This window comes from Magnolia sinica, chromosome 7 (genome assembly GCF_029962835.1).
Source record: "Magnolia sinica isolate HGM2019 chromosome 7, MsV1, whole genome shotgun sequence".
NCBI lineage: Eukaryota > Viridiplantae > Streptophyta > Magnoliopsida > Magnoliales > Magnoliaceae > Magnolia > Magnolia sinica.
Genome location: NC_080579.1, coordinates 45,596,446 through 45,740,624, shown reverse-complemented (window position 1 = coordinate 45,740,624; position 144,179 = coordinate 45,596,446).

The window sequence follows — 144,179 nt, the reverse complement described above, 5'->3', positions numbered from 1 at the left end:
CATTCATTCACTATCTACTAGGGCTGGCGGTGTGCAACTAAATCATTAAGTGTACCTTCACAATGGCCATGATTTTGGTTAGGTGCGCAACTAACCTGAGATTAGGAGTTTACCACATTGTGTCTAGCTATCTAAATTTAGGTATGGGACTGGTTTGGATAGAAGTCCCTTGTGATGAACCCCACAGCTTATGATACCACGTATTAACATCTCGACCACACACTTTAGCTTTATCATTTCTTTTACATTACATATTGCATTGCATCCTCTGCATATGACATTTGGTTTACTATATTTCTGCATTATATAGCCTATATAAGGCTGATAGTATTTGTGGACTTGTCAGGATTTGCACATTGCATTGATCCTTAACATATGATATTTAGCATACTATGTCTTGCATCACATAGCCTTGTAATGGTTGACAGTATTCATGGACTTGCCAGTATTTCTACTTACTCTGATATTTGTATGCTTGACACATGTATTGTGCACACACGGACCACGCTATAAGCTTCTTAGTAAGCTTATGCACGACTTTTGCATGCAGTGACGTTAGGTTGTAACAACGTTGAGGCAAGAGCTTGTGAAAGATCATTTTGGAGATTTTGTTATTTATGTATTTCCCTTTCAGCATTGTTTTCTAATATTTTTATTAGTGGATATGTGGTGATGATGTTGTTCTTGTGATTTGGGTATACTTGTGGTTATGCTTCTTTACAAAAAAATAAAAAAATTCACATTGAAAATCCTCCTTATAGGATCCCAGGATTGGACTCTAGCGTATGGGTGCTGAGAGCCAAAAATGAGGTACTACGGAGGTTGTCGGCACCGGATTTGGCGATCGAGAATTTTGTGAGCCTGGTTCCTGGGTTTGGGCTGTGACATGATTCATTGCCTATCTAATGAATATGAATGATAGAATTGTATAAAGATCTCTAGTAGTTTCTAGCGAACTCTAGTGAGGTTTTGCATTCAAAAGTGTGGAATGTTTTGGTAGATTTTTTTTATAGTTCTTGACTTTTGGATGAGTGTCATGTGGTACAATTCTACTCATACATATGTAGGTTCTAATAGCTTTTTAGGGCTATATAAGAGAGAGAGAGAGAGAGATCCTCATTTGTATTAAAAATTCAAGTAATTTTCGAGCTCTAGTGAAATACAAGGTTGTTGTACAGGATGCCTTAGATTTTGCCAATCTGCTGGGCATAGTAGTCCTAACTCGGTTTGACCGAGGCCATTTTTGGTTTAGCTGAAAATTAGGTGGATTCTCAAGTTGCACACTGTGAAGATTTATAATTTTTCTACTCGACGGAAACATGTTATTAGGTTGGTTCGATCTGATTGAAGATTCCATTCGGTCCAATCGGACATGTTATGCAGAGTTGCAAAAATTGGGTTATTTAAGTCTTAAGTGTGATTAGCGCTTATGAATACGAGTGTTTTCAATCTAGGGGACAAGGTTTGCGAGGTGAGAGGAGTTCTAAACACTCGTAAGTGCTCGGGAAAGGTTTTTTTTTTTCTAAAGGGGTTGAGCATCGCAAGGGTAGATCGAGTGCTTCTGTAATTGATGATGGTGAGTGCGTAAACTCTAAGGTTTTGATTATAGTTGATCTTTGTTGCTTCGTATTGTATTTTTTTCCAAAAGGATTTTCCACTTAAAATATCGTGTGTTCCGTGGTTGCTTGCTTTATTATTTGGTTATTCTGCTTTATTTAATTATTTTATATTTGTTGTACGTGCTTCCGTAAATCTCATATATTAATGGCGGTATTAGATCCAAATTTCTAGTACCTAGGGTTGATATGGGTTTGTTGAGGGGTTTGAATTTTAACAAAGTGGTATCAAAGCATCAGGTTTAAGGATGTTTCAAAAATTCAACAAAGATATTAAGGTTGAAATTCGATATAGAAAAATTTATTAGGAAGAACAATTTTAGTTTGTGGCAACGAAAAGTTAATAATATTCTAGTATCGCAAGGTTTAAAGTAAGGTGGTGTTTGAGACTAAGTTGGAGAAGACATCTGATGATGACTGGATCGATCTTGGGGAGAAGATTATGAGCACTATCTGTTTATGTCTATTAGATGAAGTCATGTACAACATCCTAAATAAGGAATCTCCCCGAGAAATGTGGAAGAAGCTAGAAAATCTACACATAGCAAAGTCCCTCACAAATAAATTGTTTGTAAAGAAACAACTATTTGGGCTACGGATGAAGGAAGGATATGATCTCTTGTAGCACATGAACATATTCACAATGGTGTGTAGTGAGTTGTTAAGGGTCGGAATGATGATAGAGGAAGAAGACAAAGCAGTGCTACTTCTAGCATCCTTTACCACATTATACGACCATCTCGTCACTACCTTGTTGTATGGGAAGAATACAATGAAGCTGAAAAAGATTATTGCAGCTCTCATTTCTAATGAGATGAGGAAGAAGTCAACTGATGATGACACTTAAGCTAAAGGGTTAGTTGCAAAAAGGGGTCAGGGATGTGGGAGATCTGCGGAACGATCTGAAGGTAAAGGACAAATGCTTTTATTATTACATAAAAGGATAGTTTAAGAGAGACTGCCAGAAAGGGAAGGATGATGTGGAAACCAAGGAAAAATGGAACATGGGTGAATCAACTAGTATTGTGGAAGATAACACAGAAGGGGACCTCCTCTCAGTCTCTTCAGGTATGAGCCGTCTTTTAGATACATGGATACTCGATTCAGGATGTTTGTATCACATATTCTTGGATAGCACTTGGTGTAATTCATACAAGTCCTATGATGGTGGAAGTGTTCTTATGGGGAATGACATAGTATATGTAAGGCTCGTATCCTGGTTCGTACCGTTCCTTAGACTCCCGCGATCCTCCTCGTCGAATTTTGACGACCCGCGACATATAACCGGTGTTTGCACGTGACCCTAACTTGCATCCCGTATATTTGAGTCGAATCAACCTGAGACTTGTACCCTTGTGACCGCACCGTCTTCGTGGTTCCAACGTCACGTCTTGCGCACCAATGCGATACCCAGTCCAGGAGTAGTAGGCTTGCGTTTATTTCGAGAAAAACACTGCGTGTTATAAATCCCAAGAGAATCTCTACCACCCATCACATCAATCAATCAAGTACTAGTCAAGTATACAACCCATGCCTCTCCCATCCCTTTCTTACCAGTAAAGACAAGCAACCCATACCCCATACCACCTCACCCCCCACAAGTCAACTCTCTTTTACACACCCATCCCTCTCTTACACCACCCATCCCTCTCATTCCATCCTTCTTACACAACACCATTTCACTCCATCCCTCTCTCATTCTCTCTACCATTTTCCAAGCTTCCATGAGAGAAAAGCTCTAAGGAGAGAAAAGATCAAGGCCCACTTTCTACCCTCACATCTCAACATCCAACCCTTCAATTCTCATCTTCCCCCATCAAAGAAGGAGCTTAGGAGCTAAGGAGTCCAACGAGCTAAAGAAGAAGACAATCGGTGGGTGATCCTAGGATTTTTACCGTTGATTTTTATTTGAGGGCCCACTTGTGGTGGGACCCATTTGATGTATGTGTTCTAAACGGAGAGGAGCTCATAGTGGCGGAGCTCCTCCCTCGCACACACGTCGTCTCTCTCTCTCTCTCTCTCTCTCTCTCTCTATCTCTCTCCTTCACTGTTGATGGCTTACCTGATGATTTACATATTTTATCCACGTTGTCCATTTAGTGAACCACACCACAGTCCACTTGTGGGGCCCACCTTGCTGCCTGTTCATCAGGTAGGCCTGCTGCCTATCCTTTTGGAGAGGCCTTGATGAAGGATAAGCACAAATATCAGCTTTATTCAAAGCCATTTGTAGGCCACATGTGTGGACCCACCTCGTTCATGTGTCACATCTGGGTCGTCCATCAGCTGGACGGCCAGCAGCACATGGTTGCTGTTGACGTTAGCAAGTTCTATGGTACCACCATGAGGTATGGTTATATCCAGACCATCCGTCCTTTTGGGACGTGGGACCCACCACACGTGCCACACGTGTGGTGTGGGCCCACCTTGATGTATGAATTCTAAATCCACATCGTCCAATATTAGGACAGTGGGTCCCACTGCTAGTTGACGTCAGCAAGTCTGTGGGTTTTGATCATGAGAGATGTGTTATATCCTAACTATACATCTGTGGGCCCCCTCATGATATATATGTTTTATCCTTGCCATCCAGATAGGTTGGACGATGGGGGCCTGCTGGGATGTAAGTGAGGCACCCACCTGCCAAGTGTGCGGAGCCTACCATAATGGATGTGTTGTATCCTCACCATCCATGGATTGAATGGTGGGAAGCAGATTGGCTGGTGTATCTCACATCAGCTTTACAGCTGTTGTATATGACATCAACAGTTCTGTGTGTTTGATCATAAGCATGTGTTAGATCCAAACCATCTATCCAACAGCTGTATAACTGCTAGATTGACGTTAGAAGTTCTGTGCGTCTGATTGTGAGTATGTGTTAAATCTTGACCGTTCATCCACCTTGTGAGCTCGTCTTAAGGCTCTGATACCAACTTCTGTCACGCCCCAAATTCAGAAACTGGGCTCACGAAATTCTCAATCGCCAAATCCGACGCCGACAGCCTCCGCAGTACCTCATTCTTAGCTCCTAGCACCCATATACCAGGTTCCGATCCTGGGATCCTACGAGGAGGATTTTCAATATGAATTTGTTTCAGCATAACCACAAGCATAACCCATGAACAATAACCAGAACACCATCAAAAAATCTAGTATGATAAAAAAAACTTGAGTACAACATGCATAAAGGGAAATACAATGATAATAATGACAAAACTCTAGAAGTTCTGCAGCACGCTCCTACTCCTGCTTAGCTACGGCCTAGCGTCACCTGCACGCAACGGTCGTGCATAAGCTTATAGAAAGCTTAGAGAGAAGTGAAAGTGTGTGCGCAAGGTAGAAATGCAAGTATGCAATATCAAAGTAATGCAGAAATGTTAGTAAGTCCATGAATGTCATCATCCCTACCAAGGCTATGCAATGCAAGGCATGAATGCTATCGGCCATACCAAAGCCATGCGATGCGAGGCATGAATGCTATCAGCCATACCAAGGTTATGCGATGTAAGGTCTACAAGGCCAATGTCATATGTGAGGTGTAACTCAAGCATACCAATCCTTATCTTAATTAACATATCAATACAACTTAACTCTGGAATATATATCACTGGGGTTTAGTACACTATACACCAGATCGCCATCCACTGGACATGCAACCATGCAAGTGGAAGAGACCTCACTATCCACTTACCAATATCGGCTTGACACATCAATAGTGGACCCATTTATGAGTTGGTCAAACTCAGCATAGTTATACCCCCTACCCTTAGGCGAATAAGGTCACACCCCCTTTCAACCGACCACGACACAGTGAGAGATGCGACCTACCGGTATACGGCCCTCGTGCGCTCATGTATCCACTCGGTCTCGATATTGGAGTCATCCTCTGGTATCATCGGGTTTATAAGTTTTCACCTAGGGACATCTATGGCGCCCCGATACTAGTAACAGTATTTTCGATGTCCAATCCTACCATCCACAATATGCCTGTGGAGGCTATGGCCCTGATGTCGCTAGGGCATATAGAAATCATATCACACAAATGCAATATGCATGAATAATACTATCCAGTCATGCAGTAATCCACTGTGCGCTCATGTGAGGCAACTCCGCCTATCAGGGAGTCTCATAAATAATTCACCTAATGGCATATGTTATGATCAATCACTCCTCATATTAAGCATACATATGATGCGCATGGGCATGAATCATGGAGCTATAGTAAGCATACTCGTATGATGATGATGTACTCTCCTCATATCAAGGTGGGCCTCATAATTATGGGGCCCAACAGTTTGGGTTAGCCCATTAAGGGAAGATGAGAATGGGCCTAACAATGGGCCTCAGGAAGGGTTACAATGTAGACATTTAACCATCATTGCTCTTACAATATGGACATTAAACCATCATTGCTCCCAAGGCATGGCCCATTTAGAACTAACTAGGAAATGAATGGGCATCATAAACATCATTACATACATCATGGTGGAATCACACATCATAATGGGCCTCATATACATCACATTGGGCCTCACGCAAGACCTCACATACATCACGTTGGGCCTCATACAAGGGCCTCATATACATCACGTTGGGCCTCACTCATGAGCCTCATATACATCACGTTGGGCCTCACACATGGGCTACAAATACATCACAATGGGCCTCATCATACATTACAATGGGCTGCACATATAGGCCACACAAATATCATATTGAGCCGCACCCATGGGCCTCATGTACATCAAGTGAGACCAACCGTCCTAGCTGGATGGTGTGAATAAAACATTATTATTATTATATCGAAATCTACACCATTCATCTATTTTTAGAGATCATTTTAGAGCATTACCCAAAAAATGAATCATATTGAAAGATTATCTGGACCAGACCACAAATAGCAGTGGAGATAATGATTTTCATTGTTAACAATTCATGGGGACCACCTTAACGTTTATTTTCCATCCAATCTGTTCATAAGGTCACAAAGACCTAAATTAAAAATAAATCTCATATTGATCCAGAACCTATGTGACCCCCAAATGGTTTTAATGGTAGACGTTCAATCCTCTACTAATTTTTGTAGCGTAGTCCACCTAATAGACAGATCTGTCTTATTTGTCATCTCAAGCCTTAAGACGAACTTACAAGGTGGATCAACGGTCTGGATTTAACACATACGATCAGATGCATAGAACTACTGACGTCAATCCAGCAATTATATAGTTGGTGGATGGACGGTCTGGATCTAACACATACTCATGATTAGATGCACAAACTGCTGACGTCATATACAACAACTGCATAGCTGATGTGAGATACACCAACCAATCTACTTCCCACCGTCCAATCCCTAGATGGTGAGGATATAACACATCCATCATGGTAGGCGCCACACATGTGGCAGGTGGGTGCCTCACTTACAACCTAGGGACCCCACCGTCCATCTTATCTAGACGGCAGGGATAAAATACATATATCATGAGGGGGCCCATAGATGTACGGTTGGGATATAACACATATCTCATGATCAGAACCCACAGACTTGCTGACGTCAACCAGTAGTGGGACCCACCGTCCTAACATTGGACGGTGTGGATTTAGAATTCATACATCAAGGTGGGCCTACCCCACATGTATGACACATGTGGGTGGGTCCCACATCTTAAAAGGACGGACAGTCTGGATATAACCATACCTCATGGTGGGACCACAGAACTTGCTGATGTCAACAATAGCCATGTGTTGCTGGCCATCCAACAGATGGACGGCCAGATGTAACACATGCATGAGGTGGGTCCACACGTGCGGCCCACCAATGGCTTTGAATAAAGCTAATATTTATGTTTATCCTTCATCAAGGCCTATCCAAACGGATAGGCAGCAGGCCTGCCTACTGGACAGGCAGTAAGGTGGGCCCCATAAGTGGACTGTTGTGTGGTCCACTAAATGGACAACATAGATAAAATATGTAAATCATCAGGTGGGCCATCAATAGTGAAGGAGAGAGATAGAAAGAGAAAGAGAGAGAGAGAGAGAGAGAGAGAGAGAGACGATGTATGTGTGAGGGAGGAGCTTCGTCACTATGAGCTCCTCTCCACTTACAACACATACATCAAATGGGTCCCACCACAAGTGGGCCCTCAAATAAAAATTAATGGTGAAAATCCTAGGATCACCCACCAATTATCTTCTTCTTTAGCTCCTTGGACTCCTTAGCTCCTAAGCTTCTTCCTTGATGGTGGAAGATGAGAATTGAAGGGTTGGATGGTGAGATGTGGGGGTAGGAAGTGGGCCTTGATCTTTTCTCTCCTTAGAGCTTTTCTCTCATGGAAGCTTGGGAAATGGTAGAGAGAATGAGAGAGGGATGGAGTGAAATGGTGTTATGTAAGAAGGATGTGATGAGAGGGATGAGTGGTGTAAGAGAGGGATGGATATGTGTAAGAGAGAGTTGACTTGTGGGAATTAAGGTGGCATAGGGTATGGGTTGCTTATCTTTATTGGTAAGAAATGAATGGGAGAGGCATAGTTGTGTACTTAACTAGTACTTGATTGATTGATGTGATGGTTTGTAGAGATTCTCTTAAAATTTACAACGCGCGTTGTTTTCCTCGAAATAAACACGGGCTCACAACTCCTAGCCTGGGTATCACATTGGTGCGCAAGACGCGGCACTGGAACCACAACGACGGTGTGGTCAATAGGGTACAAGTCTCGGGTCGAGTCAACTCAGGTATACAGGATGCGACTTAGGATCACGTGCAAACACCGGTTACAGGTCGTGGGTTACCAAAATTTGACGGGGAGGATTATGGGAGTCTAAGGAACGATATGGACTAGGATACAAGCCCTATAGCTCTCCCCTCCTAATAAAAATTTCATCCACGAAATTTACACTAATAACACCACTAGGCATAACTCATAAGGAAAGAGGAAACATAACATCATCATATAAAATTTGGAGACAGCATACAAGATAAAATATATAATCAATCATCAAAGAGATGAGGATAGCACTCTCGAATCTTGGCCTCATGCTCCCTAGATGCCTCATCAACAGAATGGTGACCCCACTAGACCTTCACCAAGGGAATGACCTTGGTCCGGAGGACCTGCTCCTTCCCATCAAGATACAAACTGACTGCTCAATGTAGGAAGCATCCTCATGTACCTCTAACAACTGTCAATCAATAACAGGAATGCTGTCTGACCCACACTTCCTCAACATAGAGACATGGAAAACATTTTGGACACTAGACAAATGAGATGGCAAGGCAAGCCGATAGGCCATGGCGCCAACACGTCCAGTAATCTCGAAAGGTCTAATAAATCTCAGGCCAAGCTTGCCCTTTGCTCCAAATCGAACCACGCCCTTCATAGGCCAGACCTTTAGATACACTTTCTCCCCAACAGCGAACTCCAAGGGATGACGCCGTTGATCAACAAAACTCTTCTACTAGCTCTAAACTGTGTGCATCCTCTACCTGATGATATCGATGACCTTTAATGTCTGCTGCACAAGTTCAAGACTTAGGAGACACTACTCTCCAACCTCGGTCTAACAACTCAGTGATCTGTACGGTCGGCCATATAGTGCCTCGAAAGGAGCCATGCTAATGGTCACCTGATAGCTATTGTTGTATGCGAACTCAGTCAATCGCAAATGCTCATCCCAGCTCACCCTAAATTCAATCACATAAGCCCGAAGCATATCCTCAAGGATCTGGTTGACCCTCTTGGTCTGCCCATCGGTTTGCAGATGATACGCAGTGATGAGCTGCCAAATAGACCCCATCGCTCTTTGAAAGCTCCTCCAAAATTGAGAAGTGAACCTCGAGTCTCAATCAGAAATGATCAAAACTAGAACATCATGCAGTCTCACAATCTTCTTGATGAATAATATGGCAAGTCGGTCCAAAGGCCAAGTCACACGAATCGCGAGAAAATGTGTTGACTTCATCAGGTGATTGACGATAACCCAGATGGTGTCATGACCGCGTTCAGTTCTCGGCAAGCTCGTAATGAAATTTTTGGACACATGCTCCCACTTCCATGTCGAGACGGTCAACGACTATAATGAACCAGGGGGTCTCTGATGATCGGCCTTGACACGCTATCATGTGTCTCATTCGGCCATAAAACTAGTGATCTGGTGCTTCATCCCTACCCAAAAATACTATCACCACATATCACGGTACATATTCATCGAGCAAGGGTGGATAGAAAACTGCTATCGATGTGCTGGGCGATATTGGTAGGCAGATAGTGAGGTTTCTTCCACTTGCATGATTGCGCATCCAGTGGGCGGTGATGTAACGACCTTGGAATTTTTTGTGCTAATCTTTCCGTAAGTAGTTGTTTTTGGGGTAATTAGCGCTATACTCGATTGCTTGTGAAATTCGCATCAATCACTTTAAATTTGATCTGCATGACTCAAAACTTGTAGATTAGTTAGCGCTATGTTACTCTGAAATCTGGGATCCATCGCTAAATCCAGTTGTTCTGGGGAATTTTTGGAAGTTCTGGATTGGACCTGGACCGTGCATCGAAAGTCCGATAGCGATGATCTTAGGCTGTTGCGGTCACCGAGTTGGGCTTCACCATCACCTCAAAAATCAAGTCCATGTGATGTTCTGGGTCGATTTGATTGAGTTCGGAGTGAAGAGTGTGAGAACGGTTGGATATTTATTAAGCTTTTATGAAATCTGAGTCGTGTCGCTTGTGCGACGATTTTAACCAATCTGACCGTTGGATTCTGACCTAATTTCACCCTCTGATCAGGGAAGGTGGCCCAGGCATGTCCTTGTGCTTGTGGACCTGATCGAGATTCCGTGACCATTGAATTGAGTGTGGTCCGCTACGGCTGATTTGAAGAGCCGGTCGGTACGAAAACTCAGCTTGACCTAGATCTATGGTCAGTGAGCTTAAGTCCGACCTTTCGTGGTTATACGCCCACTAGAAGTGCTTCGTTGGATCGCGAGAGTCAGGTTTTGGTTATACCCTAAGTATACCTTGGCCCTGGGGTTATTTTCATCAGTAATAGGCCTATTTATAGTCCTTAAACCCTAGCTCTCTTTTCCATACGAATTTTCTCTAACCCTAGCTTGGAAAGAGAGTGGAAAAGAGAGAGAAAGTGAGAGAGAAGTTGGTGAATCATCTTGGATTCTTTCTTGTTCTTCTACATCCTTGAACCTTCACTTTGAATCGTTATTCTGACGATTCTGAGTTCATCTTGGGGTAAGTTAACCTAACCCTAATCTGTGTTAGAGCTTAGATTAGTCTTGGTGTTGTTGTATCTCATTTCTATTCTTGCTTTAGGGTATTCTATCGCCGTTGACGAAGACAACTCGTCTGAAATCAGTTCGGTGTTTCTTTTCTGGCTTAAGGTGCGGACTTTAAGTGTATAGGTTATGGTTTTCAAGGCTTTCAATGCCAGTTAATGGTTTATTCTTGTTATGGATGAGATTTCACATGCCAAATGTTGTGTTTATGTTGCATTCCTGATGTGCTGTGTTATATTGAGATTTGTGTATTCTATGTGTATGTATGAAGTACCGTATACGTATAAAATATGCACTTGTGTTTGCCATGATTATTTGTCATGTATGTATGCTAGATGTATGTGTGACAACTCCTTGGTAAAAGGAATTGTCCAAATACTTGTATTTCAACATATGTCATGTATGTTGTATCATGTATTCTAAGTGTTTGCAGAAATGTCTGAATGATCTGAAGTGTGATATTTCAACCTAGTATGGACGTTGAGAAGCGATTCTCAACTCTCCCACTAGTGTGTATGATTTCCTTCTTGCTAGTTACATTCCTTGTTATTTAATTTCAAGCATTACTTATGCTTTCATTTATGTTAAGTTGATATTCTTCAGATGCTTGAGTACCACTTGATTTAAGTTGTTGTTCCATTACTGTTCTACATTCAAAATGAATATCTGTTGTATTGTAATGTGTGTGGGACTATGAATAGTCCAGGAAATCGGTAATCTGCCTTAAGATTGTGGCTGAGATTACTTTCGCCACAACGGATGTAATTAGACGAACCCGAGCCGTATTAGAGTTGGCGGCAGTGGTTTGGCCACGCGTAGTGTTTGCGCATTCTATGTCGTTCAACCCAACGTGCGCTCGTGCTAGTCGAGTTCATCAAGTAACCCAATTGTCCGATGTATGTTCACCATGTATGGACGCTACTGCTTGAATCTAGGGTACCGAACTTACCAGTGAAATCCTAATAACCATGGTACCTTGATCCACTAAGACTCATGAGCCGGACATGGTGGTATGGGACACCGTGGTCGAGCTATCGGCCTACGCTGGGGTGACGAGCCTCCTCGTGGTGACCAGTGAGCAACTAAACTCGTGAGCTGATTATGGTGGTATGGGACACTATATTCGTGCTGTCGGCCTACATTGATTGGTGACGAGCCCTTTGTAGTGACCTCAAGCATACCTGGATACCGCATTGAGGTGACGAGCCGAACTGTGGTAATAAAGGTATGAAAGGCGTGCATTGATTGGTGACGAGCCCTTTGCAACGACCTGAAAACATGTGATCGTATGAGATGTCTAGGACTGACGACCCTAGAATGGATCACTGTTTGGATGGTGATATGAGGAAGGTACTTTAGCTTCCCAATCCTGCTGTATGAAAAGGACTAATAACAACTTGGTAATCATATTCATGCACCGCATTTGCATGTGCTTTGTAGATGTGGCGCACTTTGAGGTGGTGTCATGCGTAACGTAAGATGAAGACGCTGAGGGTGTATGCGTGAGGGCACGCATCATTTTGCATACATCCTTGCATTAACAAGAGTACTTAGGACTTGTTTAATTGTTCTGCTTTATCATTACTGCTTGATTGAACTGATAACATGTTAACCAGTGCCTTATTGTTCCACTGAGTTAATCACTCACTCCCACGTTCTGGGGCGGTGTTAAACACCCACCAGACTCTGTCTTAGGTTCTGATGTTGCAGATGTGGATGCGACTTCTGAGGCAGAGCGGGAGATGGATGATGATGAGGCTGCTTTCTCTTATATACAGTTTTCAGACGGGTTCTAGCGAGCCTCGTTCTGATGCGAGGGATGCTGGGATTATTTTTGGGAATTTAAATGATGTAACTTGATACTTGTAATTTTGTTAAGTAACACTTTCATACGACCTGGTTGGTGAATGTACTTCAGGGATTTACACTTGTACACATATATTTTTATAAGTCTTCCGTTTGCTTTATTCACTTATCCCTGAATTATATCTGTATTTTTGCTTAATCTATTCCATGTTTTATGCACTAATACAGTCAACATATATCCATCATTAAATATGTTGCATAAGTGATGTTTTGGAACTCGGGAGCTGAGTTATGCTCGACCCCCGAATTTCAGGGCGTTACAAGTTGGTATCAAAGCATGATCTGGATTAAACCGGACTTGGGTTATGGTCACACACCGCACGTTGTCGCCACTTTAGTGTATTTGAGTGCGGGTCTATCGTAGATTTTGTGTTTCTGCTCCATAGCTTCTATAGGCGGAAGTTTACTGAAAACCTTCACCGAGATTGAGTCTGTGCTCTCTCCTAATCACACACAGCGACCTGAAACCTTTTCTAGATCATCTATTAATGAGTTTAGATGGTTTATCATCTTGTTTTAACCCTTAAACCTTCAAGAAATCTTTATTTGAATCAGATTTCTGCCAGAATGGCCCGATAGGCGTCAAATCATGCAAGGAGCCGATCGGGGCATTTCCTGTGGGGCCCAAGGGGGGAACCACATCATTCAGACCATGGGGGACCAGGAGGACCTCGCCCAAACGGCGAGGCATCGCCGGTCAGTCCAGAGACCGGCGATGCCATCGTCGGTTCGGCGAGGGCTCGCCGATCAGCGGGCCAGACGGGCCGGGCCGGCGCGGGCCGATCATTTCTAGGCATTGTGTGGCCCACCCCTCCACGGTTCTCAGCTTAAAACATTTCCTTTACCCTATTCCCTTCACAATCTTCCCTCCCAAGCTCTCCCTTTCTTGAAAACCTCCTCCAATCTTCTCCAAATCTCTTCCAAATCATCTTCTTCTCCCATTTTCATGCAAACCCCATCACCCCACCTTAAACCCTCACTCCCATTGCTGATTTCCCTTTCTTTCCTTCTCATTTGAGCTCTTACATTCCCATTTTGGCTCTCAAGTGTGTGAAAGCTTCACCATCTTCCTATTTCTCTCTTTCTCTCATTTCTCATGGCCCTCTTTGAGTTCATCACGGCCATATTTTCCATTTCTACTCTTCTTTCGTTGATGGGGAAGAAGAGAGCACCCGTGGATGAAGCCGGGCCTAGCCGTCCAACCTGTGCACAGAGGCCGAGAGGTGCCGCCGCTAGCACGTCCGCCACTCGTGAATTCCAGACTAAGCGGGACCTCGATCCTCGAGCTCCCATTGGTAGAACTTTGTTGGCAGAGCTATCACATGAAGTCTATGAAGGCCGTAGAGTCCTTTTTGAGGCTCATGTTGATCCGCGGCTGTATGGTGAGTTTTTGTTGTTGAAGCGCCTAGAAGGGGTTGGTTGGTGTCCCTTGTTCGAAGGTGAGTATTGAGCGAATGCTAGCATTGTTCGAGCCTTTTATGTCAATATTCTTGATCCTTCGCTGGAGCCTCTGCAGTTCAAGATCCCTTGTGGTAGCGGTCGAGTGGGTATTGTCAATGTTGCTTTGATATCCTGACTCTTGAATGTGCCACTTGGTGAAGTGCATGCCAGCGAGAAGAATGTGAACAGTGTGCGCGAGAGGGATCGTCGCACCCGATCCTTGTGTGGTCGTCTGGTCGAATGGCAGCCTAATAGGAGTCTTCTGGCTACCTACATGACGGACGACTTCCGTTTACTTCATCACATGTGTACGTTCAATGTATACCCAAGATGGAGCAATCGCAGCGAGTGTACACGCCTGATGGTAGATTTCCTGTATCAGGTGGGGCAAGAAGCGAAGTTGTCTGTGCCGACGTACGTCCTGCGCCAGATTATTCTCATCGCTCGTTCGAGTAGGAGGACCGAGTCGCTTCCATTTGGCCGCCTCATTTGTAAGCTTGCACATGAGTTTGGCTATAGGCTTGGACCTGAGAAGCTGGTTCCTGTTCGTCACATCAATCTGAGGACTCTTAAGTAGATGGAGATCGGTTCTGGTCGACATGCCTCAGAGAGTGAGGCTGAGTCTAAGAGCGATGATGAGAAGAGTTATGCTGAAGGTGGTGCTGAGATTAAGAAAGAAACAGAGCAGGACGAGGAAGAGGATGAGGCACATGATACGAGTGATAGCTCTCCTCCTGTGGCGCCAGAGCAGGGTGCAGAGCAGACTGCCAGAGATGCCCGTCTTACACGGCTTGAAGAAGGGCAGGCTGTTTTACGCCAGGATATTGTTGATCTTTGGGGCCTTGTTAAACATAAGTTTAAGAAGGTGACTCGAACTCTGAAGTCTATCCTGTGTTGCTTGCAGGATAAGGGTGCTCCGCCTCCATCTCCTGATTTCGACGAATAGCTGTCGTCATGGCCGTCCTTTGCTTTGTTTGTTGTTTTCTTTCTGTGTGTAGCCGTTGTTGGCTTGTAGTTGGAGTTGTTGGAGCTGTTTGTGGTTGTTTGTAGTTGCTGTGGTTGTCTGAAGTGTTAGATGTTGTTGTTCTCATGCTTTCCTAGTTGTGATTCATGTATTGCTGCACTACTTGTATTGCGACGATTTTGATTAATGGAATGCATGTTGTTTGTCTTTGGAGTTATGCTGTGTTGCTGTGTGGATGGATTATGTGACGTAGAATCTGACAGGTTGCATCCTCTGTTGAATGTAGGGATGCCTCTTAAGGGTTCGAAATCTTCGGCCCGTCTCTCTTTGATTGAGTCGCTTGTTGGGGTTCCTCCCTTGAGCGATAGCTAGTCAGATCCATAGGCGGGTCCATCTCATGCCGGTGTTGGGCCGACACCTATGGCTCCTCCAGTCACGCCCTCGGTTCCTGAGCCAAGCCGTGCACCTTCGTCTGCTTCGCCTACTGATAGGTTTGAACAGATAATGCTGTTGATGCAGCAACAGTAGATTCAGCAGCAGTAGCACCACCAGCAGCAACAGCAACAGCAGGAGTTCTTCTCTTCCAGTGGCGACTCCACCTGTTTCACCTATGCCTCCATTTGGGAGCGCCAGTGCCAGCAGCACTTTCGAGCGATTCTAGCGCTTGCGACCTCCTACTTTTGCGGGTTCTCATAGACCCGAGGAGGCCGAGTATTGGATTGACCGCATCTCTAAGATGCTGAGACCGTTGCACTGCTCTGAGGTTGAGCAGGTTGAGCTTGCCTCTTTCATGTTTGAGAAGTAGGCCAGTCTGTGGTGGGACAGTGTTCTTCGCACTGTCGAGGAGGATTTTGTGTGGTCGTGGCAGGCGTTTGAAGCGCGCTTCCATGAGAAGTATTTTTCGCTTACATACCGACATGAGAAGGAGAGTGAGTTCCTTCACCTCCACCAGGGAGGGTTGTCGGTGACGGAGTATGAGAACCGGTTTACTGAGTTGGGTCGGTATGTTCCTTTGATCCTGGGTGATCAGCCGATGAGGATGCGGCGTTTCTCTGAGGGATTGAGACCTGAGATCCGATCGAAGATTTGCTATGCTAGCATTTCTTCTTATGCGAAGCTGGTGAGCATGTCCTTGCGAGCAGAGCAGGATGGGGATAGATCGTCCCGCATGCTAGCACCGATGGTTCCTAGGCTGCGACCGGATTTCCAGGGTGCACCTTTCCTCGGTAAGAGGCCGCGAGCAGATTCTCCTCCGAGGCGTTCAGCGCCGCCCGCTCAGCAGATGAGAGCTGATCTTTGATGTTCATATTGTGGGAAGACAGGGCATTTGGACCATTTTTGCTTCTCCCGTATGCGAGCTAGTGGATTTACTCCACGCAGAGGATTAGCCGTCCGATACCTCAGGTTATTTCTCCTCCACCTCTTCGATCAGTGCCAGCTCATCCATCCTTCAGACCTGCAGTTCCTAGCTTCAGGCCACCTCAGCGGCCCATGGTTCCTCCGCCGAATCGTCAGTAGCAGGCTCGAGTTCATGCGCTTTCAGCTGAAGCGCCTATGTCTGACTTAGTGCCGAGGTCCTTCGAGGTGACAACGCACATTGAAGGTATTCCTGTTTCTATGTTGGTGGATATAGGGTCCACTACTTCTCTTATATCTTATGCGGCAGTTAGGCGTTTGGGTTTGAGATCTGTTCCTATGCAAGGAGTGACGCTTACTACCGCTACAAGGATTTCCTCTGCTATGAACAAGCATTGTATGGATTGTTTGGTCGATCTTGGAAGTGGATCGATCTGGGTTGATTTCTTTGTCGCACCGCTTTATCATTATAATGTTATTATAGATATGGATTGGCTCACGAGGATGCGAGCTGAGATTGATTGTGAAGCTAGATCAGTGACGATCCATGGACCTGGGGACGAGACTGTTACTTTCCCAGTTCAGGTCAGTTACCCTTTTCGTATTGATTATTATTCTTCTTTGATGGAGAGTATGGCCGAATCGGCGTTGGTTAGTACGCCGGTAGTTCAGAAATTTGAAGATGTGTTTGAGTCGATTCCTAGATTACCTCCTCAGCGTGAGATTGATTTTGTTATTGATCTTATGCCTGGTGCGGCGCCCATTTCTTTACCCACCTATCGTATGCCTCCGAGTGAAATGGAGGAGTTGAGGAAGCAGATAGATGGTTTGCTGGATTTAGGTTTTATTCGGCCTAGTGTGTCTCCTTGGGGAGCACCTGTTCTATTTGTGAAGAAGAAGGATGGTTCCTTGCGATTGTGTATTGATTATCGCAGGCTGAATCTGGTAATTGTGAAGAATAAGTACCCTTTACCCAGGATTGATGATCTGTTTGATCAGTTGAAGGGGGCACGGTACTTTTCGAAGGTTGATCTGCAGTCAGGGTATCATCAGTTGCACGTCAAGGATGGAGACGTGCAGAAGACCGCTTTCAGGACTAGCTTCGGTCATTATGAGTTCCTTGTGATGTCGTTCAGTCTAACGAACGCACCGGCTGTGTTCATGGATCTGATGAACAGGGTGTTTCGGCCATTCTTGTTCCGATTCATCATTGTCTTTATCAATGACATTTTGATTTATTCTGCGAGCCAGGAAGAACACGAGGAGCACTTAAGAGCAATTTTGGATACTCTGAGGAAGAATTAACTTTTCGCGCAGTTCAAGAAGTGTGATTTCTGGAAAGAGGAAGTCAAGTTCCTGGGACATGTGGTGTCCAAGGAAGGGATAGCCGTCGATCTTGCCAAGGTAGCTGCAGTGCAGGACTGGAAGTAGCCTGGTTCAGTTACTGAGGTAAGGAGTTTTCTGGGTCTTGCAGGCTATTATCGACGCTTTATTCAGGACTTCTCGAAGATTGCCAGACCGTTGTCACAGCTGACACGGAAGATTTGAAGTTTGCTTGGAATGAGCAGGCGGAGTTAGCTTTTCAGGAGCTGAAGGACAAGTTGACGTCCGCCCCTGTGCTAGTATTGCCAGAGCAAGGGGTTAAGTATATTATATATATTGACGCCTCTCCCATTGGTCTGGGTTGTGTCCTTATGCAGAAGGACAGGGTGATTGCTTATGCTTCGCGTCAGTTGAGGAAACACGAAGGGAATTACCCTATGCACGACCTGAAATTAGCAGCTGTCATTTTCGCATTAAAGCTTTAGAGACATTACCTCTATGGTGAGGAGTTCGAGCTCTTTTGCGACCACAAGAGCCTTAAGTATATTTTCACGCAGCGTGATATGAATATGAGGCAGCACCGATGGATGAAAATATTGAAAGATTTTAAGTTCGATGTTTCTTACCATCCGGGCAAGGCGAACCTTGTGGCAGATGCGTTGAGTCACAAGAAGGCTATTGAGTTTGTGGCTCCGCTGATGATAGCAGAGTGGGATATGTTGGAGTTCGTGCATGATTTTGAGTAGAAGCTTACAATGGTTGAGCCGTATGAGGTTATCGCACACATTCGTGTACAGCCCCTTATCGACGAGAGGATCGTTGCAGCTCAGGCAGATGATGAGCTTTTGGTGAAGATGAGGAAGCGGGTTGGTACAGATGAGAACTCCGACTGGAGTGTTAGTTCTGATGGGGGCCTACGTTTTCGTGGCCGGTTATGTGTTCCTGACATCCCTGACTTGAGACGGGAGGTTCTCAAGTTAGCCCATAGTTCTAAACTTGCGATGCATCCAGGTAGCACGAAGATGTATCAGGATATGAAGAGGTCTTATTGGTGGGACAATATGAAGGTCCAGATTGTTAAATTTGTTTCTTGTTGTCTCACGTGCCAGCAGGTCAAGGCAGAGCATCGCCGACCTCCTGGGTTGTTACAGCCCATGCCTATAGCTGAATGGAAGTGGGACTTCATCTCTATGGATTTTATTTCTAGGTTGCCGAGGACGAGGAAGGGATATGATTCTATCTGGGTGATCGTCGACCGATTAACGAAGTCGGCGCATTTCTTACCGATCAGAGTCACTAACTCTGCAGACGAGTTGGCTAGGTTGTATATCAAGGAGATAGTGCGTCTGCATGGAGTTCCCCTAGAGATTGTGTCTGATAGAGACACGCGTTTTACATCTATCTTCTGGACTCGTATCCAGGAAGCGATGGGTGTGAAACTGAAGTTCAGCACCGCGTTTCATCCGCAAACAGATGGGCAGACGGAGCGCGTGAATCAAGTCCTATAAGATATGTTGAGAGCTTGTGTTTTGGATTTCAAGGACAGTTGGAATGATTGTCTTCAGTATGCAGAGTTTGCGTATAATAATAGTTTCCAGGCGAGTATCGGCATGGCTCCCTATGAGGCGTTGTATGGTCGCCCGTGCAGAGCACCACATTGTTGGGCAGAAATTAGTGAGCGTAGTTTACTTGGCCCGGAGTTGGTGCAGGTGACTTCAGAGAAGGTTGACATCATTCAACGTCGACTTTTGACAGCGCAGAGCAGGCAGAAGAGTTATGCTGATACGAGGCATCGACCGCTTAAGTTTGAGGTTGGAGACCATGTGTTTCTGAAGGTCTCTCCTATGAAGGGAGTTCTGCGGTTCGGTAAGAAGGGGAAGCTGACGTCAAGATTTATTGGTCCATTTCAAGTTCTGGATCGAGTGGGAGCAGTAGCATACGGCCTTGCTTTGCCCACACTTTTTGCGGGCGTGCATAACGTATATCATGTTTCTATGTTGAAGAAGTACGTTCCTGATCCTTCGCATATTATCAGTTGGGAGCAAGTGCAGTTGAGTGAGGATGTCACTTATGTACTGCGACCGACGCGTATTCTCGATAGGAAGGAGCATGTATTGCGTAGCAAGGTTTTCCCTCTTGTGAAGGTGCTATGGACGCATCATGGTGTGGAAGAAGCTACTTAGGAATCTGAAGCTAGATTAGAAAGACCTACCCTCTGATCCTTGAGGAATTTATGAAGGTATGAATTTCGAGGACGAAATTTTCTTTAAGGGGGGCAGACTGTAACGACCTTGGAAATTTTTGTGCTAATCTTTCCCTAAGTAGTTGTTTTTGGGGTAATTACCGCTATACTCGATTGCTTGTGAAATTCGCATCAATCACTTTAAATTCGATCTGCATGACTCAAAACTTGTAGATTAATTAGCGCTATGTTACTCTAAAATCTGGGATCCATCGCTAAATCCAGTTGTTCTGGGGAATTTTTGGAAGTTCTGGATCGGACCTGGACCACGCGTCGAAAGTCCGATAGCGATGATCTTAGGCTGTTGCGGTCACCGAGTTGGGCTTGACCATCACCTCAAAAATCAAGTCCATGTGATGTTCTGGGTCGATTTGATTGAGTTCGGAGTGAAGAGTGTGAGAACGGTGGGATATTTATTAAGCTTTTATGAAATCTGAGTCGTGTCGCTTGCGCGACGATTTTAACCAATCTGACCGTTGGATTCTGACCCAATTTCACCCTCTGATCAGGAAAGGTGGCCCGGGCATGCCCTTGTGCTTGTGGACCTGATCGAGATTCTTTGACCGTTAAATTGAGTATGGTCCGCCATGGCTGATCTGAAGAGCCGGTCGGTACGAAAACTCGGCTTGACCTAGATCTATGGTCAGTGAGCTTAAGTCCGACCTTTCGTGGTTATAGGCCCACCAGAAGTGCTTCGTTGGATCGCAAGAGTTAGGTTTTGGTTATACCCTAAGTATACCTTGGCCCTGGGGTTATTTTCATCAGTAATAATCCTATTTTTAGTCCTTAAACCCTAGCTCTCTTTTCCATACGAATTTTTTCTAACCCTAGCTTGGAAAGAGAGTGGAAAAGAGAGAGAAAGTGAGAGAGAAGTTGGTGAATCATCTTGGATTCTTTCCTGTTCTTCTACATCCTTGAACCTTCACTTTGAATTGTTATTCTGACGATTCTGAGTTCATCTTGGGGTAAGTTAACCTAACCCTAATCTGTGTTAGAGCTTAGATTAGTCTTGGTGTTGTTGTATCTCATTTCTATTCTTGCTTTAGGGTATTCTATCGCCGTTGACGAAGACAACTCGTCTGAAATCAGTTCGGTGTTTCTTTTCTGGCTTAAGGTGCGGACTTTAAGTGTATAGGTTATGGTTTTCAAGGCTTTCAATGCCAGTTAATGGTTTATTCTTGTTATGGATGAGATTTCACATGCCAAATGTTGTGTTTATGTTACGTTCCTGATGTGCATGTGTTATATTGAGATTTGTGTATTCTATGTGTATGTATGAAGTACCGTATACGTATAAAATATGCACTTGTGTTTGCCATGATTATTTGTCATGTATGTATGCTAGATGTATGTGTGATAACTCCTTGGTAAAAGGAATTGTCCAAATACTTGTATTTCAACATATGTCATGTATGTTGTATCATGTATTCTAAGTGTTTGTAGAAATGTCTGAATGATCTGAAGTGTGATATTTCAACCTAGTATGGACGTTGAGAAGCGATTCTCAACTCTCCCACTAGTGTGTATGATTTCCTTCTTGCTAGTTACATTCCTTGTTATTTAATTTCAAGCATTACTTATGCTTTCATTTATGTTAAGTTGATATTCTTCAGATGGTTGAGTACCACTTAATTTAAGTTGTTGTTCCATTACTGTTCTACATTCAAAATGAATATCTGTTGTAGTGTAATGTGTGTGGGACTATGAATAGTCCAGGAAATCGGTAATCTGCCTCAAGATTGTGGCTGAGATTGCTTTCGTCACAACATATGTAATTAGATGAACCCGAGCCATATTAGAGTTGGCGACAGTGGTTTGGCCACACGGAGTGTTTGCGCACTCTATGTCGTTCAACCCAACGTGCGCTCGTGCTAGTCGAGTTCGTTAAGTAACCCGATTGTCCGATGTATGTTCACCATGTATGGATGCTACTGCTTGAATCTAGGGTACCAAACTTACCAGTGAAATTCTAATAACCATGGTACCTTGATCCGCTAAGACTCATGAGCCGGACATGGTGGTATGGGACACCATGGTCGAGCTGTTGGCCTACGCTGGAGTGACGAGCCTCCCCGTAGTGACCAGTGAGCAACTAAACTCGTGAGCCGATTATGGTGGTATGGGACACTATATTCGTGCTGTCGGCCTACATTGATTGGTGACGAGCCCTTTGTAGTGACCTCGAGCATACCTGGATACCGCATTGAGGTGACGAGCCGAACTGTGGTAATAAAGATATGAAAGGCGTGCATTGATTAGTGACGAGCCCTTTGCAACGACCTGAAAACATGTGATCGTATGAGATGTCTAGGACTGACGACCCTAGAATGGATCACTGTTTGGATGGTGATATGAAGAAGGTACTTTAGCTTCCCAATCCTGTTATATGAAAAGGACTAATAACAACTTGGTAATCATATTCATGCACCGCATTTGCATATGCTTTGTAGATGTGGCGCACTTTGAGGTGGTGTCATGCGTAATGTAAGATGAAGACGCAGAGGGTGTACGCGTGAGGGCACGCATCATTTTGCATACATCCTTACATTAACAAGAGTACTTAGGACTTGTTTAATTGTTCTGCTTTATCATTACTACTTGATTGAACTGATAACATGTTAACCAGTGCCTTATTGTTCCACTGAGTTGATCACTCACTCCCACGTTCTGGGGCGGTGTTAAACACCCACCAGACTTTATCTTAGGTTCTGATGTTGTAGATGTGGAGGCGACTTCTGAGGCAGAGCGGGAGATGGATGATGATGAGGCTGCTTTCTCTTATATGCAGTTTTCAAACGGGTTCTAGCGAGCCTCGTTCTGATGCGCGGGATGCTTGGATTATTTTTGAGAATTTAAATGATGTAACTTGATACTTGTAATTTTGTTAAATAACACTTTCATACGACCTGGTTGGTGAATGTACTTCAGGGATTTACACTTGTACACATATATTTCTATAAGTCTTCCGCTTGCTTTATTCACTTATCCCTGAATTATATCTGTGTTTTGGCTTAATCTATTCCATGTTTTATACACTAATACAGTCAACATATATCCATCATTAAATATGTTGCATAGGTGATGTTTTGGAACTTGGGAGCTGAGTTATGCTCGACCCCCGAATTTCAGGGCGTTACAGGTGATCTAGTGTATTGTGTACTAGACCCTGGTGATATATATTCTAGAGTTGAACTGTATTGATATGGTGGATTCAGATAAGGATTGGTATGCTTGAGTTGCATCTCACATATGACATTGGCCCTATAGGCCGTTTATCGCATAGCCTTAGTATGGCTGATAGCATTCATGCCTAGCATCGCATGGCCTTGGTATGGCCGATAACATTCATGCCTTACATCGCATAGCGTTGGTACGACTGATGGCATTCATGGACTTACCAACATTTTCACAATACTCTAATATTACATACTTGCATTTCTACCGTGCGCACACACTTTCACACCCTCTAAGCTTTTTATAAGCTTATGCATGATTGTTGTGTGCATGTGACGCTAGGCCATAGTTGACGGGAGTAGGAGCGTGCCGTAGAACTTTTGGAGTTTTGTCATTACTATCATTGTATTTCCCCTTATACGCGTTGTACTCAAGTTTTTTTTTATCATAGTGGATTTTGTGATGGCGTTCTAGTTATTGTTCGTGGGTTATGCTTGTGGTTATGCTGAAACAAATTCATATTGAAAATCCTCCTCATAGGATCCCAGAATCGGAACCTGGTATATGAGTGCCAGGAGTCGAGAATGAGGTATTATGGAGGCTGTCGGCGTCGGATTCAGTGATCGGGAATTTTGTGAGCCCGATTTCTGAGTTTAGGGCATGATGTAGTCATACGAACTCTAATTAATGTCAGGCATGTCCCAGATCTGAAGAAAAACATATTATCCTTGGTGTTTTAGATACGAACTGTTGTACATTCACCGCATTGAGCGATGTAATCAAGGTCACTAGAAGTGCAATGGTGTTAATGAATGGACAAAAGATAAGAAATATGTACAAGTTGATTGGGAGCACAGTTATAAGTGAGGCCACAACTACCTCACACTTAGAATCTAACACAGATGACACTAATTTTCAGCATATATGGTTAGGGCATATGAGCAAGAGGTGGGATTCATGAAATTTTATAAGGAACAAGGCATCACAAGACACTTCTCAACTCCATGGACCCTAAGTAGAACAGGGTAGAAAAGGGGATTAATAGAACTTTATTGGATAGGGCGAGAAGTGTACAGTTGCATATGAGACTTGTTTAAAAGCTTCTGGGCAGAAACAGTGAACATGACATGTTATATTGTAAATTGGTCACCATTTATAACGCTAGACTTGGAGATTGCAGAGGAAGTCTAGACAAGTAAGGACATCAATTATTTAAGGATGAGGATCCTCAGGTGTCCAACATAAATTCATGAGTAGAGTGAACAACGGTTGAAGTTGGATCCAAAATCTAAGAAGTGCATGTAAGTGCTTATACTTCAGCATAATTAGGATTGTCAAATTTCGTAGTCCTGAAAGGAACACAAGCACTCACAAAGATACTCTTCAAGAAATCATGAAGAACCGTTAAAGAATCGATCAAGCATCTCAAGGAAGACTTAACATCTTAAGCCGTAAAACTACATGGTTCGAAGATTAGAACACTTGGTATGAGTCGACTATCAGATGGAATAACCTTAGATTCTCCCTAGGTTAAGTGTATTTCAGATAGCATCATAATGAACATAATTATAAGTAAAATGCACTCAAGTTAGGCCAGCCCAACTTCTGGTTTGGCCAGCCTAACTACATTTAGATAACTCGACATAATTTGAGCAAGTTTATAGCTTGACAAAGATTTTCCACAGCAAGTTCGACCAGCCCAACCTTGGGTTTGGACGACCGAACATGTTTGTTCAGCTAACCCGAATATGTTCGGTCAAGTTTTCAGCAACCTTAAATCTTCAGATCTTAGGGAGTTTGGCCGACTAAATTTTATCTTAAGCCAGCCAAAATTTTGAAAGATCTTATCTAGCGAAATCTTAATGTTATAGGATCAATATCATTGGAATTCGGCCAGCCGAATTTCCAAGACCTTTGGTTATAAATAGAGGCCTTATCTCATTCATTTCCATACCAAAAAATTGTGAGCAATATACTCAAGCGAGGAGAGAAAGTTAGGGCCTTTAGCTATTCGTGAACTAAATCTTATTTTAATTTAACTTATTTCATTCTCTTTTCTCAAGTTAGCTTCAATCAGTTTTCAATAGAGTAATTCATACTTTACTTGAGAAATAGAGAATCGAATTTGCAGCAATAGGGTATTGTTCATTTCATTGAAAATATATTAGATCCTTACATTCTTTTTGGGTTGAACTCATACATGACTTCATCTATATCACAAGAAAGAAGATCATTGCATTCAAGCTACAGTTACGTCTTTGACTCACCATTTAAAGATAAGTACTATTTTATTTTCATTTCAGTTTAGGTTTTTCTGAGATTTCCCAAAATCTTAACGGGTTTTTTTTTTGTGGTGAGTCCATGAAAATTACAAAGAGGGTTTTGTTGTGATAGCTCGTGAAAATCACAAGAACTGTATTAGGTTATTAAGATAAACCTATGAAAACCTTGAAATAGTGAAAGCAAAAATTATGAGGGTAGTAATTTTGGGAGTGGAGTAGGTGTGAGGTTAAGCACCGGACCACTATAATACCTTGAGCAGTGGTGGTGAATGTTTATTTATTTATTATTTTCCTTGTGATTGGATTGTCTCTTGCTAAGTTTGGTATTTTATTCTCAAAGATGTCGTGAAATACGGTTGTCCTACCTAAATCTTTTAGGTGAAGGTTGTCCTACGAACTATTTGGAATCAAAATTTCAATATTCTAAGCAATTGAGAATATTTACTTTATTATTCCGCATTATATTGAATTATCTTTTATAGTCTTATTTGACACCCCCCCCCCCCCCCCCCTCTTCTAGGACATCTATAGCTCATCCTTTCAAGCGGTATTAGAACGAGGTTACTCCTTTTGGGATTAACCTCCTAGAGTAAGATCTAGAGCTATTAGAATGTCAAATTTTGATAGTCTATCCATTACCAGGCCACCTCCCTTTGATGGATCAAATTATTACTATTGGAAAACCAGAATGAGGATTTTTCTAAAATTTGTTGATGAAAGTGTGTGGCAAGCCATCGTAGCTAAATAGACCCCTCCAATGATGGAAGTATTAGCTGAAAATGGAACCACATCCATGAAAGAAATCACTTATGCTCCTTGGACTACTGTTCAGAAAAGTGAAAGTAACGTTAATACAAAAGCTTTAAATGCAATTAATTGTGCTCTATCACCAGATGAATTCAAAAGAATCATTTCTTGTGATACAACAAAACAAGCATGGGATATTCTCGAAATGATACATGAAGGAACTAACACTGTCAAAAAGCTTAAAATTCAAATCCTCACAACTAAGTTTGAGAAAATTCATATGAAAGAAAGTGAGTCATTCATGGACTTCTATACGAAACTAAATGACATTATTAGTTTGATGTGTAGTATTAGAGAAAAAGTTCTTGAAAGCAAGGTTTGTGTTGAGATGATGCGATCACTTCTTGACAAGTTCAATGTTAAAGTCACTACTATATAGGAATTGAGAGATACAGATGTTATGAAGGTTGAAGAATTAGTTGGATCTCTACAAACCTATGAGCTGAATTTCAAAGATCCTAAAACGAGTCCATGACTTTTAAATCCTCTAAATCTAAATCCAAAGATACAAATCTAAATTCCGATAATGAGGAGAATGAGGATGATATGGCAATGTTGGTTAAGAAATTTTATAGAAGTTTTAAAAATAAAAATAGATCATATTTTCAAAAACCCTTTGACAAAAGAAAAGGAAATCCTAATTTCAGAAAATCCAAATCTAAAGACACTCAATACTTCAGTTGTTCTGAATATGGGAATCTAGCTTTAAAATGTCCTAAAAAGTATAAATCTAAAAGAAAAGGAATGATTGCTACTTGGGATGAATCATCATAATCTGAATCTAATTCAGAAGCTGATGTATAAGACCAAGAAACTGAGAAAGATCAAAAGGCTTTCATCACCATAACTAGGATCACTTAGATGAATGTGGAACTTCTGACTATGAAACTCCTGTAAGTGATTCTGAAAATGAAGATGATCTTGAAATCACTTATGACGCCCTAATAAAGAAAGTTGTAAGATTGTGGCTAAATTGAAAATTCAAAAAGAAAACTTTGCTAATCTTCAACTAGAACTTGAAAAATTAGTTTTAGAAAAAATCTCATTTTTCTGATTGTTTTAAGAAAACTAAATTAGATTTAAGTTTGAAAATTTCTAAAATTCAAAATCTTAAAACTGAAAATGAGAATTTAAAATTAGAAGTTGCTTTTCTTAAAACTTCAAAAGATGCTTGGATATACACCCAAGGAAACTAGAAGCTTGAAAAATTATTAACTGCATCTCGCCGAAGTGGTGATAAATCTAGTTTGGGATATATCAAAAGTTTCACAGAAAAATCTAAAAATTCTACTCCCATATTTGTAAAAGGTGAATCTTCAAAGTTTAAAGTAAAAATTATAAAGGAAGTAAAGAAGAATGAAGAGCCTTTTTAAGAAAACTTCTAATCCAAAAACTAAGGCCAACTATCATAAATATCAAAGGAAAAATAATAATCCTCCTCTAGTAGATAAGATAGTGGACTTACTTAAAGAGCTCTTGAAATCCAACTCTAGAAATAACAAAGTAGAAATAAGAAAAACTCTTGCTCCCAAACACAACGAATAATAAGAGATCCTCCTAAACCCAAAACCATAATGTAATGGGTTCCAAAAGATAAGTGTCTTATTATCCACATAACTTTCAAAGTAAGTAGCCATTCAAGATTGTACCTGGATAGTGGATGTTCTAGACATATGACAGGTGATAAGGCAATTCTATCTAACATCAATCAAATTGATGGCGGCTTAATTACTTTTGGAGATGGTAGCAATTGCAAAATCATCGGAAGAGGTAATGTAAATCTTTCTAATCTACCTATCTCTAAAGATGTGCAATATGTTGAAGGATTAAAACATAATTTCCTGAGCATATCTCAAATCTGTGATAATAATTATAGTGTAAAATTTTCAAATCACGGATGTGAGATAATTAACAATCAAGGCCATATAATATTAAATGGTCAAAGAACCTTTGAAAATTACTATATCATTGATGACCCTTGCTCAACAAATCATTCATGCTACATAGTCCAAATAGATAAAACCAAACTATGACATTGACGTCTTGGACATCTAAACTCCGAGACCTATATAAATTAAGCAAGAGAGATCATCTTTGTGGTCTACCCAAACTGAAAAAGTTAAAAAATAAAGTATGTGGTGCCTGTCAAATAGGCAAACAAATCAGGAGTAATAACAAAAAGGTGAACTCCTTAACCACTACAAGACCTCTTGAATTACTCCATATGGACTTATTTAGACTAACTCGAACAAAGAGTAGAGGTGATAAGAAATACTTTCTAGTTGTAGTAGATGACTACACTCAATATTCATAGGTAGCCTTCTTAAGAGAAAAATCGGATGCTTTTGAAGAAGTCAAAAAATTAATTAAACGTATCAAGACTGAAAAAGAACTTTCTATAATCAGAATAAGAAGTGACCATGGCACTAAATTTGAGAATAACATTTTTTTAAAGTACTGTAATGACCATGGAATATTGCATGAATTTTCTGCTCCTAAAAACCCTTAACAAAATGGTGTTGCTAAGGGGAAAAACAGAGCTCTATAAGAAATGGGGAGTGTTATGTTTAACAGATCAAAATTAGCTAAAAATCTATGGGCTGAAGCTGTTAATACTGCTTGCTATATTATTAATCGAATTTATATAAGAGCAGGTAAAAATAAAACAACTTATGAACTTTGGTTTAATAAAAAACCTTCTATGAAATATTTTCATACCTTAGGAAGTAAATGCTTCATTTTACGAGATCGGGAACATTTGGAAAAGTTTGAAGCTAAAAGTGATAAGGGTATATTTTTTGGATATGCTCTAAATAGTAAAGCATATCATGTCCTGAATAAAAGGACTAGGGTGATACAAGAATCTATAAATGTTGTTATCGATGATCAAACTGTTACACCCAATCGTGATCACAATGATGAAATTATTATTTTTAATCAATTTGAACTATCATCAAAATCAGATTTAACTGAGATTAGATTAGTCAAGGATCATCTTACTAAGCAAATACTTGGTAACCCTCACACTGGTGTTCAAAATAGAAGACAGTTAGAAAACTTATGTAATCAATCATGTTTGCTTCACTTACCAGATAGAACTGACTAATGTAAATGAAGCCTTTGCCGATGAAAATTTGATTTTGGCTATGTAAGATGAATTAAATTAGTTCATTAGAAATGATCCTTGGTATCTAGTTCCTACACCTTTTGACAAACATGTGATTGGAACTAAATGGATTTTCAAAAACAAATATGATGAATTAGGTAATATTATAAGAAATAAGGCATGATTAGTTGTACAAGGGTACAGTCAAATTGAAGGGATTGACTATAATGAGACCTATGCACTAGTTGCTCATCTTGAATCCATCAAATTATTTATTTCCATTACATGCCATAAAAAATTCAAAATATACCAAATGGATGTCAAAAGTGCCTTATTGAATGGTGACTTAAATGAGGAAGTTTATATAGAACAATCTAAAGGTTTTGAAGATCCCAAACTTGCTAATAATGTATATTGTCTTTAAAAGGCTCTATATGGCTTAAAACAAGTGTAAGGCCCATATCCTAGTCCATACAATTCGTTAGACTCTCGCGATCCTCCCCGTCGAATCCCGGTGACCTGCGACCTATAGACAGCATTTGCGCGCGACCCTAAGTCACATCTCATAGATTTGAGTCGACTCGACCTGAGACTTGTACCCTATCAATCATGCCATCACCACAGTTCTAACACCGCGTCTTGCACACCTATGCGATACCCAGGCCAAGAGTTGTGGGCCCATGTTATCTTGAGGAAAACACCGCATTTTGTGAATTTCAAGAGATTCTAGAGAATATCTACCCACCTTTCACATCACTAGTCAAGTACACATCCCATCACAACCCATGCCTTTCTTTTCCTCTAAGGCAAGCAACCCTCTCCAAAGTTAACTCTCATGTCTCACTCTCTTACACACCCATCACTTCACCCATCACTCACACCCATCATTCCACCGATCACTCCATCCCATCTCCCTTACAACCACCCTCTCTCTCATTCTCTAACCATCCCAAGCAACCAAGAGAGGTGAGAACGTCCAAGCATTTCAAGGAGAGAAGAATACAAGTGTGCGGCCTACTTCCTACCCCAAATCTCTCATCCCAACCCTCAACCATCATCATCCTCCATCAAGGAAGAAGCCAAGGAGCTTAGCATTCTAAAGAGCCTAGAAGAAGAGAAATCGGAGGGTGATCTTAGGTGTAGATGATGATTTTTTTTATGGGACGAGTGGGGCCTACCGAGTATGGATCCTACTTTGGACCTTAGGTCGGCCGATGGCTCACCATGATTCATATGTTCATCCCTGATGAGGTCATTCTCCATGGACCCCATCATGATGTTTATTTTCCTATTGTAAAAAGGTCATCTAGACCTTGATTTTGTGGGTGAGAAAGTGATTTCCACCATTAATTTATGTTGGTGGGCCCACAACAATTGGGACCCAAGATGATGTATGCATTGTATCTCTAAGGGAGGGCTCATAGTGGCAGAGCACCTCCCCTCCACATCTCTCTCTCTCTCTCTCTCTCTTTACCTTGTATGCTGGCCCACCATGGCGAGGCATGAGTTTCATCCACGCCATCCATTTATGGGGCCCACCTTGCTGATGTCAAGCGGGCAGGCCCACCTGCTTGTCCATTTCGGACAGGCCTGGATAGAGGGAAATTACAAATATCAGCTTAGTCCAGCTGGTGGGTGAAATGGCCAAGCTATATGTCCTAGAGGGGGGGGGGGGGGGGTGAATAGGACTATGCCAAATTAAATTTAAATACTGTGGAATATGAACCAAAGAATAGATATACACCAACCACAGAATAGGAATGGAAAGCAACCTAAAATAGAGAAATAAAAACACAAATTGTTCTAAGGACAACCTTACACCAAAAACCAAAGTTTATGGTAAGACAACCATATTTCTAGAACAAATAGAGAAACAGAAGCTCAATGTAATAAATAGATAGCAAAAAATATAATGCTGAAATGTAACTCTAAATTATTACGACATTCCCCACTGAGCTTGAAATGTAAAATTTACAACATTCTCATCTACACATACATTTCACAATTCTGAATGATAAAAGATAGGAAATATAAATCACACATCCATAACATAAAGAATTATAATGGTTCGCCTGTGTGTTCACCAACTATTAAACAACAGCCACACAGAATGCTAATCCACTCCTAATATCCTCACACAGGGGATATTAGCGTTCACTATCAAATAGGTTTTTACAGTTTCACCCAAAACCTTCACAATTGTGTCTTTTTCAAATGGCTTACAGAATTCAAAAACCCTCACTTCTGAGTTTTCTGGCTCTCCTCAGATAACCAACAACTTTGAGAATTTTCTGGCTTAACCTCAAACAAAACCAAACAATGTAAATTACACAAATTGTAAAATACCTAATTTTCTCCTTCGTTATAGCAGCCCAGAAGAACCAAGTTGGAGTAGAGATTTGAATGTCCAATACTTAATTTATAATGGTTATAGGTTCTAATAGATTTTAAATTAAAACAAAAGGGCTAGCTCTAATTGATTTTGATTCTAGAAAAAGGAAAACAACAATTCCTCTTTTCAGATTAGATTGGAATGCAAGAAACAAAATCAATTAACAAAGCTAAAGAAAGAGAATATTAAATATGCACACTTAGCTTAAATGGAGCACCGACTTATCTCTCAGAAGACCGAATTAAATTAACTTGAATTGCTTAATTTATTCTGAGATTCGTGCTCTATTTATAGGTGAGCAAATCACGTCTTCGACTGGTCTAAGGACCTCTACGCCTGGTCGTAGAACCAACAGATATTCAAAAATTCAGGCGTGATAAGATTTGGCAGTTTTACAACTGGTCGTAGATGGTCTACGACTGGTCGTGGGTCTCTTATGACTGGTTGTAGGTTTCACACGACTAGTCGAAGCAAGTCGAATTTCAGCGCTGTACATTGAGTCGTAGCTCTACGATAGGTCGAAGATGCAGTCGACACTGTACCTACGACTGGTCGTACAGTCCCCAAGACTAGTCGAAGCCTAATAGAAAATTTTTAATTTTTGTAACAAACTTACGACTAATCCATGAATTTCTTAGACAGGTCGAAGCAGTGCTAGGACTAGTCGAACAAAGTCCAGGACTATCTTAGAACAGACCAAACTCACTTATATAAAACATATGAATTATGTATCCAGAATGACCTACTCTAAAGGTCAACCTAAGGTTAGTCATACCTCAGGAGTGAAGTAAGGACATTGAACATAGGAGACAAGTGACCTTTGAAAGTAGTGAAGCTTGAAGTCTTAATGAAGCTCAAACTTGAAAGCTTCTAGAGATCTTGAGGTAGAACTTGAAAGCTTCTTGAGATTCTTGACTTGTGAACAGTGCTTGTCAACCTAAGTTGATCTTGAGTAGAGCATTGTTCTTCACAGATACAAGCTTTATAATGGTGTCTTTGGCACCACAAATTTGACAACACAAAGGGCTATAAACAATGGCACTTACAATCTCCCCCTTTGTCAAATTAGTGACAAAACACACTTTCAAGATATGTTTCATAACACAGAATATCTTATTAAAGAATCATGCACCAGTCATAACACAGAATATCTAATTAAAGAATCATGCACTGGTCGTTATCAACCGGCATCCTGCAGACTTGTAAATCAATATTCAATCCACCTCTTCACATACTCCCCCCTGAGTAACATACTCATAAAACACCATACAATACAATCTCCCTCCTTATGACAACATCCATATCCATATCCATAACATATTCATAACATATCCATACTCTCCCTTTTTGTCACAATAGGACAAAGGAAGCACAAAATAGATGACTGAGGAGAAATATGAGAGGTAACTGGTCAAGATATAAGAACATAGCATAAGTAACACACATAATTCATAGACTGAACTAAGTTAAAGAGAGTGACAAACTCAAAAACTAGTTAGGAGTAATAAAGTTATTACAGACCAGTAAACTTAAAAATACTAATCTGACCCAGATGAAGGAGCAGGAATGGAAGGATCAAGTTAATGCATGCCTTTGTTCAAGCGCCAAAGATATTTGCGCATATATTTGAACTGTAAATCATGGGCAATAGACATGTTTTCCATCTTAACATTTAGATTTTCAACTTTATCTTCTAATGCACTCAGACGTGCATCAAATGAAGAAAGCTCATAATCTGGATCATTTGTAGAATCGGACTCAAGTTCTTCAAAAATATCATCCATGTTAATATCATCACAAGGAAGATCACCAGCTTCTTCCTCATGTTTAGCTTCAGCACTGCCAACACCATCACCTTGGCCAGGAAGGAAATCCATCTTCATCTTATTGATATTTGAATTGTTAAATATCAGATGATGGATAGGGACCTCTCCAACCAGCATATCGACTGAAATGTGTGTAGCCAACATAGTTATCAAATATCCAAAAGGAATGTCGCTATGATCAGGATGGAGACAAAACTAAATGATGAAGTGACAAATCAAGGATGGTAAATAAATGTTAACACCTCTAACAATAGAATGAAGAATACGAACCATGAAGGACGTCAATTCAGATTTGTTACCCGACCAAGGATACAAATTAGACACAAAGATTTTGTGAAGAATGATGTATTTGGGTAACAAATACCTTGAGGGAAGTGCATTCCCTTTATGCATCCCTTGTACATCCAAATTGCATAAGTCCTTAGTCAGCATACGTTTTTCAGCGACAAAGGGTTTATCATATAAAGTATGGATAGGAATACCCTCATCATTCACTGGAATATCCTTAAGGGATAAAATCAAATATCGATAAACTTCAAATGGCCCTTCTCTTGTGGAGATTAAAAAAGTTAAATTTTCCAGTGAGAAAGCACATATGCATGTAAACATGGATTGGGCAATGGACCGGTATGCTAGCCCACCCCAAAGCAATAAGTTATTCTAACGTATAGATTGAAGCATAGGAAAAATATCAAAAGGAGCAACATGATTAATATCAATTGGATGCTCAACAATAACATTACGCAATTGAATGTCCCGAACATAAGATGGATTGTCCTCAGGAGCTCTAAGATGACGCTTAGTGATAGGGGCTGATCTGGAAGAAGAAGACGGACTACGGAACATTGATTTTCTTCCTCTAGAAGCCATATGCAACAATGATTTCAAGAATATAAAGAGTTGCAATGGATTGAGAAATGGGTTTTCTCAAATAAGATTTTTTAAAAGAAAATCCCCAAATCTCAACTAAATTCGAAATAGACAGCTTCAAGAGAGAAATAGAAGCAATCTAGACACAAATCTACAAGAAAAATGCAAATGGAACACTAACCTTGAAGATTTTGGAAGATGGGTTCGACTAGTCGTGTGTCGACTCGTTGGAGAGTGAAGTTGAAATGAAGAAGAAAGTGATTTTCCCCAAATTTTAAGTGAATCTACTCGATTCACGACTGGTCGTGGATATACATGACTGGTCGTAGCATGACTGGTCGAGTACAGGCCAAAAAAAATCTGATTTTTGCATATTTTTCAAGATTTGAAAACTAAACTAGCAAAGATATACAATATGATACAAATGGGCATAATTAATCATTTTAAAATGCACATGCCAAGATCAAATTTCATTTTATTAAACCTGCTTTTGTTGAGCGGTTTAGTGAAAATATGAGAACGTTGATTCTCTGTAGGGATATATTCGAAAGATATAACCTTTTTTAATTCTTTAAGGGTTTCTGATTTGTCCCTTAAGAAGACAGCCCATGTATATCTGGTAAAGTCATCTACTATTACCAAGATATATCTTTTGCCACCTCGACTTTCTGTCCTGGTAGGTCCTACTAGATCCATATGGAGAAGCTCGTGTGGTCTTGATGTGGTATTAAAATTCACCTTTTTGTGTGAGTTCCTTATTTGTTTGCCAATCTGGCATTCACCACATATTTTATCTAATTTTTGTAGTTTGGATAGACCTCTTATAAGTTCCCATTTGCTCAATCTATATAGATTTCGGTAGTGTACATGTCCAAGACGTTTGTGCCACAGATCAATCTCATCTGTTTGGACAATGTAGCATGATTGATTAGATAAGCTGGATTCGCTAACAATATAGCAGTTTTCAGATGTTCTACGTCCAGTTAGTATTACCGAACCCTTGTTGTTTAGAATCTCACAGCTTTGATTAGAAAATCGTACACTATGGTTATTATCACATATTTGATATGTGCTAAGCAAGTTATGTTTTAGACCTTCAACATATAAAACATTTTTAAACAAAGGAAGGTTATAGAGTTAAACAGTACCTTGGCCCATAATCTTGCAGTTGCTGCCATCTCCAAATGTGACTGAACCGTCAGTCATGTCTTTGAGATCGGTGAATAAAGCCTTGTCGCCTGTCATATGCCTGGAGCATCCACTATCTAGGTACCACTTAGAATGGCTTATTGCTTTGAAAGAGGTGTGGGCAACCAAGCAAGTGACCTTTGGATCCCATTTCATAACCATTTTGGGTTTAGGAGGATAGCAGGTCTTCTTTCAATTGTAAGAGTTATAAGTATGACCTAGTGAGTTAGACTTTAGAAGCTCCTTAAGTAAATCAACTATCTTTTCTGCCAAAGGACTTTGGCTTTACTTTTATAGTTGATATGTCTTTTAGGTTTTTGAAAAGATTTATAGTTTTTAGAAAACATTTGATCTTTCCCTTTTGAGTTTAAGATCTCTCTCTTTACAAACGTGGGAGAAGTATTCTTCGGTTTAAGAGGAACACTCTTGTCATAGCCCTGACCAGATCGATCGCCACATTTTCTCGATCCAGATAAGAGTTTTTCAAATTTAGGATCACCTTGGGCATATTTTTAGGTTTCCTTTAAACTCAAGAGAGAAGAGACTTCATGTTTTAGTTGTTCGTTTTCAGATTTAAGATTTTCAAACTGAGAGGTTTTAAAATCTAAATTGCATTTTGTCTTTTCAAAATAGTCTGAAATATGGGACTTTTCTAAAACAAGAGATTCATAAATTTCTTTAAGTTTAGAAAATTTCTCTTTTTGAAGTTTTAATTTCACAGCAATTTTACAACTTTCCTTGTATAGGGCATTGTAAGCATCTTGAAGATCATCTTCATTTTCATATTCACTATTCAGATTTTCTTCATTAGTCGAGTCATCATTATCTGAAAAAGTGAATTTGGCTAGAGTCATAAGGGCCTTAACATCACACCCTGACTCAGTTTCAAAATCTTCTGATTCAGAAGAGACTTCAGAATCAGTGGACTCATCCCAAGTAGTCATCATACTTTTCTTTTTTGACTTGCCCTTATTAGGACATTTGTTAGCCAAATGCCCATACTCATGGCAGTTGTAACATTGACTGTCTTTTAAAGATTTTCTACTTTTAGATTTAGGTTTCTTTTTATCAAATGCTTTTTGAAAATCAACCCTCTTTTTACTTTTAAAAATTTTATAAAACCTCTTTGCCAAAAGAGCCATATCATCCTCAGAGTTTTCTAAATCTGAGTTTAAATCATTTTAGAAGTTTTTAAAGCAATAGATTTACCTTTTGGAGCTTTAAAGGTTAACTCATAAGTTTGTAATGAGCCAACTAATTCCTTAACCTTCATATTGTCCGTATCACGAAGTTCCTAGATTGCGGTTACTTTAGAATTGAACCGTTCAGGAAGTGAGGGTAGTATTTTAGCACATATCTTACTTTCAGGAATTTTATCGCCTAGACCCCACACAGAGTTTACAATGTCATTTAATCTAGTATAGAAGTCCATGAACATTTCATTTTCTTCCATACGTATTTCCTCAAATTTAGTTGTGAGGATTTGCATCTTAGATTTCTTAATAATTGAAGTACCCTCATGTGTCATTTCCAATATATCCCAAGCATGTTTTACAGAATCACAAGATATAATTCTTTTGAATTCATCCGGTGATAGTGCACAAGTAATTGCATTTAGTGCTTTAGCATTTGCACTACTCTCAGTTTTTTGAAGTGTGGTCCAAGAGAAATATGGTGTAATTTTCATAGATTTTGAACCATCAATCCCGGTTACTTCAGTGGTAGGAGTGGTCCATTCATTCACTGTGGATAGCCACACACTTTCATCCATGGATTTGAGGAAGATCCTCATCCTGGCTTTCTAATAGGCATAGTTGGAGCCATCAAAGGGTGGAGGCCAAGTGACTGATAGGCTATCAAAATTTGACATCTTATATATAGCTTAGATCATTAGCTCAGGAATTAAATCCAAATAAAAAGCAATAAGAGCGAACTATTAGGCTCTGATACCACTTGAAATGGCCAAGCTATATGTCCTAGAGGGGGGGTGAATAGGACTTTGCCAAATTAAATTTAAATACTATGGAATATGAAACAAAGAATATATATACACCAACCACAGAATAGGAATGGAAAGCAACCTAAAATAGAGAAATAGAAACACAAATGGCTCTAAGGATAACCTTACACCAAAAACCAAAGTTTATGGTAGGACAACCTTATTTCTGGAACAAATAGAGAAACAGAAGCTCAATGTAATAAATAAATAGCAAAAAATATAATACTGAAATGTAATTCTAAATTATTACAACATTCCCCACTAAGCTTGAAATGTGAAATTTACAACATTCTCATCCACACATACATTTCACAATTCTGAATGATAAAAGATAGGAAATATAAATCACACATCCACAACACAGAATTATAGTGGTTCGCTTGTCTGTTTACCAACTGTTAAACAATAGCCACACAGAATGCTACTCCACTCCTAATATCCTCACACAGGGGATATTAGCATTCACTATCAAATAGGTTTTCACAGTTTCACCCAAAACCTTCACAGTCGTGTCTTTTTCAAAGGGCTTACACATTTCAAAAACCCTCACTTCTGAGTTTTCTGGCTCTCCTCAGATAACCAACAACTTTGAGAATTTTCTAGCTTAACATCACATAAAGCCAAATAATGTAAATTACACAAATTGTAAAATACCTAATTTTCTCCTTCATTGTAGCAGCCCAGAAGAACCAAGTCAGAGTAGAGATTTGAATGTCCAAGTTCAATGTCCAATACTCACTTTATAATGATCTTAGGTTTTAATAGATTTTAAATTAAAACAAAAAGGCTAGCTCTAATTGATTTTGATTCCAGAAAAAGGAAAACAACAATTCCTCTTTTCAAATTAGATTGGAATGCAAGAAACAAAATCAATTAACAAAGCTAAAGAAAGAGAATATTAAATATGCACACTTAGTTTAAATGGAGCACCGACTTATCTCTTAGAAGATCGAATTAAATTAACTTGAATTGCTTAATTTATTCTGAGATTCGTGCTCTATTTATAGGTGAGCAAATCACGTCTTCAACTGGTCTAAGGACCTCTATGACTGGTCGTAGAACCAACTGATATTCAAAAATTTGGGCGCGATAAGATTTGGCAGTTTTACGACTGGTCGTAGGTGGTCTACAACTGGTCGTGGGTCTCCTATGACTGGTCGTAATTTTCACACGACTAGTCGAAGCAAGTCAAATTTCGGCGCTGTACATTGAGTCGTAGCTCTACAACAGGTTGAAGATGCAGTCGACACTGTACCTACGACTAGTCGAACAGTCCCCAGGACTAGTCGAAGCCTAACTTGAAAGTCTTGATGAAGCTCAAACTTGAAAGCTTCTAGAGATCTTGAGGTAGAACTTGAAAGCTTCTTGAGATTCTTGACTTGTGAACAGTGCTTGTCAACTTAAGTTGATCTTGAGTAGAGCATTGTTCTTCACAGATGCAAGCTTCATAACAGTGTCTTTGGCACCATAAATTTGACAACGCAAAGGGCTATAAACAATGGCACTTATAGTGGGCCACCATGGGAACCCACCTATGATGTAAGTGTTTGATCTACACCGACCAGTCCAGCATCTGGACATGGGACCACATGATGTAAGTGTTTTGATCTACACTATCTAGCCCAGCTTCTGGACATGGGAACACATGTCAGGCCCATGTCCTAGAGACAGTTCTATTCTATAGGATCCTACAGTCCTCCTAGATGAATTCCGACGACCCACAACCCGTAGTTTCATTTGCGCACGACCCTAAGTCTCATCCTATAAACCCAAGTTGATTCAACTTAAGACCTACGCCATTACGACCGTGCCATCGCCGCGGTTTCGACACGTCTCATGCACCGATCCGACATCTAGATCATGAGATATGGGTTACGCATGATCATGGTTATGGACCGCACATGAGGGACCTAGCTATCCCATGGCACATTTCCCTAGGCCATTATGAGGATGATCTCACCCTAACCCACACCTAGCCGCCCTAACCTACCCTAGCCACCCTAGCGACCCTAGTCTCATGCTTACTTGTAATCATGCTTTTCTCTTCCCTAAACTCATAATTACCTTCCAAGCAATCATTTGTCTCTCTTTTCTCCCTCTCTCCCTCCCTCTTTCTTCTTCATTCTCCATTGCTAGAGCTTGGGACTCCTAGCAACTCTAAAAAAATCCAGCAACTCTTTCTCCCTAATCCCCCATATCCAACTCTCAAAAATCAATCTTAACCCTTCAATCTCACTCCTTGGAGCATTGAAAGCCATTGATAGAAGAAGGATAAGAAGATTTGAAGGTGGGTGCCTCCTAGGATCTATTTCTTTCATATTCTCCACGGATCTTTATTTTCTTTAGCATGAGGCAAGTTAGACCCACCAATCAATGGTGGGGATCCCATCTTGGTCCCTAGATGTGGCCTAAGGTCCATCACATCATGCATGTATCTACCCATGGTGGGACCATCCTCCATGGTTCCCACCATGAAGTTTCTATGCTATGCAATAAGGTATGACCACTTAGGCCCTGAATTATGAGGAGAAAATAACATTTCCCCATCAAAATTTCTGATGTATGGCCATTTATGTAAGGCCCACCTAATGTACATGTGGATGCATAGAGGAGCTCATAGTGGCGGAGCTCCTCCCATCTCCACTGTCTCTCTCTCTCTCTCTTTCTCTCTCTCTCTCCCCCCTCTCTCTCTCTCTCTCTCTCTCTCTTTCTCCCTCTGTTTTTTTTCTTATGGAGTTGATGATTTGTATGGCCCATTTTAATGGATCCCCCATGAAGTATGTATTGCATCCATGCCATCTATACATTGGACCCACCTTACTGGACTGTCCAGTGGCAGGCCTGCTGGCCTTTCCATCTAGATAGGCCCAGATGAAAAGAAAACATAAATATCAGCTTGGTATAAAGCTGCTGGTGGGTCCCACACATGTGGACCCACCCCCCATGCATGTGATCTATTTAAGCCATCCATTTGCTGTATAGCCAGTAGTTGAAGCTGCTGTATTGACATAGCAATTTCTATGGGTCCATCACAGGGTATGTTTTATATCTATACCGTTCGTTTAGACACATGGGGCCCACCTCACATGTGTGACATGTGTGGCAGGTGGAACCCCACCTTGATGTATCTATTATATATCCAACCATCTATTTGTTTGGGAACGATGGGCCCAATGCTTGACGTCAGCAAGCTCTGCGACCCCATCATGAGATATATGTTATTTCAAAATCGTCCATCTAGGATGTGGCCCACCCTGTACATGTGGGTGGAACCCTCCTTAATGTATATATTCTGTAATCACACTGTTCATCTGGACGGTGTGATACATGTGGTCCATGGGTTTTATCCCAGCCGTTTGGTAGGACCCACCTTAATGTAAGTGTTTTGTATCCACACTGTCCGTACATGGACCGTGCTATGGGGGACTCACCATGATTTTTGTATTTTACCAGCATTGTTCATCTGTTATTGTGTGCGGCCAGCCATGATATATGTGTTTTATTCCAAGTCGTCCCTCCATTTCTCTTTTCGAATGTGGCCCACCATGATCTAAACAGTGGGTCTTATCATGATGCATGTGTTCATCCATGTTGTCCACCATTTAGATATAGACGATGGGACCCATGTGATGTATTTGTTATATTCTAACCATCCAACCCTTTTGATGGTGGGGCCCACCTTCAGGTATACGTTATATCCAAACCGTCTAGCCATCTGGGACATCCAAACCATCCAGATCATGGGGCTTACCTTGATATATACGTGTGGCCTTTGTTTAAGGCCCAATGAGATGTAAGTGAGGCCCTTATGTGAGGCCCAATATGATGTATTTAAGGCCCATTAGGTGAGGCCCATTAAGATGTTGAGGCCAAGGTATGAGGCCCATTGTGATGAATTTGAGGCCCATGAGATGTAGCCCACTATGATGCATTAGTGGCCCATTTGATGAGGTCCAATGTGATGTAATTGGTGCCCAGGCATGAGGCCCAATGAAATGTATTTGAGGCCCAGGTGAGAGGACCATTATGATGTATTTGAGGCCCAAATATCGGGCCCCAATGTGATGTATATGCATCCCATTTGACGAGACCCATTACAATGTGTATGTGGCCCATGAGTGAGGCTCGATATGGTGTATGTGTGGCCTATATGTGCGGCCTAATGGGATGTGTATTGGGCCCTTATGTGAGGCCATGGGCCCAGTATATGTTAGGCTCTATGTGGGCCACTCCTTGAGAGCAATGTTTGTTAAATGTCCACATTGATGGGCAATGATGGTTAAATGTCCACGTCGTGACCTTCCCTTAGGCCTTGTTAGGATCGTTCTCATCATTCTCTAGTGGGTTAACCCAAATCATTGGGCCCCATTGATGTTGCATGGTCCATCATCGTCGTAGATGAATGGCTCTGTGCTATTGGATTTGGTATATCCACAGCTGAGGGCCGATCTTTATATTAAGGTTTAGATCGGCTGCTCACCTATAAACCCCGCCTTGCATATAGGCTAATTATCGATGTTGATTATCGACACTGATTATGAGTATGTAACAACATAGCATCATGATTCATGTCCATACACATCATCTGTATGACTGTTATGAGATGTGATTGACCATTACATATGCCATAGGGAAGATTGTTTATGGGACTCCCTGATAGGTGGAGCCGTCCTACATGAGCGCGCGATATGCACAGGATTGATGCATGATTGAACTATGTGACTCATGTATCTTGCATTATGTGTTATGATTGTTGTACGCCCTAGTGACATCAGGGGCATAGCCCCATAGGCATATCGTGGATGGCAGGTTTCGACACTAAAAATCTTCTCTTTACATGGGGCGTGAAGGATGTCCCTAGGTGAAAGTCCCTAAACTTGATGGTACCGAAAGATGCTCTAACGTTGAGACTGAGTGGATGTATGAACGTATGAGTACCATATACCAGTAGGTCACGTCTCCCACTATGTCAAAGTCGGTTGGAAGGGGGTGTGGCCTTATCTGCCCGAGTGAGGGGGATTTAAGCTAAGCTGACTCTGACGAGCTCGTAAGAGGGTCCGCAACAGATGAGCCAGGCCGATATTGGTAGGTGGGTAGTGAGGTCTCTTTCAAACACTTGGTTGCGTGGCTAGGGAGGCGGCAACCAGTGTGAAGTGTACTGACCCGGGTGATATACATATTCCAGTGATTAGTTGTACTGATATGTGGTCCCTGAGGAGGATTGGTATGCTTGAGTTACATCTTGTATATGACCTTGGCCATGTAGGCCTTGCATCACATAGCCTTAGTATGGCTAATAGCATTCATATCCTACATCGCATCCATGGACTTATCAGCATGTTTTTGTATTACTCTCATACTATATTCATGCATTACTACCTTACGCACACACTTTCACCACCCTCTAAGCTTTCTATAAGCTCATGCACAATTGATGCATGTAGGTGACACTAGGATGTAACCGTAGCTTAGCAGGAGTAGGAGCGTGCAGTCGAGATTTAGGAGTTTCCATTATTATTATCATTGTATTTCCCTTTATGCACATTGTACCTTTAAGTTTTTTTATCATAGTGGATTTTGTGATGGTGCCTTGGTTATTGTTCATGGGTTATGTTTATAGTTATGCTTATTATAAGATAAATGTACATTAAAAATCCTCCTTGTAGGATTTCAGGGTCAAAACCTGGTATATGTGTGCTAGGAATCGAGAATGGGGTACTATAGAGGCTGTCAGCACCAGGTTTGGCAATTGAGAATTTTATGAGCCCGATTTATGAGTTGGGGCATGACAGGAGTTGGTATCAGAGCATAACTTGGGAATAACTATGGACAACATCACATATCTACTTCGAGCTTACGGTGACCAGGACCAGAGTGCGTAATCTTTCTGATTTGGTTCCCTAACGTCTAAGCCTTCAAGGGTTATCAAGGCTGATAGGCACCTTATTCTTTTTATAGATCATGTCACCTAGGTGAGGCACACGAGGCGCTCGATGTGCCTGAGCGACCCAAGCGGCTCCCGCTCCACCACTTGAGGATCATGTTCCTTCGCCCAAGGTTCTTATTCTGCCTCCTGCAGTTCCCGTTCCCCCGCCGAAGCCTCCTGTTCCTGCGCCCAAGACCCATGCAGATCCTGTGCCCCCACCTGAGACCAGCGCAGCCCCTACTATACCAGTTGGTGCAGAGCAGTTGCAGCAGATGCTTTAGGTTGTGACAGCCGCCCTCCAGGGTAGGGCAGGCGCCCCACAGAGACCCCGAAGGCGACAGAGTAGGTGTGCATGAGTGCCTTGTTGAGAGAGTTCCTTCGGCTCGATCCCCCACGAGTCCAAGGAGAGCCCAATCTGACCGCAGCAGATAGATGGCAGTCCCAAGTGGAGAAGATGTTTAAGATTATGAGATGCACGACCCACTAACCGGTCCCTTTAGCCGCGTATTTGTTCGATGGTGAGGCTAAGCACTAGTGGACCTCTGTCACCTATGCTGCAGGAGCTGACTTCATCTGGACATAGGAGGACTTCATTGACCAATTTGATCAACAGTACTTCCCCGACTATATTCGTCGGCAGCGAGCATGGGAGTTCGAGACCCTAATGCAGGGAGACATGACTGTGGCTTAGTACGCAGCCCATTTCATGGCACTATCGAGGTTCACACCATAGTTAGTTGACGATGAGGAGCGGAAGGCCCGCCATTTCGAGAACAACTTACGTTACGGCCTCTAAGGCCGTGTTATTGGACATGACCTCTCGACCTTCGAGGAGATAGTACGGAGGGCTCAGATTTACAAGGCTAATTGGGCCGATATGCAGGCTAATCATGATCGTAGGAGAGACTAGAAGAGGCAGGCCCCCTCCGGTAGCTCCCAATAGTAGCAGCGTCGATAGCCATAGAAGTACAAGGATCACCCAGCCCCTAGGCAGGCCCCCTCCGATAGCTCCCAACAATAGCAGCGTCAATAGCCATAGAGGTACAGGGATCACCCAGCCCCTAGAGCACCATCAGCACTAGCAGCAGCTCCAGGGCCACCCCCACGATAGTACCCTGGTGCTTGTTTTGGATGTGATGAGATGAGGCATCGTAGGTACGAGTGTCCCCATCCGCAGAAGCAGTGACACCAGCTCCTACCACTAAGGCCCACGCATCAGCAGATTAGGCCGTCGCAGTAGCAGCACTAGCCTTTGAGACCATAGAAGTAGAGGCAGTAGTTCTTACCTCATCAGTAGCAGCAACCGCGACCTCAGAGGGGACAGGAACCTCCCTAACTGGCTCAAGCTAGATTTTATGCAACTCAACAAGACCCACAGTCCTCGGGAGGAGTCGTTGAGGGTATTTTTTTAGTCTCTGCATGCATTGCTCGAGTTTTATTCAATTCTAGTACATCTCATTCTTTCATATCCAAGGATTTATGTCATTCAACTGGATTACCGACAGAGTCAGCCCATGAGAGATTGACCATATCAAGGCCCTTGGGGAAGACTACGGTGCTAGGCCGCTTTTGTTCGTCATGCCCTGTGTTGGTGGGAGAGATTTTCTTACTTACTGATCTGTTCATGTTGCCGATGTCAGAGTTCGACGTCATCCTGGGCATTGATTAGCTTGTTGAGTACTGCGCCATCTTGGACTACTCCGCGAGAACAGTCACATTTTGTATACCTGGCTTGCCATAGTTCCAGTTCATTGCTGAGCCCAGAGGAGAGTCGTTGTCTTGTTTGATGTCATGTGCCATAGAGGAGCCCGTGGCAGTGAGTGTTGAGCAGTTGCCAGTGGTTTACGATTTCCTTGATGTGTTTCAGGAGATTCCGGGATTGCCACTGCGCCGGCATATTGAGTTCCAAAGTGATCTTGTGCCCGGTACCATGCTTATCTTGAAGGCCCCATATTATATGACACCGATGGAGTTACGGGAGCCGCAGTAATAGTTGGACGAGTTACGAGAGTTGGGTTTCATCCGTCCGAGTAGTTCACCATGGGGAGCGCCGGTACTATTCATCAGAAAGAAGGATGGCTCATTGAGGCTCTGCGTGGATTACTGTAAGCTCAACTAGGTCACGATCAAGAACAAGTATCCACTCTCGAGGATGATGATTTGTTTGATCAGCTGCAGGGTGCATAGTGCTTCTCGAAGATTGGTCTGCATTTCGGTTATCATCATATTTGAGTCCGAGAGGAGGACATCCCGAAGGCAGCTTTTAGGAAACACTACGGTCATTTTGAGTTTCAATTCATGTCCTTCGGACTGACCAATGTGTCCACGATCTTCATATAATTGATGAACAAGGTTTTCTGGCCTTATCTTGATTAGTTTGCTGTGGTCTTCTTTGATGACATTCTGATATATTCGCGGACCCGCAAGGACCATGAACAACATTTAGAGATTGCATTACAGACCCTCTGTTCCCACCAACTGTATGCGAAGCTGGAGAAGTGTGAATTTTAGTAGGAGGAGGTGAAGTTCTCGATCACGTGATGATGAAGGAGGGTGTCATTGTGGACCCCTCAAAGGATGATGTAGTGCGTCAATGGGGCCAGCCCACGAACGCATCCGAGATCCGCAGTTTTCTTGGCTTGGTGGGATATTATCCATGATTTATCGAGAGATTCTCCCGTATTGCAGCACCGATGACCAGGTTGACTCGGAAGGGCACAAATTTTCTGTGGAGTGATGCCTGTGAGCGAGCATTTATGGAGCTGAAGGACCGTCTCACGTCCGCTCCTGTCCTCACTCTTCCCTCTGGGAGTGAAGGCTTTGTCGTATTTTCCGATGCTTTGCGTATTGGTTTAGGTGTTATCCTAATGCAGCACAGGAAGCCGATAACTTATGTGTCTTGCCAGCTCAAGGTCCATGAACTGAACTACCCCATGCATGATTTAAAGTTGGCAGCAGTTGTCTTCGCACTGAAGGTGTGGAGGCACTATCTTTATAGGGTCAGGTTCGAGCTCTTCTCCGACCATAAAAGCTTGAAGTATCTATTCTCTCAGTTCGAGCTGAACATGAGGCAGAGACGTTGGATGGAGCTCCTAAAGGATTACGATTTTGATCTTTAATACCACCCGGGCAAGGCGAACGTGGAGTGGATGCCTTAGTCATCAGCCACGAGGCCTGGTGGTGCTCATGATGATTCATGAGTGGAAGAAGCTTGAGGATGTGTCAGTGTTCGACTTCAAGTTTGGCTTACAGTCTTCTATTATGTAGTTATTGAGCCTGTCAATTCAACCCTCTCTTGTCGCAAGGGTAATCAAGGCTCAACAGGCAGATGAGTCGTTGTAGAGTTATTAGACAGAGGTAGCATCTGAGAGTTAGTCAAATTGGCAGATTGGTTCTGATGGTGGACTTCATTTCAGAGGCCGATTATCTGTCCTGGATATTCAGGAGTCGTGCAAAGATCTTATGACCAAGGCACATCGATCGCAGTTTTCTATTAACCCTGGCTCGATAAAGATGTATTATGATATGAGGCGTCAGTATTTTTGGGCAGGGATGAAGCGCCAATTTGTTAGTTTTGTGGCTAAGCGTGACACATGCTAGCGTGTCAAGGCCAATCATTAGAGACCCTCTAGTCCATTGCATCTGTTGAGTGTCCCGACATGAAAGTGGGAGCACGTATCTACCGATTTTATTATGGGCTTGAAGAGGACTCAGCGTAGTCATGACGCCATCTAGGTTGTCGTCGATCGTCTGACAAAGTTGGCACATTTTCTTACAATTCGTGCGACTTGGCATTTGGACCAGCTTGCCAAATTTTTTGTTGATGAGATCATGAGACTGCACGGTGTTCTAGTCTCGATCATTTCCAACTGAGACTCAAGGTTCACATCTCAGTTTTAGAGGAGCTTCCATAAGATTATGGGGTCTGCCTTACAGTTCAGTACATCGTATCATCCGCAACCGATGGGCAAACCAAGAAGGTTAACCCGATTCCTAAGGATATGCTCAGAGCTTGCACGATCGACTTCTTAAGTAACTGGGATGAGTATTTGCGCCTGGCCAAGTTTACGTATAATAACATCTATCAGGTGACTATTGGTATGTCTCCCTTCGAGGCTTTGTATGGCAGGCCGTGTAGATCCCCCAATTGTTGGGCTGAGGTTGGAGAGCACTGTCTCCTAGGCCCCGAGTTTGTGCAGTAGATGTCAGAGGTTATTGACATCATCAGCCAAAGTATGCACACAGCTCAGAGCCAGTAGAAGAGTTTTACTGGTCATCGGCATCATCTATTGGAGTTTAATGTTAGGAATAGAGTGTATCTCAAGGTCTCACCCATGAAGGGCGTGATTTAATTTGGAGTGAAGGGCAAGCTCACCCTGATGTTTATTGGACCTTTTGAGATCATTGGACGTGTTGGCACCGTGGCCTATAAGCTTGCCTTACCTTCTGAGTTGTCTGGAATCCACAACATTTTTCATGTTTTGATGTTGTGGAAATGTGGGTTAGACACCTTTCTCATGATTGATTGATAGCTTCTTGAAGTCTGTGAGGATGCTTCCTATATTTAGTAGTCGATTCGCATCCTTGATCGGAAGGAGCAAGTCCTCTAGACCAAGGTCATCCTTTAGTAAAGATTTAATGGGGTTATCATTCTATTGAGGAGGCATCTTAGGAGCGTGAGGCTGAGATTAGAGAGCACTATCCCCATTTGTTTGTAGATTGATTGTGCTTGCATTATGCCTTGTATTGCATTGATTGTTATATATATTTATGTGTGTGTGTGTGTGATAATGCTTTCTCTTCTTCTTCTTGCCTTGTCCTACATGATAGTAAATTTTGAAGATAAAATTTTTATTAGGAGGAGAGAGTTGTCAAGCCCATGTCCTAGTGACCATTCCGTTCCATAGGATCTCACGGTCCTCTCGGACGAATTCCGGCGACCCACGCCCCGTAGATTTCATTTACGTGAGACCCTGAGTCCCATCCTGTAAATTCAAGTTGACTTAACCCGAGACCTACGTCATTGTAACCACACTGTCGCCACCATTCTGACGCTGCATCTCATGCGCTGATCCGACATCTAGATCATGAGATATGGGCCGCGCATGATCATGGCCATGGACAACACGTTGCGGGACCCACCTATCCCATGGCACATTTCCCTAGGCCATTATGAGGATGACCTCACCCTAACCTACACCTAGCCACCCTAGCCTACTCTAGCCACCCTAACCTACACCTAGCCACCCTAACCTACCCTAGCCACCCTAGCGACCCTAGTCCCATGCTTGCTTGTAATCATGTTTTTCACTTCCCCAAACTCATAATTACCTTCCAAGTAATCATTTCTCTCTCTTTTCTCCCTCTCTCCCTCCCTCTTTCTTCTTCATTCTCCATTGCTAGAGCTTGGGACTCCAAACAACTCCAAAAAAATCCAGCTACTCTTTCTCCCTAATCCCCCATATCCAACCCTTAAAAATCAATCTCACTCCTTGGAGCATTAGAAGCCATTGTTGGAAGAAGGATAAGAAGATTTGAAGGTGGGTGCTTCCTAGGATCTATTTCTTTCATATTCTCCATGGATCTTTATTTTCTTTAGCATGGGGCAAGTGGGACCCACCAATCAATGGTGGGGGATCCCATCTTGGTCCCTAGATGTGGCCTAAGGTCCATCACATCATGCATGTATCTACCCATGGTGGGACCATCCTCCATGGATCCCACCATGAAGTTTCTATGCTATGCAATAGGGTATGGCCACTTAGGCCCTGAATATGTGGAGGAAATAGCATTTTCCCATCAAAATTTCTAATGTATGGCCATCTATGTAAGGCCCACCTAATGTACATGTGCATGCATGGAGGAGCTCATAGTGGTGGAGCTCCTCCCATCCCCGTCGTTTCTCTCTCTCTTTCTCTCTGTTTTTTTCTTATGGTGTTGATGATTTGTATGGCCCACTTTGATGGACCCCACCATGAAATATGTATTAGATCCATACGTTGGACCCACCTTACTGGATTGTCCAGTGGCAAGCCTACTGGCCTTTCCGTCTGGACAGGCCCAGATGAAGAGAAAACATAAATATCAGCTTGGTATGAAGCTGCTGGTGGGTCCCACACATTTGGATCCACCCCCCATGCATGTGATCTATCTGGGCCGTCCATTTGTTGGACGAGTAGTAGCTGAAGCTACTGTATTGACGCAACAAGTTTTATGGGTCCATCACAAGGTATGTTTTATATCCATACCGTTTGTTTGGATGCATGGGGCCCACCCCACACATGTGACACGTGTGGGAGGTGGGACCCCACCTTGATGTATCTATTGTATATCCAAACCGTCTATCCATTTGGGAACGATGGCCCCAATGCTTGACATCAGCAAGCTCTGCGGCCCCATCATAAAATATATGTTATATCAAAATCGTTCGTTTAAGACGAGGCCCACCCCACACGTGTGGGTGGGACCCTCCTTAATGTATATATTCTCTATTCACACCATCCATCTGGACGGTGTGATACACGTGGTGCATGGGTTTTATCGCAGCCGTCTGTCCGTTCTGGATAGGCGGTACACACCTTGATGTAAGTGTTTTGTATCCACACTGTTTGTACATGGACGATGCTGTGAGAGACCCACCATGATTTATGTATTTTACCAGTGCTGTTCATCTGCTACTATGTGCGGCCAGCCATGATATATGTGTTTTATTCCAAGCCGTCCATCCATTTCTCTTTTTGGATGTGGCCCACCATGATCTGGACAGTGGGTCCTATCATGATGCATGTGTTCATCCATGCTATCCACTATCCAGATATGGATGGTGGATCCCATGCGATGTATGTGTTATATTCTAGCCATCCAGCCCTTTTGACAGTAGGGCGCACCTTGAGGTATACATTATATCCAAATCGTCCAGCCATCTGGGACATCCAGACCGTCCAGATCATGGGGCCTACCTTAATATATACATATGCCCCTTGTTTGAGGCCCAATGAGATGGAAGTGAGGCCCTTATGTGAGGCCCAATTGATGTATTTAAGGCCCATTGGGTGAGGCCCATTAAGATGTTGAGGCCAAGGTATGAGGCCCATGAGACGTGACCCATTGTGATGCATTAGTGGTCCATTTGATGAGGCTGGATGTGATGTAACTGGGGCCCAGGCATGAGGCCCAATGAGATGTATTTGACGCCCAGGTGAGAGGACCATTGTGATGTATTTGAGGCCCAGATATCAGGCCCCAATGTGATGTATGTGCGGCCCATTTGATGAGACCCATTATGATGTGTATGTGGCCCATGAGTGAGGCCCGATATGGTGTATGTGTGGCCCATATGTGCGGTCCAATGGGATGTATATTGGGCCCTTATGTGAGGCAATGGGCCCACTATATGTTAGGCTCTATGTGGGCCACTCCTTGGGAGTAATGTTTGTTAAATGTCCACATTGATGGGCAATGATGGTTAAATGCCCACATGGTGACCTTCCCTTAGGCATTGTTAGGCCCGTTCTCATCATTCTCTAGTGGGTTAACCCATATCATTGGGACCCATTGATGTTACATGGTCCATCATCATCGTAGATGGATGGCTCTGTGCTTTCGAATTTGGTATATCCACGACCGAGGGCCGATCTTTATATTAAAGTTTAGATCGGCTGCTCACTTAAGGACCCCGCCTTACATATAGGCCAATTATCGATGCCGATTATGAGTATGTGATAGCATACCATCATAATTCATGCCCATATGCATCATCTGTATGATTGTTGTGAGATGTGATTGACCATTACATATGTCATAGGGCAGGTTGTTTATGGGACTCCCTGATGGGCGGAGCTGTCCCACATGAGCGCGCGATATGCACAGGATTGATGCATGATTGGACTGTGTGACTCATGTATCTTGTATTGTGTGTTGTGATTGTTGTACGTCCTAGAAACATCAGGGTCATAGCCTCCACAGGCATATCGTGGATGGTAGGTTTGGACACCAAAAATCTTCTCTTTACATGGGGCGCGAAGGATGTCCATAAGTGAAAGTCCCTAAACCTGACAGTACCGAAAGATGCTCTAACATCCAGACCAAGTGGATGTATGAGCGTACAAGTACCGTATACTGGTAGGTCGCGTCTCTCACTATGTCGTGGTTGATTGGAAGGGGGTGTGGCCTTATCTGCCCGAGTGATGGGGCTTTAAGCTAGGCTGAGTCTGACCAGCTTGCAAGAGTGTCCGCTACGGACGAGCCGGGCCGATATTGGTAGGCAGGTAGTGAGGTCTCTTTCACTCACTTGGTTGCGTGACTAAGGAGGCGGCAGCCAGTGTGAAGTGTACTAGACCCCAATGATATACATATTCTAGAGATGAATTGTACTGATATGTAGTCCGTGAGGAGGACTAGTATGCTTGAGTTGCATCTCGCATATGACCTTGGCCATGTAGGCCTTTCATCGCATAGCCTTGGTACAAATGATAGCATTCATACCCTGCATCGCATAGCCTTGGTACAGCTAATCGCATCCATGGACTCATCAGCATGTTTCCGTATTACTCTGATACTATATTCTTCCATTGTTACCGTGCACTTTGACCACCCTCTAAGCTTTATATAAGCTTATTCACGATTGATGTGTGTAGGTGACACCAGGACGTAGCCGTAGCTTAGCAGGAGCAGGAGAGTGTAATCGAGCTTTAGGAGTTTCCGTTATTATTATCATTATAGTTCACTTTATGTGCATTATACCTTAAAAGTTTTTTTTTATCATAGTGGATTTTGTGATGGTGCCTTGGTTATTGTTTGTGGGTTATGCTTATGATTATGCTTATTACGAGACAAATGTGTATTGAAAATCCTCCTTGTAGGATCCCAAGATCGAAAAATGGTATATGGATACTAGGAGCCAAGAATGGGGTACTACGGAGGCTGTGGCGCTAGATTCGGTGAACGGGAATTTTGTGAGCCCAGTTTTCGAGTTTGGGGCATGACACCACATAATGTAAGTGTTTTATCCTCACCGTCCAGCAGCGTGGACAGTGGGGCCCACCTGTTGTATATGTTGCATCCACACCGTCCAGTAAACAGACAGTGGGACCCTACTGCACATGTGGTGTCCACACCGTCCAGCTGGGACAGTGGGACCCACCATGATATGTGTTTATTCTCACCGTCCATCTAGACGGTGGGATCCACCATGATATGTGTTTATTCTCACCATCCATTTAGATGGTGGGATCTACTGTGATATATGTGTACTGTCCACACCGTCCAACCGGGACGGTGGGACCCACTTGATGCACTTATGTGTTTCATCCAGACCGTCTAGTCATGGGACCCGGATGTATGTGTTTTATCCAGCGTGAGCGCACTTACTGTATATAGGGCTCACCTGCTATATGCAGGGCCCACTAGCTACTGATGTGAGGCCCACTAGTTGATAATGTGAGGCCCACTTACTGATGTGTTAGGCCCATTTGTTGTGTATGTGAGGCCCATTGTGATGTATGTGGCCCATTGTGATGCATAAGGCCTATTACGATGTATGTGGCTCATTGTAATGCATTAGGCCCATGTGATGAGGCCCATTTAATGCGTGAGGCCCATTGTGATTGTATGAGGCTCATTATGAGAAGTGAGACCCGCCATGATGTGTGTGTTATGTACACACCGTTCACCTATTTTCTAGTTGGCCTATGAGGCCCACTATGATGTATGTGTTAGATACACACCGTTTATCCGTGGGCCCCATTGCCTTGAGAGGCCCACCCTGATTTATTGATTATATGTCCACGATGGGGCTACCTTATGAGACCCATCATGATGTATGTGTTACATACGCCCTGTCCACCCATTTTCTGGGCTATGAGCTGTCTTAATAGGCCCATCATGATGTATATGTTGTACACCTAATAAGGGGCTGTCATGAGAGGTCCACCATGATGAGTGTGTTGTAAACACACTATCTATCCATTCTCTAGATAGCATAAGGGTCATGGGCCCCCATTATGAGTTAGATTCTAATCCCAAATGGGCCACAGCTTGGGAGCAATAGTGGTTAAAGGACCACCATTGTAAACCTCCCTAGGGCCCGTTGTTAAGCCCATTTACACCCTTATCTTGTTGGGTTAACCCAATCCATTAGGCCCCCATTGAGGATACCCATCTCACCCTACCGGGCTAACCTAAATCATTGGGCCCCCATTGGTGTTAGCGATACCCGTCCTTCTTTGTTGGGCTAACCCAAACCGTTGGGCCCCTCATTGATAATGATGCTTTCCACCATACCTTGTAGGACTACCCAAACCTTGGAGCCCATCTTACGGTCATACCGAGCCTTCCATAGGAAATATGGTCCACCTAGATACATGTGTTTGCCCAAGCCTAGTGACCAAACCTAAGGCCCACATAGATGATGAGCGGGCTACCTAATCCCTTTGTAAAGGACACAGTCCTAGATGTATGGACCCCCACCAAAGCCCACCTTGTATTCCTATCTGGCCTCCATAAGGAAGCTCAGTTTATTCATGATAAGAGATTGAGGAAGCCCAATTGTTCACCCTTTTAGCTCACCCTGTGAACTCACCTCATTGTATGCCCACTTGACTCACCATGAGAAATGTATTCTACCTTTGTACCCCATTTGTTAGGACCTCGTAACATGTAGATATCATCCACATTGTCCATCTCCTTACTAAGACGAGTGTGAGGTCCACCCATGACATTAGTGTGTTATCTAGGCTATCCGCTATCTGTAGGAGAGTACATCATCACCCCTTGCCGTAGATGGAAAAATATGTGGTATCAGATTTGGTATATTCACTGTGTGGAGACTACCTTGATACATGGGTTAGATCCACCATCCTTTTAGTCGGTCCCGCCTTAGGATATATGCTATGCTAGTACCTTGAGTAGGTTATGATAACCTAAAATGGACCATTCCATATAGACTTCTATATGTCTAGTGGGGCGTATCGTTCAGTCCCTATTCTTGTAAGTGACATACCGGTTAAGGCCGATCATCGCCTGTTATATCTGATAATCATGCTAGTGTACTTAGTCTAGTAGGATACACTGAGAACATGCTTAGTATTACATCATGATACATGTTCATACACATCATTTGTATGCCTGTTGTAAGGAATGTTTGATCATAGCATTACCATTGGGCTAAGTTATTTAGGGGACTCCTTGCAAGACAGAGTTCCCCACATGATCGCGTGGTACGCGCAGGTTGATGCACAACTAGATCGTATCACTCATAGATCTCGCATTTGTGTTACATGATCACTGTACGCCCTAGCAACACAAGGGCTATGGGCTCCACAGGCATATCACAAATGACCAGATGGGACACCAAAAATGTTTGAGACTCAACATATAGGCACTTTAGATGTCTGTGGGTGAAAATCCTTAAACCTCCATGTCCAGGGGATTCTCCAACGTTTAAACCGAGTGGATACATGAGCGCCCGAGTGCCGAATACTAGTAGGTCACGTCTCCCACTGTGTCGTGATCGATTGGAGGGGGTGTGGCCTTATCCACCCAAGGGTAGGAGAAAGGTTAGGCTAAGTTTGACCAGCTCAAAAATGGATCCGCTATCAATGAACTGGGTAGAAATTGGTAGACTACTAGCCATGCGGGTAGTGAGGTCTTTTCCACTTACATGGTTAAGCATCCAGTTTGGGCGGCAATCTGATGTAGAATGTACTAGATCCCGGTGATATCCCAGAGATGTATGATACTGATATTGTGACACCCAGTCACTATTGTACCCGTGGGCAGGTACACGTGGGCGGACGCTGATGTGGGCGGGGCCTAAGGGTCGGGGCGAGCTACTAGTGGTTGGCAGGCTACTGTGCGTGGGACGGAACCTTGTCTCACATCGGAAGCGTTGTGGTGGTTATATGTGGACTTACTAGGTAGGAGTTACGTACTCAACATCTCATTCATTCACTATCCAGATCAGCTGGTGGTGCGCAACTACATCATTATGTGTACCTTCGCATTGGCCATGATTTTGGTTGGATACACGACCGACCTGAGATCAGGAGTTTACCACATTGAGACTAGCTATCCAAATTTAGATATGGAGCTGGTTTAGATAGAAGTCCATTGTAATGAATGTTTCAACAAGAAAACAAATGTGTTTAATTTTGGGAATTTATTCAATGAGACTACAGAATTCAATGAGAGAACAATAATCACATTTATTCTGAGTTCATTTACACTCTCAGATTCCCTTGATTCTAAAAACAGAGTACAATTAATGCAATGCAATGAATGAAAGAGAAGACAGTCCGATGACGATTTCGACAGCATTTCAATGTTTTGATGTTCATCTCTAAGGCAGAAAGGTTGTGCGGGCTTGAAACCATTAATCTGACCATTAAGATCAGTTCTGATCATCTTTCGTTCATTCTTCCTTGATATGACCATTGAGATCAGTTCTGATCATCCTTCGGTTCATTCTTCCAGTGTAACCCCCGAAATGTGGAATGATCATCCCTTGAAATGTGCAGTGGCGATCATCCCTTGAAATGTGGAGTGGTGAACTCAAATTGTGTGAACCTTCCATCATACTCTACTTTCTCTCTCTTCTCTGTGAATTTCCAATGTCATGAGTGGACATTCAACTCATGCAAGGGTGGGGTGTTGTAAGTGCTATAGTTTCTATCCCTATTTGTTGTCAAATTTGTAGTGCCAAAATCACTATTATACTCTGTTATATATAACTTGCATAAGTGAAGCTTTCTCAAGGATCAACATTCATAAACAACCTAAGCTCACAACAAGCAAAGCTGAAGATCTTGAATGAAAGAACTGCTCACAAGACTCAAGCTGAAAAGAAAAAGAAAGTACAAGCAAGACTCAAGCTGAACTCAAGACTCAAGTTGAAAGTCAAGCTGAACTCAAGACTCAAGTTGAAAGTCAAGCTGAACTCAAGACTCAAGCTGAAACTCAAGCCACTTTCAAGATTGAGCTACTTCAAGGTTTAGTCTACATCAAGACTTCAAGGCTCATTCTTCATGGTCTCTTGTTTTAATGTCCATACTTCATGATTGAGGTTTGTTTGACCATAGGTTGACCTTAGAAGTAGGTCATTTCGGATACATAAGCCGAATGTTATTTTACATGTGATTGGTCTGTTCTTCGACTAGTCCTAGGGCTTCTTCGACTAGTCCTAGACTTGCTTCGACCAGTCTAAGATATTCCTCGACCAGTCGTAAGTTTGTTACAAATTTCGGATAAAATCTGTTAGCCTTCGACTAGTCCTGGAATCTGTTCGACCAGTCGTAGGAACAGTGTTGACTGATCTTCGACTAGTCGTACAATCTACGACTCGAAGTCCAGCGAACCTTTGCAGCACCTACGACCAGTCGTAGGTGACCTACGACCAGTCGTAGAACGGTCTGAGCATATCCCGCCGAATTTTTCAAATATCTGTTACTGCTTCGACTAGTCGAAGAGCACTCTAGACCAGTCGAAGACCCGATCTTCTCACCTATAAATAGAGCACGAATCTCAGAAGAAATCATCGATTTAATTAAAGTATTCACGCCAATCTTCGTCGAACTTCTGAGAGATAATTCTGTGCTCCATCTAAGCTAAGTGTGCTTATTTAATATTCTCTTTCCTTAGCTTTATTTTAATTGATTTTGTTTCTTATATTCCAATCTGATTTGATAAAGAGGAATTATTATTCCCTTTCTTTGGAATCAAAATCAATTAAGGCAAGCCCTATTTGGTTTAATTTAAAATCTATTAGAACTAGAACCATTGTAATCGAGTACTGGACATTGAACTTGGACATTCAATCATCTACTTTGATTTGGTTCTACTGGGCTGCTACAACGAAGGAGATTTTCAGGTATTTTACATATTGTAAATTCCTTTCTATTATTTTGGTTTCTTTCAAGATTTGCCAGAAAAATCTTGTTATTTTGGTTATCTGAGGAAAGCCAGGAAAACTCAGAAGTGGGGTTTTTTTAATTGTGTAAGCCCACATACAAAGACACAATTGTAAGGGTTTTGGGTGAACCTGGGAAAACCTATTTTTAGTGAACGCTAATATCCCCTGTGTGAGGATATTAGGAGTGGAGTAGCTTTTTGTGTGGCTGTTGTATAACAGTTGGTGAACACACAGGCGAACCACTATAAACCTTTGAGTTGTGGTTGATTGATTTATTCTTTTAATCTTTTAATAAATTTTTGTGGGATGTATGTATGGTGGTGAATGTTGTAATTATTTCAAGCTTTGTGAGAATGTTGTAATAGCTTAGAATTTACTTTCTGCTATTCCTTTATAAGCTTGTGTTTCAATTTCATTTGAAAGTTGTTCCAGCAAGGTTGCCCTGCCATTTTTATGGTGTATGGCTATCCCTAGAACAATACATCTTTAATTACAAGTTATTTCATTTCAGTTTATATTTAATTCTGTATTCCTCTTCGATTTGAGACTTGATACAAAGACCTTTCTAGAAATAAGGTTGTCCTACCATAAACTCTGTTTTTGGTGTAAGGTTGTCCTTAGAATAACATTTGTATCAACCTCTCAAGATCTGAATTTTGAGGTTGTTTTACTTTCCTGCATTGTTATTTAATTTGGCTATCATTTTCTTTATTATTCCGCTGTTATAAGTTTTTATTTGGCATTGTCCTATTCACCCCCCCTCTAGGACATATAGCTTGGCCTTTTCAAGTGGTATCAGAGCCTAATAGCTCGTTTTTTTGGATTTAATTCCTGAGCTAACGATTTAAGCTATTTAAGATGTCAAATTTTGATAGCCTTTCAGTCACTAGGCCTCCACCCTTTGATGGCTCCAACTATCCTTATTGGAAAGCCAGAATGAGGATCTTCCTCAAATCAATGGATGAAAATGTGTGGCAAGCCACAGTGACTGAATGGAATCCTCCTATCATGGAAGTTACTGGGGTTGATGGTTCAAAATCTATGATAACCACACCATATTACCAATGGACCACCCTTCAGAAAAGTGAGAGTAGTGCAAATGCTAAAGCACTAAATGCAATTACTTGCTCACTATCACCGAATGAGTTCAAAAGAATCATTTCCTGTGATACTGCAAAGCAAGCTTGGGATGTATTAGAAATGACACACGAGGGTACTACAATTGTCAAAAAATCTAAAGTCCAACTCCTCATAACCAGATTTGAAGAAATTCATATGGAGGAAAATGAAATGTTTATGGACTTCTACACTAGATTGAATGATATTGTAAACTCAATATGGGGTCTTGGCGATAAAATCCCAGAAAGTAAAGTGTGTGCAAAAATACTACGCTCACTTCCTGAACGGTTCAATCCTAAAGTAACCGCAATCCAGGAACTTCGTGATACGGATAATATGAGGGTTGAAGAACAAGTTGGTTCTCTACAAACCTACGAGTTAAACTTTAAAGCTCCTAAAGGTAAATCTATCGCTCTAAAATCATCTAAATGTAATTCAGAAGAAAATTCTGATTCAGAAGATGATATGGCTCTTTTAGCTAAAAAATTTTACAAAATTTTCAAAAGCAAGAAAAGAGTTGATTTTCAAAAATCAAATGACAAAAAGAAGTTTAGACCCAAATCTCGAAAATCTTTAAAAGATAGTCAATGTTACAACTGTCTAGAATATGGGTACTTAGCAAATAGATGTCCTAAAAGGGACAAACCCAAGAAGAAGGGTATGTTGGCTACATGGGATGAATCATCTGATTCTGAAGGTACTTCTGAGTCAGAAGATTCTGAAACTGAGTCGGGCAATGAGATTAAAGCTCTTATGACTCTAGCCAAATTCACATTTTCAGATAATGATTCTACAAGTGAAGAAAATCTGAATAGTGAATGTGAAAATGAAGATGATCTTCAAGACGCTTACAATGCCCTATATAAGGAAAGTTGTAAAATTGCTGTCAAACTTAAACTTCAAAAAGAAAAGTTTTCTAAACTTAAAAATTGTTTTGATTCACTTGTTTTAGAAAAATCACAAATTTCAGATTGTTTTGAAAAATCGAAATGCGATTTGGAATTCAAAAACTCCCTAATTGTTGATTTAAAATCTGAAATTGAGAAACTTAAAACTGAAGTATCTTCTCTTCTGAGTTTAAAGGACACATGGAAATATGCCCAAGGTGATCCAAAATTAGAAAAACTTTTATCCGGATCAAGAAAATATGGCGATCGATCCGGGTTGGGCTATGATAAAAATCTACCTCCCAAACAAAAGTATACTCCTCCTATGTTTGTTAAAGGAGAGTCCTCAAACTCAAAAGGGAAAAGTACTTATCAAGATTTTTCTAAAAATTCAAAAACTTTTCAAAAACCTAGAAACAGCCATGTCAACTTTAATCAGAATCGAAATCCACTAGCTGAAAAGATAGTTGATTTACTCAAGGAGCTATTAAAATCTAACTCTATAGGTCATTCCTACAAGTATACACAAAAGAAGACCAACTATGTTCCTAAACCCAAAACTGTTATGAAATGGGTTCCTAAAGTCACCTGCTTGGTTGCTCACACTGCTTTCAAAGCAACAAGTCATTCAAAGTGGTACCTAGACAGTGGATGCTCCAGGCATATGACAAGTGACAAAGCCTTATTCACCGATCTGAAAGATATGACTGATGGTTCAGTCACATTTGGTGATGGTAGCAACTGCAAGATTATAGGCCAAGGTACGGTTTAACATTTTAATCTTCCAGTGTTTAAAAATGTTTTATACGTTGAAGGCCTAAAGCACAACTTGCTTAGTATATCACAAATATGTGATAATAATCATAATGTTCGGTTTTCTAATCAAAGCTGTGAAATACTAAACAATAAGGGTTCTGTAATATTAACTGGACATAGAACGTCTGAAAATTGCTATATTATTAGTGAATCCAGCTCATCTAATCAAACATGTTACATGGTCCATACAGACGAGACTGATTTATGGCACAAACATCTTGGACATGTACATTATCAAAATTTATATCGATTGAGCAAACGAGAACTTGTAAGAGGTTTACCCAAACTTCAGAAATTAGATAAAATATGTGGTGAGTGCCAGATAGGCAAACAAACAAAGAACTCACACAAAAAGGTGAATTCAAATACCACATCAAGACCACTCGAACTTCTCCACATGGACCTGATAGGACCTACCAGAATGGAAAGTCGTGGTGGTAAAAAGTACATCTTGGTAATAGTCGATGACTTTACCAGATTCACTTGGGTAGTCTTCTTAAGGGATAAATCTGAAACCCTTGAAGAAGTAAGAAAAGTTCTCAAAAGGATTCAAACTGAAAAATCCTCTCAAATTAGTAAAATTTGTAGTGATCATGGATCTGAATTTGAAAATAGCAATTTTGAGAAGTTCTGTACCGACCAAGGAATATTACATGAATTCTCTGCTCCCAAAACTCCACAACAAAATGGAGTTGTAGAAAGAAAGAATAGGGTGCTTCAAGAAATGGCTAATGTCATGTTGAATAGCATGAAGCTCTCTAAAAATCTTTGGGCTGAAGTAGTCAACACAGCTTGCTATATTATTAACCGAGTCTACACTAGAAAAGATAATAATAAAACGGCTTACGAATTGTGGTTCAATAAAAAGCCTACTGTAAATACTTTCGAGTTTTTGGCAGCAAGTGCTATATTTTACGTGATCGTGAAAATTTGGGAAAGTTCGATACGAAGAGTGATGAAGGTATTTTTCTAGGATACTCTTTAAACAGTCGAGCTTATAGAGTTCTGAATAAAAGGACTGGTGTGATTCAAGAATCCATTAATGTTGTCATTGATGATCACTTAAACACACCAATCTCTAATTCAGATAATGATGAAGTACTAATCATTGATAAACCCGATACTTCATCGAATCAGACTGATTCTGAGTTAAGGACTGTTAAAGATCATCCAACAACACAAATTCTTGGAAACCCTCTCACCGGTGTTCGCACCCGTAGACAACTTGAGGATATATGTAATTATGTATGTTTTACATCCCAAATTGAACCATCTAACGTAAAAGAAGCTCTAGCTGATGAAAACTGGATTGTTACGATGCAAGATGAACTCAACCAATTCGTAAGAAATGATGTTTGGTATCTCGTACCAAGACCTAAAGATAAACACATCATTGGAACAAAATGGATTTTCAAAAATAAGTCTGACGAATGTGGAAATATAATTAGAAACAAGGTGAGACTGGTGGTACAAGGTTATACTCAAATTGAAGGGATTAATTTCGATGAAACCTTTGCACCAGTAGCACGTCTTGAATCTATCAGACTATTTATATCCATTGCATGTTTTAGAAATATAAAGATCTATCAGATGGATGTGAAAAGTGCTTTTCTAAATGGCGATTTACATGAAGAAGTCTATGTTGAACAGCCAATGGGATTTGAAGATTCCAAAAATATTGATCATGTATATCGGCTTAAAAAGGCACTTTATGGATTAAAACAAGCACCTAGGGCATGGTATGAGAAACTAACAAAATTTCTTTTAAGTCATAATTTTCAAATGGGATCTGTTGATAAAACTCTGTTTGTTAAGAAACATAATGATCATATCTTAATGGTACAAATTTATGTTGATGATATCATTTATGGATCAACTTGTACTGACTTGACTACTGAGTTTGCAGATTTGATGAAATCACAGTTCGAAATGAGCATGGTTGGGGAATTGACTTATTTCCTTGGATTGCAAGTAAAGCAACAACCTGAAGGAATATTCATTTCTCAATCTAAGTATGCCTTAAACCTAATCAAGAGATTTGGATTTGAAAATGGCAAAAATTTTGATACTCCTATGAGTACTACCCTGAAACTATCAAAAGACTCTAATGGTAAAAATGTTGACTCAAAACTTTATCGGAGTATGATTGGTAGTTTGTTATATTTAACTGCTAGTAGACCTGATATTTCTCTAAGTGTTGGTATTTGCACAAGATATCAATCTGATCCAAAAGAATCTCACTTGATTCGTTGTCAAGCGAATTATTAGATATGTCGCAAGTACTGTAAATCTTGGTCTCTGGTATCCTCATGAAACCAATGTCCAATTAGCTGGGTACTCGGATGCTGACTGGGCTGGCAATCTAGATGATAGAAAATCAACCAGTGGTGGTTGTTTTTTCATTGGAAATTGTCTAGTTTCCTGGTTTAGTAAGAAACAAAATTCTATATCACTTTCAACAGCTGAAGCTGAGTATATCGCAGCTGGTAATGCATGTACACAGCTTGTTTGGATGCAACGAATGCTAAGTGATTATGGAATTAAACAGGATTCTATGTTATTACATTGCGATAATTCCAGTGCGATAAATATTTCAAAAAATCCTATTCAGCATTCTCGTACTAAGCACATTGACATTAGATTTCATTATATAAGGGAATTAGTAGAAGAAAATGTTATATCTCTAGAATATATTCCTACTGAAGATCAACGTGCTGATATTTTCACAAAACCTCTTGATAAAAGCAGGTTCAAAAAGATGAAATTTGATCTTGGCATGTGCATTTTAAATTGATAATTTATGCCTTTTTGTATAATATTGTATATATTTGCTAGATTGTATTTCAATTTTTGTAAAAATTGCAAGAAAATTGAATTTTTGGGGTTTATACGACCAGTCGTGAGTATACACGACCAGTACGACCGGTCGTAGATACCCACGACCAGTCGTGGAGCACGGGTTTCACTTCAAATTGGAGATTTTTCACTTTCTTCCTCATTTCTTCTTTCTTTTCCTTGGAGCCGAACTTCGACTCGTCGAACCCATCCTTTAAGTTCTTCAAGGTTAGTGTTCCAAATCCGTTTTTCTTGCATATTTGTGTCAAGATTGCTTCCTTTTCTCTCTTGAAGCTTTCTATCTTGAAAATCATTGAGATTTGGGGTTTGGGTTGTGAAAAATCTGTTTTGAGCAAACCCTCTTCTCAATCCTTTGTAACTTCTTTATTCCTTTAATTCCTTGTTGCAAATGGCTTCTAGAGGAAGGAAAACTACTTCACGTGGTCCTTCTTCTTCCTCCAGATCTACCCCTATATCTAAACGTCATCTTCTTGTTCCCAATGATGATCCATCATTTGTTAGGGACATTAGATCTCGTAAGGTTATCGTTGAACATCTTATTGATGTCAATCACATTACTCCATTTGACATCCTTCCTATGCTTGAAGCTGTAGGTTGGACTAACTTATTGCATTGGGGTGGGCCTACATACCGGTCCATTGCCCAATCCATGTTTTCATGTATTAGTGCATTTTCACAAGATAATTTAACTTTCCAAATTTCTACTAGAGAAGGGCCATTTGACATTGATCATCATTTAATTTCAGCCCTTATGGAAATTCCTGTGAATGATGAGGGTATTCCAATTCATAACTTGACTGATAAACCCTCAATGGCTGAAAAACGTATGCTAACTAAAGACTTGTGCAATATGGATGTTCAATGGACTCAAAAAGGGAATGCGCTCCCCGCAAGGTATTTGTTACCCAAATACAGAATTCTCCACAGAATCTTTGTGTCTAATTTGTATCCTCATTCGGGTAATAAATCTGACCTGACTTCTTTTATGGTTCGTGTTATCCATGCTATCTCAAATGGTACTCAGATTTGTTTGCCTTCCTTAATCTGTCATTTTATTCTTCAGTTTCGTCTCCATCCTGGTCATAGTGACATTCCATTTGCATACTTTATGACTGTATTGGCTACTCATATGTTAGTCGATATGCCTGTTGATGAAGCACCAATCCATCATCTGATCTTCAACAATACAAATATTAATAAGATGAAGTTGGATCTGCTTCCTAAACAAGGTGGTGGTGGTGGTGGTGGTCCTGAAGAAGCTGGTGTTGATATTAATATGGATGACATTTTTGAGGAACTGGATTCTGACTCAGCTAATGATCCAGATTTTGTACCATCTGATGTTGATGCACGTCTGAGTGCATTAGAAGGTAGAGTTGAGGATATAAATGTTAAGTTGGAAAACATGTCTGTTGCTCATGATTTGCAATTCAAGTATATGCGCAAATATCTTAGGTGCTTGAACAAAGGCATGCACCAACTTGATCCTTCTATTCCTGCTCCATCTTCAAGTTCTAATTCTGACTAGTTTCTATGAGACTTTTGGGTTGTAATAACTTTATTTCTTTGCTCTTGTTTGATTGAGTTTGAGTTGGATTTTATGCTGGATATTTGTTCTTAATGTAATATTTATGCTAAATATATGTGATGCTATCTTGAGTATCTCTATGACTCTTTTGCTATACTCTATTTCCTCCTCATGTTTACTCTCATTCCTTTATTTAGTTCTCCTTTGTCATATTGTGACAAAAAGGGGGAGAATAGTTTGTTGTTAATGTGATTGTGAGAGGAGTAGCATTGGTTATGTTACTCAGGGGGAGTGGGGTGTCAAGGAGAATATATGTTTGAGCAGTGGGGTGTCAAGGAGAATATATGTTTGAGCTTATTATCTGTTTGCAGGTATTAACCAGTTGTTTTACTTTTTATCATGGTTATGTGTTTTGTCACTAATTTGACAAAGGGGGAGATTGTAAGTGCTATAGTTTCTATCCCTGTTTGTTGTCAAATTTGTAGTGCCAAAATCACTATTATACTCTGTTATATATAACTTGCATAAGTGAAGCTTTCTCAAGGATCAACATTCATAAACAACCTAAGCTCACAACAAGTAAAGCTCAAGATCTTGAATGAAAGAACTGCTCACAAGACTCAAGCTGAAAAGAAAAAGAAAGTACAAGGCAAGACTCAAGCTGAACTCAAGACTCAAGTTGAAAGTCAAGCTGAACTCAAGACTCAAGCTGAACTCAAGACTCAAGTTGAAAGTCAAGCTGAACTCAAGACTCAAGCTGAAACTCAAGCCACTTTCAAGATTGAGCTACTTCAAGGTTTAGTCTACATCAAGACTTCAAGGCTCATTCTTCATGATCTCTTGTTTTAATGTCTATACTTCATGATTGAGGTTTGTTTGACCATAGGTTGACCTTAGAAGTAGGTCATTTCGGATACATAAGCCGAATGTTATTTTACATGTGATTGGTCTGTTCTTCGACTAGTCCTAGGGCTTCTTCGACTAGTCCTAGACTTGCTTCGACCAGTCTAAGATATTCCTCGACCAGTCGTAAGTTTGTTACAAATTCCGGATAAAATCTGTTAGCCTTCGACTAGTCCTGGAATCTGTTCGACCAGTCGTAGGAACAGTGTCGACTGATCTTCGACCAGTCATACAATCTACGACTCGAAGTCCAGCGAACCTTTGCAGGACCTACGACCAGTCGAAGGAAACCTACGACCAGTCGTAGGTGACCTACGACCAGTCGTAGAACGGTCTGAGCATATCCCGCCGAATTTTTCAAATATCTGTTACTGCTTCGACTAGTCGAAGAGCACTCTAGACCAGTCGAAGACCCGATCTTCTCACCTATAAATAGAGCACGAATCTCAGAAGAAATCATCGATTTAATTAAAGTATTCAAGCCAATCTTCGTCGAACTTCTGAGAGATAATTCTGTGCTCCATCTAAGCTAAGTGTGCTTATTTAATATTCTCTTTCCTTAGCTTTATTTTAATTGATTTTGTTTCTTATATTCCAATCTGATTTGATAAAGAGGAATTATTATTCCCTTTCTTTGGAATCAAAATCAATTAAGGCAAGCCCTATTTGGTTTAATTTAAAATCTATTAGAACTAGAACCATTGTAATCGAGTACTGGACATTGAACTTGGACATTCAATCATCTACTTTGATTTGGTTCTACCGGGCTGCTACAACGAAGGAGATTTTCAGGTATTTTACATATTGTAAATTCCTTTCTATTATTTTGGTTTCTTTCAAGATTTGCCAGAAAAATCTTGTTATTTTGGTTATCTGAGGAAAGCCAGGAAAACTCAGAAGTGGGGTTTTTTTTTAATTGTGTAAGCCCACATACAAAGACACAATTGTAAGGGTTTTGGGTGAACCTGGGAAAACCTATTTTTAGTGAACGCTAATATCCCCTGTGTGAGGATATTAGGAGTGGAGTAGCTTTTTGTGTGGCTGTTGTATAACAGTTGGTGAACACACAGGCGAACCACTATAAACCTTTGAGTTGTGGTTGATTGATTTATTCTTTTAATCTTTTAATAAATTTTTGTGGGATGTATGTATGGTGGTGAATGTTGTAATTATTTCAAGCTTTGTGAGAATGTTGTAATAGCTTAGAATTTACTTTCTACTATTCCTTTATAAGCTTGTGTTTCAATTTCATTTGAAAGTTGTTCCACCAAGGTTGTCCTGCCATTTTTATGGTGTATGGCTGTCCCTAGAACAATACATCTTTAATTACAAGTTATTTCATTTCAGTTTATATTTAATTCTGTATTCCTCTTCGATTTGAGACTTGATACAAAGACCTTTCTAGAAATAAGGTTGTCCTACCATAAACTCTGTTTTTGGTGTAAGGTTGTCCTTAGAATAACGTTTGTATCAACCTCTCAAGATCTGAATTTTGAGGTTGTTTTACTTTCCTGCATTGTTATTTAATTTGGCTATCATTTTCTTTATTATTCTGCTGTTATAAGTTTTTATTTGGCATTGTCCTATTCACCCCCCCTCTAGGACATATAGCTTGGCCTTTTCAGGTGTGCAACTCCCTTTCTGCATGAAATGATGCAAGAAGCTTCTTCCAGGAGAAATGACACAAATGCCATGCATTGGGACATGGTTTCATGTAAGGTGGCATTAGAAGCCAAGTATTAAGACATGTTCCCATGAGAAGTGGTGCACCAAGGAGTTCCTCAAGACAAGCTCCCTCTTAAAGTGGTGCAGAAGCCAAGTATTAGGACATACTTCCACTAGAAGTGGCGTAGGAGCTTCCATTGAGATAAGAAAAGCCTATCTTCAAGATAAGCTTCCTTGGAGAATGGCGCAAGGAGGAGTCATTAGGACATGAAAAGCCCATGTTCAGGACATCTTCCCTCATGAAGTGGCGCAAGGGTTTTGAGTTTGGACAAACCTCCATTCAAAGTGGTGTTAGAGCCTTGCTTTAAGGAGTTTGCGTGTAACCATGCAAAGGGTTTTCTTCAAAGGACTTGTGCGCAACTACGCAGTGGGGCTTTCTTCAGGACAAAACCCCATGCAAAGTGGCGTAAAGGGGATTTGTCTCAAGACAACATCCCTTAAGAAGTGTTGCAAGAGGAATTCCCTCCCAAATTGGTTGCGCGGGTTGGCGCAATGGGATTTTTCACCCAGACAGGCTCCACTTTAAGTGGCGCAATGGACTTCTTCATTCCCATTGCGCGGGTCAGTGTAATGGACTTCTTGTTGCACGAGCTAGCGCAATGACTTCCCTCTCTCCCTCTCTTACCTTGCTTCTTTCTCATTTTCTAGCCAACCCACTGACCAACCTCCAAATGAGGCATGAGGAGGGGTATTTATAGGCCTCTTTCTCTGACATAGCGGTGATCACCACCACTTCTCCTTTCACATAATGTCCAACCTCCTCTCTTAAACAATGGTGTCCACCAAGCTCTCCTTTAAATGGTGGTGTACAACCACTTCTTCCTCCATACAAGGCAATACTCGTCCACTCCTTTTTACCAAAATACTCAAAATACCCCCAGATGTTGAGTTTTACCAAAATACCTAAAATACCCCTGGATGCTGATTTTTACCAAAATACCCAAAATATCCCCGGATGCTGATTTTTACCAAAATACCAAAAATACCCCCAGATGCTGATTTTTACTAAAATACCCTTGGATGCTGATTTTTACCAAAATACCCCTAGATGCTGATTTCTACCAAAATACGTAATGCACAACCCTAGAAAAGTTCGCACCATGGAATTCTCTGACCATTACAATGGAATATTTTTATACCTCAATAGATTCCCCCTCGATCCTTCTTTGATTGATTCATGAAATCAAATAAAGGATCGATCTTCTTCCGACCAAAGAATTGAATGAACTACAACTGAAGGATGACTGGGTAATCATGCTTGCCTAGAAGATCGAATGATCACGCTCGAACGAAAAACTTGAATGATTGTGCTTGAACGAAAGATTTGAATGATCGCGCTCGAACGAAAGATTTGAATGATTGTGCTTAAATGAAAGATTTGAATAATCGCGCTCGAATGGAGGATTTGAATGATCGGCTCGAACGGAAGATTTGGATGATAACGCTCGAACAAAAGATTTGAATGATCGCGCTTGAATGAAAGATTTAAATGCCCCTTGCCAGCAACATTGAGCAGATGCTTCATTAGAGAGGATAAAATTCTCTTTTCATCGAAACTTGCCATTGTAACAGTCGTGACGACTTCATCCCTGAGTATCTTGGTCAGAGAACTATCTTTCAGTGTTGCTGCTGTTGGAATGGTCCCTTTAATCAACTCCTACAATTCTTTCTTTGAATTCCGTGTCTACGGAGTTGTTCTTTAATCCTGCTCCCGTTGCACTACTTTTTTGATTGTTTCCTTTATTCATAATCTACATAACCCAAGCTTTTGAATGATAGTCTTTCCTGTAAAATTGATTGGAATTAGTATCTCGAGATATTACAATTTTCCAATTTAGCTTTATGAAGTATTGATAATTTTGAAATATATTGAAAGCTTATTCTCTTTTTAGGCTGATTGTGATATTTGCAATATGATAATGATTTAATCATTTCATCTTTGTGCTTGTCATCATGCTTTGCATTGCATTCTTTGTATCCTTTGCTCGTTATATCACACTTTTGGAGACATCATTTCCAACTCCAAAGGTCCGTTCACTGAGTCTTTTATTGAGTCTTTTGTAGTTTGTGCTCCTTAGAATTTCTTCATAGACTTTTTCTTAGATCTTTACTGATTCTAAAAAATAGATAAATAAAACTTCTTTCATTTTTCATTTAATAGCTTTCCAAAGGCCATAGAAGTTACTGATGATGATTCCATTTGTTCTTTGTCCCCATTAGATCTGGTACTCGAAGATTTACGATATCATCATTCATAATTCTCGACATAGATCATGCCCCCTTTCCAGGTCATCTTCGCATAATGATTTCTTCAGAAGATAATACTTTTGAAGTGAAGCCTGCTGATACCCTTGAAGGATGGATAATTCTTCCCTAGTTTATTCTCTGCTGCCTTTGAGAATCTTGTGCGATAATATTTCTCTATCATCAAGAAGACAAGATACAAAAAACCTCATGGCTTCTTGTCAATATACTAATTGATCTTGAAGAGTTGAACTTTTGAGTAGATAATTGCCAATATTTTGAAGGCATTTACTGTTGCTGTAATTTGAACCTTATTAAAGAGAAATGCATTTTTGCATGTTGTTTACTCAATATTTAAAATTTTCATCAGGTGATTGCATATTTGAGAATATTTAAAATGAAATGTGTATCTGCAGCATTTTGAATGCTATACAGTTTATGCTTTTTTGAGTAGTGGAGCTAGTGTACTTTTGGCTGACCATACTTTAACTGGACAAGACTAAATTTCTCCTGCCTTGATGGACTTGACTAGTCTAGATTGAACTAGACTAGAGTATACTGGACTGGACTTAAGTAGTGTAGATTGAACTAGACAGACACTTACACACATAGTTTAGGCTCTTGAGTAGCAGAGCAATACACAGTTTAAGCTCTTGAGTAGTGGATCCCACGCAATTTTTTAGACTCTTGAGTAGTGGAGTCGGGTCTCATGTGATGGTCTCTGTAACTCTTATGAGTTCGCTGAACTTCTCACTGCCTGGTGAGTTCACAAATCGCGATCCATCAGAGGGGCCCAGTGAAGCTATCAGGGCCGTGAACTCGGTTGGATTTACGCACAGGGTTGGCCACAGTAACTCTCTAGAGTTCACGAGGCACACAAGGTGACCTTTGGGGTTCCAAATCCAGGGCCATCAGTCCATCAATGAGTAGGTTTAGGCCCTTCCTCACGAGTTACTACTGAAATCAAGCCAAGGATCTGGGGGGTCTTACGCATGGTTGGCCTATCTAAGGACAATGGCTAAAGAGCGCACACTGCAACCTGCATTTTCTTCATCTGTAAGGTCGAGTCCATTCACGGGAGGGCAATTTCATATGTTCCCCGTGACACTGTCGAAAAGCTATACAGATGGTATGGGTATTACGCGTGATTAGCCGTTGAGGACTTTTTGGCCCTTTAGGGCTTTCAGTCACTGCTTCGTCCGCTGCCTACATGGGTATGCGTACGATGGCCTTCCTGGGCTTTTTAGGGCCACTGGCTTCTCATCGTTGCCCATATGGTGATAGTGATAGGCTTTATGCATAGTTGGCCATATAAGCTTAGCTAGGCTGCCTTAAATGATAGACTGTTGTCGCTAACGTGATAGTTGATCGTACATGCTTTGCTGAAGATAACAGATCGATAACTGAAGATAATAGATCAATGACTGATATATCGCCCTTGCTGCTGTTGATGGTATTATAAGATTTGGCCCAAACGGAACTTCAGCTTGGTAATAATATCAATTCTGATAAACTTCGATAATAGAATAATCTTCATGTCAGCTATTCAGCGATGGCAATGTTAACTACTGCTGATTTAGTAGTTGTAAGTGCTATGGTTTTATGCTCCTTTGGTTGTCAAATTTTGTGGTGCCAAAACATCAATTTATGTCTTATGTAGCTCATTGGTATATATGATCGAGACATTGCATCACCTCTCTAAACACTTTGCTTCAAGTCAAGAATGAAGAACTACTTCAAACCATTTCAAGAAATGAAAGTACAAGCTACAACGAAAGAAGTGATCTTGTTCAAAGACTCAAGTTAGTGTACAACGCAAGATGAAGTGTAATTCAAGCTCTAGAAGATCTCAAGCTCAATGTTACATCAAATAGAGAGATCTTAAGCTTCATAATCTTCAAAGGTCAACTGTCATCTAAAGAAATGAAGTCTCAATGTTCATACCTCACTTTCAAGATATGATTGACCTTAGATTGACCTTAGGGTAGGTCATTTTGTATATATAATTCAAATTAAATCATTTTATAGATGTTTGGTCTGTTCTAAGACTAGTCTTGAACTCTGTTCGACTTGTCCTAGCTCTGGCTTGACCAGTCTAAGAAATTCCTAGACCAGTCCTAAGTTGTGGCAAATTTTTAGAATTTTTTGTTTGAGCTACGACCAGTCCTGGAGACTGCTCGACCGGTCATAGGAACAGTGTCAACTTGTTATAGGACCAGTCGTGCATCTTCGACTCGAACTACAGTGATCAAATCAGGTACCTCACAACCAGTCATTGGATGCACACGACTAGTCGTGAAGGGCTCAAGACTGGTCGTGGACACTCTACGACCAGTCGTGAAATGGTTTTATCTGATCATGCTTAAAATTTCAAAAATCTGTTCGGTCTACGACCAATCGTAATGTCCTCAGGACCAGTCGTAGATGCGATTTCTGCAACTATAAATAGAACACGAATTTGAGAGTTTTATATTGAATTTAAGTACAATTAAGGCATCACTCTAAGATAAGTTCGTGTTCATTCTTAAGCTAATTGTGCATATTTAATATTCTCTTTTGTTAGCTTTTTCTTATTTGATTTTGTTTTTGCATTCCAATCAAATTTGAAAGAGGAATTGGGATATTCCACTTCTTGGAATTAAAATCAAATAGAGCTAGCCTTAATTGGATTTAATTTAAAATCAATTAGAACTTGGAACCATTTCAAAGTGAGTATTAGACATTGAACCTCCACATTCAAACTTCTACTCCGATTGGTTCTTCTGGGCTGCTACAAAAGGAGAAATCCAGGTATTTTACTGTATTGTATATTTCCTTCATTTTGATTTTTGTTTGAGATTAAGCCAGAAAAATCTCAATCTATTGGTTATCTGAGGAGAGTCAGGAAAACTCAGAAGTGGGGTTTTTGAATTGTGTAAGCCCATTGAAAGACACAATTGTGAAGGTTTTAGATGAACCTGTGAAACCTATTTTCATAGTGAACACTGATATCCCCTATGTGAGGATATTAGGAGTGGAGTAGCAATCTGTGTGGCTGTTGTTTAATAGTTGGTGAACACACAGGCGAACCACTATAATTCTTTGTGTATTGTGGTTTGAATGTTTGCTTAACTTCTATATCATTTATCATTCAAAATTGTGGGATGTATGTGTAGATGTGAATGTTTTAATATTTACATTTCAAGCACTGTGGGGAATGTTGTAATAGTTTAGATTTCAATTCTTGTTATTTCCTTTTTGTTCCTTTACAGTTTTAGCTTTTAATTCTCTAATTGTTCTAGTAAGGTTGTCCTGCCATAAACCCTTGGTTTTTATGGTGAAAAGTTGTCCTTAGAACAACTAGATTTTGTGATTGCTTTACATTCTATATTGTGAATCATTATCTTTCCTGTTCTTGGCTATCCTATTGTTTTATTCCGCTGTTATTATTTTAAATTTGGTGTAGTCCTATTCACCCCCCTCTAGGGCATATAACTAAGCCTTTTCAAGTGGTATCGGGGCCTAATAACTCGTTTTAATTCTCTATATTTGGATTTATTTTCTGAGCTAATCGATTTAAGCTATTTATAAGATGTTAAATTTTGATAGCCTTTCAGTTACTAGGCCTCCACCATTTGATGGTTCCAATTATGCCTATTGGAAAGCCAGGATGAGGATTTTTCTTAAATCAATCGATGAGAGCGTATGGTAAGCCACAGTGACTGAATGGAACCCCCTACCACTAAAGTAACTCGTATCGATGGTTCAAAATTAATAAAAGTTTCACCGTATTTCACTTGGGCCACAGTTCAGAAAAGTGAGAGTAGTGCCAATGCAAAAGCACTAAATGTAATCACTTGCACACTATCATTGGATGAATTCAAAAGAATTATATCATGTGATACCACAAAGCAAGCTTGACATATTTTAGAAATGACACACGAGGGTACTTCAATTGTTAAGAAATCTAAAGTCCAACTCCTCACAACCAAATTTGAGGAAATTCATATGGAAGAAAATGAAATGTTTATGGACTTTTATACAAGATTAAATGACATTGTAAACTCTATGTGGGGTCTTGGCAATAAAATCCCAAAAATTAAAGTGTGTGCAAAAATACTACGCTCACTTCCCAGTTCAATTCTAAGGTAACCGCGATCCAGGAACTTCGTGATACAGACAATATGAGGGTAGAAGAACTAGTTGATTCTTTACAAACCTATGAGTTAAACTTTAAAGCTCCTAAAGGTAAATCTATCACCCTTAAATCTTCTAAATGTATTTCTCAAGAAAATTCTAAAGATGATATGGCTCTTTTAGCGAAAAAGTTTTACAAGATTTTTAAAAGTAAAAAGAGGATTGACTTTAAAAAATCAAATGATAAGAAAAGATCTAAAACCAGAACTTGAAAATCTTTAAAAGATAGTCAATGTTACAACTGCCAAGAATATGGGCATTTAGCAAACAAGTGTCCTAAAAAAGACAAACCCATAAAGAAGAGTATGTTGGCTACTTGGGATGAATCCTCTGATTCTGAAGCCTCTTCTGAATCAGAAGATTCTGAAACTAAGTCAGGCAGTGAAGCTAAAATTCACTTTTTCAGATAACGATGATTCAACAAGTGAAGAAAATCTCAACAGTGATTGTGAAAATGAAGAAGATCTTTAAGATGCTTACAATCCCCTATATAAGGAAAGTTGTAAAATTGCCGTAAAACTAAAACTTCAAAAAGAAAAGTTTTTAAAACTTAGAGAAAATTTTGAATCACTTATTTTAGAAAAATCTCACATTTCATATTGTTTTGAAAAATTAAAATGCGATTTAGATTTCAAAACCTCCCTGATTGAAAATCTAAAATCTGAAAATGAAAAACTAAAACTTGAAGTCTCTTCTCTTTTAAGTTTAAAGGATACATGGAGATATGCCCAAGGTGATCCAAAGTTAGAAAAACTTTTGTCTGGATCAAGAAAATGTGGCGACCGATCCAGTTTAGGCTATGATAAAAGTGTTCCTCTTAAACAGAAGAATACTTTTCCTAAGTTTGTGAAAGGAGAATCTTCAAACTCAAAAGGAAATAGTTCAAATAAAAAATTTTCTAAAAATGTTAAAACTTTTCAATCTTTCAAACCTAGAAGTAATTATATCAACTAAAAATCAGAATAAAAATCTTTTGGCTGAAAAGATAGTTGATTTTCTTAAGGAGCTCTTAAAATCTAACTCAGTGGGTCATTCCTACAACAATTATAACTACAAAAAGACCAACTATACTCATAAACCCAAAACAGTTATGAAATGGGTTCCTAAGGTTACTTGCTTGGTTGCTCACACGAGTTTCAAAGCTTCAAACCATTCATTCAAAGTGGTACTTAGACAGTGGATGTTCACGGCATATGACTGGTAATAAAGGTCTATTTACCAATCTCAAAGACATGGCTGATGGTTCAGTCACATTCGGTGATGGCAGCAACTGGAAGATTATTGGCCAAGGTACGGTTCAACTTTCTAACCTCCCCTTATTTGAGAATGTTTTGTACGTTGAAGGGTTAAAACATAACTTGTTAGGCATTTCTCAAATATGTGATAAAAATCATAGTGTTAAATTTTCTAACCTAAGGTGTGAAATTTTAAACAAAAATGGTTCAGTAATATTAACTAGTTGTAGAACATCTGAAAACTGCTACATCATAAGTGATTCTAGCTCATCTAATCAATTGTGTTTCATGGTCGATTCCGATGAGACCGAGTTATGGCATAAACACCTTGGACATGTACACTACTGCAATCTCTATAGATTGAGCAAAAGAGAACTAACAAGCGGTCTACCTAAATTGTAAAAAGTAGACAAAATATATGGCAAATGCTAGATTGGCAAATAAACTAGGAGTGCTCAGAAAAAGGTGGACTTTTAATGCTACATCTAAACCTCTCGAACTTCTCCACATGGATCTTATAGGACCAACCAGGACGAAGAGTCGAGGTGACAAAAAATACATATTAGTAATCGTGGATGATTTTACTAGATTCACTTGGGTAACCTTCCTAAGGGATAAATTAGAAACCCCTTGATAAAGTAAAAAGGATTATCAAACGGATCCAAACTCAAAAAGGTTCTCAAGTCAGTAAAATCCATAGTGATCATGGATCTGAGTTCGAGAATAGCAGTTTTGAGAAATTCTGTAATGATCAGGGGATATTACATGAAATCTCTGCACCTAAAACTCCACAACAAAATGGAATTGTTGAAAGAAAAAAATAGAGTGCTTCAAGAAATGGCTAATGTAATGTTGAATAGTATGAAGCTCCCTAAAAATCTTTGGGCTAAAGCCATAAATACTGCATGTTATACTATCAACCGAGTTTATACAAGTAAGTCAAATAATAAATCTTCATATGAACCGTGGTTCGATAAGAAGCCTACTGTTAAATACTTTCGAGTTTTTGGCGGCAAGTGCTATATTTTACGTGACCATGAAAATTTGAGAAAGTTTGACACTAAAAGTGATGAAGGGATCTTTTTAGGTTATTCTTTAAACAGTCGCGCATATCGTGTACTGAACAAAAGGACCGGTGTTATTCAGAAATCTATTAATGTAGTCATAGACGATCACTTGAATACACCTGCCCCAAGTTTAGATAATGATGAAGTTATTTTAATTGACAAACTAGATACTTCATCAAGTCAAAATAATTCTGAATTGAGGACTGTTAAAGATCATCCAACCAATCAGATTCTTGGAAACCCTCTCACTGGAGTGGGCACTCGTAAATAACTTGAAGACATATGTAATTACGTATGCTTTACATCTCAGATAGAACCGGCAAACGTAAAAGAACCTCTTACTGACGAAAACTGGATAGTTGCGATGCAAGAAGAGCTTAACCAATTTGTGAAAAATGACATTTGGTATCTTGTTCCTAGACCTAAAGATAAACATATTATTGGAACTAAGTGGATTTTCAAAACTAAGTCTGATGAACTTGGTAATATTATTCGAAATAAGGCTAGACTGGTTGTACAAGGGTACACGCAAATTTAAGGCATTGATTATGATGAAACCTTTGCCCTAGTATCTCGTCTTGAATTAATCAGACTATTCATATCCATTGCTTGCTTTAGAAAATTTAAATTTTATTAAATGGATGTAAAAAGTGTCTTCTTAAATGGTGATCTACATGAATAAGTGTATGTTCAACCAGTGGGTTTTGAAGACCTTAAGAACACTGATCATGTCTATCGCCTTAAAAAGGCTTTCTATGGTTTAAAACAACCTCCCAGGGCATGGTACGAAAAATTTACTAAGTTTTTATTAAGTCATAATTTTCAAATGGGGAGTGTAGATAAGACTCTTTTTGTTAAGAAACTTAATGATCACATCTTAATAGTACAGATCTACGTTGATGGTATTATATATGGATCTACCTGTTTTAACATGACTGTTGATTTTGGAGATTTAATAAAATCTATGTTCGAAATAAGCATGGTTGGGGAATTAAATTATTTCCTATGGTTACAAGTAAAACAACAACCTGATGGTATTTTTATTTCTCAAACCAAATATGCTTTGCACTTGATTAAAAAGTTCGAATTTGAGAATGGTAAGAATTTTGATACTCCTATGAGTACAACTTTAAGACTCTCAAAGGACTCTATAGGTAAAAATGTTGATCCTAAATTATATGTAGTATGATTGGCAATTTACTTTATTTAACTGCTAGTAGACCTGATATTGCTTTTAGTCTTGGTATTTGTGTTGGATATCAGTCTGACCCTAAAGAGTCACATCTAACTGCTGTTAAGCAGATAATGCGATATGTCGCAAGTACTACAAAATTGGGTCTCTGGTATCCATATGATACTAGTGTTCAATTGGCTGGGTACTCAGATGCTGATTAGGCTAGTAATATTGATGACAGGAAATCAATCAGTGGTGGTTGTTTCTATATTGGAAATTGTTTAGTTTCTTAGTTTAGTAAGAAATAAAGTTCTATATCACTCTCAACTGCTGAGGCTGAATACATCGTAGCTGAAAATGCATGTACTCAGCTTGTTTGGATGAAACGTATGTTAAGAGATTATGGAATTGGACAGGAATCAATGATATTATATTGTGATAATTCTAGTGCTATAAACATTTCAAAAAATCCAATTCAACATTCACGTACCAAGCACATTGACATTAGGTATCATTACATTCGTGAATTAATGGAAGAAAAGCTGATATATTTGGAATACATTTCTACCAAGACTCAACTTGTTAACATTTTCACTAAACCGCTTGACAAAAGCAGGTTTAATAAATTAAAATTTGATCTTGATATGTGCAATCTAAATTGAATATTCATGCATACTTGTATCATAGTGTATATATATTTGATAATTTATTGGTTTAAATTTTAATTTTTTATGAAAAATGCATATTTTAGTCGGTACACGACCAGTCGTAGCACTACCGGTCGTGGACGTCCCACAACCAGTCGTGTAGTGCACTGGACATTTTAAAATTGGGGAAAACTTCATCTTCCTTATTTCCTATTTCCTCTCCAACGAGCCGACGCCCGACCGGTCGTACCCACCTTCATAAATCTTCAAGGTTAGTGCATATTTTGCATTTTTCTTATAGATTCTAGTCAAAATTACTTCATTTTCACTCTTGGAGTAATTTATTTTCTCATTCATTGCAATTTTGGGATTTTATCTTGAAAAATTTGATCTATCAAAACTCCACTTCACATCTTTTGAAGTTACTTGTTTCTTTGATTATTCTATTACAAATGGATGCTAGAGGGAAAAAGAAAACTTCCCTTGGTCCATCTGCTTCTCAATTAATCCCTATCACTCAGCGCCATCTTCGGTCACCCGAAGATGATCCCTCATATGTGCAGGATTTGTGTTTGTGCAATGTCATTGTTTGCGCCTGTTGATCTTGACCACATTGCTCCTTTTGGTATTCTCCCACTTCTTCAAGCTGTAGGGTGGGCTAACATCTTACATTGGGGTGGGCCTGCATACCAATCTATTGTGCAGTCCATGTTTGCATGTATCTCTGATTTTTTGACTGATAATTTATCATTTAAAATTGATGCTAGAGAAGGCCTATTTGAAGTAGGCCGCCATCTGATTTCAAGTCTTATGGACATACCTATCAACGATGAGGGTATTCCTATTCACACTTTAGCTGAAAAACCATCAGAATCGAAAAAATGCATGCTCACTAGAGATCTATGTAATATGAATGTGCAATGGACGCATAAAGGGAATGCGCTCCCCTCAAAGTATTTGTTACCCAGATACAGCGTTCTCCACAGAATCTTTATTTCAAATCTGTATCGTCGTTCAAGTAATAAAACTGAACTGACTTCATTTATGGTTCAGGTTTTGCATTCTGCTATCTCTAGTACTAAAGTTTGTCTTCCTTCATTAATATGTCATTCTGTCATTCAGTTTCGTCTCCATCCAGGTCATAGTGATATTCCATTTGCCTATCTTATGACTATGTTAGCTAATCGCATGTTAGTTGCTATGCCGGTTGGAGAGGCTCCTATTCATCATCTTATTTTTAACAATTTGAATATTAACAAGATGAAGTTGGAATTGGCTCCTGGCCAAGTGGACGTTGGTGTTGGAGAAGCTGAAGCAGGGAATGAAGATGAAGCTAGCGATCTTCCTTATGATAGTAATATGGATGATATTTTTAATGAACTTGAATCTGATTCTACTAATGATCCTAACTATGAGCCATTTGATTTTGATGCTCATCTTCGTGCTCTAGAGGAGAAGGTAGAGAATATGAATGTGGCCCTTGATTTACGATTTAAATATATGCACAAGTATCTTCGGTGCATAAACAAGGGCCTTCATCAACTTGATCCTAACATACCTGCTCCCTCATCTGGATCTAATTAAGTATTTTATCCTTTGGTCTGTATTAACTCTAATATTATTTTACCTTAGTTGATGTGCGAACTTTGTTTTTCCTTCAGTTTGGTTGACTGACCTATGTTTGTGGAATTTGAACTGGTTATTGATATGTGCACTTTTAAATTGCTTTCTTATCTTGCCTAGTTATTTCCTTTCTTACTCTCTTAGCAATCCTTCTTTTCCAATTTTTTTTTTCTTCTTCCTTTTGTCATATTGTGACAAAAAGGGGGAGAAGATTTCAAGCTTGGGGAAGTAGCATTAATTTTGCATTAATTTTTATGATATATATGTGTGCTACTCAAGGGGAGTAAATAAGTAAGGAAGAATTTGTGCAAGGAAGAATTTGTGCTAGTTAATGACAACTGGTGCATGATTCTTTAACCAAGTTGTAACTGGTTCTCTTATATATGACTAGTGCATGTTGTGCTTCTCTTATTTTTCTTTTAAAGTGTGTTTTGTCACAAATTTAACAAAGGGCGAGATTGTAAGTGCTATGGTTTTATGCTCCTTTAGTTGTTAAATTTTGTGGTGCCAAAACATCAATTTATGTCTTGTGTAGCTCATTGGTATATATGATCAAGACATTGTATCACCTCTCTAAACACTTTGTTTCAAGTCAAGAATAAAAAACTACTTCAAACCATTTCAAGAAATGCAAGTACAAGCTACAACGAAAGAAGTAATCTTGTTCAAAGACTCAGGTTAGTGTACAATGCAAGATGAAGTGTAATTCAAGCTCTAGAAGATCTCAAGCTCAATGTTACATCAAGTAGAGAGATCTCAAGCTTCACAATCTTCAAAGGTCAACTATCATCTGAAGAAATGAAGTCTCAATGTTCATACCTCACTTTCAAGGTATGATTGACCTTAGATTGACCTTAGGGTAGGTCATTTTGTATACATAATTCAAATTGAATCATTTTATAGATGTATGGTCTATTCTAAGACTAGTCTTGAACTCTGTTCAACTAGTCCTAGCTCTGGCTCGACCAGTCCAAGAAATTCCTAGACTAGTCCTAAGTTGTTGCAATTTTTTAAAATTTTTTAGTTGAGCTACGACTAGTCCTGGAGACTGACCAGTCATAGGAACAATGTCGATTCGTTCTAGGACCAGTCGTGCACCTTCGACTCAAACTACAGCGATCAAATCAGGTGCCTCACGACTAGTCGTGAAGGGCTCCCGACTGGTCGTGGACACTCTACGACCAGTCGTGAAATGGTTTTATCCGATCACGCTTAAAATTTCAAAAATCTGTTCGGTCTATGACCAGTCGTAGTGTCCTCAGGACCAGTCGTAGATGTGATTTCTGTAAGTATAATAGATAATGAATTTCATAGTTTTACAATGCAATTCAAGTAAAATCAAGGCATCACTCTAAGATAAGTCTGTGTTCATTCTTAAGCTAATTGTGCATATTTAATATTCTCCTTTATTAGCTTTTTCTTATTTGATTTTGTTTCTGCATTCCAATCTAATTTGAAAGAGGAATTGGGATATTCCACTTCTTGGAATCAAAATCAAATAGAGCTAGCCCTAATTGGATTTAATTTAAAATCAATTAGAACTTGGAACCATTTCAAAGTGAGTATTGGACATTGAACTTCTACATTCGAACTTCTACTCCGATTGGTTCTTCCGCGCTGCTACAAAAGGAGAAATCCAGGTATTTTACTGTATTGTATATTTCCTTCATTTTGATTTTTGTTTGAGATTAAGCCAGAAAAATCTCAATCTATTGGTTATCTGAGGAGAGCTAGGAAAACTTAGAAGTAGGGTTTTTGAATTGTGTAAGCCCATTGAAAGACACAATTGTGAAGGTTTTAGGTGAACCTGTGGAATCTATTTTCATAGTTAACGCTGATATCCCCTGTGTGAGGATATTAGGAGTGGAGTAGCAATTTGTGTGGCTGTTGTTTAACAGTTGGTGAACACACAGGTGAACCACTGTAATTCTTTCTATATTGTGGTTTGAATGTTTGCTTAACTTCTATATCATTTATCATTCAAAATTGTGGGATGTATGTGTGGATGTGAATGTTGTAATATTTATATTTTAAGCACTGTGGGGAATATTGTAATAGTTTAGATTTCAATTCTTGCTATTTCCTTTTTGTTCCTTTACAGTTTTAGCTTTTAATTCTCTAATTGTTTTAGTAAGGTTGTCCTACCATAAACCCTTGGTTTTTATGGTGAAAGGTTGTTCGTAGAACAACTAGATTTTGTGATTGCTTTACATTTTGTATTGTGAATTATTATCTTTCCTGTTCTTGGCTATCCTATTGTTTTATTTCACTGTTATTATTTTAAATTTGGTATAGTCCTATTCACCCCCCCTCTAGGACATATAGCTAAGCCTTTTCAGTAGTAACTGTCAGCGTTTGAATATAATATGCTTGAACTTGATGTGCCTAAAAGTCTACATTGTCTTCATGTATGGCATTAGCAATCTGAGACCTGGCATTTTGAAACTTGTATTCTAAGACTTTGGTTATCTTGGTATTTTGCCTATCTTGCCCCCTTTTAATTTGGAAGTATTATACTAATAATCTTTGAAATTAAAATTGTAGTTTATTTTTAAGGATAATGTATTTTGTATGCTTTTATCTAACCCCTGAATAATTGTGCCGTAAATCTTCTGAGTCAAAATGCTGTGGAGCTTCTTGGTCAAAACGTCGTGAAACTTCTTAGTCAAAACGTCGTAAAACTTCTTGGTATTCGGAGATGATATATTCTGCTGACTTGGCAGGTATATTGATGAAAATTTGCCCCCATGATGAATATACTTGTCTTGCTTTCTTCTTATTTGTTCTTCTATAGAGCGAATATTTTCAATCGGGACCATATGTCATTACTTTCTCTTTTATTCCATGTATCCTCTATATGACAATTTTATTATCGTTGGTCATCATTAGTAGAATACTTTTTCTTCTTTGCTTCATTTCCTTTAAATATTTTGGCCGTGGTAATTCGATTTTCTCCGCAGCTAGCCATCATGAGGAGTATGTCGTCTTCTTCAAATGTATATTTCATGTAGTCTTTGAATTGTCCGAACTCTTTCTTTACTTTCTTATTTGTAAAACTTGCCGATGTTCTCTTCATCGAAAGATTCACTTCTTTATTTTTGACTATCCTTCATTTTGTTTTTCTTCCTTTCGCAATATCTGTTGCTTTTCTCTTCAGACTTTGAAATAGTTGATTCATATCAAAGTTGAGCAGTTTCACTTTAACTCTTTTCAAATTGACTTGTTTTATTACTCTGGCAAGTTGTGAACATGATGCCCCCAAGGTTCTCTATTGACTGATGAATTCATTGATTGATTCTTCTTCTCATTGGCGAGCAATGCCTGATTTAGTCGAACTAACTTCTCATCTGAAGGCTTTCCTTAGGGAGAAGTGTCGTTCATGGTAGTCGCTGTTGAAAAATTAGGGATTTCTTCAATAACATGCTCATCTGATGAAGACTGATTAACATTCATTGGTAAGTTTTTCTGTTTTTGCACACTTCAAATGTATTGGTATCAAAGGAGAAAGTGAAAACTACATTGCTGATGCCGTTAAGGAAGATGAACTAAGTGACTGAGGTAAAACTGCGCCTCGTAACATTTCACATGATCGACCTATTATCCATACTCAGGAGATCGAACCTTTTCATTTTTTATAGATATCACTATCATTCGTTCTTCATCGTCTTGATGTGCTACAGTTGAAGTAGAAACTATTCTGAATATTACCTGATATTGTCTGTCCTTAATCGCAAATGATTTGATCTTCTCTGATGCTTTTTGGTAGAAATCCATTGGATGCGAAGTAGACAACCACGTTAGTCGGGAGAAAGGTGGTTGCGGTATACCTGTCATTTAGAATAGAGGGTTAGTTATTTTATTTAAATAAAATTTTACTTTGTTTTTAGAGATGAAGGGGAGGATATTCCCACTGGGAGTCACCATTTTAGCATCTATGCAGATGCCAAAAAGTGATAAACGTTCTCTAAATATTTTCTAGTTTATCATTGAAAAGAATCCCTAATAGAGTCACCATTTGGTTTCGACAAGAAAACAAATGCGTTTGATTTGGGGGATTTATTGAATGATAACAAAGAATTCAATGAGAGAACAATGATCACATTTATTCTGAGTTCATTTACATCCTCGGATTCCCTTAATTCTGAAAACAGAGTACAATTAATGCAATGCAATGAATGAAAGAGAAGACAGCCCGATGATGGTTTCAGTAGCATTTTGACGCTTTTGATGTTCATCGCTAAGGCGGAAAGGTTGTGCGGGCTTGAAACCCTTGATCTGACCATTGAGATCAGTTCTAATCATCTTCAGTTCATTCTTCGACCATTGAGATCACTTCTGATCATCCTTTCGTTCATTCTTCCAGTGTAGCCCTCGAAATGTGGAGCGATCATCCCTTGAAATGTGGAGCAGCGATCTGTAATGCCCAGTGTTTTCAGGACCCGAGTATATAACCTGTTTCCAAAAAACCCAAGTGTTAGCTTATAAAATCCAGTGAAATTTTGAACTGTTTATCATTAATCAGAATTAACAGCAATAAAGCTAGATTAAACCATGTGTTGTATAAAAGAATTTTGATCATTACAAAATTTCAAATGTAGTGCCCATACAGGACTTATATAATTCCAAATACAAAATTCATTAGATAGGAATAAAAATGTATCATTTAATGATGGAGCTCTATATGGGCCGCATGGACCCCGCCTAGCTCCCTAGCTACTCGATCTGCTCCAACAACCTAGTGAACAACATTGGCTCGCCCTCTACTTGCATCAACCGTTACTGTTTGATAGCGTTAATGGCTATCGCAATGAGGAACACCCTCTAAGATTTGCACACTCATCATTCATAATAAATATAGAACGCCAGGCATAAATTTAGATATATTAAACAGGGCAATTTTTAATCATGAGCATGCCTACAAAAATTTAGTCAATCAACACAATCTCATCATAAGCAAGATATAATAGAAGTCGCAATGCAAGGAAACATGTCCAGATACCCAACTAATCCACCTACGACTTTCTATTGCACCAAAAAGTCACATTGTACGTGAACTCCGCAAGATGGCTAGAAAATCGATAAGCAACTTCAGCTCCACCCAGAAATCATGGTATAAGTGAAATCCATGAGATGAATAGAAAATCAACCTTCAAAACTCTTCTTCATTCGGGAATCATGTCGTACATGAACTCTGCAAGATGGCCAGAAAATCGATAAGCTAACTTCAGCTCCACCCGAAAATCATGGTACGACTGACACTACAAGATGAAGAAGACATACAAACCCTAGACCACTCGAAAATCATGTCGTACGTGAACACTGCAAAATGGCTAGAAAATCGATAAGCGAACTTCAGCTCCACCTAGAAATCATGGTGTGACTGAACACCGCAAGATGGCTAGGAAAATAACATACAAACATTTACTTCACCCGGAAATCATATCATACGTGAACACCGTAAGATGGCTAGGAAAATTGCTAAGCGAATACCCACTCCACCCAGAAATCAAGGTACGACTGAACGCCACAAGATGAAGAGACAAACAACACATAAACTCTAGACCACCCGAAAATCATATCGTACATGAACACCGCAATATGCTAGGAAATTGCTAAACGAACACCCGCTCCACCCAAAAATTAAGGTACAATTGAACACTGCAAAATGGCTAGGAAACCAACAAGATATGCGGATATAACCATCAAGCCACAAAAGGGCACTAACGACCCATCAAAGCCACGAAGGGTAAATAACAATCCAAGCCATGTAGGGCGAGTATGCGGTCCAAGCCATGTAAGGCAAAGTGTGACATATGGACTGCCAGCTGGTGAGTTCGGGACAGGTTCATTCATTACATCACTCAATCACAACCGACCAACATATAGTTAATTAACAATGTACAACTAAAGATAACATATTATCATAAAATCGTTTATGCATGTTATAATTAGAGAGATATGTTCATTATCTACCATAGGAAGTAGGTGCGCATCACATTATCATATTCACATATTCACATAATAAGTTAAGTAACAAAATCAAGTAACTTAGGAGATACTGAATGGAAAGGATTAAGGCATATCTATTGGTTAATGAATTTAAGTGGCAAGCTCAAAGGGTGAGTCCTCACTTTATGTTTGAACTGCCTACACCATCGCTAAGAAATGTGTGCTTCCTTGAAATCAATTCCCACCATCAATTGCAAAGTTGTACAATTAGACCCAAGCTTACAAACTATTTAGGGTTAGGGTCTTAGTTTAGGGTTTGGATTGCCTAAGTTTAGGGTTCCATCCCAGAGTTTGGTCCTAAACTTAGATCGTAGGATTTGAATGCTAATTTATGTAATTTCAATTATCATGTTAATTTATAACCGTAACATAATTATTAATATTACTGATAGAATTAATATTAGCTAATCATGGCAATGATAGGTATTATGATTAGTACAATCCACTATCTAAAATAAATATCTAGGATGATAAATAAAATATAACCATTTAATAATTGTGATTTGTTTATAACAACTAGTCCTAGTATAATGATCTATTAATGGCTAACCATGGCTAATTTTAATAATCCTAATAATAACAATGGTAACAAATGATAACAGTGCATTGAAATAAGGCTAAAATGGGGAGGAAAGGTTGACTCACCTTGATGACTCGGTTAGAACTGAGTTGACTTTGTCCTCTCCTCTACTTTCTTTTCCTCCATCTTCTTTCCTTCTCCTCTTTCTTCTTCCTGCTCTCCACTCTCCTTCTTCTTTTCCAGCAACTAGGTTGAAGCCAGCAAAGCACTGGACTCCACTCAACTGAGTCGACTCAGTTAGAGTCAACTCAGGGCAGCAACGCCCATCTTCGTCTCTCTCTTTCTCCTTTCTATTAAAATCCGAACAGATCTCAAACTAGGCCCAACCCGAACCCATTGCTGGCCTGGATCGGACCCAACTCAGTCCGAAACTAGCCCGAGTTGCATGCTGCAGCATGCAGTGCGGCTCCAGCTCGAGTCTGACCCACTCTCTCTTTCTCTCACTTCCCATTTCCAATTTTCTACTCCTTTAGAGGCCTAATAGAGACCCTGGCTCAAACTAGACTCGCTAGCGGGCCGAGCTCGTCCGTGAGTCACACCAGCACTGGCGGACCAGTGTGGTGCGGCACAGCTCAAGTCGAGCTCACTCTCTCTCTTTTTATCTATTCTCTCCCTTTTCTTTTTCTTTCTTCCTTATGTTTCCTTCCTTCTTATTTTTCTTCTTTTCTACTATTTCAGAGGCCTAACAGAGCCCATAGCTCGACCTGATTTCGCCCCGAGTTGAAAAGACTTGGTGCAGCTCCAATGAGGAAGATAAGCTGCTATTCAGGGTGGATTTCCATCGGCAGTTTCTTCCTTTAATTTGATGGCTTGGGATGGTTCATATGGACTTTAGGAAGCTTACAGATAAGCTTTTCCCAAGCTTGGAGAACATCTGGGTGGTGGGTTCGAGTGGAGCAGGTTTCAGCTGATTTTCTCTCAAACCACTTTAGGAGGTGGAGAGCGATTGCATCTACTAGTTCCTTCTTCATTTATGAAAAGCCCTAGCTCTCTAGGGCTGTTGGATGAGATTTGGATAGCCTAGATTGCACTGGCTTGAAGCCGTTTCAGGGTACGGCTTGTAAGGCCGAAACCAGCCCCAGTATTGGTCTCTCTGCGGGCGGGAATCCTCTCCCATTTGGGGAGCCATTGGATGACTGGGATTGGTTTTAAATGAACAGTCAGGATAGGTGGATTTGGCCTACGTGGATCCCTGAGCTGGAAGAAAACAGTTTCCATTTCTGGATATAGTGTGTTTGTATGGCCTGTTTTCACTAAGGATTGTGTTCAAGCACACATGTTGAACTGTGTGAAGTTTTCTTGGTTTTGGTCAAGGCCACGCTATAAATCTGATGGATGGTCTGGATCATCTCAATGGGGCCACGAGGTGGGCCACCGATCAGCACAGACGCTCGTCCGTTCGCTGCTGGAAACCAAATGGAGAGAGAGAAACCTCTCTTTTTAAGGAAATCTCGAGTCAGGCCCAATTTGACTGGAAGTGTAGTCCAGTGCACTGCCACTGCATGTGAACTGTACTCATGCACTGCCCCAAATGGGCCCCACACGACTACATTAGGAGATCCACTCTGTCCATTCTACTTTAGAGGTCCCATTATGTACTTTAACTAAAGATTAAGTCGGTATAAAGCTCGGGTGTGCCATACTCTAAATTTCCTATTTCTAATGGTGAGTTCCCGTTAGTCTAGTGGTCAGATCACCTCGAAGTTAAACACCAATGGTTGAAAAAGGGTCCTAGGGACCTAAATATAAGGAAATTCTAAGTTCCAGGTGGGCAACAACACATTTGATCAGTTCATGGTACAAATGCTTGTTAGTCTCTGTTCAAATATGTAACATAGATGCGTATTGGCTATGACATTAGGTGGGGTCCACTTGTGATGATCTTTCAGAGAATCCATGCCATTCACCACTTTCTGCATGTCGTTGTGGCCCACAACCCCAAGTTTGAGTCAGATCCGATTTCCAGGTGGGCCACACGATCCTTTGATGCATGAGGTGTCATTCACCATTTAACCTGATCCTCCTTAGTACATGGTTGCCATGCACTTGGTATTTATAAATTTGCCCTTCCCCCTTGGCATTTCTTCTGTCATCCGTTCCTCCCTACTATGATATCCAAAAGAAGTGAACTTTACCAATCATCCTTATTTCTTAAGATCTCTCAACCGGTTAAATTTGGGCCTTGATCTGTCAAGGATGGCCGAGATGCTCTTTTATTGGCTAACACTCTCCGCACTTAGAAACAGTATTTGTAGACCTTTGATTGACAAGTTACCAGGTAGTTTCAACCTATGTCCTAAGATCTTTATGATGGTCGGTTCACCGTGATATTCATGTGGCCTGTTTGGTGGATCCAAACACGACGGATGGTCAGATGACTTGTTAAAAATAAGGGGACTTGATGGTTAGTACCCTGGCCATCCATGTCAGTGGATGTATGGTTAGTTTTGTAAATGGATGGTCATAAGGTGTGTTTCTGGAGTGATTAGGGGTATGACACGTATATTGAAAGATTCGAGTGACATGTTTACATGTGTAAGTTCCTCAAATTATAATTCTAATGTTGGGTTAAGCATATTCATGTGGGTTGAACAAGATGAACGGGTGGGAATTTTAATTTGATAAGTGTATGGACGGATGTAAAGGCCAAGTAGTTGATTTACTATGATCTAAGGGCCGAAATTTGACGTGTGTGGTTAATTTATGATAGTTAGGCCTGGTATAAAATTTCACATGAAATAGATCATGGGAACTATGTGATCTACAATTCAAGGGTCTGTGTTAATGGCATTTTCGTAATTATTTCTGATCTAAGAGTTTTGTGGAATCTAATAGTTCTACATGGTCCTATGCTGATTTCTAAACAATCCTTGCAAAAGGACTTACATCTAAATCATTATAGATAAAGATTTATTCACCAATTTAGTCAATGGAATGTACGTATATCAGACCATATGATCAACGGTCGGATGACTTGATTTATGGATGGAAATCATTCTTAATTGATCTGATTCATATTGGAGGATAGATGTAGGGTTAGGTTGGCTACATAGGTACCGTATATGTGTACATAATAGGTTGAATTCAATGTAACACTCGAGTAATGAAAGTGCGGGGTGTTACACGATCATCCCTTGAAGTGTGGAGCGGTGAACTCAAATTGTGTGAACCTTCCATCATACTCTACCTTCTCTCTCTTCTCTGTGATTTTCCAATGTCATGAGTGGACATTCAACTCATGTAAAGGTGGGGTGTGCAACTCCCTTTCTGCATGAAATGACGTAAGAAGCTTCTTTTAGGAGAAATGACACAAATGCCATGCATTGGGACATGGTTTCATGCAAGGTGGCATTGGAAGCCAAGTATTAAGACATGTTCCCATGAGAAGTGGTGCACCAAGGAGTTCCTCAAGACAAGCTCCCTCTTAAAGTAGCACAGAAGCTAAGTATCAGGACATACTTCCACTAGAAGTGGCGTAAGAGCTTCCGTTGAGACAAGAAAAGCCTATCTTCAAGATAAGCTTCCTTGGAGAATGGCACAAGGAGGAGTCATCAGGACATGAAAAGCCCATGTTCAGGACATCTTCCCTCATGAAGTGGTGCAAGGGTTTTGAGTTTGGACAAACCTCCATTTAAAGTGGCATTAGAGCCTTGCTTTAAGGAGTTTGCGCACAACCATGCAAAGGGTTTTCTTTAAAGGACCTACATGCAACCACGCAAAGGGGCTTTCTTTAGGACAAAACACCATGCAAAGTGGCACAAAGGGGATTTGTCTTGAGACAACATCCCTTGAGAAGTGGTGCAAGAGGAATTCCCTCCTAATTTGGTTGCGCGGGTTGGCGCAATGGGATTTTTCACCCAGATAGGCTCCACTTTAAGTGGCACAATGAACTTCTCCATTCCCATTGCACGGGTCTACACAATGGACTTCTTGTTGCGCAGGTTAGCGCAATGACTTCCCTCTCTCCCTCTCTTACCTTGCTTCTTTCTCATTTTCTAGCCAACCCACTGACCAACCTCCAAATGAGGCATAGGGAGGGGTATTTATAGGCCTCTTTCTCTTACATAGTGGTGATCACCACCACTTCTCCCTTCACATAATGTCCAACCTCCTCTCTTAAACAATGATGTCCACTAAGCTCTCCTTTAAATGGTGGTGTACAACCAATTCTTCCTCCATACAAGGCAATACTCATCCACTCCTTTTTACCAAAATACTCAAAATACCCCCGAATGTTGATTTTTACCCAAATACCCCCAAATGCTAATTTTTACTAAAATACCCAAAATAGCCCAGTTGTTGATTTTTACCAAAATACCCAAAATATCCCTGGATGCTGATTTTTACCAAAATACAGAATGCACAACCCTGGAAAAGATTTGCACCATGGAATTCTCTTACCACTGCAATGAAATATTTTTGTACCTCAACAATGAACCCCACAGCTTGCGATATCACGTACTATCATCCCGACTAGACACTCCAGCTTTATTATTTCTTTTACATTGCATCCTCTGTATATGACATTTGGTTTACTATGTTTCTAGATTGCATGGCCTAAATAAGGCTGATGGTAATATGAACTTGTCAGGATTTGCACATTACATTGCATCCTCAGCATATGACATTTTGCATACGATGTCTCGCATCACATAGCCTTGTTATGATTGACAGTATTCATGGATTTACCAGTATTTCTGCTTACTCTAATATTTATGTGTTTGGCACATGTATTGCGCACACATGCACCACCCTTTAAGCTTCTTAGTAAGCTTATGCACGACCATTGTGTGCAGGTGACGTTAGGTCGTAGCAGCGTCGAGGCATGAGCTTATGGAAGATCATTTTAAAGATTTTGTTATTTATGTATTTCCCTTTCAGAACTATAATCTAATATTTATATTAGTGGATATGTGGTGATAATGTTGTTCTTGTGATTTGGGTATACTTGTGGTTATACTTCTTAAAAAAAAAAAATCAGATCGAAAATCCTCCTTTTAGGATCCCAGGATCGGAATCTGGCATATGGGTGTCGGGAGCCCAAACTGGGGTACTATGGAGGCTGTCAGCACCAGATTTGGTGATCGGGATTCTGTGAGTCTGGTTTCCGAGTTTGGGGCATGACAACAAGCCTCAAGAGCATGGTATGAAAAACTAACCAAATTTCTACTTAGTGAAAATTTTAAAATGGGAAGTGTTTATAAAACCTTGTTTATCAAAAAATGTAATGAAGATATGTTAATTGTTCAAATATATATAGATGATATTATTTTTGAATCAACAAGTACTAACCTTTCCTCTAAGTTTGTAGATTCGATGAAATCAAAATTTCAAATGAGTATTATTGGTGAGATAAATTATTTCCTTGGTCTCCAAGTGAAATAGCTTAAAGATGGGATATTTATCTCTCAAACCAAATATGTGATGCATCTTATAAAGAAATTTGGCTTTGAGAATGGTAAAAAATTTCAAACGCCCATGACTACAACACTCAAACTGTCTAAAGATGATTCAGATAAAAGTGTTGACCCTCGTCTTTACCATAGCATGATTGGTAGTCTATTGTATTTAACTGGTAGTAGACCTGATATTTTCTTCTGCGTAGGCATATGTGTAAGATACCAATCTAACTTTAAAGAATCTCATTTGTCTGTGGTTAAAAGAATAATAAGATATGTTTCTAGCATGGCTAACTTAGGCTTATCGTATCCTCATGATACATCATTACAAATTACTGGATATACTGATGCTAATTGGGCAAGTAATGTCGATGATAAAAAATCCACAAGTGGTGGATGCTTTTACATTGGAAATTGTCTTGTTCCTTAGATGACCAAGAAGCAAAACTCAGTATCATTATCTACCGTAGAAGCTGAATATATTGCGGTAGGAAATGCATGCACGCAACTGATGTGTATAAAACATATGTTAGCAGACTATGGTATTGATTAAGATACCATGAATCTATACTGTGACAATACCAGTGCTATGAACATATCCAAAAATCCTATTCAACATTCTCGAACAAAACACATTGACATACGATATCGTTATATTCGAGGATTAGATGAAAGTAAGACTGTCATGCTAGAATACATTAATACTAAGAAACAACTTGCAGACATTCTAACAAAATTACCAAACAGTGTCAGATTCTCTAATTTGAAAAATGATATTGGATTATGTTGTATTACCTAATTAATCTTCCTTTATTGTAATTTAATTTATTTTATTTTATTTGTATAAAAAGAAAAAATATAAAAATAAAATTTTTGGGGATTTTTGGGCCAGCCCATAGCTGACTCACTAGTTTGGCTAGCCGAGCACCGACTCAGGCTAGCCGAACCGGGCATGGATTGAACAAAAAGGGAGAAAATCCCAAATTGCTCATTTCCACTTCTTCATCCTCGGATCGCCAATGCTTCTTTCAGCCAACTCATCTCCCTGGCCTCCCTGTAAGTTGTTTATTTGTTATTTTCTTCTAGATTTAAGTTTTTGGTTGTGACTTATTTGTGAATCTTTCAATTTCTTTGAATCTAGAACCTTCATTTTGGTGGGTTTACTGAAAAATTTGATCTACTCAAACCCATCACTCTCCTTGTTATTCTTTGCTCATTTTTCTTCCATGGAACATTGGACCAAACGTATTGTTCGTCATCTACATTCTGGTTCCTCATCTTGCTCCGCTCCTCGGGCTATTCGGACCATACACACACCGGAGGATGATCCAGAGAATGTACGAGTTTTCATCACTCGAAGTATTATAATTGAGCAATCAGTTAATGTTAATCACATCACTCAATATGGTCTTGTTGAACTTCTGTTTAAGGTGGGATAGGAGAAAATTTTAAATTGGGGCAAGGAGACTTACCGGCCGATTGTACAAGGGATGTATGCATCCATAATGAAGTTTCTTATGACAATTTAACATTTAATATTCAAATTCTAAAAGACACTATCAATATAACACCCTCCATTATATCATCCGTTATGGATATTGAGATGGCAGAAGATGAAGTTCTAATTCCTAATCTTTTGAAGATATGTATACTTTAGAAAGAACTACCATTACCAGGGTGTTATGTGGTTTTAATGGCCAATGATAATCCGGTAACTCTCTCCCCACTTATAATTTACTTACAAAATACTACATTCTTTATCCTATCTTCACATCTAATGTTTATCCAAGGGTTGGGAATAAAACTGATCTTATTCCTTACATGATGTGTATTATGCATTCTATTACATCTGGTATTCACATTTGTCTTCCTTCTTTGATATCTCATTTGATTACTTAATATCATCTCCACCCTCATCATGATTCCGTACTGTTTGCATTTCTTATGACTTCCCTTGCATTGCGATTCAAAGTCCATATTCCCGCGATCGAAGCATCGGAATCCAAGCTTCCATTTGGTAATACAAACTTGAACATGATGTAGTTAGATCTGAGACCTGAACAACAAGGGAATTAGGAAGAGGTTCCCAAAGGTGATATCAACATGGATGACTTATTTGTTGACTTGGAAGAATCTGCTGATGTGAATGATTAGGACTTCCAGCCTTCATAATTCTCTGATAGGTTAGAGAGTTTAGAGTGGAAGGTGGACACTTTGCATGTATCCCAAAATCATTATTTCAAACTCAAAAACAACACATGAAGTACATGAAAATGTACTTTCATCGATTCCATCGGAGTCTAAAAATTAATGATCCTGAGATGCTTGCACCATCCTCATCTGGTTCTAATTGATAAATTTATTTTTGGTCTGTAATAACTATTATTCTCTCTTCGGATTACATATATTATTTGATGGCTTTCCTTTTTAGCACATTTGGATAATTGACTTTATTTGTATTGGATGATTTTATCACTAATCTTAATATCTTCCTATTCGTATGTTATATGCTCATATCCTTGATATTCATATTGAATACTTCATTTACTTTTTTCCTTTGTCAACTTCTGAGAAAAGGGGGGGAGAAATATGGTTATAGATATATGAGCACAAGCACAACTCTCACTTTGAATGCATATCTGAGCACTTGCACTCACATGCATGAATCATATGGAATTATATTTGTGATAAAGTATTGGATTGTATAGAGATATATTCTATGTGACTAAGTGCTCAGGGGGAGTTACAAATGCTTGTTCTGAGGGGGAGCATCAAGATCTTCAAGATATGATTTCACCAATGGTGTACAAATGTTCCTTTGAACCATAGATCATATGACTTTGATGAGTCTATGAGATGTTGTAATAAGTTATAAGTTGTATGTATGATGAGTTATGCATGATTGTTTTTTGTCATGAAATTGACAAAGGGGGAGATTTATAAGTGCTTATACTTAAGCACAATTAAGTTTGTCAAATTTCATAGTCCTGAAAGGAACACAAGTACTTATGAAGATACTCTTCGAGAACTCATGAAGAACTTTTAAAGACTCGATCAAGCATCTCAAGGAAGACTTAATATCTCAAGCTGTAAAAGTACATAGTTGGAAGATTGAAACACTTTGTATGAGTCAACCATCAGGTGCTATAACCTTAGATTGACCCTAAGTTAGGTGTATTTCACATAACATTATAATGAACATAATTCTAAGTAAAATGCACTTAAGCTAGGCTAGCCAGACTTTTGGTTCGGCCAGCCTAACTACCTTCGGCTAACCCAACATAATTTGGGTAAGTTTACAGCTTGACAAAGATTTTCCATGACAAGTTCGGCTAACCCAACCTTGGGTTCGGCCAACTGCAGATGTCTATTCGGCCAGCCTGAGTATGTTTGGTCAAGTTTTCAATGACCTTAAATCATCAGATCTGATGGAGATTCGGCCAATAGAATTTTGGCTTAGGCTATCCGAATTTTTTAAAGATCTTATCCCACAAAATCCGAGTGTCATTGGATCGATATGGTTGGAATTCAGCCAGCCAAACCAAAGATCGAGTCAGCCGAATATCCAAGATATTTGGCTATAAATATAAGCCTTCTCTCATTCATTTCCACACCAAAAAATTATGAGCAATATACTCAAGCGAGGAGATAAAGTCAAGGCCTTCTTAAGCTATTCTTGCACTAAATCTCATTTTAAGCTAGTTTTAATCATTTTTCAATAGATTAATTCATACGTGACTTGAGAAATAGATAATCGAATTTGCAGCATAAGGGTATTGTTCATTTCATTGAAAATATATTAGATCACTACATTCTTTTTGGGTTGAACTCATACACAGCTTCATCTATATCCCAAGAAAGAAGATCGCTATATTCAAGCTACAATTACGTCTTCGACTCGCCATTTGAAGATAAGTACTGTTTTATTTTCATTTCAGTTTGGGTTTTTCTGAGATAGCCTGAAAATCTCAGCAAGTTGTTTTGTGGTAAGCTCGTGAAAATCACAAAGAGGGTTTTATCGTGATAGCCTGTGCAAATCACAAGAACTATATTAGGTTATTAAGGTGAACCTGTGAAAACCTTAAAATAGTGAAAGCCAAAATTATGAGGGTAGTAATTTTAGGAATGGTGTAGGTGTGGGGTTAAGCACCGAGCCACTATAACTCCTTGAGTAGTGGTGGTGAATGTTTATTTATTTATTACTTTCCTTGTGATTGAATTGTCTCTTGTTAAGTTTGGTATTTTGATCTTAAAGACGTCGTGGAATAAGGTTGTCCCGCCTAAATCTTTAAGGTGAAGGTTGTCCTACGAACTATTTGGAATCAAAATTTCAATACTTTAAGCGATTGAGAATATTTGTTTTATTATTTTGCATTTTATCGAATTATTTTGTATAGTCCTATTCACCCTCCTTTAGGACATCTATAGCTCGTCCTTTTAGTGTATCTTTCTCAGGTATGAGAAAGGTGTTAAGGAATACAAGCTTTGGAATGTAGACTCTCAGAAGGTGATCATTACCAGATAAGTAATCTTTGATGAGGCATCAATGTTGAAGGCTAACAAGGATGCTGCAGAGAAGTCAAAAAATGCATGTTGAGATTAACAAATTATCGGTGCAGGTGGAGCCAATTGAGTCGGTTAATGAAGGTGAAATTCAGCATGTGTAAGAAATTGACCAAAATAATTAGCAGGATACACAGGAAAGTATAGCCAAAAAACAGAAAAAAGAAAAGAACCATTAGAGTCCTAGTTGGGTATGGGTTCGAGGACATGGTCTCTTTTGCATTGTTCATGGGGAGTTGAGATCCATCCACCTTTTAAGAGGCAAAATCTGGAAAGGATAGTGAAAAATGGTCGCTGGCAATGGCGGAGGAGATGGAATCTCTACATAGGAATCAGACTTGGGATTTGGTGGAACTTTCAAAGGGTCAGAGGGCTATAAGATGCAAGTGGGTGTTTAGGAAGAAAGATGGTGAAAAGTGCAAGGCAAAGTGTTCACAACCCCAAGTGTAAGGTCGCAATGTAGTAATAATTTCGATGAAACCGAGGTCAAATCCACAAGGACTAATCTCTTGTGTATTCTGAAAGCAACTAGAAGTAGAACTAGAAGAAGATGTGAGTCTAAATTGGAAATAAAGGGAGTAATCATGAAGTGTTTAATTAAAAACTTAAGAATTCAAAGGTGGGAACTAGGGTTTCCATGGATCCACTTGTAGCAATTAGGGAGATCTATTACTTGATTTAAGGATACACTGGAATCAGAGTCCTATCCTATTCAGTTGGAAGACATCTCAATAAGACCAAATCTAAACTTCTTTTGACTGAATTCTCAATGGATGAGAGTTGTGAGGATTGGAAGTGATTCCATCATCAAACCATGCTCTAAAGACAATGACAAACAACAAGATATACCAATTCCACAACCAACATAGGAGAATTATGAAGATTACAAGGGATTCCATCATTCAACCGTGCCCAAGAGACGATGGTGAACAACATGATTTCCTAATTTCACAATCTCAAAGCATGAAAAGAAAATATTCAAAGTTATTGCAGATCAATTGTAATTTGAATCACAACAAACCATTAAAAACTAAAAATATTCCTTAAATATCAAACTAAAATAAAAGAGAGTTCAATATAAACATGAATCAAAGCAATAAAAACATCCCATCACGCTACAAGCTTCTTAGCCATCCATAGACATGATTTGTCACTCCCTAAACTCAGAAAACGGGCTCACAAAATTCTCGATCTCCGAATCTGGTGCCGACAGCCTCTGTAGTGCCCCATTCTCGGATCTCGGCACTTACGTGCCCAATTCTGATCCTGAGATCCTACAAGGAGGATTTTCAGTATGATTTTTTTTTGTAATGAAGCATAACCACAAGCATAACCAAGTCACAAAACAACATCACCACATATCCACTATATCAAAAACTTTAAGTACAATGTGGAAAGGGAAATACAAGGTGATCAAAAACTCTAAACTAATCTGATGTGCGCTCCTGCCTCAGCGCTGCTGCGATCCAATGCCACCTGCATGCAACAATCATGCATAAGCTTACAAAAGCTTAGAGGGTGGTATAAGTGTGTGCGCAAGGCAAGCGCCAAGTGTGCAATATCAGAGTAATGCGAAAATATGCGGTAAGTCCATGAATGCTATCAGCTATACCAAAGCTATATGATGCAAGGCATGAATGTTATCGGCCATACCAAGGCCATGCAATGCGAGGCCTATGTAGCCAAATGTCATATGCGAGATGCAAAGTAAGCATGCCAGTCCTCATCAAATACAAATATCAGTACAGTTCCTCTCTGGATATCACCAGGGTCAATACACTTCACACTGACTGCCTTCTCCCTAGCTGCACAGCCAAGCAAGTGAAAGAGACCACACTATCTGCCTGACCAGTAGTCTGCCAATACCTACCTGGCTCATTGATAGCGGACTCATTTGTAAGCTATTCAAACTCAGCCTATCTTATAGCCCCCTCACTCGGGCAGATAAGGCCACACTCCCTTCCAACCGACTACGACACAGTGGGAGACGTGGTCTACTGGTATTTGGCACTCGAGTGCTCGTGTATCCACTCGGTCTAGACGTTGGAGCATCTCCTAGTACCAAATAGGTTCTGGGATTTTCACTCAAGGACATCCTAAGGGCCCACAATGCTAGAGCTAATATTTTCGGTATCCGATATGACCATCCACGATATGCCTGTGGAGGCCACAACCCTGATGTCGTTAGGGCATGCAGTGATCACGACACATAATGCAAAATGCATGAGTCACACCGTCAATCATGCAGCAATCCTGCACGTACTGCGTGATCATGTGGGGCACTCCGTCTTATAAGGAGTCTCGTAAATGTCTCAGCCCAACGGCTTATGCTATGATTAAACATTCCTCATATCAAGCATACATATGACGCGTATGGGCATGAATCATGGAGTTATACTAAGCATGTTATAAAGTGATGAATTATTAACAAGTATGGGCTTATTAATGGGCCCTAAGGAGAGTTACAATGGGCCTCATATATATACTAAGGTGGGCTTCAATAGACGACCACAAATAAATCAAGATGGGCCTCCTACATATACCAAGGTGGGCCTCAATGGACGGCCACAAATAAATCAAGATGGGCCTCATACATATACCAAGGTGGGGTCCACTCGAACTATAAATTTATCTTGTTTTTAGTCTCAAGCCTGTAAGACAAGCTTGCCAAATGGTGGACGGTTTGGATGTAACACATGCATCATAGTGGACCCCACTATCCAACCAGTGGACAGTGTGGTGAGAACACATGCATCATTGGGGTCCCTCCGTCCACCACTGGACGGTGTGGTGAGATTCAAAGTGGGTTCCACCGTCCACTGTGGACGGTGTGAATGAACACATACATCATTGGTGGGTCCCATGTGGGGCCACCATAATATTTATTTATCATCCAACCGTTGATAAGGTCACACGGTCCTGGATGAATAGAAAAAATAAATTTTGTAATGATCCAAAACTCCTAGACTCCAATGAGTTTCAATGGCAGACGTTACATCCCCACTATTTCCTGTGATGTGGGCCATCTGAGATCCAGACGGGCTGATTTTTTTTTTTTTTGGGGGGGGGGGGGGGGGACCACTTCAAGAAGGGGCCCACCAACTGAACGGTTTGGATGACAAACTCCCATCATGGTGGGACCCACGGCAGGTACCATGGGTCCTTGCTATTCGCCCGCTGAATGCCAGCAGCGTCTGCTACATATGTATTTTTTTTAAAATCCAATTTTTCTGAGGTTTTTCATATGTGGGGCCAGCATCAGAAGAATCTACCCTGTCCACTGCTTCCCATAGCCCAAGACAAGCTAAACAAGCCCAATATTCAATATATTTTGGAATGTGGAAAATCATGTGGATTTTTAACGGTGACAGCCACTGTTTTCTATGCTATGGCCCTCTAGAAAGTTGGATTGGCCCCATTTTCTGGCTCAACGCCTAAAATGGTATGGGCAAAGGGATGGACAGTTTGGATTGGGTTCATACATCAAGGTGGGGCCTACGCAAGTGTCCCACCCCAAATACTTTACACCAAGCTAATATTTGGGTTTTCCATTCAATGTCCAGCGTCCAGGGACGCTGGACGGTTGTGCATTTTAAGTGGGCTACCCACGTGGGCCACCAAATGATGGGTGGTGTGGATACAACACTCATAAAGTGGGCCCCATCTATAGATGACTTGGATAAAATACATGCCTTATGGTGGGGTCCATCTGGGTGGGCCACACGGCCACATCATCACATATAACAAGAAAAAAATGAAAGAGAGAGGGAGAGAGAGAGAGAGACATGCGTGTGATGGAGGGACCCCGACACTATGGGCCCTCCTTTGCAATCAATCATACATCAAGTGGGTCTCATAACACGTGGGCCCATCAAATCAAAGATCAACGGTGGAGATTCCTTCTCCACCAAAATGGAAGGTCTATTTGACCTCTAGCCATACAAGGAAAATAAACATCATGATGGGGTCCATGGAGAATGGCCCCATCATGGAATGATCATGTGGATCAAGGTGGGCCATCGTCCACACCTAGGGTCCAAAGTGAGATCCATACCATCAATTGGTAGGCCTTACTTGGCCCTTCATAAAAAAAAGGAAATCTAGGCCAGTAGAGTACCCACCATTTAATCTTCTCGGTCCGTTGGAACACCGGTCTCCATGTGCTTCACTTTGATGGAGGGTGATGATAGTTGAATGGCTAGGATGAAGGTTTTTGGGATGGAAAAGGTGGGCCACATAAAGTCACTTTTCTCTCTTAGAATGCATGGACGTGCACCTCTCTTGCTTGCTTAGACTTTATGTTGAGAAAGAGAGAGAGAGGGTTGTAAGGAGTGATGGATGTGAGGTGAGTGATGGGTGAGGTGAGTGATGTACTTGACATGTATGGGTGTGTAAGAGAGAGGGTGAGAGAGAGTTAAGTTGGTGGTTGCTTGACTTGTGGAGAAAGAAAGTATGGGTGCTATTGTACTTGACGTGAGGTGATTGATTGATGGGACATGATGTAGAGATTCTCTTGGGATTGCAAACGTGCGGCATTTTCTTCGAAATAAATGCCGACTCACATCTCCCTGCCAGGGTATCGGATCGTTATGCAAGATATGGCATTGGAACCGCGGCGACGGTGCGATCGCAATGGTACAAGTCTCAGATTAAGCCAACTCAAATCTACATGATATGAGTTAGGGTCACGCGTAAACATCGATTATAGGTCACAGATTACCAGACTTCGACGAGAAGGAACGCAGGAGTCGACGGTACAGTACGGCTAGGATATGGGTCTTACAGCTCTCCCCACCTAATAAAAATTTCATCCTTGAAATTTATACTACCATCACAGCTAAACACAACTCATAAGGGAATAGATAATCAACGTTATATATAATCAAAACACAATACAACATACAATCAAACATTGAAAAGATGGGGATAACGCTCACGAATCTCCTCCTCACGCTCCTAAGATGCCTCATCCACACTATGATGGCCCCACTGCACCTTCACCAAGGGAATGACCTTGGTCCGTAGGACCTACTCCTTCCGATCGAGGATACGAACTGACTACTCAATGTAAGAAATATCCTCACGAACCTCCAACGGCTGCTAATCAATAACAGGAACGATGTCTGACCCACACATCCTCAATATAGAGACGTGGAAAATATTGTGGACGCTAGACAATTGAGATGGCAAGGTAAGCTGATAGGGCACGGCGCCAATGCGCCCAGTGATCTCAAAAGGTCCTATAAATCTCGGGGCAAGCTTGCCCTTCGCTCTAAAATGAACTACACCCTTCATGGATGAGACCTTGAGATACACATGATCCCCAACGGCAAACTCCAAGGGACGACGCCGATGGTTAGCAAAACTCTTCTGCCAACTTTGAGCTGTGTGCATCCTCTGCCTGATGATATCGATAGCCTCTGATGTCTGCAGCACAATCTCGGGATCTAGGAGACGCCGCTCTCCAACTTCGGTCCAACAACTCAGAGATCTGCACGGTCTGCCATATAATGCCTAAAAGGAGCTATGCCAATGGTTGCCTGATAGCTGTTGTTGTACGCGAACTCAGCCAATCGCAGGTGCTCATCCCAACTACTCAAGAAATCAATCACGCAGGCCCGAAGCGTATCCTTAAGGATCTGGTTGACCCTCTCAGTCAGGCCATCAGCCTGTGGATGATACGCGGTGCTGAGCTGCAAATCAGTCCCCGTCGCTCTCTGAAAGCTCCTCCAAAACTGAGAAGTGAACTTTGGGTCACGGTCTGAAATGATTGAGACAGGAATATCGTGTAGTCTCATGATCTCATCAACAAACATCTTGGTGAGCCGGTCCGCACGTCAGGTCACACGAATCGTAAAAAAATGTGCTGACTTCGTTAGATGGTCCACAACAACCCAAATGGCGTCATAATTGCGCTGAGTCCTCGACAAACCCATGACAAAATCGGTAGATATGTGCTCTCACTTCCACATCGGGACGCTCAACGGCTGCAATAGACCAGGGGGTCTCTAATGATTGGCCTTGACACACTAGCATGTGTCACACTTGGCCACAAAATTGGCTATCTAGCGCTTCATCCCCGTCCAAACATACTGATGCCTCATATCGCAATACATCTTCATCGAGCCAGGGTGGATAGAGAACTGCGATCGATGTGCCTCGGTCATAAGATCTCTACACAACTCAGGAATATCCAGGACACATAATCGGCCTCTGAAACGAAGTCCACCATCAGAACTAATATGTCAATCTGTCTGACTCTCAGATGTTGCCTTGCGACAAGAGAGGGTTGAATTGACTCCTCAACGGCACATGAAAATAAGCAGAAAAGCTGCTCTCCTTTGTGCTCGCAACAAAATGGAACTCTGGCATGCCGGGTATATAGAACATGACTGTCCTCGCAAAGTAGTCTAACATGGCGTGGTACTCAGTGAGCCAATCCATGTCCAGGATGACATCAAACTCGGACACCGGTAATACAAACAAATCAGCAGAAAAAAGATACTACCAATCAGAACGGGGCAAGATATGCAAAATTGGCCCAACACTGCAATCTTCCCTAAGGGTGTCGATACTGACAAACCCTCACGGGCAGACTCCATCGGTAAACCAGTCGATCGGCATAAATCATCAGCCACAAAGGAATGTGATGCACCGGAATCAAACAATACACGTGCAATGCATGTAAAAATAGGGAGAGTACCCTCAACGACCCCTCTTGATGACTGAGGGTGCTGATGGATGGCATAAAATCTACCTTAGGCCTGCTGGGGAGGTGCAGGTCCCCTCTGAGGTCTCTGCTGATGCTACTGCCGCTATGACGGCATGATCTGCTGCCTCTACTGATGTGGGGGAGGCCTTGGAGGCTGGTGCTATGGTCACTGCTGCTGCTGTGGTGGCTATGGTGGAGGCTGATGCGGTGTCCTTGGCTGCTGCGTGGATGGGGACACTCACGCATACGATGTTCTGTCCTACCGCACCCAAAGCAAGTACCTGTAAACGGTCCCAGAGGTGGTTCTAGGGGTACTGCTGGTGCTCGGAATGCTTGGGGGGTCGTGCGTCGCTGCTGTGAATGATGCTGTTGGTGGGAACTATTAAAGGGCGCCTTCCTCTTCTGATCTCCCCTCTTGTCATGGGCTCTCTGCAAACCGGCCCAATTTGACTCGTATATCTGGGCCCTCTCTACAATCTATTCAAAAGTCGAAAGCATGTGTTCGATCACATGACTCCTGAGGGCAGGACGTAAACCATTCTCAAAATGGCGGGCCTTTCGCTCCTCATCATCAACAAGGTATGTCCCGAATCTTGACAGCGTGACGAAATGTGCCTCATACTGGGATATTGTCATATCTCCTTGACCAGAGTCTCAAACTCTAATGCGCGCTACTGTCGCACATGCTCGGGAAAGAACTTTTGGTCAAATCGGTCTAGAAAGTCCTCCTAGGTCCATACAAAATCGGCCGCTACTGCTTAAGCGACAGATGCCCACTAATGCTGAGCCTCACCCTGGAGAAGGAATACAGCTAATGAAACTCGCTGCTGGGTTGTACATCTCATGGTGTCAAATATCTTCTCCACCTCGGAGCACCATATCTCTGCTACAATAGGGTATGGGTCACCCTGGAAACGCGGAGGATTGTGCTGTCGGAAGTCCTTGAGAAGGGCGCTCGCACGCTCCTACTCAGCCTTGGCTAGTGTAACAGTGGGAAGCTTGCTCTGCCCCTGAAGAATAGCGATCATCGCCTGCAGCATCTGCTGAAGCTGGGCGGCACTCACAGGCGGATCTGCACCGGTCTCAGGTAGAGGAGTGACATCCTCAGGCTGAAAAGCATGAATATTTGGTGGTAGAGCGGGAGTCGTAAGTGGTAGAGCGGGAGTGGTAGGTGGTAGAGTGGGAGTCGCAAGTAGTGGAGCGAGATTCGATTGGGTCGCTCTTTTAGGCATCACGTCTTATAGGAAGGAACAAGGGCCTATTAGCCTTGAGAATTCTTGAAGGCATAAATGTTAAGGGTCTATGTCGAAAAATCGCTAAGTCATTCGGACTCGGAACCTATTCATCCTAAATTCATAGTAGATATGTGATGTGAACCTCAGGTATTCCCAAGTTATGCTCTGATCTAACTTCTATCACACCCCAAACTCAGAAAATGAGCTCACAAAATTCCCGATCACTGAATCTGGCATTGACAGCCTCCATAGTGCCCTATTCTTAGATCCCGATACTTACATGCCCAATTTAGATCCTAGGATCCTACAAGGAGGATTTTTAGTATGATTTTTTTATAATGGAGCATAACCACAAGCATAACCAAGTCACAAAACAACATCACCACATATCCACTATATCAAAAATTTTAAGTACAATGCGAAAAGGGAAATACAGGGTGATCAAAAACTCCAAAATAATGTGATGTACGCTCCTGCCTTAGCGCTACTGCGATCCAATGCCACCTGCATGCAACGGTTGTGTATGAGCTTATAAAAGCTTAGAGGGTTGTGTAAGTGTGTGCGCAAGGCAAGCGTCAAGTGTACAATATCAGAGTAATGTGCAAATATGTGGTAAGTCCATGAATGCTATCAGCTGTACCAAATCTATATGATGCAAGGCATGAATGCTATCGGCCATACCAAGGCCATGTGATGCGAGGCCTATGTAGCCAAATGTCATATGCGAGATACAAAGTAAACATGTCAGTCCTCATCAAGTATACATATTAGTACAGTTCCTCTATGGATATCACTGGGGTCTAATACCCTTTACATTGACTGCCTCCTCCCTAACTGCATAGCCAAGCAAGTGGAAGAGAGCACACTATCTACCTGACCAGTAGTCTGCCAATACCTACCCGACTCATCATTAGCGGACTCATTTGTGAGTTGGTCAACTCAGCTTAGCTTATAACCCCCTCACTAGGGCGGATAAGGCCATATCCCCTTCCAACCGACTACGACACAATGGGAGAGGTGGCCTACTAGTATTCGGCACTCGGGCACTCGTGTATCCACTCGGTCTAAACGTTGGAGCATCTCCTGGTACCAAAAAGGTTCTGGGATTTTCACTCAAGGACATCCTAAGTGCCCACAATGCTAGAGCCAATATTTTCAGTATCTAATACGACCATCCACGATGTGCCTGTGGTGGCCACAACCCTGATGTCGTTAGGGCGTGCAGTGATCACGACACATAATGCAAAATGCATGAGTCACACCGTCAGTCATGCAGCAATCCTGCGCGTACTACGCGATCATGTGGGGCACTCTGTCTTTTAAGGAGTCCAGTAAATGTCTCAGCCCAACGGCTTATGCTATGATTAAATATTCCTCATATTAAGCACACATATGATGTGTATGGGCATAAATCATGGAGTTATACTAAGCATGTTATAAAGTGATGAATTATTAATAAGTATGGGCCTATCAATGGGCCCTAAAGAGAGTTACAATGCAGACATTTAACCAACATTGTACTTACAATGTGGACGTCAAACCATCATTGCTCCCATGGCATAGCCTGCCATAAAGGTTAACACATAAACCACGGTGGAATCACATTCAATGGGCCTTATGTACATCCCATTGGGCCTTGACCCACGGGCCTCCAATACATCAAATGGGCCTCATAACTTAAGCCTCATATATATAAAGGTGGGCCTCAACAATGGGCCACAAATACATCAAGATGGGCCTAATCACAAGGGCCTCATATATATACCAAGGTGGGCCTCAATGGACAACCACAAATAAATCAAGATGGGCCTCATACATATACCAAGGTGGGCCTCAATGGACAGCCACAAATAAATCAAGATGGGTCTCATACATATACTAAGGTGGGGTTCACTCGAACTATAGATCTATCTTGTTTTTAGTCTCAAGCCTGTAAGACAAGCTTGCCAAATGGTGGACGGTTTGGATGCAACACATGCATCATGGTGGACCCCACCATTCAAATAGTGGACAGTGTGGTGAGAACACATGCATCATTGGGGTCCCACCGTCCACCACTAGACGGTGCGGTGGGATTCACAGTGGGTTCCACCGTCCACTGTGGACGGTGTGAATGAACACATACATCATTGGTAGGTCTCACATGGGGCCACCATAATATTTATTTATCATCCAATCGTTGATAAGGTCACACGGTCCAGGATGAAAGGAAAAACAAATTTCCTAATGATCCAAAACTCCTGGACTCTAATGAGTTTCAATGGCAGACGTTACATCCCCACTGTTTCCTGTGATGTGGGCTATCTGAGATCCAGATCGGGCTGATTTTTGGAGGGGGCCCACTTCAAGAAGGGCCCCACCATATGAACGGTTTGGATGACAAACACCCATCATGGTGGGTCCCTGCTATCCGCCAGCTGAATGTCGTAGGCACTCCCTGTGTGCCTATGGAAGCAGCAGCATCTACTGCATATGTATTTTTTTAAAAAATCTAGTTTTTCTGAGGTTTTTCATATGTGGGGCCAGCATCAGAAGAATCCACCCCATCCACTGCTTCCGATAGCCCAAGACAAGCCAAACAAGCCCAATATTCAATATATTTTGGAATGTGGAAACATCATGTGGATTTTTAACGGTGACAGCCACTGTTTTCTATGCTATGGCCCGCCAGAAAGTCGGATTGGCCCCTTTTTTGGCCCAATGCCTAAAATGGTCTGGGGAAAGGGATGAACAGTGTGGATTGGGTTCATACATCAAGGTGGGGCCTACACAAGTGTCCCACCCCAAATGCTTTATACCAAGCTAATATTTGTGTTTTCCATTTAACGTCCAGTGTCCAGGGACGCTGGAAGGTTGTGCATTTCAAGTAGGCTGCCCACGTGGGCCACTAAATGATGGGTGGTGTGGATATAACACTCATAAAGTGTGCCCCATCTATAGATGACTTGGATAAAATACATGCCTTATGGTGGGGTCCATCTAGGTGGGCCACATAGTCACATCATCACATATAACAAGAAAAAAATGAAAGAGAGAGGGAGAGAGAGAGACACGCGTGTGATGGAGGGACCCCAATACTATGGGCCCTCCTTTGCAATCAATCATACATCAAGTGGGTCCCATAACACGTGGGCCCATCAAATCAAAGATCAATGGTGGAGATTCCTTCTCCACCAAAATGGAAGGTCTATATGACCTCTAGCCATGCAAAGAAAATAAACATCATGATGGGGTCCATGGAGAATGGTCCCATCATGGAATGATCATGTGGATCAAGGTGGGCCATCGGCCACACCTAGGGTCCAAAGTGAGATCCATACCATCAATCGATAGGCCTTACTTGGCCCTTCATAAAAAAGAAAATCTAGGCCTAATAGAGCACCCACCGTTTAATCTTCTCGGTCCGTTGGAATGCCGGTCTCCTTGTGCTTCACTTTGATGGAGGGTGATGAGAGTTAAATGGCTAGGATGAAGGTTTTTGGGATGGGAAAGGTAGGCCACACAAAGTTACTTTTCTCTCTTGGAATGCATGGACGTGCACCTCTCTTGCTTACTTGGACTTTGTGTTGAGAAAGAGAGAGAGAGAGAGAGGGTTGTAAGGAGTGATGGATGTGAGTTGAGTGATGTACTTGACATGTATGGGTGTGTAAGAGAGAGAGTGAGAAGAGTTGACTTGGTGGTTGCTTGACTTGTGGAGAAAGAAAGTATGGGTGCTCTTGTACTTGATATGGGTTGATTAATTAGTGAGACATGATGTAGAGATTCTCTTAGGATTACAAACGCACGGTATTTTCTTCGAAATAAACGCTGGCCCACATCTCCCTGCTAGGGTATCGGATCAATATGCAAGACGCGGCATTGGAACCGCGGCGACAGTACGGTCATAATGGTACAAGTCTTGGATTAAGCTGAATCAAATCTATAGGATACGACTTAGGGTCACGCGCAAACATCGATTATAGGTCACGGATTACCAGACTTCGACGGGAAGGATCGCAGGAGTCGACGGAATAGTACGGCTAGGATACGGGTCTTACATGATTGGATCTAAAACCTCAGAAGAAAACATGTATAACTAAGAAAGAAGAAAAATGCATGGCAACGGCTCTCCGCCCTTGTGCTTTACTCCTCCAAACCCTAGATAGATGCCCAAGGATGCCTTGGGGACTCCTATTTATACTTGTGTAACACCTTCTTTCGTACCTCCTTGAAAAAATTCAAAAACTGCCTCAAAATTAAGCACTCCGCGTAATTCTACGCAACTCTGCATAAGTGGATTGATGACATTGAACTGCCTTCGATGTCATTGAAGGTGCCTTTTATATATACCATTTCCATGCTACGTAACTTCGTCTGGAGTGCATAATCTTCTATGTCATCGAACCTACCTTCAATGTCATCGAAGGTGTCTTCGATGTCATAGAATGTTGTTCGAGGAATCGATAATGCGTCCAAAATAGTCCAGTGAGTTTTGCCAAAAATGCATAGAAAATTCAATGTCATTGAACTGGCGTCGATGTCATCGAGCAAAGTTTCGAGTCATCGAACAAGTTCTCGAGTCATCGAAAAACATATTCAATTTGTACAGTAACCAACTCGATTTTCTCTCATAAATTCAATGTCATCGACCCATGTTCGATGTCACTGAATGCTATCTTCGATGTCACCGAACGGTGATCGATGACACAGTCAATATGAATTATGCACTTGCTCTTTCGACTTCGTTCCTTCTCCACTTGGTTTTCTTAAATCTTGAGACCTTGAAATCTTCAATCTTTGTCTCCTAAGATCTATTCTTTGCCTTGGTGATCTTTGAGCGACAAATCCACGCTTTTAGCACCTTTTTTAATCCAATCTCTTAAATTCACCTTGTAACACAAACATGAGTAAAATAGGACATTAAGTACTATCATGTTCATAAAACCAAGATATAAATGGGGGATAATATGCAATATTTGGCCCTCAACATAATGCTTGTATGAAAGGGGTACTCGTAGAGGGATGGAGTAGATTACAATGAGGTTTTCTCTCTGGTTTTGAGATATACATCAATTAGGATGTTACCGGTTATGGTAGTAAAATCTAATTTGGAATTGGAGCTGCTCAATGTGAAGACGACATTCCTTTATAGGAATTTGGATGAAGTCAGCTTGAAGGATTCGAGAAACTTGATAGAAGACCCATATGTGTATGTTGACGAAGCCTTTGTATGAGCTGAAGCAGTTTCTGAGATAATGGTACAAGTAGCTTGATTCCTACATGGGTTCTAGTACAACATCAAGTGATACTTCAAGCTTTCAAGCTTCTACTATGTCAAGACAATATGCTTTACTTTGGAATGCTCAAGGTGAAATACAACTTCAAAGTATTTCAAGTTCAAGCTTCAAAGTACTTCAAGTTCAAGATTTAAAGTACGTCAAGATATCAAGCTTCATGTACTTCAAGATCAACTATCAACCGAAGCAAATGATCAACTATCAACTAAAGTAAGTGATGATTCAATGTTCAAATATCACTTAAAAGGTATGAATGACCCTAGATTGACCATAGGTTATCTTATATTGTTTGCATACTTAAATTAGGTCTCTATATAAGTGTATAGGCTTTTTTTTACTAGTCTTAGCCTATGTTCGACTAGTCCTAGTACTGGCTCGACCAGTCCAAAGTTTGTTACTAATTTTTAAAATTTTTTATTGGACCCTCGACTATTCCTGGAGATTACTCGACCAGTCGAGTGAACAGTGCTCGACCAATCGAGCAAGCTCGACTCAAAGTCCAGCAACCAAATTGGGTCTCACACGACCAATCGAGCAAGCTCGACTCAAAGTCCAGCAACCAAATTGGGTCTCACATGACCAATCGAGAGCAAGGCTCAACCAGTTGTGCAGACCACTCAACCAGTCGTGGAACGGTCCTCTACTGATCCACTAGCCAATGGGCTGGCAGAGGTGTTCAACAAAACGACTGTGAAAATACTTAAGAAAATGGTGAATGGAAATAAGCGTGATTGGGATGAGAAATTACAGGAATCTCTATGGGCCTATAGGACCACTCATCGTACAGTGACACAAGCTACCCCTTATTCGTTAGTTTATAGTGTAGAAGTCGTTGTGCCAATCGAAATACAAGTCGTCTTCACTAAGGGTAACAGTGCATCAATCAATTACAGATGACAAGAATGCAAGAATACGATTGACAGAGTTGGATCTGCTTAATGAAAAAAGACTGGCAGTTCAGCAGCGACTGCAATTATATCAAGTCAGGATTTCTACTGTCTTCGATAAAAAGGTTAAACACCAACCTTTAAAGGAAGAGGATATGGTCTTGATGTTGAAGAGGCCAATAGTAGTCACTCAAAGAAAGAGGGGCAAATTTGATCCCAAATGGGACAGACCGTATATAATAACTAAAGTCTATTCCAATTGGGCATACAGAGTAACAGATCAAGATGGACGAGGCATCAGTATACCGTTCAATGCTCGCTTCATTAAGAAATATTATCCTTAATAGTGGGAGAAATTTTGATCTAGAAGATTATCAGGATAATACTTCTACATCAAAAGGGGGAAATTATAGATGAAATGGTGAAATAGCCTTTAAAGGCGGAGCCTTGTATTCTTTCTTCACAAATGATAAATAAAAGGTGAACTTTCAAGTATATTGTCAAAGTCCCAGCCGTCGTTGTCATTATTGATTATTCATGACTAGTTGCTTATCAAAATTGTTATTATCACCAATCTAATTGGATATAACGAATAGATATCATCAGGTTATCAAGGGCAACAACAAGCTACAGTGATATATCAATTATTGATTCACCTTCTAAGGCAGCCTAGCTAAGCCTTACACGGCCAACTACGCATAAGACCTATATATTACCCAGGATAGCAGTGTGGAGCCAACGGCCCTAAAAAGCCCATATAGGCTACATCACGTGTATACCCATGCAGGTAGTAGACGGAGATAGGGACTAAAGCTTCAAAGCCCAGAAGTCCTCAACGGCCAGTCACGCGTGAGACCAATGTTGTTTGTAAGCTCTCTGACAACTTCATAGATGAGGTTGAAAATACCCTCCTATGAATGGGTCCAAACTTATAAATGAAGGAAAATAAGGAGTAAAATAAGACCCCCCAGGTCTTTGACATGATTTCAGTATTAACTCATGAGAACAGGGTCTTAAAAAAAATATACCCCCTCATTGATGGACTGGCAGCCTTGGATTTGGTACCAAAGGTAGCCTTGCTCACCCTGCGAAATCTAAAGAGTTATTGTGGCCAACCATGCGCTTAAATCCCATTGAGTTCACGGCTCTAGTAGCTTCACTAGGCCCCTCTGATGGACCGCAGTATGTGAACTCCCCGGCCGCGATTGAAAAGGCAGAGCTAAGAGTCCTAGAGGGGGGGGAGGTGAATAGGACTATGCCAAGTTAAAATTTTATTACGAAAATAAACAAAAGGAAATACAGATAGTACTTAAACAATCCCACTATGCATAAATGTAAAACAACCTCGAGTGTACAAGTATTGAGAGGTTGATACAGATGTTGTTTTAAGGACAACCTTACACCAAAAACCAATGGCTTATGGTAGGACAACCTAATTCCTAGAACGATCTGTGTATCAAAATCTCAAACCGATATAGAGGAATAAAGAAATAAATAGCAAAGAAAATAACTAAACTATTACAACATTCCCACACTTGCATAAAAGAAATTACAACATTCTCCACAAATGCATAAAGGGAAATTATAACATCCATAAAATGAAATAATCAATCAATCACCACAAGACCGAAAATTATAGTGGTTCGCTTGTGTGTACACCAATTGTTTAGAAAAACAGTCACACAACTACTCCACTCCTAATATCCTTACACAGTGGATATTAGCATTCACTATGAATTAGGTTTTTTAAGGTTCACCTAAAACCCTCACAATTGTGTCTTTCAAGTGGGCTTACACAATTCAAAAACCCCACACTCTGAGTTTTCTGGATCACCTTAGACAAACCAAAAGAAAGAGATTTTTTTGGCACAATCTTAATGAAACCAAAAGAATGAATTCGGAGTAGAAGTATAACGTAGATGTTCAATGTTCACACTCACTTATGAAAAGGTTCTTAAGTTCTAAATTGATTTTAGATTCAATCACCTTTGGCTAGCTTGATTTGATTTTGATTCCAATAAATGGGAAAACTTCAATCCCTCTTTCAAATAAGATTGGAATGTAGAAACTCAAAATCAAATGCAAAGAAAGATAATTAAAGAGAATATAAAATGAGCACTAAATAACTTAAGAATATCACTAACTTATCTCTCGGAGCGCGTATTGATTTTTCTTGAATTAGATATCAAACTCTAAAATTCGTGCTCTATTTATAAGTGCAGAAATCGCATCTTCGACTAGTTGAAGGACTAACAAACTTTTAAAAAATTAAGCGCGATAAGATAAAGCCATTCTACAACTGGTCGAAGGACTTGCTCGACCAGTCGAGTAGGCTCCATGACCAGTCGAGACCTATCCACGACTAGTCATGTGGGACTCAGTTTAGTTGCTGGATTTTGAGTCGAGCCTGCAGGACTGGTCGAGCACTGTTCACTCGACTGGTCGAGCAGTCTCCAGGATTGGTCAAGGCTTTAACAAAAAATCTTGAAAATTAGTAACAAACTTAGGACTGGTTGAGGATTTCTTGGATTGGTAAAGCCAGTACTAGGACTAGTTGAACTTAGTCTAAGACTAGTCAAAAAACAGACTATGCACTTATAAAATGACTTATCCTATGGTCAATCTAGGGTCATTCATACCTTGTAAGCGATGTATGAACATTGAATCTTCTTTTTCTTTAGTTGATAGTTGTTCTTTGAAGTTTATGAAGCTTAAGATCTTGACATATGATGAAGCTTGGACTTGAGACATTTTGAAGATTAAATTTGTAATACATCGAAGCTTGATCTTGAGGTACTTGAGTTGTACTTCACCTTAAGCTTTAAGTACCAAAGTAAAGACTATTGTCTTGCCTTTAGATGAAGCTTTGAAACCTTGAACTTTGAAGCTTGAAAGAGTGAACTATCACATGGTATTGTACTTGAGCATGTATATCTCTCGATCTTGCATATGAAATTCTTGAGGTAAAGACCTTTGTTCTTGTACATGAGATGCATAGTCTTAAATATGTAGATGAGCTACACAAGACACAAATTCCAAGAGGTTGCGGCACTATAAAATTTGACAATCATAGGAGCTAGAAAACATAACACTTACAACGATAAGTCCAAAGAACTCATGAAAGTTAGAGAGACCATTCGCATAAGACGCGACTCTAACTACTTATAAGTCTAAAAAACTGTGATTACTCCACTACTCAAGAGCTTAAACTGTGTGTAAACTAACTTCACTAACTTCAAAATGAAATCGTTCCACCTATTGAATCAAACATCACATAGGATCGCTATTCAACATATAAAAAAAGAGGAAGAGGTAATAAAGTATAAGTACAAAATACTGCATCAACATAAAATTTAAATTAATGAGCAAATCACCAAAGGATGCAAATTCATTAAAATACTGCAGCCTGTTCATATATTACATCACAAAAAGAGATAAAGAAATACATATGTTAAAATAATAAGAATAATATAATTTTTTTTTATAGATCTTCAGTTATATTTAGTGTCGTTATATAGCGCTGTAACTCCTCTTTTAACTGAAGTTATGCTGTAGAAGTTGTGTGTTCAGTTTCAAGAATAATCTTGGCCTGATCAGGAACGTTGGCCAATTCTGATTCCAAAAGAGCAGCAGTTTCCAGATTTTTCATCTGTTTGGCCCTTTCGAGATCAATAACTTAAATATTTGCCAAAAGTTCTTCCCTGATTTGATGAATAATCAATTCCTCTACTTCTTTCTTACCCTTGAGTAGCAGAATTTCTCTCTCAAGAATAGCAATTTGATCATCGATAATCGCTCTATTTCTATCAGAGACTTTCAGCTTCTCATGAAGAGATCAGCTAGTAGCACCATGAGTAGCGAGAATGTCATCTGAATAAGAAAATTTCTCCTTAAGTAATGTCAACTCTTTCTAACGACTAAGAATTTCTGGAGCAATAACAACACTTCTCGCCGCTTCTAAATTTTTAGTCAAATCATAAAATTGCGATATGCAGTCATGGAGGGATTGAACATTGACATGCGCAAGACAAGCAGAGTAAGCAAGAACAGCCAAGGCACTATCCAGAAAATGCCACTAAGTTGGGTCTTTGAAAGTGTTGATAATGACCAAGAGCGCGTTCTTGAAGAATCCCAACATGAGAGGGACACTGTAAGACCTGTATCCTATTCCGTACTGTTCTGTCGAATCCCGCGATCCTTCCCGTCGAATTTCGACAACCTGCGACCTATAATCGATGTTTGCGTGTGATCCTAAGCCATATCCTGTAGATTTGAGTCAGCTTAATCCTAGCCATATACCATTGCGACCGCACCGTTGTCGCGGTTCCAATGCCGTGTCTCGTGCGCGAACCTGATGCTTAGATCATAAGATATGGACCGTGCATTATAATGGCCGTGGACCGCATATTGTGGGACCCACCCATCCCATGTGGCACCAATCCCTAGGAAATCATTAGAGTGATGACATCACCCTATCTATAGCCACCCTACCCTAGCTATAGCCACCCTACATTAGCTATGGCCACCCTACCTACCCCTAGCCCTTCTTATAAGCACTTATGGCTAGCCACCCTACCCCTAGCCCTTCTTACAAGAATTTATTGCTAGTCACCCTCTCTTACAAGTAATCATGGCCTAACTAAGCTACTCTCTCTCTCTTTACAACTCTCTCTCCATCTCATTTTTCAAACCCACATTCCCAAGGAAAATCCCATGTCCAAGCCTTCCCATGGAGAGAAAAATGTGATTTGTGTGGCCCACTTTTCCATCCCTTTAACCTTCATCCTAGCCATTCAAACCTCATCGCCCTCCATCAAAGTGAAGCACAAGGAGATTGGCGTTCCAACGGACCGAGAAGATCGAACGGTGGGTGCTTCTATAGGCTAGATTTTTCATGTTCTTATGATGGGCCAAGTGAGGCCTACAATCAATGCTATGGATCTCTCTTTGGACCCTAAGATGTGGCCGATGGCCCACCTTGATCTTCATAATCATTCCATGATGGGGCCATTCTCCATGGATCCCATCATGATGTTTATTTTCTAGCTTAAAAAGGGGTCATCTAGACCTTATATCTTGGTGGAGAAGGGATCTCCAATGTTGATCTTTGATTTGGTGGGCCCACAAGCAATGGGACCCACTTGATGTATGTTTTAAATTATGCAAGGGAGGGCCCATAGCGCCGGCATCCCTCCATCATACGCGTTCCACTCTATTCCCCTCCCTCTTTCTCTCTCTTTCTCTTTTCCTTTTGTGTAATGGTTTAGTTGAATGGCCCACTTGGATGGACCCCACTTTGATGTATGTATTTCCCATACCATCCAACCCTTTCATTTGGTGGCCCACGTTCTTAGGTGCGGCCCACCTCAAACATTTGTGCTATGCCAAAACTGTCCAGCATCCAGGGATGCTGGACATTGAAAGGAAAACATGAATAGTAGCCTTGGTTCAAGGCTATTTGGGTGGGCCACTGGTGTAGGCCCCACCTTGATGTAAGTATTTAACCCACAACGCCCATTCCATTCTCGAGTTCATTTTAAGCGTTGAGCCGAAATATGAAGCTGATCCGAGTATCTGGTGGGCCATAGCATGAGAAACTGTGGTGGTTACCGTTGAAAAACCAATTGTTGTATTTATTCACTAAAATATATTCAATATTGGGTTTGTTTGGCTTGTATTAAGCCATGGGACCCAGTGGCGGGGTCAGATTCCACTGATGCGGGCCCCATACATGAAAAACCACGATATTTCGTGATTTCAAAAAAAATTTAAATACATGCAGCAGACGCTGCTGCTGTCATAGACGCAGGCAGCGCCTGCTGCTGCTGGCCGGAGGGCGGACGAACAGGGACCCACGGTTCCAGCCGTGGGCCTCACCATGGTGTCTGAATGTTATCCGAACCGTTGATATGGTGGGCCACTTCCAGCAGTGGGCCCCCTCCAAAAATCAGGCCAATCCAAGTCTCAGATGGCACACATCAGAGGAAACTGTGGGATTGAACGTCTACCCTTGGAACCCTTTTATGGGCCACATAAGTTTTGGATTAATATGAAGTTTATTTTTCCTTTCATTTATGTCGTCAACATCTCTGGACGCTGGACGCTGCCACTATACGGCTTCACACACACACGTATGCGTGTGTATATATATATATATATATATATATATATATATATATATATATATGCATATTATACATATAATAAATTATATTATATATTATATAATTGTTATGGTGGGCCACTGCTACATGGGACCCACCTTTATCATAGTGTATACACTGTCTAGATCCATCTGGACGGTGAGTACGGACAGTTTGTTGCCACAGTGAGGACACATAATATATAATATATAATATTATATTATATAATATATAATATATTTATAATATTTTATTGGTGGGCCACTACGAGGGCCACACAATGCTGTATGGTATTATCTGCACCGTCCAGTGTTGGATGATGCGGCTGACCTATTATCAAAACTGTCCATCCAATGGAAACGATCCTGGATCATCATGTGATGTATATATTGTACCTACTCCGTCCATCCATTTGTCGTGGTCCACCATGATCTAGCTGGTGGGCCATACCATGTGTTATGTGTTGTTCATCCATGACGTTCATTTAGTGGACCCAATTTGGAAGGTGTAGGCCTAGGTGCAAGGCCCACCTGTTATGTATATTAGGCCCATATGCAGGGTCCACCTATTATGTATTTGGGGCCCATGGGTTAAGGCCCATTGTGATGTATTAGGGTCCATGGGTTGAGGCCCATTGTGATGTATTAGGGCCCCTGGCTTGAGGCCCATTGTGATGTAGTTCCAACCAATTTGGCAAAGCCCATTGTGATGTAATTGGAGCCCATGGGTTGAGGCCCATTGTGATGTAGTAGGGCCCGTTGTTGAGGCCCACCTTGATGTGTATGAGGCCATTGTTAAAGCCCACCTCGATGTGAATGTAAGGCCCATGTTATGAGGCCCATTGTGATGTATTTCAAGGCCTAGGGGTTATGGCCCATTGCAATGTACATAAGGCCCATTGATGTGGCCCACTTGATTTATATAAGACCCATATGATGCGGCGCATTTGATGTATCTAAGGCCTATGGGTCGAGGCCCAACGGGATGTCCTTAGGGTCCATTGCATTGTGTGATTCCCCCATTGTTTGTGTAATGATGTTTTATGGCGGGTCATGCCTTGGGAGCAATGTCGGTTTGACGTCCACATTATAATAATGTTGGTTAAATGTCCGCATTATGACTCTCCCTTGGGCCCATTGGTAGGCCCATACTGTTTATATGTAGGCCGTCCAGGCCCATCTTCGATGTAAGGATAGTTCATTACTTTATAATATGCTTAGTACACTTTCATGATTCATGCGCATACGCATCATATGTATGCTTGATATGAGGAATATTTGATCATAGCATAAGCCGTTGGGCTGAGACATTTACGGGACTCCTTATGAGACGGAGTGTCCCACATGATCGCGTGGTACACGAAGGATTGCTACATGACTGACGGTGTGACTCATGCATTTTGCATTGTGTGTCATGATCACTGTACCCCTAGCGACATCAGGGCTGTGGCTCCACAGACACATCGTGGATGGCCGTATTAGATACCGAAAATGCTTGGTTCAACACTGTGGGCATTTAGGATGTCCTTGGGTGAAAGTCCCAGAACCTTTTTGGTACCAGGAGATGCTCCAACGTCTAGACTGAGTGGATACACGAGCGCCCGAGTGCCAAATTCCAATAGGCTGCATCTTCCACTATGTCGTGGTCGGTTGGAAGGGGGTGTGGCCTTATCCGCCCAAGTGAGGGGGTTATAAGCTAGGCTGAGTTTGACCAGCTCGCAAATGAGTCCGCTATCGATGAGCCGGGTAGGTATTGGTAGACTATTGGTCAGGCAAATAGTGTGGTCTCTTCCACTTGCTTGGTTGTGTAGCTAGGGAGGAGGCAGTCAATGTGAGGTGTATTAGACCCTAGTTATATCTAGAGAGGAACTGTACTGTTATGTGTACTTGATGAGTACTGGCACGCTTGCTTTGCATCTCGCATATGACATTTGGCTACATAGGCCTCGTATCGTATGGCCTTGGTATGGTTGATAACATTCATGCCTTGCATTATATAGCTTTGTACAACTGACAGCATTCATGGACTTACCGTATATTTTTGCATTACTCTGATATTGCACACTTGGCGCTTGCCTTGTGCACACACTTACACCACCCTCTAAGCTTTTGTAAGCTTATGCACGACCATTGAGTGCAGGTGTCGTTGGACAGAAGCAGCGTTGAGGCAGGAGCGCGCATCTGATCATTTTGGAGCTTTTTAATCACCTTATATTTCCTTTTCCGCATTGCACTTAAAAGTTTTTGATATAGTAGATATGTGGTGATGTTATTTTGTGACTTGGTTGTGCTTATGGTTATGCTCTATTATAAAAAAAATCATATTGAAAACCCTCCTTGCAGGATCCCAGGATCGGAATCTGGCATGCGAGTGCCGGGATCCAAGAATGGGGCACTACGAAGGCTGTCGGCACTGAATTCGACGATTGGGAGTTTTGTGAGCCCGTTTTTCGAGTTTGGGGTGTGACAAAAGTTGTTATCAGAGCATAACTTGGGAATACCGGAGATCACCTTACATATCTGCTATGAACTTAGAGTGGAGAGGTTCCGAGTCCGAATAACTTAGTAATTTTTTGACATAGACCCTTAACATTTATGCCTTCGAGAATTCTCAAGGCTGATTGGCCCTTGTTCCTTCCTATAGGATGTAATGGCTAGAAGATCAACCTGATCGAATCCCGCTCCACCACCTGCAACTCCCGCTTCACCACCTGCGACTCCCACTCCACCACCTGCTACTCCCACTCTACCACCTGCAACTCCTGCTCTGCCACTAGATATCCCTGCTTTTTAGCCCGAGGATACCACTCCCTTACCTGAGACCGGTGCAGATCCAACCGTACCCATGAGTGCCACCCAGGTGTAGCAGATGCTTTAGGCGATGACCGCTATTCTCCAGGGGCAGAGTAGGCGTCTCACTGTTACACTAGCTGAGGCCAAGCAGGAGCGTGCGAGCGCCCTTCTCAAGGACTTTCGACAGCACGATCCTCCGCGTTTCAGGGGCGAGCCTGACCTTACTGCAGCAGAAATATGGTGCTCCGAGGTGGAGAAGATATTTGACACCATGAGATGTACGACCCAGCAGCGAGTCCCATTAGCTGTATTCCTTCTCTAGGGTGAGGCTCAACATTGGTGGGCATTTGTAGCCCGATCTGTAGCGGCTGATTTTGAGTGGACCTGGGAGGACTTTGTAGACCGTTTTGATCGGAAGTTCTTTCCCGAGCATGTCCGATAGCAGCGCACATTAGAGTTTGAGACTCTAGTCTAGGGAGACATGACTGTGTCCCAGTATGAGGCACGTTTCGTCACATTATAGAGATTCGTGACGTATCTTGTTGATGATGAGGGGCGAAAGGCCCACCATTTTGAGAACAGATTGCTACATGAGTCGTGTGATCGGACACATGCTTCCAACTTTTAAGTAGATTATAGAGAGAGCCCAGATCTACGAGTCATTTTGGGCCAGAGCCCGTGACCTGAGGGGAGATCAAAAGAGGAAGGAGCCCTCCAGTAGCCCCCAGCAGCAGCGACATCGTTTACAGCAGCGACACACAACCCACCTAGTATTCTGAGCCCCAGCAGTACCCCTAGCACCACCTTCGGGACCGTTCATAGGTACTTGTTTTGGATGCGGTAGGACAGGACAACACGTGTGTGAGTGTCCCCATCCGCAACAGCAACAGCCGAGGGCACCGCATCCACCTCCACAACAGCCACCATATCAGCCTCCACGACACCCCCATAGCAACAGCAGCGATCGCAGCACCAGCCTTCGGGACCTCCCCTGCAACAGCAGAGACCTTAGAGGGGACCTGCACCTCCCCAATAGGTCTAGGGTAGATTTTATACCACCCAGCAGGACCCTCAGTAATTAGGAGTAGTCGTCGACGATTCGCGTGACTTAGCCCCTACATCGTCTTCGTAGATTGTTCATGAATGAGGCGTCCTGGGAGTTAGAGCTTGAGATTTGTGGGTGTTATCCATATCCCTTAGATGTTTAATTATGTTGGTATATTGGGTTCTGATTATATAAATATATATATAGCGGTGTGGTTTCCCTCTCTTGATAAGCTCTGTATTGGTTATGTTATGATTTAAATTTCGATGACAAAATTTCTTATTAGGTGGGGAGAGCTGTAAGACCCGTATCCTAGTCCGTACTGTTCCGTCGAATCCCGCGATCCTTCCCATCAAATTCTGACAACCTGTGACCTATAATTAACATTTGCACACGATCCTCAGCCATATCCTATAGATTTGAGTCAGCTTAATCCGAGCCATGTACCATTGCGACCGCACCATTGCCGCGGTTCCAACACCACGTCTCGTGCACCAACTCGACACTTAGATCATAAGATGTGGACCGTGCATTATAATGGCCGTGGAACGCATATTGCGGGACCCACCCATCCCATGTGGCACCAATCCCTAGGAAATCATGAGAGTGATGACATCACCCATCTATAGCCACCCTACCTTAGCTATGGCCACCCTACCTACCCCTAGCCCTTCTTATAAGCACTTATGGCTAGCCACCCTACCCCTAGCCCTTCTTAAAAGTATTTATTGCTAGCCACCCTCTCTTACAAGTAATCATGGCTGACCTAAGCTACTCTCTCTCTCTCTTTACAACTCTCTCTCTCTCTCTCATTTTTCAAACCCACATTCCCAAGCAAGGAAAATCCCACGACCAAGCCTTCCCAGGAGAGAAAAATGTGACTTGTGTGGCCCACTTTTCCATCCTTTTAACCTTCATCCTAGCCATTCAAACCTCATCTCCCTCCATCAAAGTGAAGCACAAGGAGATCGGCGTTCCAATGGACCGAGAAGATCGAACGATGGGTGCTTCTATGGGCTAGATTTTTCATGTTCTTATGATGGGCCAAGTGAGGCCTACCGATCAATTGTATGGATCTCTTTAGACCCTAAGATGTGACCAATGGCCCACCTTGATCGTCATGATCATTCCATGATGGGGCCATTCTCCATGTACCCCATCATTATGTTTATTTTCTAACTTAAAAAGGGGTCATCTAGACCTTATATCTTGGTGGAGAAGGGATCTCCACCGTTGATCTTTGATTTGGTGGGCCCACATGCAATGGGGCCCACTTGATGTATGTTTTAAATTATGCAAGGGAGGGCCCATAGTGCCGGGGTCCCTCCATTATACGCGTCCCACTCTATTCCCCTCCCTCTTTCTCTCTCTTTCTCTTTTCCTTTTGTGTGATGGTTTAGTTGAATGGCCCACTTGGATGGACCCCACTTTGATGTATGTATTTCCCATGTCATCCAACCCTTTCGTTTGGTGTCCCACGTTCTTAGGTGGGGCCCACCTCAAGCATTTGTGCTATGCCAAAACTGTCCAGCGTCCAGGGACGCTGGACGTTGAAAGGAAAACATGAATATTAGCCTTGGTTCAAGGCTATTTGGGTGGGCCACTGGTGTAGGTCCCACCTTGATGTAAGTATTCAACCCACATCGTCCATTCCATTCTCAAGTTCATTTTAAGCGTTAAGCCGAAATATGAAGCTGATCCGAGTATCTGGTGGGCCATAGCAAAAGAAACTGTGGTGTTTAGCGTTGAAAAACCAACTGTTGTGTTTATTCACTAAAATATATTCGATATTGGGCTTGTTTGGCTTGTATTAAGCCATGGGACCCAGTGATTGGGTAAGATTCCACTGATGCGGGCCCCATACATGAAAAACCATGATATTTCATGATTTTAAAAAAATTAAATACATGCAGCAGACGCTGCTGCTGTCAGAGACGCAAGCAGCGCCTGCGGCTGTTGGCGGGAGGGCAGAGAACAGGGACCCACGTTCCAGCCGTGGGCCTCACCATGGTGTCTGTATATCATCCGAGCCGTTGATATGGTGGGCCACTTCCAGCAGTGGGCCCCCTCCAAAAATCAGGCCAATCCAAGTCTCAGATGGCACACATCAGAGGAAACTGTGGGATTGAACGTCTACCCTTGGAACCCTTTTATGGGCCACATAAGTTTTGGATTAATATGAAATTTATTTTTCCTTTCATTTAGGTCGCCCAGCGTCTCTGGACGCTGGACGCTGCCACTATACGGCTTCACACACACACGTATACGTATATATATATATATATATGCATATTATACATATAATAAATTATATTATATATTATATAATTGTTGTGGTGGGCCACTGCTACATGGGACCCCCCTTTATCATAGTGTATACACCATCCAGATCCATCTGGACAGTGAGTACGGACAGTTTGCTGCCACAGTGAGGATACATAATATATAATATATAATATTATATTATATAATATATAATATATTTATAATATTTTATTGGTGGGCCGCTGTGAGGGCCACACCATGTTGTATGGTATTATCTGCACCGTCTAGTGCTGGACGATGCAACTGACCTGTTATCCAAACCGTCCATCCAATGGAAACGGTCCTGGATCCCCACGTGATGTATATATTTTGTAAGTGTCATAATTTATAGCCTTTTGTGTTGTCAAATTTGTGGTGCCAAAGACACTGTTATGAAGCTTGCATCTGTGAAGAACAATGCTCTACTCAAGATAAACTTAGGTTGACATGCACTGTTCACAAGTCCAGAATCTCAAGAAGCTTTCAAGTTCTACCTCAAGATCTCAAGAAGCTTTCAAGTTTGAGCTCCATCAAGACTTCAAGCTTCACTACTTTCAAAGGTCACTTGTCTCCTATGTTCAATGTCCTTACTTCACTCCTAAGGTATGACTGACCTTAGGTTAACCTTTAGAGTAGGTCATTTTGGATACATAATTCATATGTTTTCTATAAGTGAGTTTGGTCTGTTCTAAGACTAGTCCTGGACTTTGTTCGACTAGTCTTAGCACTGCTTTGACCTGTCTAAGAAATTCACGGACCAGTCGTAAGTTTGTTACAAAAATTAAAAATTTTCTATTAGGCTTCGACTAGTCCTAGGGACTGTTCAACCAGTCGTAGGTACAGTGTCGACTGCATCTTCAACCTGTCGTAGAGTTACAACTCAATGTACAACATTAAAATTCAACTTGCTTCGACTAGTCGTGTGAACCTACTACCAGTCGTAAAAATGCCAAATCTTATCGCTCCCGAATTTGTTAAATATCTGTTGTTCTACGATCAGTCGTAAAGGTCCTTAGACCAGTCGAAGGTGTGATTTGCTCACCTATAAATAGAGCATGAATCTCAGAATAAAACAAGAATTTCAATTTAAATTAATTCGGTCTTCTGAGAGATAAGTCGGTGCTCCATTTAAGCTAATTGTGCATATTTAATATTATCTTTCTTTAGCTTTGTTAATTGATTTTGTTTCTTGCATTCCAATCTAATCTGAAAAGAGGAATTATTGTTTTCCTTTTTCTGGAATTAAAATCAATTAGAGCTAGCCCTTTTGTTTTAATTTAAAATCTATTAAAACCTAGAACCATTATAAAGTGAATATTGGACATTGAACTCTGATATTCAAATCTCTACTCCGACTTGGTTCTTCTGGGCTGCTACAATGAAGGAGAAAATTAGGTATTTTACAATTTGTGTAATTTACTTTGTTTGGTTTTATTTGAGGTTAAGCCAGAAAAACCTCAAGGTTGTTGGTTGTCTGAGGAGAGCCAGAAAACTCAGAAGTGAAGGTTTTTGAATTGTGTAAGCCCTTTGAAAAGACACAATTGCAAAGGTTTTGGGTGAACCTGTGAAAACCTATTTGATAGTGAATGCTAATATCCCCTGTGTGAGGATATTAGGAGTGGAGTAGCATTCTGTGTGGCTGTTGTTTAACAGTTAGTGAACAGGCGAACCACTATAATTCTTTGTGTTGTGGATGTGTGATTTATATTTCCTATCTTTTATCATTCAGAATTGTGGAATGTATGTGTGAATGTGAATGTTGTAAATTTTACATTTCAAGCATAGTGGGGAATGTTGTAATAATTGAGATTTACATTTCAGCATTATATTTTTGCTATCTCGTTATTACGTTGAGCTTCTGTTTCTCTATTTGTTTTAGAAATAAGGTTGTCCTACCATAAACTTTGGTTTTTGGTGTAAGGTTGTCCTTATAACAATTTGTGTTTCTATTTCTCTATTTTAGATTGCTTTCTATTCCTATTTTGTGATTGGTGTATAGTGCTATCTATTCTTTGTTTCATATTCCGCTGTATTTATCTTAAAATTTGGCATAGTCCTATTCACCCCCCCTCTAGGACATATAGCTTAGCCATTTCATATTATACCAACTCCGTCCATCCATTTGCCGTGGTCCACCATGATTTAGATGGTGGGCCATACCATGAGTTATGTGTTGTTCATCCATGGCGTTCATTTAGTGGACCCATTTTAGAAGGTGTAGGCCCAGGTGCAAGGCCCACCTGTTATGTATATTAGGCCCATATGCAGGGCCCACCTGTTATGTATTTGGGGCCCATGGGTTAAGGCCCATTGTGATGTATTAGGGTCCATGGGTTGAGGCCTATTGTGATGTATTAGGGTCCATGGGTTGAGGCCCATTGTGATGTATTAGGGTCCATGGGTTGAGGCCCATTGTGATGTATTAGGGCCTGTGGGTTGAGGCCCATTGTGATGTAGTTCCGACCAATTTGGCAAAGCCCATTGTGATGTAATTGGAGCCCATGGGTTGAGGCCCATTGTGATGTAGTAGGGCCCGTTGTTGAGGCCCACCTTAATGTGTATGAGGCCATTGTTGAGGCCCACCTCGATGTGAATGTAAGGCCCATGTTATGAGGCCCATTGTGATGTATTTCAAGGCCTAGGGGTTATGGCCCATTGCAATGTACATAAGGCCCATTGATGTGGCCCACTTGATTTATATAAGACCCATATGATGCGGCCCATTTGATGTATCCAAGGCGTATGGGTCGAGGCCCAACGGGATGTCCTTAGGGTCCATTGCATTGTGTGATTCCCCCATTGTTTGTGTAATGATGTTTTATGGCGGGCCATGCCTTGGGAGCAATGTCGGTTTGACGTCCACATTATAATAATGTTGGTTAAATGTCCGCATTATGACTCTCCTTTGGGCCCATTGGTAGGCCCATACTGTTTATGTGCAGGCCGTCTAGGCCTATCTTCGGTGTAAGGATAGTTCATTACTTTATAATATGCTTAGTACACTTTCATGATTCATGCGCATACGCATCATATGTATGCTTGATATGAGGAATATTTGATCATAGCATAAGCCGTTGGGCTGAGACATTTACGAGACTCCTTATGAGACGGAGTGTCCCACATGATCGCGTGGTACACGAAGGATTGCTGCATGACTGACGGTGTGACTCATGCATTTCGCATTGTGTGTCATGATCACTGCAACCCTAGCAACATCAGGGCCGTGGCTCCACAAACACATCGTGGATGGCCGTATTGGATACCAAAAATGCTTGGTTCAACACTGTGGGCATTTAGGATGTCCTTGGGTGAAAGTCCCAAAACCTTTTTGGTACCAAGAGATGCTCCAACGTCTAGACTGAGTGGATACACGAGCGCCCGAGTGCCAAATTCCAATAGGTCGCGTCTCCCATTATGTCGTGGTCGGTTGGAAGGGGGTGTGGCCTTATCCGCCCAAGTGAGGGGGCTATAAGCTAGGCTGAGTTTGACCAGCTCGCAAATGAGTCCGCTATCGATGAGCCGGGTAGGTATTGGTAGACTATTGGTCAGGCAAATAGTGTGGTCTCTTTCACTTGCTTGGCTGTGCAGCTAGGGAGGAGGCAGTCAGTGTGAGGTGTATTAGACCCCAGTGATATCCAGAGAGGAACTATACTGATATGTGTACTTGATGAGTACTATCACGCTTGCTTTGCATCTCGCATATGACATTTGACTACATAGGCCTCGCATCGCATGGCCTTGGTATGGCCGTTAACATTCATGCCTTGTATTATATAGCTTTGTACAACAGACAACATTCATGGACTTACCGCATATTTCTGCATTACTCTAATATTGTACACTTGGCGCTTACCTTATGCACCCACTTACACCACCCTCTAAGCTTTTGTAAGCTTATCCACGACCGTTGGGTGCAGGTGTCGTTGGATAATAACAGCGTTGAGGCAGGAGCGCGCATCTGATCATTTTGGAGCTTTTTGATCACCTTGTATTTCCTTTTTTGGATTATACATAAAAAATTTTGATATAGTGGATATGTGGTGATGTTATTTTATGACTTGGTTATGCTCCATTAAAAAAAATCATACTGAAAACCCTCCTTGTAGGATCCTAAGATCAGAATCTGGCATGCGAGTGCCGGGATCCGAGAATGGGGCACTATGGAGGCTGTCAGTGCCGGATTCGGCGATCGAAAATTTTGTGAGCCCATTTTCTGAGTTTGGGGCGTGACAGACACTTTCTCTAATGAAGGTCTATCAAAAACTGTAGCCATTGAATTAGAGCCCTCAGATCCACTCGGGGTTATCACGACTAAGGCTGAATAAAAAAAGAAGAGAGAAGAAGATTATGAGTTTAAAAGAGGGTGGATATGTAAAATAATGAAAAGAGGAGTAAAAAATAAACATGTACCTCGTTCAGGAGTAACAGTGGAAGTGGCTTAAGCAGAGCAGGTTGAAGTACTACAGATCCTGGTATATCCGTAGTTACAGCAATGTTGAAAGAAAGTTCTTGAGCTCCTCTTGTACTAGAGTTAACAATTGTTGGAGTCGGCACGTCAACCGGATCTGGAAAGAATTCTAGACTCCGAGCCACCGGTTGAATAGGAGAAGGATGCACCGTGAGAGATTTATTAGTATGAATAGGGGCATCAAGTGTCGCAGCGATTGTTGGCAAGACTCCCTCTATGTTGTGAGGGAGAGGAGCGTTTTCCATTTCTGCTGGAAGTCCTGATGATTGAGTCTCTGTCTCCATTAACATCGGCACTTTACGAGTAGTCACGCCGGCGATCTCTACAATACATGGAGAATATGCGGCGTCAAAGGAAAGGAAGATGTTTGCACTAGGAGAAAAACCATATTCTCCACAATCAAGTTGCTCCTCTTCTCAACAGTCCATTGTGATTGGGTGAGAAACATTTGGATCGGTCGAGACATCAAGAAGTAGAGATTTAGCTCTAACATTGCCTTCATCTCCAATATCTACCTCAGCGTCAGTATCTGCATTCAGCAAAGCATCTCCCTCATCGGTTAAACTTGTTGAAGAAGATAGATTATCACTGGTAGTGTTGGCCGAATATTACGAAGAACTATCCTCCACCGATATAGTCTATTTTTCTTTATAAACAGTCTTCACGGGGAGAAGGCGCGTACTCCGAACCGGAGAAGGAGCTAGTTGGGTCAAAACTGCAGGGGACAATGACTTAGCACGGGATCGAGTCATAGGGGACATAGTAGTAGCAACTTGATTCACAGTGGGAGAAACTAAGGTTGTAGCATGGTGAGCAACTAGAGAGACTGCAACTATTGGATGCCCCATGGCAGTACCTACTATAGTGGTTGTATGATCAACATTGGAAGGAATAGTAATGATGACAGGTTTTGTGGCAAGAGGAACGGTAGAAGCGGTATGAGTAGGTTGAGTTCCTCCTTCAGGAGTGGGGGAAGGCAGAATACCACCTGCATTTTCAAACTTGTCGCAAGGAGTAGCTAGTTGTACTCCTCGCTTTATCAAATCTAAAGGAGAACTAAATGCAAGCCATCCTTCCAGGGTATTCGGTGGCTTTACTTCTTTGATGGGCTCTTCTATGGAAATCTTGCAGCAGAGTTGTCTAGAGATAGCAACTTGATCTTTCTTAATGAAATAGCCTATTCCCTGTTCTGGTTTATAATTCCTCAAACGTGGAGGAAGCCAGATGGGGTGATCCACCGAAAAGCAATTGCATACCAGATAATAATGGTGCACCCACCATTGCATCCAAGAATATAAAGTTGTTACTCGATGGTTATATCCTGGGAGAATGAATCGAGAACCGAAGTTTCTTGCCAAAAGTTGTTTCCATATCAATGCCCAGTTATAGGGGCCTACTCCATAGCTTCGCATAGTCCGAGTGACATCTTCCCCTATTTGTGGCACAGTTTGGTCATACCCAAATTGTCTGGCAAAGCGGTTAGGGTAGTACAGTTCTCTCTAAAATTCTACCCCTTCTCGCAAGGGAAGACTGTAAGAGCGGATACATAAGAAGAAAGTTCGCTCAATTGGGTCCAAATTGTTGTTATACTCGACATCTCTGTCTTCGGCCTGATAATCCAAGTAGAAAGGGAAGAAGTCAATGGATTCCATATTGTCAATCTTATCTACTATCTAGTCATATGCTTTCTTTATCATTTTTCACTTCTGAAAATGCCATAAAGGTAGATGCGCAGGATAGACGTAAGCTTTCTCCGGGTCATTATATGTTCAAGGAAAGTAAATGCCTAACTAACCAGAGAAATAATGTCAGGGAGTGAAAGAAGACGAGACTCCTATTGCTAGGCTTGAGCAGTACGCTGCAGCATGTCCAAAAGCTTTGTACAATGACCATAATACAGGTGGAGTTAGAGAGTATTTTTTTATGCCCTCTGTCATTGCGCCAGCCACGATGAATAAAGTAGGTCGAATGGAGTCTGAGCTTTTCAAACTTAGAAGAACGACCAAGCTTAACCAGTAGGCTAGGAAAGCAGCCAACTCATTTTCAGCGACGAATTCAGCTAGGCCTTTTATCTTTTTGCAATTGGCTTCCAGCTCAGGACCATGACTACCAGAGAGTCTGAAAAAGAGAAAGGAGGATGGATTAACAATTTATGCAAATAAGCAAATATCATCTGAGAGACAAAAAGAATGTTAAGGACACTAACACTAAGTATCACAAAAAGTGTGCGAGCCACTGAAGGTGTGATATCTTATGAATATCCAAAAAATAAGACATTTCTTGGAAGAGTGCGATTATTGAGGCCGTAATCTTAGGCGTTTTGTTCGGGGTGACATAGGCAAATTCTTCATTTGTGGGAATGTATTCGTCTAAGAAAGACCGGGTGATGGGTAAACTAGCCATTCTATACAAGTCCCATAAGGTGATGCTTGCTTCGCCAACAGGGAGGTGGAAAGAGTTTGTGGTAGAAGATCAATACTTCAGAAAGCCCTTATAGATCATCATATCTTTGTGAAAAAACTCAGAGGTGGCTTTTATAGCATGATAAAATTTGGCTACAATAAGAACATTCTCATACTTCTTCAAGATCGCTTTCATCCACACACTGTAGTATGAGAGATCAGTCCAAAGACCTCAGGTTCTAAATTCTTCTTTACCCCACAAAGAGTCACGATGACGGAAGTGTTGGTAGATTGTTTCAAAGAAGTGAGTGGGGTATATGATGTGAGGGTTGTAACATGGCATGAGGAAGTGCATGTATGTTATCTGTCCATTTTTCTGGACTAAACCTTTCTCCATTAGGTAGCCTTCGAGAAGTTGTGGCTCTTTGATTACCCAATTTGACATGCACAGAAGTCTGTTTTGTGTCATGAAGTCAGTTGGCTCGTTCTGAATTATGGAGCGATGACGTTGAAGATGTATAGGGATGATAATGGTCTCGTCTCTATAAGGGTTATGAAATTTGATTGCATTTGGATATGATTTAATAGAATCCTAGGTGTTCTGGAAATGCCTCTGGTTATGCTCCCGGATTTTTTCCTGGAAGGCTTCGTCTTTGCTCTTTCCCTTCCCTTTCTTCGTAAATGCGGCAGCAAGGGAAGCTTCAACAATAGATAGTCGGGTGTCATCCGTTTAAAGGTTAGCTATGGACTTCAGCCAATTCTCCCAATCCGACTCTTGTCCCTCCGTTAGGGGTCCCTCTATTTCTCGCATCAATACAGTTGTGCGAATATGCTTGGATAAATGCTGAATGCGATCAACCAAGTTAAAGATGATGGGGGCTGGTTCTTTGAAAAAGACGGAGTAATCTTCAAATCTGGGCCTTTTGCACTCGGGGTTCGGTTGGTTAAAAATCAGATGGTCTTGCAGTATTTGAAGAAGCGAGAGGTCTCTTTGAGCTAGCCATTAGAACCTACACAAGGAATTAGCAAATGAATCAGAATTAAAGGGAAGAATCTGTTAAGTTTAGAAAGTTGAGAAAGGGAAAATTTCTCTAAGTCCTTAAAAGCATAGAGTCGCTATGCCTAAGTCTTTATGCATAGACTACTGTGCGGTAGCTGTTGCATACAAGTGCTATGCAGAAAAGGTGTCGTTGTGCACTACCTTTGATTGTGCATAAATTCTTGTTGTGCGCAAGATGTCGTTGTGCACAGGTTGTCGTTGTGTGCAAAGAGGTTTGCCGAGCAAAGGGACGAGGTGAACAGAAGGAGAAGTGAAGGAAAGGAATGATGAAGGGGTATTTATAAATTGAGTTCCCCTCGTTGTGCGCAGTTCATTGCGCGCAAGTGCTTATTGTGCACAAAAATTAATAGGGCACACAATGAAGAAAGGAAAGTGAAAAAATGGTTAAAATTATTATATTGATCCCACATTTTTTTGATTTTATAGTTTAAAGATCAAAAATGCAGGATCAAGGGGGCATCTGTTGATGCATAAAAAGAAGAAGCACCAAACATTCATTGTGTATAAGTTGCTGTGTGGAAAAGGCCTTTGTGTGCAGACTGATGTGCGGTAGCTGTTGCGCTCAGAAGATCGATATGCACAACATTATGAAGTTCACACAACGAAGTTCACACAACAAAGTCCACGCATAAAGGATACCACGCAAAGCTTGCATGGCGAGTTCACACATGTGAGAAGGCTATAAATACCCCTGACACCTCTAAAAGGGGTCATTGGCAACCAATTGGAGAGGAGTAAACTAGAGAGTGAGAGAAAGGTAGGACCCATTGTCCATTGTGCAGATCAGTCATTGCGTGGCGCACAACGCTTGCTGCGCACAACTGCTTGGAGCGCACAACTGCCTGGAGTGCACAACTGCTTGGAGCACACAATGCTTCCAGCGCATAATAACCTTCAACGCACAATGCTTCCGGCACGCAATGGCATTTCCTTCACTGCATAATGTTCCTTATCAGTATATGATGTTTCAACACATCATGTTACAAAGATACCAAGCGTTATATTTCTTTAAATATAATATTGTGATTTCATGAGTATTCTATTTTGGAATTAAAGGAGATTAAGGATGTAAAACAACTTGGAATGAAGAATAAATGATGTGATTATCTTCTTTTGTTAATTATTGAGTGAATGAATAAAATCCCCTAAATTAAATACCTTTGTTTCTTATTTAAAATAGTGTCGAGGCATAGCAGTTGACAAGACAACTAGTGGTAAAGCACTAATTCAGTGCCGACTGCGAGAGTGGTATAAATTCGAGGCAAAATCTAAACCGTGAATCCACTTAAAAGAGGGGAGTGTATTTGGGAACACATATACTAGTGGTACATGACGTAAGGAAGGACATGATGAAGTCGAGCACCGTCTTCCTTATGGGGTTAGTTACTTTGATTCTATGGAGCTTCTCTAGATTCCTCGCAGAGATTCCTTGAATCCACGAGGAGAGATAGAAAATAGAAATAAATTCTAATAAAAATCGAAAATAACTTGATTGATGATAAAAATGAATTTACAGTCCTTTAAATAATGATACCAAACATAGGAAGAAGTTTCAGAACTCTAACTCAAACTCCCTAAAATCATGACTTACTATAAATAGTAAACTTACTATTTATATATGGTCATGATTTCCACTAGACTTCATGGTTTTTGGCCAAAAATAACAAGTGTCCAATTTGGCTCAGGCCCTGTTTGTTAAATCTGAAGTCTAAAGCCCGAATCTGAAATCTGAAACCTGAAACTGAAATTTGAATATGAAATCTAAATCTAAAGTCAAAAAACTTGTTTGATAACTGTTCTTGAAGTCTAAAAATTAAGTACTGAATTTGAAACAACCTGTTTGTCAACAAACGTCTGAAATATCTAAAATCTATTAATTTGAGACATTTGCCCATATGTCCTGTTTGGGGATGTTTTACATTATGAAGAAATTATTTTTTATTAAATGAAAATAAAATCATTAAGTTAACATCCATTTAATTCAAATAAATTAAAGTAATTAATAGAAAATTAAAATATCATTATCCATAAAAAAATAGAAAATAAAAAAATTCAATGATTTGCATGTATAAGCATGGCGATAATTTCTTCTCGCATATTAGACATAATAGTTTGTTCAAAGTCTCTAAATACTCCTTCCACTTTTGGCAAGAACATTTTCATTATTGTATTGTTGGAATATTGGATCAGAAATGGATTATTCTCTAATGTAGTCGTGTAGTGTCGTACATGCAATAACTATGTATCTTTGCTTCTTAATGACAATCGTCAATAAAAAAACAATTTCACGAAATCACTCCATTTTACCATCTCATTTTAAGGTATGGGCCTAAAACCGAAGTATATCTTAATCTCTGGTGGACCACACCATAAGAAATGGTGAGACAATGGTGTTCACCTCGGGTGGATTCAGACTGCCACGGATTAGGTACTACCCCACTAGGATGGGGATTTTCGGCTAAAGGTTCCAGTTCTAGGATGCAAGGTGGGGCCCACTGTAATGTTTGTGGGAAATCTACCTCGTCCATCCGTTTTGTGAGATCATTTTAGGACCTTTCATTAAAAAATAGTTGGATCAAAAACTCAAGTGGGCCACACAAGAGGAAACAATTGAAATTCAATTATCACCATTGAAATATTCATTTGGCCACAAAAATTTTGTATCAGGTTAAGTTTTTTGTGTTTTCACTTCATCCCAATGGGAATTACCTTGTAAACGGTTTGGATGGCCTATAAACATCAAGGTTGAGCCTAGAAAGGTTTCAACAACAATAATTTCTTTCCCTAATATTTCCTCTTATGTATCACATTCGAGTTTTAGATCCACCTCATTTTTGGTGGAATGTCCTAAAATGAATTTGCAAAACAGATGGGCGGGATGAATTTCTCACAAACATCACCATAGGCCTCACCTTACATCCCATGTCATTGGAACTTCCTGTAAAAGCTTTTGCAGTAAATTCTCATCCCCCACTGGGACATAGCTAGATATGGAAGGTCACGTCAGGGTCTTCATAGGGCCCACCATGATCTATATCTCTAATCTGTTGTATCCATTTATTTTTAGAAATCATTTTAGATAACCAGCCCAAAAAGGAGATATATCAAAAGCTTAAGTGTACCACACCACATGAAGCATTAGACATTGAACTCTTATCATCTAAAAATTCCTACGGCCCATTAAGATGTTTATTTTCCATCCAACCTGTTTATAAGATCAGCCCATCATTGTGTTTATTTTCCATCCTACCTGTTTATAAGGTCAGCCCATCATGATGTTTATTTTCCATCCAACCTATTCACAATGTCACATAGAGATGTACGGAGGAAAATTAAATAAATATTAGCTTGATCTAAAACTTCTATTGCCCCTATAAATTTTCAACAATAGCCATTAAATCTCTACCGCTTCATGTGGTGTGATTCACTTGAGCCTCGGATGTATCTCATTATTGGTATCATGCCTTAAAATGATCTTTCAAAATATATGAATGGTGAGGATAAAATATATAGATCACAGTGAGCCCCATAGAGCCCCTTGATTGGATCGATCGTCTTTAGCTAGGGTGGATCCTGAGTTACTCAATACGCATCATTTATCGTAGTGAGTAAACTCTGTTGGGCTCACCGTGAATGCATGTGGTTTATCCACACCTTACATATGTTTTTCTAGATCATTTTATAGGTTTAACCCAAAAATGAAGCATATTTAAAGCTCAAGTAGACCATACTACAGGAAACAGTGGGAGTATTAAGTTCCACCGTTGAAACCTTCCCAAAGCCCACAATGATGTTTATTTGTCATCCAAACTATTCATAAAATCACATAGACATGGATAAATGGAAAACACAAATATCAGCATGATCTAAAACTTTTGTGTCTCCAATAAATTTTTAAAGGTAGACATTTAATTCATGTTATTTCCTATGGTGTGTCCACTTGAGATTTGGATATGCTTCATTTTTTGGCTCAAGACTTAAAATTATCTATTAAAATGGATGGACAAAGTGGATAAAATACACAAATAATAGTGGGCCCCACAGAGTTTACTCAGTACACAATCCACTTCATACGAGACTGCCTCTTGGTAGTACGTTGCTTGCAGTAGCATGGTGGATCCAGATAGGGATGGAAGAAGATTGCGTAGTGAGCTCCGTTAGGTCCACCATGATTTATGTGTTTTATTGGCTCTATCCATCCATTTTCATAGATAATTTTAGGGCTTGAGCCCAAAAATGAAGCATATAAAATGTCCAAATGGATCACACCATAGGAAACAGTTGAATTGAACTTCAACTGTTAAAAATTTCTTAGGGGCCACAGAAGTTGTGGATCAAGCTTATATGTTCTTTTTATGTTCATCTATGTCTTTATGATACTATGAACAAGTTAGATGACAAATAAACATCACTGTGGGGCCTATCAAGTTTTTAACGGTGGAAACCATTATCACCACTGTTTCTTGTTGTATAATCCACTTAATCTTTGGATATGCTTCAAATTTGGGTTCAGCCCCTTACGCCCTATTTGGGCGCTTGAAATAAGGTGGAATACTAGGGATGGAATTACGGCCGTCACTACATTTATGAGTTGCAGTGGATGGTCGGTTGCATTGCATGTACACGTCTATCCCATGCGCCGCACATGGCCTATTTGGGTTTTGTGGGATTGCAATCATCCCATGGGTTATCTCATATGGGTTTCTTTGGATTTTCCATGGGATTGAAGTGAAAGTCCCCTGGTTTGTCAATTAGCGTGACCGTTGAGTCAGCTAGACAGAGGTGCCCCATAGGAAGATTGATCAAGCATCTGCCTCAACTGGATGTGTGCCAGAACTCCCCACAGGTAAATCTTAGCCTCACATCCCATGTCCCAAAACATTAGGTACTTAAATCCCTTAAAATTGAATAGAAGACCCTAAGTTTTTATGGTTAGAAAACTTTCCCAAACTTCAGGAAAAATCTTTAAGTTTTCTACCTTTATCGATTTATTGATACACGGTTCGATGAAATCGAACACTGTTATCGATGTCCTCGAAAGCTCACTCAATATTATCGAAATGAGGACATAAGATGTCCAGCAACCACAAAGATCTCTGGACAGAATTATCGATGTATCGATAGATGGTTCGATATCATCGAAATTTGAATCTCAAGTCCATCGAGTAGACTCGATAAAATCAACATCAGGTCTGGTGTGTCCAAAGTTCTGCTAAGGCAAATCATGTAATATTCGATATATCGAAGAGCTCCTTGATATCCTCAGAATTCAAATTTCAATGATATCGGAAGCCCTTTGATGTATTGGATTGGACACACATTTTTTCCAGTAAAGTTTTTCAGGTTGTCTTTCTCGGATTGAGGGTCACTTGCTAAAATCGATATTCAAATATCGATCATATCGAGGCATGGTGGATGTCATCGAATATGGACACAAACTGTCCAGTAAGCTTATAGGAAAGTTCTTTAGAATTATCGATGAATCAACACTGCCCTCGATATCATCGATATTCAAATTCTAATGTATCAAGTGATGCTCGATCATATCATATACTTGAAATTTTTTAAAGGTGAGTCTCTCACGTTTTCAAATGTCGAGGAATTGAACCTCGTGTCAATGAAATCGAAGTTCGAAATTCGATGACATTGATGCACGTTCGATTTCCTCGACCAGCTAGCAAAAGGTTTCAAAAGCATTTGACATTTGAGTTCATGTCATCGAGTGGCCAGTCGATGCAATCGAGAGTATACGCTCGATGATATCGACCCTGCTCGATGATATCGAACTCTGTAAAAAATGTGACCGTTTTATATCTGTTGGAACCTTTTGGCTATTTAATGAGAGCTTGCCCTTAGTTGTTAAACAAGGAAAATAGAGAGTCCTTTTGAGTATTTTGAAAAGGCCAAGTTATATGTCCTAGAGGGGGGGTGAATAGGACAATGCCAAATAAAAACTTATAACAGCGGAATAATAAAGAAAATGATAGCCAAATTAAATAACAATGCAGGAAAGAAAAACAACCTCAAAATTCAGATCTTGAGAGGTTGATACAAACGTTATTCTAAGGACAACCTTACACCAAAAACAGAGTTTATGGTAGGACAACCTTATTTCTAGAAAGGTCTTTGTATCAAGTCTCAAATCGAAGAGGAATACAGAATTAAATATAAACTGAAATGAAATAACTTGTAATTAAAGATGTATTGTTCTAGGGACAGCCATACACCATAAAAATGGCAGGGCAACCTTGCTGGAACAACTTTCAAATGAAATTGAAAATCAAGCTTATAAAGGAATAGCAGAAAGTAAATTCTAAGCTATTACAACATTCTCATAAAGCTTGAAATAATTACAACATTCACCACCATACATACATCCCACAAAAAGAATAAAAAATTAGAAGAATAAAACAATCAACCACAACTCAAGGGATTATAGTGGTTCGCCTGTGTGTTCAACTGTTATACAACAGCCACACAAAAAGGTACTCCACTCCTAATATCCTCACACAGGGGATATTAGCGTTCACTAAAAATAGGTTTTCCCAGTTCACCCAAAACCCTTACAATTATGTCTTTGTATGTGGGCTTACACAATTAAAAACCCCACTTCGAGTTTTCTGGCTTTCCTCGGATAACCAATATAACAAGATTTTTCGGCAAATCTTGAAAGAAACTAGAATAATAGAAAGGAATTTACAATATGTAAATACCGAAAATCTCCTTCGTTGTAGCAGGGAGAACCAAATCAAAGTAGATGATTGAATGTCCAAGTTCAATGTCCAGTACTCGATTACAATGGTTCTAGTTCTAATTGATTTTAAATTAAACCAAATAGGGCTTGCCTTAATTGATTTTGATTCCAAAGAAAGGGAATAATAATTCCTCTTTATCAAATCAGATTGGAATATAAGAAACAAAATCAATTAAAATAAAGCTAAGGAAAGAGAATATTAAATAAGCACACTTAGCTTAGATGGAGCACAGAATTATCTCTCAGAAGTTCGACGAAGATTGGCTTGAATACTTTAATTAAATCGATGATTTCTTCTGAGATTCGTGCTCTATTTATAGGTGAGAAGATCGGGTCTTCGACTGGTCTAGAGTGCTCTTCGACTAGTCGAAGCAGTAACAGATATTTGAAAAATCCGGCGGGATATGCTCTGACCGTTCTACGACTGGTCGTAGCTCTCCTACGACTACTCGTAGGTCACCTACGACTGGTCGTAGGTTTCCTTCGACTGGTCGTAGGTCCTGAATATCTTCGCTGGACTTCGAGTCGAAGAATGTACGACTGGTCGAACAGATTCCAGGACTAGTCGAAGGCTAACAGATTTTATCCAGAATTTGTAACAAACTCACGACTGGTCGAGGATTTTCTTAGAGTGGTCGAAGCAAGTCTAGGACTAGTCGAAGAAGCCCTAGGACTAGTCGAAGAACAGACCAATCACATGTAAAATAACATTCGGCTTATGTATCCGAAATGACCTACTTCTAAGGTCATCCTATGGTCAAACAAACCTCAATCATGAAGTATGGACATTGAAACAAGAGACCATGAAGAATGAGCCTTGAAGTCTTGATGTAGATTAAACCTTGAAGTAGCTCAATCTTGAAAGTGGCTTGAGTTTCAGCTTGAGTCTTGAGTTCAGCTTGACTTTCAACTTGAGTCTTGAGTTCAGCTTGAGTCTTGCCTTGTACTTTCTTTTTCTTTTCAGCTTGAGTCTTGTGAGCAGTTCTTTCATTCAAGATCTTGAGCTTTGCTTGTTGTGAGCTTAGGTTGTTTATGAGAGAGCTTCACTTATGCAAGTTATATATAACAGAGTATAATAGTGATTTTGGCACTACAAATTTGACAACAAACAGGGATAGAAACTATAGCACTTACAATCTCCCCCTTTGTCAAATTAGTGACAAAACACATAATCAAGATAAACAAGAGTAAAACAACTGGTTAATACCTGCAAATCAATATTCAATATTCAACATTCAACCAGTTTCATTCAACAAGATCAAACATACACTCCCCTTGACTCCCCACTCCCCCTGAGTAGCATAACCAATGCTACTCCTCTCATAATCACATTAAGAACAAACCATTCTCCCCCTTTTTGTCACAATATGACAAAGGAGAACTAAATAAAGGAAGTCATGAGAGGAAACATGAGGAAGTAAGAGAGTATAGCAAAAGATACATAGAGATACTCAAGATAGCATCACATATATCCAGCAAAAATATTACATCAAGAATAAATATCCAGCATAAAATCCAACTCAAACTCAAGCAAATAAGTGCTAAGTAATAAAGATATTACAGACCAGAAGTCTCATAAAAACTAGTCAGAACTAGAACTTGAAGATGGAGCAGGAATAGAAGGATCAAGTTGGTGCATGCCTTTGTTCAAGCGCCTAAGATATTTGCGCATGTACTTGAATTGCAAATCATGAGCAACAGACATGTTTTACAACTTAACATTAATATCCTCAACTTTACCCTCTAATGCACTCAGACGTGCATCAACATCAGATGGTACAAAATCTGGATCATTAGCTGAGTCAGAATCCAGTTCCTCAAAAATTCAAATATCTTGCAAATTATACAAAAATTAGAATTCAATCTAGCAAATATATACAATATTATACAAGAAGGCATAAATTATCAATTTAAAATGCACATGCCAAGATCAAATTTCATCTTTTTGAACCTACTTTTATCGAGAGGTTTTGTGAAAATATCAGCACGTTGATCTTCAGTAGGAATATATTCTAGAGATATAACATTTTCTTCTACTAATTCCCATATATAATGAAATCTAATGTCAATGTGCTTAGTACGAGAATGCTGAATAGGATTTTTTGAAATATTTATCGCACTAGAATTATCACAATGTAATAACATAGAATCTTGTTTAATTCCATAATCACTTAGCATTCGTTGCATCCAAACAAGCTGTGTACATGCATTACCAGCTGCGATATACTCAGCTTCAGCTGTTGAAAGTGATATAGAATTTTGTTTCTTACTAAACCAGGAAACTAGACAATTTCCAATGAAAAAACAACCACCACTGGTTGATTTTCTATCATCTAGATTACCAGCCCAGTCAGCATCCGAGTACCCAGCTAATTGAACATTGGTTTCATGAGGATACCAGAGACCGAGATTTACAGTATTGCGACATATCTAATAATTCGCTTGACAGCAATCAAGTGAGATTCTTTTGGATCAGATTGATATCTTGCGTAAATACCTACACTTAGAGAAATATCAAGTCTACTAGCAGTTAAATATAACAAACTACCAATCATACTCCAATAAAGTTTTGAGTCAACATTTTTACCATTAGAGTTTTTTGATAGTTTCAGGGTAGTACTTATAGGAGTATCAAAATTTTTGCCATTTTCAAATCCAAATCTCTTGATTAGGTTTAAGGCATACTTAGATTGAGAAATGAATATTCCTTGCTTGTTGCTTTACTTGCAATCCAAGGAAATAAGTCAATTCCCCAACCATGCTCATTTCAAACTGTGATTTCATCAAATCTGCAAACTCAGTAGTCAAGTCAGCACAAGTTGATCCATAAATGATATCATCAACATAAATCTGCACCATTAAGATATGATCATTATGTTTCTTAACAAACAGAGTTTTATCAACAGATCCCATTTGAAAATTATAACTTAAAAGAAATTTTGTTAGTTTCTCATACCATGCCCTAGGTGCTTGTTTTAATCCATAAAGTGCCTTTTAAGCCGATATACATGATCAATATTTTTGGAATCTTCAAATCCCATTGGCCGTTCAACATAGACTTCTTCATGTAAATCACTATTTAGAAAAGCACTTTTCACATCCATCGATAGATCTTTATATTTCTAAACCATGCAATGGATATAAATAGTCCGATAGATTCAAGACGTGCTCTTGGTGCAAAGGTTTCATCGAAATCAATCCTTTCAATTTGAGTATAACCTTGTACCACCAGTCTAGCCTTGTTTCTAATTATATTTCCACATTCGTCAGACTTATTTTTGAAAATCCATTTTGTTCCAATGATGTGTTTATCTTTAGGTCTTGGTACGAGATACCAAACATCATTTCTTACGAATTGGTTGAGTTTATCTTGCATCGCAACAATCCAGTTCTCATCAGCCAGAGCTTCTTTTATGTTAGATGGTTCAATTTGGGATGTAAAACATACATAACTACATATATCCTCAAGTTGTCTATGGGTGCGAACACCGGTGAGAGGGTTTTCAACAATTTGTGTGGTTGTATGATCTTTAACAGTCCTCAACTCAGAATCAATCTGATTTGATGAAGTATCGGGTTTATCAATGATTAGTACTTCATCATTATCTGAATTAGAAATTGGTGTGTTTAAGTGATCATCAATGACAACATTAATGGATTCTTGAATCACACCAGTCCTTTTGTTCAGAACTCTATAAGCTCGACTGTTTAAAGAATATCCTAGAAAATTACCTTCATCACTCTTTGTATCGAACTTTCTCAAATTTTCACGATCACGTAAAATATAGCACTTGCTGCCAAAAACTCGAAAGTATTTAACAGTAGGCTTTTTATTGAACCACAATTCGTAAGCCGTTTTATTATTATCTTTGCTAGTGTATACTCGGTTAATAATATAGCAAGCTGTGTTGACTTTGACCCAAAGATTTTTAGAGAGCTTCATGCTATTCAACATGACATTAGCCATTTCTTGAAGCACCCTATTCTTTCTTTCTACAACTCCATTTTGTTGTGGAGTTTTGGGAGCAGAGAATTCATGTAATATTCCTTGGTCGGTACAAAACTTCTCAAAATTGCTATTCTCAAATTCAGATCCATGATCACTACGAATTTTACTGATTTGAGAGGATTTTTCAGTTTGAATCCTTTTGAGAACTTTTCTTTCTTCTTCAAGGGTTTCAGATTTATCCCTTAAGAAGACTACCCAAGTGAATCTGGTAAAGTCATCGACTATTACCAAGATGTACTTTTTACCACCACCACTTTCCATTCTGGTAGGTCCTATCAGATCCATGTGGAGAAGTTCGAGTGGTCTTGATGTGGTATTTGAATTCACCTTTTTGTGTGAGTTCTTTGTTTGTTTGCCTATCTGGCACTCACCACATATTTTATCTAATTTCTGAAGTTTGGGTAAACCTCTTACAAGTTCTCGTTTGCTCAATCGATATAAATTTCGATAATGTACATGTCCAAGACGTTTGTGCCATAAATCAGTCTCGTCTGTATGAACCATGTAACATGTTTGATTAGATGAGCTGGATTCACTAATAATATAGCAATTTTCAGACGTTCTACGTCCAGTTAATATTACAGAACCCTTATTGTTTATTATCTCACAGCTTTGATTAGAAAACCGAACATTATGGTTATTATCACATATTTGTGATATACTAAGCAAGTTATGTTTTAAGCCTTCAATGTATAAAACATTTTTAAATACAGGAAGATTAAAAAGTTGAACCGTACCTTGGCCTATAATCTTGCAATTGCTACCATCACCAAATGTGACTGAACCATCAGTCATATCTTTGATCGGTGAATAAAGCTTTGTCAACTGTCATATGCCTGGAGCATCCACTGTCTAGGTACCACTTTGAATGACTTGTTGCTTTGAAAGCGGTGTGAGCAACCAAGCAGTGACTTTAGGAACCCATTTCATAACTGTTTTGGGTTTAGGAACATAGTTGGTTTTCTTTTGTGTATACTTGTAGGAATGACCTAGAGAGTTAGATTTTAATAGCTCCTTGAGTAAATCAACTATCTTTTCAGCTAGAGGATTTCATTTCTGATTAAATTGACATGGGTGCTTCTAGGTTTTTGAAAAGTTTTTGAATTTTTAGAAAAATCTTGATAAGTACTTTTCCCTTTTGAGTTTGAGGACTCTCCTTTAACAAACATAGGAGGAGTATACTTTTGTTTAGGAGGTAGATTTTTATCATAGCCCAACCCGGATCGATCGCCACATTTTCTAGATCCAGATAAAAGTTTTTCTAACTTTGGATCACCTTGGGCATATTTCCATGTGTCCTTTAAACTCGAGAAGTGAAGATACTTCAGTTTTAAGTTTCTCAATTTCAGATTTTAAATCAACAATTAGGGAGTTTTGAATTCCAAATCGCATTTTGATTTTTCAAAACAATCTGAAATTTGTGATTTTTCTAAAACAAGCGATTCAAAACAATTTTTGAGTTTAGAAAACTTTTCTTTTTGAAGTTTAAGTTTGTAACAATTTTACAACTTTCCTTATATAGGGCATTGTAAGCGTCTTGAAGATCATCTTCATTTTCACATTCACTATTGATTTTCTTCACTTGTAGAGTCATTATCCGAAAATGTGAATTTGGCTAGAGTCATAAGAGCTTTAACCTCATTGCCCGACTCAGTTTCATAATCTTCTGATTCAGGAGAACCTTCAGAATCGGATGATTCATCCCATGTAGCCAACATACCCTTCTTCTTGGGTTTGTCCCTTTTAGGACATTTATTTGCTAAGTGCTCATATTCTTAACAGTTGTAACATGACTATCTTTCAAAGATTTTCGAGATTTAGGTCTAAACTTCTTTTTGTCATTTGATTTTTGAAAATCAACTCTTTTCTTGCTTTTGAAAATTTTGTAAAATTTTTAGCTAAAAGAGCCATATCATCTTCTGAATCAGATTTTCTTCTGAACTACATTTAGAAGATTTTAGTGCGATAGATTTACCTTTAGGAGCTTTAAAGTTTAACTCGTAGGTTTGTAGAGAACCAACTAGTTCTTCAACCCTCATATTATCCGTATCACGAAGTTCTTGGATTGCGGTTACTTTAGAATTGAACCGTTCAGGAAGTGAGCGTAGTATTTTGCACATACTTTACTTTCCTGGGATTTTATCGCCAAGACCCCACATTGAGTTTACCATGTCATTCAATCTAGTGTAGAAGTCCATAAACATTTCATTTTCCTTCATATGAATTTCTTCAAATCTGGTTGTGAGGAGTTGGACTTTAGATTTTTGACAATTGTAGTACCCTCGTGTGTCATTTCTAATACATCCCAAGCTTGCTTTGCAATATCACAAAAAATGATTCTTTTGAACTCATCCGGTGATAGTGCGCAAGTAATTGCATTTAGTGCTTTAGCATTTGCACTACTCTCACTTTTATGAAGGGTGGTCCATTGGTAATATGGTGTGGTTTTCATAGATTTTGAACCATCAACCCCGAACTTCCATGATAGGAGGATTCCATTCACTCACCGTGGCTTGCCACACATTTTCATCCATTGATTTGAGGAAGATCCTCATTCTGGCTTTCCAATAAGCATAGTTGGAGCCATCAAAGGGTGGAGGCCTAGTGACTGAAAGGCTATCAAAATTTGACATCTTAAATAGCTTAAATCGTTAGCTCAGGAATTAAATCCAAAAAAAACGAGCTATTAGGCTCTGATACCACTTGAAAAGGCCAAGCTATATGTCCTAGAGGGGGGGTGAATAGGACAATGCCAAATAAAAACTTATAACAGCGAAATAATAAAGAAAATGATAGCCAAATTAAATAACAATGCAAGAAAGAAAAACAACCTCAAAATTCAGATCTTGAGAGGTTGATACAAACGTTATTCTAAGGACAACCTTACACCAAAAACAGAGTTTATGGTAGGACAACCTTATTTCTAGAAAGGTCTTTGTATCAAGTCTCAAATCGAAGAGGAATACAAAATTAAATA